Genomic DNA, 139,286 nt, shown 5'->3' with positions numbered 1-139,286 from the left:
CAGGGATTAGAAACCGGAGCCAGTGGGGCTGGTAGGCCCATTGTGTCACTTCCCTGTGGGGCCTGCCAGGCTGGCACCGAGCCCTGGAAACCCAAGGAGGGGGCCCCTCTGTGGCCCCCACGGCAGTCATTTTCCATGCCAGGCTTCCTGTGCCCTGGTGGGGATGGGGAAATCCTGGCTGGAAATAGGACACTGGCACAGCCCTTGTCCCAAGAGTAGAGGCAAGACTGAGAAAGTGGGGGGTCTTCGCTGGGGTCTCAGAAGGTCAGCCGTATGACCCTTCTGGGTGGGGAAGCGGCGGTGACCTGAGGCCCAGGGGTCTGACCCTAACACCCCTCCCAGCCCAGTCGCAAGGTCTCAGGTGGGGCCCCGGTGCACGGTGACAGCAGGCCACCGGCAGGGGGAGGGAAGGCGGGGCTGAGGGCTCTGTCAGGTCCGGGGACCGGAGCCCACCCCACTGCGCCCCAGCAGACAGTCTGGTCCTGGTTCTGGGGGTCAACTCCACCCTCAGATCCCTGGTCAGTCTCCATGGCTGCTGGGCTTTGGCCATCCAGGGTGGTTGTGGTGCTCCTTACAGGTGAGCCAGGGGACGTGGGTTGTGACATGCGGGGTAGGAGTGAAGGGAAGTGTCTGGACAGGGCGCTGGACCCGGATGCACTTACACATCTGTCACTGTTAGTACTGGGTGGCCTGCAAAGCCCCCTACAGCTGGAGCTCCTGCTGTCCCCGGCCTCACATGGGGACCCCGACCTTGACAGACAAAGTCAGTTGAGGAAACTGCCAGGTGGGGCCTCTCTCTGGACAAGGTGTGATACCCGAAGGCCCCCAGACGCCTGCCGGCCACAGCCCGGACCTGCCACCTGCCGGGGGCTGCCCAGAGCCAGCTTCGCAAGGCCCCCACGTGCACTGGCCACACCGGCCTTCCCCCGGGCCCCACACCCAGCAGTATTTGCCCTGACAAGACACTGTTCCCGAGGACTGTAGGGATTTACAGTCGTGACCACAGGGAGGAGGCCACAAAGACGTCACGAAACGCAGCTTAAAATGACTGTTCCACTGCTATGTGTCCACAAATCCTGACTCATCAGGAAGCGGGGTGTTGTGGGGGGAGCCAAGGAAGAGGGGGCGGTCAGGGAGAGGAGGGGCCTCACATCTGCCAGAGAGCCCTGGAGACGGCAGCTGCATCCCCAGACCCCCACCCTGAGTCACCGCCCGCACGGCCAGTCCACAGCACCCAGCGTTCGGTCAAACAGCAGTCTAGGTGTTGTAAGGAAGTACTTTTTAGATGTGAGTGGATCGCCCTCTGTAACGGGGCGGTGGCCTCGTCTAATCAGTGGGAGATCTTAAGACAAAAAAGACTGAGGTCCCCGTGGGAGGAAGGGATCCTACCGCCGAGGGGTCTCCCAGGAGGCCATGCACCAGCTCTTCCCCAGCTCTCCAGCCTGCAGGCCCCCTGCAGGTTTCAGACTTGCAGCCCCCACGGTCACGCGAGCCAAATCCTTCAAATCAATCCCTTTCTACACAAGACTGATCTACAGCTAGAGCTACACAGAGCACATGGGATCTGAGAATGAAGGCCGTTTCGCTTCTTCATTCTGATCTAGGAGTTTTTATTCATTTCTCTTTCTGATTGCACTGGCTGTGACTGGCAGCAAGGCGCAGATTAGAAGTGGTGACAGCACACACCCTAGGCTTGTTCCCGATTTCGGGTGAAAGCATTCATCTCTACATGTGGCTTTTCACAAATGCCCTTTCTCGGGCTACGTTCTCCTCCATTGTCAGTTTGCAGAGTGTTTCTATCAGGAGAGGGTTGACTTTTCTTTAGTTCTTTTTCTGCATCTAGTGAGATAATCGTGTGCTTTTCTTCTTTAGTCCAGTAATATTGTAAACTGCATTGGTTTTGGACAATCAACCAACCCTGCATTCCTGGAATAAACCCCGCTCCATCATGATTTTCATTTGTTGCTGGTTGCTGGATTCCCTTTGATAAAACGTTGTTGATAATTTTTGCATCTATGTTCACGAGGGACGTTAGCCTCTGGTTTTCTTTTATGGGGGGGTCATTGTGTGGTTTTGGCATCAGGTAAAACTGGCCTCAGAGAAATAGTGGAAAGATATTCCTTCTTTTTCAATTTTTCTGGGAGAGTCTTTGCAGAGTTGTGATCATTGCTTCCTTAAATGTTTGGTAGAATCCACCACTAAAGCATCTGGGACTGGAATTTTCTTTGTGGGAAGGTTTTTTTCCCCCCAATTTCTTGAATATATAGGGCTATTCAAGTTATTTCTTCTTCTTGAGTGAGCTTTGGTAAATCCCGTCCTTCAGTGAATTTGTCCACTTCAACTAGGTTGGTAAATTTATCGGCAGGAAGTTGTTCATTATATTCCCTTGTGATCTTTTCAGTATCTGTAGACTCTGCAGCGAGGTCACCTCTCTCATTCTCCGTATTGGTGATTTGTGTCACTTTTGCGGGTCAGTCTGGCTGGAGGTTTATCAATGTTATTGATCTCCTCAAAGAGCCAGCTCTTGGGTTCATTGGTTTTTCTCTGGTGCTTTGTTTTATTTTCTACTTCATCTCATCAACGATATCCCTTCTTTCTGCTTACTTGGGGTTTAATTTCTCTCTTCTTTTTCTTCTGCAATTTCTTAGGTGAAAGCTGGGGTCATTGATATGAGACCGTTCTTCCTTTCTGTTGTAGCTGTTTGGTGCTAGATGTTTCCCCCAAATACTACTTTTGCGGCACTCCAATACTGTGGACACCTCCTCCCCGAGGTTCTGTCTCTGAGGATCCTAAGGACAAGCTCGCTCCCTCACTCCTGCTCCCTCGTTTCCTTTGAGCCTTTGGCCCCTGGACCGTATTGATTACTGTCCAGTGAGAAATAGGTGTTTCAAACAGAGAAGATTCAGTTCACAGAACTGGGGGCTCAGGTGCTGGAGGCTGGAAGAGCACAGGGCTCCCTGAGGCACCTGATGTTAGGAGCAGCTCCCACTCCCACGCATGGGGCTGCCAGACGTGGGAGCAGAGACTAAGGGACTCTGAGAGGGCTTGGGAGAGCCCACAGGGGCCGCGGCTGGAGGAGGAGGCCCTCTGCGACTGCAGGGGCTCTGGAAAAAGCTGGAAAAGGAAAGGAATCCCTCTGTCCCCTTCCCATCTCCCAACAGTGCCTTCCAGGGAGCCAGCCGGCCAGGGAGCCAGCCACACGTGCAATCAGCTCTTGTTTCGTAACAAAGTACCCCAACCTGGTGGCTTAAAACAATCAGCATTTGGTAGGTGATTGATCAATAGAAATAGATGATAGATAGATATAGATGATAGATACAGAGAGACGGAGATGTGCACGCCTCAGCGCACGTACATGTGCTTTTCTAGTGCCATCCACTGAGCAGCCCAGGAGTGACGAGCTCGCCTGTGCCAGGTTTTGTTTTCTAAATCCCGTTCTCCAATAAAAGAAACCAGGGCTCATTGGAGAAGTTGCTCCTTCTGGGCACAGAATTATAGGGTAAACCTGTAGCACTTTGTGGTGATCAAATAAACCTGGAGTGTTTTGTGGTGCCGGGAGTGCTCAGAAGAATATCGAGGGCCGGCCCGGTGGCTCAGGCAGTTGGAGCTCCGTGCTCCTAACGCCAAAGGCTGCCTGTTCGATTCCCACATGGGCCAGTGGGCTCTCAACCACAAGGCTGCCGGTTCGACTCCCGCAAGGGATGGTGGGCTGCGCCCCCTGCAACGGCAACTGGACCTGGAGCTGAGCTGCGCCCTCCACAACTAAGACTGAAAGGACAACAACTTGACTTGGAAAAAAGTCCTGGAAGTACACACTGTCCCCCAATAAAGTCCTGTTCCCCTTCCCCAATAAAATCTTGGGGGGAAAAAAAGATAATGGAGGTGTGAGAGCAGGACGGGAGCTGGAGAAATTTGGGACAGCTGGGCCTCCAGGGGCTGCTCCCATAGACTGTCACCCTGCCTCACTCCATGGTGCCCTGTGGCCAGCGGTGCGGTGGGCAGAGGGCCCAGTCATGATGGCAGCTCAGCTCCCACAGCCACCTGCTGTTCCGGGCCAGGCAGCCCCCCAGGGCCCAGGAGCAGGGCAGACCTGCTTTCCAGAAGCAGAACAATGGTCCTCAGAAGGCCTGTGGCTTCCCTTCCAGTGCCCAGGGCCTGAGTTGTGACCCTCCTACGGCGTCCTGAAGAACGTCCTGACTGCCGCAGACAGTCCACCAAGTTGGAGGAAGCTCCACGGTGCCAGGTGCCTCAGGTGGAGGGGACTCAGAGTGGGGGCTGTTGTACTGGAGGCAGCAGGCACCCCAGAGGGATGGGGACTAACCCACACAGAGACTGCCGGACAGACTGGGCCCCTGGAGCAGGGACACCAGAGCGCAGGACTCAGAGGGACCCTCACCGCTGGCATTCAGACTCCGGAGGACAGCCAGTGTGGCCGGGGTGGGGCCGAGAGGGATGGGCGGCCCCTGGGCACCCCGCCAACACCTCCCAGCCCACCAGGAGGGGCCCCAGCACAGAACACAGAGGGGCGGGCTCGGGCAGACGTGGGAAGAAGGGGGTCAGCACTCAAAGCTCCCGCTGGGGACCGGGAGGGTCTCAGTGCAGGTCTGTCCAACTCCCTGTGACACGGAAGTGGGCAGGGACCCAGCGGGAGGCAGAGTGTCCGGTCCTTAGGCCAAATGTGTCCCCTCCCTAAACTCAAGAAATACAAACAGAAGATGTGAATGTGTACGGTTTCTGATCACATTTCTCTTAGAAATCGAGACGGGCAGTGGGCAGATAAGAAACCGCACAGCAAATGCCGGAGGCTGGTCCCTACTGCCACCACGATGCCACCTCAGGCTGCTGCGGAGCTTTGGGCCACCATCACTGTTGCCGTCGTGACCCAGGTGCTTGCTGCAGGGGCCCTCATGCCAGGCGGATGGAGACACAACTGTTTCTTCCATCCTCTGTGGCCTTTGAGGGTGCCACTAACATCTGGTGTCACAGCCGGCGGGCAGCACACCTTCCGACTGAGCAGGTGGGAGGCACTTTCAGGCTCTCTGCTCGTCCCTTTCCAGCTCAGCAAACCACATTGTCACCCTCTTCGTATATTTGTCCCATTAGTTACTGATGAAACTGAATCCAAAGATTTCTGGGCGCCTCTCCAGCCTGATGGAGACAGACTTTGGGGACGGCTACTGAGCCCGTGACAGAGAGGGAAGGCCAACGCCCCCGTTAGGTCCGGCTGTGGCCCCAAAGACACGTCCATCCGGAAGCGGCACATGCGACCTTAGTCGGGAAAAGGTTGTTTGTGGAGCGACTGAGTGAAGGGCCTGGACATGAGGGCTTCCTGCATCTAGGGAGGGCTAATCCATGGGCACAGAGGGAGACAAGGGGCGAGGCCACGTGGAGGGACGGACGTGATGTGGCCACCAGCCCAGGGACGCTTGGGTCCCCAGAAGCTGGGAGGCAGGAGGCTCCTCCCCCAGTACCCACACCTTGAGCTCAGAGTCCCGGCCTCCAGAACTGGAAGACAACCATTTCTATTGCTTTCAACCCCCGTGTGTGGTCCTCTGCCATGGTCCCCACGAGGCAGGAGCCCCTGTGTGTGCAGAATGTCTCTGGGGGGTGCAGGGCCATCTCAGCAGGGGCCATGGGGCCAGACGGCGCACAGGGGGGATGCTATGTGGATGCTGTGCCTTTTGTCTATTCAAAACCACATGAAATCATTTTAAATTTTAAATAATGTTTAAATAGAATCTTTGATAACCTGAGAAATGCTTAGAGGATAAAAACAAGGGAAAAAAACAGGAATGTAAAACAGTGAGAAGATGCCACAGTGAAATGTTTATCTGAATGGCTCTGTAAGCATAAAGGAAGATATCAGAATGGGGACATGTGATGACTTTGCCACCTCCTTAAAAACATGACACTTTACATGCGGGCGTGACAATGAGCCCCCCACTGGTTCCCGTCCTGCCCGGGCTCAAGTCAGACGAGGCACAAAGTGACAGGAGGAGGTGCACGGACGGCCCGCGGCATGGCGTGACTTTCCCGGCTTCCAGAGACGGGGCAGAGAGGGGGACGAGAGGAGGGAACATGACGTGGGTCGGACCCATTGACTGGCGTCCGGCAGTTTGTGGTGCCCTGGGTTGTCGGCGCTGCCCCAGCTGGCTTGGGGGGTTGGCTGGCACATGGACCCAAAGGCGGCCACACGGTATGAGGTCCACGTGCCAGAACCGCCTTGGCTTCTGTAGGAGGTCCGGAGGCTCGGGGGCGGGGGAGCCGGGTCGGTGCCAGCCCAGGGTTGTCACGTAAGACCTGCCCGCCCACCCGGCACCGTGCACCTCGACTGGGGAGGATGAGTTGTGGGGGAGCCCCGGCCCCTGGACCTCACGGTGGGGAAATAACTGGCCTGGGAGCGAGTGGCGCTGGGCGGCAGGGCTAGTGGGGCCAGCCACCGCCAAGGACAGGGTGGCATTGTCAGCAGCACAGGCAGCAGCTCCTGTGGTGTTGGCCCGTCGGTCATGGCCCTCCTAGAAGGGACGGGCGGCGGGAGCCTGTGGAATCCCACGCGGCCCGTGCGAGCAGAGAAGCTCGAGGCCCAGTGAGCGAAGGTCTGAGCTGAATCAGAACCGGGTTGCGGCTGCCAGTCACGCTCCAGCGGCAGCCAGCTCACAGACGCAGGCCCCTTGAACGAGGGAGAGGCCGCCTGGTCCCTCACGGCCCCTGGTCCACAACCGGAAACCAGTGCCGATAGTCTCTGTCCTCGCCTCCCCGGGGGACCCACGGCCCTCAGCCCCCTGCTTCACACGCTTCCCTCAGGCTTTATGCTCAGAGCCGCTCATGTTATTTAATAAAGACAGTCAGGTACCAGTTGTCCCCAAAATGTGCACCGATGGAGACACCGCCCAGAGCGGCTCAGAAGAGATGGGGAGGGGACACGGGAGGCTGAGGGGACCTGCTGCCCCGCCAGCCTCCGTGAGGATGGCCCCGGGCTGCCCGGGACAAGATTGCCCTGTTTGGCATCTGTCCAAGTTCCTGCCCATGAGCCAGCAGCTCCCTGAGCGTCATGCAGAGGCAGAGCTGATGTGGGCACCGCTGACAAGGGAAGACGGCTCAGCCCGAGGCCATAAAGTCCCATTTCCTGCTCCTCGGCTCCATGTCACTACAATTAAACAGCACAATAAACTCCAACACCATAGAGACGGCAAATGTCAGGCCAGGACCCACATCTGGTGTCCAGCCGGCTGGCGTGACACCCGGGGCCCTCAGATTCTGGCAGGACGAGGACACCTGGGCCTGCCTCCCAGCCGGGTCTCTCCACGGACACCCCGGGCGCCTTCTCTGGACAGGAGACCATGGGCCACGCCGGTCCTGGCAGGGCCCCAAGGCCAGGTGCCCTCAGCCTCCGACCAGGACCCGGGCTCCCTAGGGAACATGAAGGCAGTGCGGGGGGGGGACACAGGGACCTGCGGCTGACGGGGTGGAAGGGGCCTGGTCTGAACATCCCCTCAGGCTCTGTGGCATCCGGGACAACCGCTGCCCTCCAGGAACGACTCCAGCCAGAAGGCCAGAGCCTCACATCCCCCAGGCTGGCCGTTGGCAATGGCACGTTTGGCGGGAATGTGGCAAAAATGGAGCCCTGGGCGCTGCTCCCGGGAGCGTGACACGGTGCCGCCGCTGTGGGGACACGGGCGGTCCCTCCAGCACTTAAACAGAATCACCTGTGACCCAGCCACTCCACTTCTGGGTGTGTCCCCAAAAGCGGTGAGAGCAGGGCCTCCAAGAGCCACCTGCACCCCACGTTCACCGCAGCATTTTCAGCAGCGGACCATGGAAGCAGCCCGGTGTCCATGGACAGAGGATTCAGGAAACGTGGTCCCTCCACACACTGGAGTGTCACTCAGCTATCAAAAGGGAGGACATCCTGACACCTGCTGCAACGTGGATGGACCTGGAGGACACTGTGCTGAGTGAAACGAGCCAGACACAGAGGGACACATCCTGTGTGACCCCATCACACGAGGTCCCTAGAGGAGTCAGATTCACAGAGACAGGAAGTAGATGGTGGTGCAGGGCTGGGGGAGGGGGGGGGAGTGAGTGCTCAATGGGGACAGAGTGTCAGTTTGGGACGATGGAAAGTTCTGGAGATGGCAGTGGTGACGGTGCCACCACAGTGTGAATGTGCCTGATGCCTGAGCTGTGCGCTTAAACCTGGTTAAGGTGGCAAGTTTTATGTGCTGCGAACTTGACCACAAAAAGTAAATTTTTTTAAAGAGAGAGAGAGAAAACTTATTTTAAGTAAGGAATAAATAAAGGCAGCACAGAGCAGCCAGCCCCAGCTGTGGCTCAGTGAGGGGGGGGCGCTGCGTGGGGCCCCAACATCGGGGTCCCCCCAAGAAGGTGTTGGGGGACGCCCTTGGCAAGAGGAGCGCCCCAGCGGGACCAGGAAGAGTAAGCCTCCGTCCCCCAGTGATGGGACAGCCCTCCTGTCTCAGGACCCTGCACACGGCGACACATGTCCAGGGTCCCGGCAGCTGTGACGCACGTGGGTGATATCTATCAATATTCGCCATGTTAGCCATTAAAACTGAGAAAGTTTCCAAATGTGTGTTATTCCAGTTGACAATAACGATAAACACACCACATGCCAACCTAAATAATATTTTTACAAAAAATAACTGTATTTTCCAAACCAAACAAACTCTGTAAGCTGAGTGGCATCCCGCCGGCCCGTGACACCTCCTTGGCATCCGGTGGCCTGTCTGCGGGCGGCACCGTCTTGGTTGATGAGGACAAGCCGGCTTCACGCAGGTTCATAGCTGGAACAAGCAGGATCCTCGCCCTTTTGGGTAATTGCAGACTTTCTCCTTTGAAAGGACACCAAACCCTGACAAGTGGCAGTTCCCTGAGAGCAAGGGGCGATCTGGGAGGGGGACACACCAGTGCACTCGTCACCGTGGTCCCCTAAAGCCCCCGTCTTTCTTGCTGTGTGGATGGTCTCTGGCCCGAGGTGACTTTGAAGCAGCCTGCACTGGTCCTTCCCCGAGTCACAGACCTCCTGCGTGCAGACACATCTGTCCCCAATAAGGACGTCTCACCACAATCACTCATGTCACCGTGCACCCATCACAACCATCTGGCAGTCGGGAAGCTGTCCGCTTGGGTGGAAGTTTCCAAAATTCTAATTTCCACTCGAAAGCTCGAGTTTCCCAAGGCAACTAAGACTGACCATTGTTGTCCCTGAAGAGACAGCGTTCCCGGTCCATTGTGGAGGACCCAGGTGTGAGTGACCAGCATGTCCCACCTCGACCATCGCACCAGGGTGCCTCCTGGGGCGGCAATACCCCCTCCAGGGCCAGGACCGGATGACGGTAAGTGGGGAGTGTCGCTGATCCACCTGGACGCTCCACGGGCTCTGGGGCTTCTTCCCCCAGGGAGCCTGTGGTGGGGAGGAGGGGCCCACAGCGTCCCCCACGGGGCTCTGCACCCTCTGTGCAGGCGTGAGCCCAGTGGGAAAGGCAAGTCACTTCTTAGTCTTGTTATACAGGGGGCCCCCAAAAGGTCTCAGGGACCCCAACAGACTTGCGGACCACGCCGGGGAGTGGCTGAGATAATTCATCACCTGAGACTATTAGAGTCACCAGGTGAACACAAATGTGGGGCTGGGACTTGGCCCGGGAGCTGCCAGCTGGGAGCTGGAAGGAACACTGGAACCACCCCCACACGGTCCCTTTCAGAACTAAAATAAATGAAAATGGTCACTTCTGCTTCAGCTGACCATCCTGCTCCTCGGTCCAAGATGAGGCCACGCCATGGGAGAGGTGGGGCCCCGGGCCATGGTCCCAGCGAGTGGCCAGCTGATGGCTGAGTGGGCTTCACGTGGGCCCTGCTCTTTCTGGGACTCCATTCCCCTGACGGTCACTGGTGTCCTCTGCTGTCCTGGGCCCCACTGGTGGGCGGGGTGGGTGCTGCGCCTGCAGCCTCCCCACAGGGCCCGGCCTCCCACCTGCCCATCTCCTCGGGCCCTCAGAGGAGCCTGCCAGGGCCCGGGCGGGGGATGCCACCAGCTCCTTCAAGGAACAAACAAAGGTGCCAGTTCCTGGGAAGGGCTGACAGCTGGGGGCCAGGCTGGGAGGAAAGTCCATCAGGGAGGGTCAGCTGCCCACACTGCATCGCCTACCTCCACCCCGGTTTATGACCAGGTCCTGTTTCGGGCACAGGTCCAGTGTCACCGCCCTTCCTCCCCCGGCATCTTCCAGGAACCAGCCAGGGCTGCAGGAACCCAGGATCTGAGGCCGAGAGGTCCAGTGGGAGCAATGTTTGCTTCTCCCTCCTGGAGATGCCGGAATGGGCGGCTCTCGCCTTATCCAGCCCACAGGGCAGGGGCAGCAGGACAGGGAGTCCCAGAGGAAGGTAAAGGTCCCCCAGCTCCTCCCCCAGTGCAGCACTCCCGGGGTCCAGGCTGCCCTCTGGCCCAGGCTGGACGTGCCCAGTGGACATCCCGGATGTGGCCAGAGAGGGCTGGTGGCGGGGGGCAGGGACTTCCAGGGAGGCCCAGGAGGAAACTGGCAGCCCCAGCCCTCGAGGCAACTGGGGGGCAGGGGCACAGCCAGCTGGAGGTTTGGGGGCCTCGGGCCAAGCACCATCCCTCAGCAGTCGCAACAGCGTGCGTGTCTAATGGTCACACACTCGGCTGCAGCTTCCGTGGAGAACCACCTGCCCCCTCTGAGCTCCGTGTGTTAAACCAGCTGGGGGGAGGGGTAGATGGGCGAGGATGGGGAACTGGGCAGTGAGCCCAGACAGGGCCGGAGGCTTCAGGGGGAACTAGGGGTTAGGAGTTAGGGTTTGGGGCACAGGGCTTTGAGCAGGGCCTTGGGGTGGGGAGCTAAGGAGGGGCAGGCTGGGATGAGGGTGGGGGGTCAGGGTCAGGAGCCCCGGCCATACTCAGCAGCACGGTGTCAGCCACCAAACAGGACAGGACATGCTGCCTTGGGCCCTGGGAGGCAGCTTTTGGCAGGGCCCCCCTGTCCCTGTCCCCTTCACGAGGCGGGGAACACTGGCCCCACCCAGGTGACAATGCCCTTCAGTCAGGGCCCAGGCAGCCACCAGGGGGACCAGCTACCCTCAGGCCCAGAGCGATGGGGTGGGGGTCACCAGGCATCTCAACAGGTGGGCAGGACCTCAGTGCCCCCAGAGGGGTCTGTGACAGAGAGGCTAGGAGAGCCGCCAGCTGCCCGCCCTCTGTGGGATCCCACGTCTCCAGCCACAGGTAAGGTCACCTGGGAAGTCATTTCCTCCAGGCCCAGCTAACCTGGGGTGGGGAGGTGCAGTGCCCAGGCTCGCCCATCGCCGAGCCCTGCCGCAGGCACCCTGGGGCACCAAACAGCTGGGATAAGTGGGGGGGTAAGGGAGGAGCTCAGCCCAGGAGCCCCTGGGGCCTGGAGCCACAGGTCCTCTCTGGCCCTTCAGAGCTGGCCTACTGTGTGCTCCGGCTCCCTTCTCAGCAGGCTATGCATACAGCTGTGCTCAATGAAAGCTCCTGGCTGTTGGGGGGGGCAACTCCGCGGCTCACTCTGTGTCCCTGTGTGGGTCACCACTCCCTGCCCCACCTATGCCCTCTGGTGGCGGGGGGCAGGGACTTCCAGGGAGGCCCAGGAGGAAACTGGCAGCCCCAGCCCTCCAGGCAACTGGGAGGCAGGGGCACAGCCAGCTGGAGGTTTGGGGGCCTCGGGCCAAGCACCATCCCTCAGCAGTCCTAACAGCAGCACCAACTGCGGTGACACCGAGATGACCCTGGGCCTGCGGGCCCACATGGGCCAGGCACTCCGAGCACGTCACCTCATGTCACCCCCTCCCCTGGTGTGGCTCATCCTCACCTTCAGTGACCTGGACTGTCCAGGTGGGGAGTGTCCAGTCCAGCCCTGGCCTGAGGGGCCTTGCTGGGAGGGTCTTCTCCCTGGGGGTGGGGAGGAGGTAAAAGCAGGTGCAGAGGGTGAGGCTGGCGGGCCCCCTCCCATCTTGTCGGCTGCAGGCCCCACAGAGACCACTGACCTCGCCCTGAGCTCTGCCAGCACGGGGACTGCTCACAGGGGCACGTCTGGGGGGGGTAGCACCCCAGACTTCGAGGCTTGTGCTGAGTGACCTGGAGCCCTTTGAGAAGCCCGGAGGGCTGACGGGGCTGAGTGGGCGGGCAGGACCAGCCTCCACCCCCAAGAGCACCCGCCGCCCTGCTGTTCCTGCCCCTCAGACACCCCCAGACTTGCCAGGCGGGGGGGCCAGCAGGGCACCACAGCCCCATGCTCTCTCTCACAGGGGCACAGGACGCTTGTGTGTGTACGTGGGTCGTGATCAGGTCTGGGGATGGGGACAAGGCCCCAACAGAGCCAGGGTGCGGGCGGGGGCTTCGAGATGGAAACAGATTTGGGGTAAGGTGGTGACGGGAAGGAGTGGTGAGGGGGCGGGATCCCTCCAGACTTCCCAGACACGCTGGGGCAGCCCCCACCCCAAGTCCTTGGTTAGCGGGACCCCCAAGGAGCTGAAGGCAGGGGGCCTTCCCCCTGACTTCGGGCAGCTGCTCCAAGCCTCCTGGCCAGGCATGAGGCACAGAGGTCATGGGGGTGGGGACCTGGCCTCCTGTGTTTGGGCTCTGGGGCCACAACTGCTCCTTTGAACATTCACAGGAAAGGAGGGCTTGGTACAGCCACGGAGAACTTGGGGACCCATAGGGTCCCTCGGGTCAGGTCTGCCCCAGAGGGACCTGCCAGGCTGCCAGGTATGCAGGGACCCCAGAGCCACCTGTCCCCAGAGCCCCACACAGGCCCTGCCAGGCCCCCAGTGCCACCCTGCTGTCTGCCCACCATGGTATTTCCTCTGAGCTCTGGGGTTCCTGCCACCAGATACGCAGGGACCTCACCAACCCCCGCCTGGGTGTGTAGGGACGGTCTCTGTGTCCTGCTCCCACAGACCTGGCTTAGGCCAGACCCCAGGCCCCGCCCACATGACCAGCCCATGGAAGGTTCCAGAGGGAGTGGCAGGCAATGCTGACGCCCACCAGCAGGGGGAGCCGGGAGCCCGCGCTCAGTCCTGGGGGGTGTTGTGTGCACGGCCTGTGCCCGGCATTTGAGCCCGTGTGAGTGTGTGAGCGAGTGTGGGAGTCCAGACATGTGTTGCTGAGACTGTGTGTCCCCACGCCCACTTGGAGGCCCTCTGAAGAGGGGCCCCGCCCCTCAGGGTGGGCGTGCTGTCCCCATTTTGTGTCCACCCTCCTGCCTGGCTGCTGTGTCTGCAGGCTTGGCCTCCCAAGGCTGGATATGCAGCCTCACACCCTGGAACCGCACTGCGCTGGTCAAAGGACCCCTTGGTTACCTGACCCCTCCTTATTGTCCCACAGGGGGCCTGTGGTCAGTGCCCATCTGTGCCTACGGGCCAGCCCAGCCACCTACCAGTTCAGCAGTCCCGTGGAGCCACACACACTCACCCCGCAAGACACACAGGTCTGCATCCAGCATGTGGGGGCTCCCAATCTGGGCCCAAGAAAGCCTGATGCTCTGCTTCCTCCACGCATGGCCCTGCGTGGGTCACTTGCCTCAGTTTCCTCACCTGGGCATGTGGTCAGTACCCGTCTCGCCCTGTGGTGAACGCAGGCAGGGAAGTGTCTGGACCTTACAGTCGCATCCACCAGCTAGAGGACATGCCTCCCCCACCGACGTCCCCGTTTTCCTGCAGGAGGTGCCAGGGCCCAGAGCTGGACCTGGTGTCAGGGCTAGTGACGCAGCACGGCTGGAGCTGGGACAGGCATCTGCCTGTGGCCTCGGGGAAGCAGATGTGGCCTTTGCACCAGCAGATTACAGAGCTAGCTGAGGCAGAGAGGCAACAGAACCCTCACAGACCAGCAGGTGGGGACCGGCCCTGCCCGAAACCCAGCCCAGGGGTCAGCGGCATGGGGGCGGGCTGGGGGCTTGGCTGACTCCAGCCACAGACAAGTGAGGGGGTGGGCCGTGAGCATACACTGCCCTGTGGTCACTTCCATTTTCCTTATCGTTACCAGGGAGCCCAGCCCACCCATGTTCCACAGGCTGTGCACCCAGTGAGGCCAGGGGGCTGGAGGCCACGTCAGGCCACAAAGGGGAACCTTGTCCACCTCAGTGTCCAGACCCAGGCGGCCGGAAGAGTGGGGGAGGGGAGGCTGCTGCCCTGGGGCTGGTCCCACGGGAGGGCTGCCGATGGGCCTCTGTGTCAGGGTGCCTGAGGGACGGAGGTCTGGCTCGGAGGGTGTCCCCCAGCAACATCCCAGCAGGACCTCCTGAGACAGGCACGCCCTTCGGTGACAATGCTCCGGGGGGTCACATGATGGAGGACTCAGGCCAAAGCCTTGGATAGATCAGGCCCCGCCCACTCCCCCTAGGGATGACGAAGATGCAGGACGTAGCCCCAAAACACTGTCCCGTGAGCAGAGCTACCCCTGCACCATGGCCGTGTGTGAACACGCTGAACACCCAGTGTACGAGTGGTGTGGGACTGTGTCCCCAGTGTCCATATGCCGCCGTCCCAACTCTCGCATCTCAGTGACCTGTTTAGAAATAGGGTCCTTGCAGATGTGACAGTTGAGACGCGGTCACTAGGGCGGGCCCTGATCCATGTGACTGTGTCCTATGAGTGGGGAACTGTGGACCCGGACTCGCACGCAGGGGCACGCCTCGCGAACACAAAGGCAGAGACAGGCTGATGCGTCTGCAAGCCCAGGAGCCCCGGATCGCCGGGAACCCCCAGGAGCTGGGGACGGGCCGGGACCAGATGCCCCCTCCGGCCTCGGACGGAGCCCCGCCAGGACCGGGAGAGGATACATTCCTGTTGTTTAGTGTCCCCCGCCCCCTCTCCTGCCCAGGCGGTGGTGTTTGTTGTCACCACCCTAGAAAAGGAACACAGGTATCGTGACACCTCCCACGGAAGGCAGAGTCAGGAGACGCGCCAAAGTGCTGACGGTAATGGCCTGTGAGTTTGGGCAGGGGCTCCTGGGAGAGTGTTTATCTCCTTTTCTGCTTTTCCCCACCTTTTACTTAGTGACTATGGACCACGTTATAAATTTTTTTAAATGAAGATTCCATCTCATCGAGGATTTCCATTTCTAGCAAAGAGAATGATAGACTGATTCACCCTCCTGCCTGAAACAACTAAAAGATGGGACAAAATATGTGAAACAACCGTTGTCCAGACACTGACCTCAGGCAGTGAGGAAATGACCCAGAAGAGACGGGAACACAGGTCATAGCCTTGAGACACTCCAGGCCGAAGAGCAAGGAGGGACCAGGAGGAGCTCAGCTGAGAGCCTGGAAGACCAAGGTGGCTGGCCAGGCAGGGCTGCACGGACAGGCCCGGGAGACGGCAGGAGGCCCCTCAAGTCCCACTGGGCAGGGCACACCAGAGGGGAAGTGCCCGAGCTGCAGAGAAGCCACCCCAGAGGGAGCAGCAATGGGGCTCCCAGGAGGCGGGACAAGCACCTGTCCCCTGAACAAACAACACAGGAAACCTCACAATCAGGGTGTGGCCCCGCCCAGACCGAGCACGCCCCCAATCCCATCTAACAACTCAAGTAAGTTCCAAAAGGACCAAACTGCTCCCAAGGGCCTTAACTGTCCGAGCACAAAACTCAAGAAGATTCACAGGACAAGCATTTCCAGTTCCCCACAAGGTAAAATTCACATGTCTGGCACCCAATCAAAGAGCAGCAGGCAGGCAAAGAAAAAGGACAGTTTGTCCTCAAATCTGAAGAAAAACCAGGGCCAGCCCGGTGGCTCAGGCGGTTAGAGCTTCGTGCTCCTAACTCCGAAGGCTGCCAGTTCAATTCCCACAGGGGCCAGTGGGCTCTCAACCACAAGGTTTTCGGTTCGACTCCCGCAAGGGATGGTGGGCTTTGCCCCCTGCAACTAGCAACAGCAACTGGACCTGGAGCTGAGCTGCACCCTCCACAATTACGATTAAAGGAACAACTTGACTTGGAAAAAATCCTGGAAGTACACACTGTTCCCCAATAAAGTCCTGTTTCCCTTCCCCCATAAAATCTTAAAAAAAAAAAAAAAAGAAAAGAAAAGAAGAAGAAGAAAAACCAGTCATTCAAAAGCAGCATGAAACCGACAAAGATGTTAGAATTAGCAAACAAAGACATTAAAACAGTTATAACTGTATTCCGTGCAATGAAAGCGCAAGACTGAACACGCGAGGTAGAAACATGAAGATATGTGTGAAAGACCAACATTAAAATCCTAGGGATGAAAACGACTGTCTATGAGATGGGAAATGCACTGAAGGGGATTAACATCGGATCAGATCCTATGGAAGGAAAGCTTAGTGAATCTGAAGATACAGCAATAGAAACTACCGTGTCTCCCTGAAAATAAGACCTAATGGAAAGTAAGCCCTAGAATGATTTTTCAGGATGACATCTCCTGAACATAAGCCCTAGTGCGTCTTTTGGAGCAAAAATTAATATAAGACCCAGTCTTATTTTGGGGGAAACACGGTACCTCCAACGAAACAGAACGACAAAAGAGTCCAAAGCTAACTAGCTCACGAGTGAGGCAACCTCAGGCAGCCTAATATGTGTGTGACTGGTTCTACAAAGGAGACAGGAAACAACTTGAAGAAATAATTCATTCAAATTTAATGAAAATCAGAAGCCAACAGATGTGAGAAGCTCGAGAGCACCACGTACAAGAAACACGGAAAAAACTACACCTAGACAAATCATCAAACTGCTCAAAACCAATGACAAAAACAAACAAACAAACAAAAACTTGAAATAAGCGAGAATGGGGAATGTGTCACGTAAAGAAATCACAGGAGATGACGATAAACTTTCTTGGCCGAAACCACCTGAGTGGGAAGAAACCACAGCAGTATCTTTAAAGTAGTAAGCAAAACAATCTCCTATGTTTACCATTCCAGAAGCTTTCATTTCTGTGTGGACCCACATTACCCCTGGTGTCATGGTCCTGCTGCCCGAGGGACTATTGGGACATCTGCTACCATGTGGTCGCTGTCCTGAGGGTGGTGACAGCTTACTGGTATGTGTTTGGGTTGAAAACCAATCAAACTGAACTCTTCAATATGTGTGGTTTGTGTGTGTGTGTCAGTTACGCCCCGGTAGAGCTGTTAAAAACAAAACAAAAATAAAAATAACCAAAAGAAAAGTGCGCTTTGCCACAGGAAAGGGGGGAGAGGGAGAAGGAGCAGACAGACTCCGTCCTGGGCCTCTGGCCGCGGCTCCTGTCATTCCAGAATCGTTCCTAAACTCTGAGGATCATGAGCTCTTGGGGACCCAGCTCCCCGCCGGGAAATGACAGAGCAGCAAGGGGGGACAGAGTGCCGTGCCTCTGCCAGGGGCCGAGTGGCACACAGGCAGCGTCTCATCCTCTGGCCAGTGTCTGGCCACCACCAGCTCGGACCCTCACCCACCTCGTCTTCCATCTGAAACTGGAGCGAGGACACGAGGCCACTGCTGCATATAGCAGGTGTCAGTGCCCTGAGCCAGGTTCCGAGGTTGAGCTGGCGGCCCTGTCCTGTGTCACCTCCACTTGTACTCCAGCCGGGGGGAGGGTTAGGGTCAGAGGGGCCTCTGTGTGCCCAGGCCCATGGGGGCAGCTTCAGCCAGAGGGACGATGGGCACTGGCTGCCCCGAGGCCATCTCAGCCCCAACCTAACACTGGGCGGGCCGGGGCCTCCAGGGCTGGGCTGTGAGCAGACCGTCTGTCACCTGGGCTTCTGCGGGACTTGGTCCTCCAGTCCAGTGTGGTCTGGGGTCCCTGGCAGCTGTCTCTGTGCAGGCACACGGCAGCCACTAGCTGTCCCAGGCACTGAGGACATTGCATAGCGCTTCCCACAGGTGGCCAGCATGACACTGTGGCCGCTGGACAGCAGGTCTGGGCCCCGAGGCCCCCCTGGGCCAGCACCTGGTGTGAGTAGCCCCAGAAATCCACCTGGTCCCAGGTTTCACGTGCTGTGTTCTCATCGACCAGCCACAAACACCTGGCCACTGTGTGGGCGGCCTGGCTCCTCGAACATCTGTTGCCACATCTGGTCAGTGCCAACACCCCCTGGGACCCTTCAGACCCAGCCCTGCCCACCCTCAACTGCTGCTCTCTCTCCTTTGTACAGGACCCCTCCCCGCCCCCATTCTTGGTCCTCAGTTTACCCATTTCTAGGTCCAAGACACACTCTGGCCTCCCCACCCCCACCCCACTCTGTCCAGGGTCCCTACAGCTGTTCAGGCACTTCCATGCATGGCTGGGCCTCTCCCTACCTGGTTCCCGGCTCCTGACCCTGAGAGTCTGGCTGCTCCTCCTCTGGCCCACCTCCGCCAAGAAGCCTTCCCAGGCTGCTCAGGGCCCTCCCGACTCTGAGCTCTGTCTGCCTTCTGAGACCACTTGACTTGTGCTTCTGGGGGCTTGTCGGAATGTGGATGTCCCCACAGAGTTCCCTGCTATGCACTGCGTGTTTGTGTCCCCCCATCCACCGGGAAGCCCTTATCCCAATGTGATGGGATTAGAAAGATGAGAGAGTGAGAGTGGGGCCCCCTTGTGGGATTAGGGCCCTTAGAAGATGAGGAGACCCAAGAGCTCCCTTCCTGTCCCTCTGTCCCCATATGAAGACACAGCGACAGGCACCTTTGGCAACCAGGAAGAGGCCTCAGCAACCCGACCTGCCAGAAGCCTAATCTCACACCCCAGACTCCAGGGGAAGGGGCCCGGTGCACCCCAGCCCTACCCCGATGGCACCACCACACGGCTGCCACTTCCAGGGTCACAGATGGAGCCAGTGTCCCCCCACCTTCCCCAAAGCCCTCCTTGTGGGCCATCGACAGAGAGCAAACACTTGCTAAGCCGCCACTTATGCCGCTTGGAAGGCAAAGCAGCCCAGATAACCCACCTGGGCCTCTGACGTGCCCGTCCTGCCGCCGGCCAAAACCAACATTCCACCCGAGCAGCCTTATCTGTTTGCTTTTCATTTAACATCCGCTGGCTATTGGCATGGACCCGGCGGGGGGCCCGCGGACGGTCTGCTAGGAGCTGGGGCCACTCCTGGGGTCACGGCGGCCGCTGCCCACTAGCCCCTGGCTGTGGCCGTGGGGTGACTGGATTCAAGCCCAGAAACTGAAATGTGACACGGCTTCCCCAGGGTCCTGGACAGGGAGCCTCTGGACCCTCCACGCGGGGTTGGGGGGACAGGCTGGGCTCTGCAGTCCCACAAGACACAGGACACAGAGCCAGTGAGGATTGTGGGGCAGCCGGGGTCCCCCCAACAGGGTGGGTGGAGGAGGCAGCGTTTGGGGGTGCTGACTGGGAGGTGCCCACTCCGGCCACGGTGGGGTCAGAGGTGCCCTGATGTGGGAGTGGAATCAAGAGGTCAGGGGTGGGCGGCCCTCAGTACTGCCCGTAGCTCCCTGCCAAGCCTTCCCGCCGGAAAGTTTCTCCCCACCCCCATGGGGGGGGCAGGTTGGCCAAGACCCCTCCTGCGGGGCCTGCCTGGGCGTCCAGCCCCAGCCTGGCCCTCCCAGCTCATCCTGGCTCAGACCGCCCCCGAGACACCCACCCTGCCTGGCTGGACGGCACCAGCTCCCCTGGGGACCCAGCCCTCGCCCCTATTGGGTGTCTTCTCATCATTCCCCAGCACAGGTCCTGGCCCGGAGTCTGAGACACTGAGCATCCAACCTGTCCCTGAACAAAGCTCATCAGCCTGTGACACCCAGACACGGGGCCCGCGGCCACCAGGACCTCCTCCTACAGCAGTAGATGTGACATCCTATTGCCTGACAGCCACATAGTGGGGCTGTGGGCAGTAGTCAGAACTGGGGCTGCCCCGTGGGGGACCTGAGTCCAGAAGGAAGGACCGGGCTCCAAGGTAGGGGCAATGCCTGCCCCAAATCCAAGCCTGGGGCAGAGGTTGAAAGTATAGATGTCAGGAGTTGGGCTCTGGGGGCCGGTAGGGAGCCCCCGGAGCACAGGCCCCTGAGAAGTTGCAGTAGGGACTCTGTGAGAAGGGGGGCGTCTGCCGGGATCAGCGGCCTGCCCCAGCCCCTTGCAGCGCCCTCCCTGGGGTCCGTGTTCCCTCTTGGCCCAGGGGTACCTCGCCTTTGACACTGGTTTGCTGGCTCTGTAGGTGTCCCAAGCAGGGCCGACCCTAGCTGCTTGGGATGGGGGTCTGGAAGGGAAAACCGGTGGCACAACGGGACTTGGTTCCAGGTTGGGGGTCTCAAGGGAGAGGGGCTGCAGGTCACTGGGTGGAGGAAAGAACCTACGCAGGACGTGCTCAGGAGGCAAAACGTCCTGGTCCTCACTCTCCCCAAGCGGCTGGGCCACCTCCAGATGGTGCCTGGGGAGGGGCTGTGCAGCCTGAGGGGCCCCGGCAGTGGGCAGTGGCTGTGAGGGGCCCCAAGCTCCCCACCTGGCAAAGCATCAGCCCAGCTGACCCCTCAGTTCCACCTTCAATGCCAGAGGTCCAGGATGGTCCCAGCTTTGCACCCCAGTCAGCGGGACGTCCCTGGACACTAGGCTTGAGGCTGGGCACCGGTGCAGAGCAGGCCGGGCTAGGCCTCAGGGCCGGCTATGTGGACGGAAGGCAAGGCAGGGGTCTGAGCTGGGGCGTGAGAGTGGACAATCGCCCACTTGTCCTGTCCTCAGGCCTCGCTTTACAAGGCCGGCCAGCGGGACCCGCTCTTATCACCGAGACTGTCGGGAACAATGGTTACACACATTCCTATCTCCCCGCTGTTTGCTCGGCGGTTTGAGTGCCTAGGTCAGCCACAAAAACGCCATTCTCCGTGTTTTCCTGTGATGCCCATGCCCCCCGCCCAGCCCCGGGAGCCCCCACCCCCTGCTGGGCCCGTCCAGCAACTGTGCATGAGGCTGAACTAACCTGGCCGCAGATCCTGGAACACACAGCGCGCTTTTTCCAGGAAACTGAAACGGCGTCTCACATACACACACGGGCGTCTCGGGGACGGGCCCTGTGGGCAGCAGCCACGTTGCAGCCTGGGTGACGTCCAAATCCCTGCCAGGGTCACACTTGTGCTCCTCCAGCTGCTGAGGGTGACTCTGAGAACCCGACATAGGGCCCCCGCCTGCCACGTGCCCCAGCCCTCGCCAGGCCTGAAGGTTGGTGGCCACAGCCATCCAGTCCAGATTCGTCCTTCACTTGTCCCCTGATGTGTCCTGAGGTGTGGGCGCCCTCCAGGTGCTGGGGCCACCACAGCACCCCACGTGCAGGGCACTGAGTGAGAAGGGGACAGACGGGCGGTCTGCAGGGAGGGAGGAGCCGAGACATAGCTGGGGGCTGCGTGAGGGACCCAAGGAGGAGCCGTGCCAGGCCCTGTGGGCGGGTGCCTGCTGGGGGCAGCACGTCCCTGCGGGCAGGTAAAGCTGCTGGCCCTGCACCATGGGCTGCCAGTCAACAAGGCCCAGGGCTCAACCCCACTGCCAGCCCCAGACAGGGGCCCCCAGGGGGACGGCTCGACCGTGCACACCTTGTGGCCGCGCCAGCCCCAGGCTTCCCCCAGGCCTTAGTGGCTTTACCAGGTGGGAGACGACCCCTGATGGTCTCAGAGCGCAGGTCAGGTGCCCGGGCGCTTTCCCACCAGGGTCCTGAGGCCTGACATGTCACCTCTCCACAGCCCTATATCGGGGTTCCCTCACCCCCTGTACCTGGGCCGGACGTGGGGGACCCTGGCCTGGCCCCTGCATTTGCAGCTTCTGGAGACCCCACGGGCCTGTGGGCTATCGAAGGACAGGAGAGCCCGCAGGCTGGTTGGTAACTGAGCGCAGCCTGGACGGACGGTCAGACAAGAGGGCAGCTGTGCGCCAGGCCACGCAGGGTTCAGGGGTCTGTGACATGGGGCGCAACCCCATGTGGAGAGAAGGGGTCCAGACGCAGGTCTTCAATAGAAGGAGCCCAGGGCTCCCACACCCCAAGTCTCCATGAGGCCAGAACCACCCTTGGGAAAGGGGAAGCCCCCTGAGCCAGGCCCCTGGGCCCCCCTCTGCTCGGAGCTGGGCTTCCCTGGATTGCAGTCAGACCCACGCCTGGTCCCCAACTCTCCAGGGGTCTAAAACTCCTGACCGTGACGCTGACCCCATCCTCACCCTGCACCTTCACAGTGCTGGCATGTGCCCTGCCCACGGACAAGGGCCCCCCGGCCCTGCCACCCCTGCTCCCTGAGATGCTGCTCCAGGAGCCACGTCCTCCTGCCAGGGGTCGTGGGGGCCGCCCCTGCTCCTCTGCCTGTGGGGTCTGTACCCTGAGGCTGGCGCAGTTCCCATGGAGATGCTCCCAGATGGGCAGCCCCCCAAGGCCACCCCACCCCTGCTCCTGTGCCAAAGTTGAGCATCTTGAAGCCATTGGGGGGCCAGAAGACAGTGACTAGGGGCCCAGGGGTCGGCCACTCTACCCCTGCCCCCTGACAGACCCAACGTCCCAGGAGGCCAGCTTAGGAGGGGTCTCCAGGAACGGCCCCTGCACACCAACATTTCAGCCCAAAAGCTCCTCAGGCCTCCAGGTAGCTCTCTTCTGAGCCCCAAAGCTGTTTGCCCCTCTGTGACAGCCAGGCACCCGTAACCCCCAAAAGGGTGGTGTGGACTGTCTTTACCACTGGGGGGATCCTTCCACTAGATAGTCTTTCTTCCAGGGTGGCGGTGGGGCCCCAGTGTGCTTGTTGTGCCTTTTAGGGGCTCTGGAGTCCGGGTGAGGGTGGCCCTCACCCCAAGAGCTGTCCTGGACGTTGGGTTCCCCACAGGGGCAGAGGGGTGCCCCAGCGTCTCCCCTCATGCCTCGGACAAGCCCCTCTCAGCTCCCAGGGTGTGTCTGACTGCCAGAACTGCCCCCGGAAGCGCCCCCAGGATGGCCCCTAGCAATCTCAGCCTGCAGCAAACAGGGAGGTGTTTGAAGGACCCTGCGGGTGTGTGCCAGCCCCCCGCTCAGAGGCAAGCGATAACGGTGCCGCTGCCCGCCTAAGAATTTTCCCAGAAGTGCAAGTTCTGATAAAGCAGCGCCCGAGATCCTGTTTGGCCACCGCTGCTCCAGCTGGCTGGAGCGTGGGGTGCGGGCGGGCGTGGTGGGGGCAGGGCCCGCAGCTCCTTTAAAAGGCGTCCGGGTGGCCACCCAGGTGCACAGGTGCAGCAAGCCTGCCCGGTGTCCAGCGGTGGGAGAGCTAGGTCCTGCGGTGACCTCTTCTCTCCACGCATCATGCTGGGGCCCCTGCTGCTGCTCGTCTCCTGCGGGGGGGCCATGCTCAGCGCCACCGGTGAGTGGGTCCAGGTGCCCTCTAAGGCCCCTTTGCGTGGGTGTCCCGGGCCTTGCCTCTCCGACTCAGCTGTGGCGGATTGGCCACAGGACGGTGGTAGCTGGGAGGCGCCCCCTTGCTCTGGCTGTCCTGCACTTGCCACAGCCCGGCTGGCCCGGCCAGTGAGGGTCAGAAAGCGCAGGGGCCCTGAGCTGGCGAGGAAGGACTCGGGGCTGCAGCGGGCGAGGGTCTCACGGGGACACGCAGACACCTCCACACGGGCGGGAGCGTCAGAGCCACACTGGGCGCACAGCACTGGGGCTCAGCTCTGAGCTAGGCGCCCCCACTCTCCCACTGGATCCTGAGAGGTCCCCGGGGCCCCGAGAAGTGGCCAGAGGGTATGTAGGGCCTTGAGGGCAGTGAGGCCAGAACACTTGGAGGCAGATCGGCTCCCTGGGTCCTGGTGAGAACAATGACCACACAGTGGGCTCCAGCTTGGGCTCCTTGTCTATGAAAGTGAGGTGACGTCTTCCCCTCGTGTGGCTGCCGGGAGGATTAAAGGAGTGGGGGACCACTCCAGAGCCGACCCAGTCTCGCCCACTGGGCTCCCGGGGCAGGGTCCCCTTCCTCCCCCCCGCCCCACCCCATCCCTTCTGCCAACACCCAGCACCACCTAGCCGCAGGCTGAGGGTGGCTTTCATACCTGCCCCAACCTGGAAGGGTTGCTGAGGGGCAGGGGTCCCTCGGTGGCACAGCGGGAGCCCTTCTCACTGACTGCAGACCCCAGGCCCTGCACCTTCTCCACACGCCTGAGAGCCCAGGCTGCTGAGCCCAGAGGGATGCACCCCTCCTCTCTCCTTAGTCCTTGGCTCACTGCCCCTGCTTGGTGGCCCCGGGTCCCCACCAGCCTCACTCCCAATGGGTACCACCAGCCTCAGTGCTGCCCATTGGGACTGGCTCTGAGCACCCAGGACCCCTGCTCAGCAGAGGCCACCTCCCTGGCCCTGGGGACTCCCAGACTTGGACCCAGACCCACGGGGGAGAGTGGTGTCTGGGGGCCGGTGGTGTGAGGTGTGGCCTGCAGGCACGGCACGGGGCTGCCGTCTTGAGGGGCTGTGGGAGGCCAGGGTGACTGCCGCACAGGGTGGGGTGGGCCTGTCTCTGAGCACCAACTCTGCGCTGGCCACGCCCTCCCGGACCAGAGGCACATGGTCTGATGTGAGGTGTTGGGACTGGGAAGGAGGACCCTGAGCCGGCAGGTTGAGCCGGAAGAGGCAGGGGCCGCCAAGCGTGCAGACGGAATGGCAAGTGCTCAGGGCACCGCATGGCCGGTCCGGGGCTGAGGGGTGGCAGACCAGCCTGCCCGGCAGGCCCCGTGCCAGCCAGGGGTCAGCGCCTGTGCCGAGTGGGGGAGAAGCACAGATGGTCCCAGGGCAGTGGCAGTGGCAGCAGCCCAGCGTCCTGAGTGTCTCCAAAGGAGCCCCCTGCTGAGGGAGGTCATAGTTCAGACAGAGTCGGAGGCCACAGGTCGGCGTGGGATCGAGCAGAGTAAAGCAGACAGGACAGGGCGTGGTGAGGCTGACATCAGGTGACAAGGAGCCAGTGGAGAGACCCCTTCGAGTGGGGACTGGGGAGTGATACTCTCGGGGACAGAGGACAAGATTCGAGGCATCCTGTGGGGAGGTGTCATGAGCTCAGAGGAGGGGCTGAGGTGGGGTCCTGTGTGCTCAGGAGGGAGGATGCCCAGGGCCAAGGGTCCCTCCCCACCGGAAAGGCAGGTCCGCACGACCTGTGTGCCACCTGCCCCCGCTGGGGACCTCGCCCAGAGACACACGGCTGAGGGCGCCCAGTGCTGTGGTGGGGAGGCCAGCACCACACCTGGGAGGAGTGGTAGGCTCGGCCGCGAGCTGCATCCAGGGGATGAGCCGGCGTCCAAGGGGATGAGTCATGGCAGGACAGGGGTCCCGGGAGGGCCTGGAAGGTGGAGCCAGGGGCCGGAGAGGTCACGGCCCCGTCACCTGCCCGCCAGCACCGCGGCCTCATCCCAGAACCACAGAAGCCTCCGGAAGGACTGCAGCGGGGAACAGGGGCAGGGGAGGGCTACAGGGAGGCCATAGAAAGGAGGCAGGCCGCCAGGTGAGGTCCCCAGTCCAGCTTCCCCAAGCAGGGTCACCTGTCTGCCGAGCGTGTCCCGGAGTGGCCAGCGGGGACCAGTGCTTCCTGCCCCGTGTCACCTGTGCATTTCTCTAGCATGGTCACCACAGCCCTAGGACTGTCTGGGAGGCTGACAGGTGTGGAGGACGGAAGCAGGAAATCAGCCACTTTTAAAGCCCCTGGAAAGGGAGAAGCCCAGTGTGGGGTGTCCGCCTTCACTCCGCCTCCCTGATCACACTCCAGAGCCAGTGGATCTCAGATGGAGAGTGGGTGGGCCGACCTGGGAACACAGGAGGTGCAGCGAGACAGGAGGCTGTCACCCCACAGATGCCCCCGGCCCTGAGCCCTCCCTAACTCTCTCCTGCTTCCCACGTGCCCACAGATCCCCGAGCCCCTCTGAGCTTAGGGCTCCTCCTCCCCTGCATAACAACCACTCAATGAGGCCCAGCTGCCTGGCTGCCCCCAAACCCATGTGAGCCACCACGGAGGCAGCAGGCCCGGTGGCAGTTGCCTCTTTGTCCTGTCAAACCCCAGAGGGGCCTGGCATCTTTGGGAAGCGAGTGAGTGATGGGAGCCTGGCAGACCACCAGCAGATGTCCCCGAGCCAGAGGGCACCGGAGAGCTGGTGTCCACTGTCAGGGACCTGTCCTGCCCTGAGGCCGGCATGTGGCCATGCACACCATCCAGCACGAGCTGCCCCTAAACGCTCAGGCCCTGCTCACTGCCCGTGCGTGTGAGTGTATGTGCATGTGTACACGTGTGTGTGTGTACACGTGTGCACACATGGGTAGGTGTGTGTCTGTGTGCACCGTGCCCTCCTCGGGGGACTCGTCTCCACTGTATCTCCTGCACCCAGCAGGTGTGACAGGCACATGACAGGAGTTCCCTCTGAGCAGAAGTGCGGAACTAGTGAATGAGTGAATGAACAAATGAACAAATGAGCGAATGAACGACGAATAAGAGAAGTCAGGGTGTGGAGAGCCCGCGGGGGCTGGGCTCCGGCCGGGTGCCATGCAGTGGACCCTGCTCACGGCTAAGGGCTCCACGCCGGGGGTGGGGTGGCCATGCCCTGGACAGAAGCAGGAGGCCCCAGCACTGACCATGGCCCTGTCCACGCAGGTCTGGACGACACCTTCTTTGCACAGCCTGGCCTCCAGAGGCTAACGGACGCCCCACAGACAGGTGAGGGCCACGTGATCTGGGGTTTCCACAAAGGGCATCCAGCTACAGAGGAGCCTCAGCCAGCCACTCCCCTTGGGGGAGGGGGTGTTGTGGGGTGCGGTCTGGGCCGGCTTCGTGACCCACAGACCCCAGGGCTGACGACACCACAGACTTCACCACGGCAGCGACTCATGCTTATGTAAAGCTAGTGCAGGAGGCAGGCAGACCCCAGCTCTGGACATGGGGTGGGGCCTCCCTCACACCCACCCCAGGATGGGCTGGAACTTGTGAGGCCACTAGTTTCTGAGCATGGGATCCCGGGGTAGCCGGCTCATGGGGCCAGGCTGCTCCAGACCTGCCCCACCAGCCGGAGGGACAGAACCCTGAGACCCCTCCTGCTCTCTCCACAGCTCCAGGCAGGGGCCGGTGCTCCACATGGGGGGCCGGACACTTCTCCACCTTCGACGGCCACGTGTACAACTTTAAGGGAACTTGCAACTATGTCTTTGCGGCCATCTGCGAGGACGCCGCACCCACCTTCAGCATCCAGCTGCGGCGAGGGCCCAGCGGCAACCTCTCCCGGGTCATCGTGGAGCTGGGGGCCTCTGTGGTCACCGTGGAGAAAGGGGTCATCTCCGTCAAAGACGTGGGGTGAGCCGTGTGGCCGGGAGGACAAGGGAGTGAGCATGGGGCCAGGGGGTGGTCGCTGACCACTCTCACCCCACAGGGTGGTCAGCCTGCCCTACACCAGCAACGGGCTGCAGATCACGCCCTTTGGCCAGAGCATACGGCTGGTGGCCAAGCAGCTGGAGATGGAGCTGGTGGTCGTGTGGGGCCCGGATGCCCACCTCATGGTGAGGACGCCGGGGGAGGCGGGGGAGAGGGCAGGGGTGTGTGTGGGTGAGGCTGCACCTGCAGGCACACAGGTTGGCGGGCGGGGCTGGGGTCTGTCCTCCTGGGGGTAGGGGTCCTGAACAGCTACCCAGCTCCCACAGCTTGGTGCTGGACCCAGCCAGGAACCTGGACGGGCCTGGGCTTCCCCACTTGAAAACGAGGACAATCCAGCAAGACCAGGAGGGCCCCTGGGAGGAGTAGGGAGGGGCCCCCAGAGCAGAGGGTCTGCATCTGGGCGAGGTGCCCTGGGGCCCCACCCACACCCACGCCACGGCGGTGCCCTCCCTCAGGTCCTGGTGGAGGAGAAGCACAGGGGCAGGATGTGCGGGCTCTGCGGGAACTTCGACGGCAAGAAGACCAACGAATTTCTGAGCGAGGATGGTAGGTTGGGGTGGGGCCCAGGGCCTGGCGGCCAGCCCCGTGGTGCTGACCTTGCCCCCCCGTGCCCCCAGGCAAACTCTTGGAACCCCACAAGTACGCGGCTCTCCAGAAGTTGGATGACCCCAATGAGATCTGCGCCTACGAAGCCATCCCCAGCCCCCAGGTCCTGCAGGCAGAGCACGTACGTGAGGCGGGCGTGCCATCAGGGCCATGGGGACCCTCCCGCCATAGTGGGGTCAGCCATGGGCTCCGACAGGGTCCCCGAGGCCGACACCCCCAGCTTTCCCAGCCAAACAGCACTGGGTGTGGGACAGGGCCTTCATGCCCGTGACCCTGAGTGGCCCTCTGCCCAGGCCCAGACCTGCACCCGGCTGCTGACCCTGGTGTCCCCCAAGTGCACTGTGCCCAAGGAGCTGTTCCTGCTGAGCTGCCAGGTGGACATGGCCGCGTGTGCCCAGCCGGGCCCGAACTGCAGCTGTGCCACGCTGTCTGAGTACTCGCGCCAGTGCAGCATGGCTGGCCAGCCCGTCAGGCGCTGGCGGGGCCCCGGCCTCTGCTGTGAGTCCCGGGGAGGGCAGCAGGGAGGGCCAGGGCCCCGAATCCCGCCTCGTCCACGACAGGACAGTGAGGTGGAGGGGAGCCGGGCAGGCAGCGGGGGCCCTGTGGTGCCCCTACCCACTCACCAGGCCGCTGTGTGCCTGCAGCTCTGGGCCAGTGCCCAGCCAACCAGGTGTACCAGGAGTGCGGCGAGGCCTGTGTCAAGACCTGCTCGAACCCACAGCACAGCTGCTCCAGCTTCTGCACCTTCGGCTGCTTCTGCCCGGACGGTGAGCCAGCCGCTCCCACAGGAGCCTGCAGATGAGTCCAGACGCAGGGCATCCGCCCCCACCCCACCCAGCACATTGCCCCACCGGGCGTGTTGGGGCCAGGACCCCTTGCCGCCCCCACACTGTTCCACGGTCGTGCCTGCAAACCCACAGAGCTGTGGGGGGTCTGAGAGGCTGCTGGGGAGGGGTGGGGTTGGAGCTAGACCTGGGCCGGGCCCGCTGCTCACCAGGAACAGCCCCTGGCCTGGGCCTGGGCCCGGGCCTGGACGGGCTGTCACCAGGGGAAGGGGCACTGCAGTGCGGGTCTGGAGGGGGAGGGTCACAGCCGAAGCCTCCACTGGGACATGGCCCAGAGCCAGGCGGGAGGACCTCCTGGGGACAGGCCGAGGGGGGGCTGCCCAGCAGGAGGGTGGGAGGTCTCTCCTTGCCGCAGCCCCAGGAAGTCCCCTCCTGCAGGTACGGTTCTTGACGACATCTCCAAAAACCTCACCTGCGTGCCTGTCGCCCAGTGTCCCTGCACACTTGGCGGGGTAGCCTATGCCCCCGGGGAGGTCACAGCAGATGCCTGCCGCACCTGGTGAGTGTGGGGCAGCCTGTGAAGGCACAGACAGAATGGGGACATGAGGGAGACACGGGAACCTGGGGGCACGGCACCCTCAGTCCTGGGGGCAGCCAGCTTGCCAGCCCAGAGCAGCCTGGGGTGCCGTCTGGACGCAGCAGCCCTGCCCACCGCTCTGGCTCACCCTCCCACACACAGCCAGTGTGCCATGGGACGCTGGAAATGTGAGGAGCGTCCCTGCCCACGGCGCTGCGCCCTGGAAGGCGGCTCCTTTGTCACCACGTTCGATGCCAGGCCCTACCGCTTCCATGGCACCTGCACCTACATCCTCGTCCAGGTGGGACATGCCAACCATGGGGGCCTCCCAGGGGATTGCCAGGAGGGGTCACCATGGGGACGTCACAAGGGGTCCCGCCAGGAGGGGTCACCAGGGGGTGTCGCAAGGGATCCCGCCTGGAGGGGTCAACATAAGCACGAGTCCTCTGTACTGACCACCCCCCCTCCAGAGCCCCCAGCTCCCCGACGGGGGCTCCGTCATGGCCGTATACGACAAGTCTGGGTACTCGCACTCGGAGACCTCCCTGGTGGCTGTCATCTACATGTCCAGCCAGGTAAGGCTGCTCTGTCAGGTAAGGAGCAGACGCGTCCCCACCGCGTCCCAGTTCCTGCTGCTCCCTTCCTGGCCCGCAGGAGGGGGACGCCTCCCCCCCTTCCAGCCACCGTGACTCGGGCCCCCCTCCCTCTAGGACAAAATCGTGATTTCTCAGGACGAGGTGGTCACCAACAATGGAGACGTCAAGTGGCTGCCATACAAGACCGGTAGGTCCACTGCCCCTGCCTCGCTCCCCGGGGCCTCTGGGCCAGGTTCCCAAAGCAGGCCGCCTGCTGAGCCCGTTTCCCCCCAGGCAACATCACGGTCTTCAGACAGACATCCACCCACCTCCAGATGGCCACCAGCTTCGGACTGGAGCTCGTGATCCAGCTACAGCCCGTGTTCCAGGCGTACGTCACCGTCGGGCCCCAATTCAGAGGCCAGACCAGAGGTGAGTCCCTCCCTGCCCTCCAGGATCAGCCCGGCTGCCCTGTCCCCATCTAGCTTGGCCATGTCAGAAGTGAAGGGCCCACCACAGCCCTGCACTGGCCCAGCAGGTCCGGAGGCCATGGGCGCAGGCCAGCCTCTCCTGAAGGCCAGCCCTCCCAGGGGTGCGTGCCTCGTGCCCGTGGCACGGTGGGGGGTGCGGGGCAGGACAGGGACGCAGGCCAGCCGTGCTCATGGCCCGGTTGGCTCAGGGCTCTGCGGCAACTTCAACGGGGACACGACAGACGACTTCACAACCAGCATGGGCATGGCCGAGGGCACCGCCTCGCTCTTTGTGGACTCCTGGCGGGCAGGGAACTGCCCGGCCGCACTGGAGCGTGAGACCGACCCCTGCTCCATGAGCCAGCTCAACAGTGAGTCCTGGGCCCCGGGGGCTGTGGAGTCAGCGGGAAACCCATGCGGGCGAGTGCGAGACCCGTTGGCCTACCCCTGCAGAGGTGTGCGCGGAGACCCACTGTTCAGTGCTGGTGAAGAAGGCCACTGTGTTCGAGAAGTGCCACGCCGTGGTGAACCCCAAGCCTTTCTACAAGGTGGGCAGGGCCTGCTGGCCGGCGGCACCCGGGGAGCCTGGGCGGCGGGAGGGCAGGCACCCATGCAGCTATCTCCCTGCAGAGGTGTGTGTACCAAGCCTGCAACTACGAGGAGACCTTCCCGTATATCTGCGCTGCCCTGGGGGACTACGCCCACACGTGTGCCTCGCGGGGCGTCCTGCTCTGGGGCTGGAGAAACAGTGTGGACAACTGCAGTATGTGCCGGGGCAGGAGAGGGTCCCAGGGTCATGGGAGAGCAGGGGCCACAATGGGGCTCCAGGGCCCAGAGCCCTGGCCCTGCCCGGCCATCCCTGAGGGTCTGACTCCCGTTCCCCCGCAGCCATCCCCTGCACGGGCAACCGGACATTCAGCGACAACAGCCAGGCCTGTGACCGCACGTGCTTCTCACTGTCTGACCGCACAGCTGAGTGCCACCCCAGCGCCGTCCCTGTGGACGGCTGCAACTGCCCTGAGGGCACCTACCTGAACCACAAGACCGAGTGTGTGCGCAAGGCCCAGTGCCCCTGCCTCCTGGACAACCACAAGCTCATCCTGGCCAACCAGTCCGCCCTGGTCAATGGCGTCATCTGGTGCGTGACGGGGTCCCGGGGGGCCCCCCGCCCTGGCCTGCAGCCCCTGCCCCAGGGCCGGCCCACTTACACGGTCTCTCTTGCAGCTACTGCATCAACGGGCGGCTAAGCTGCAGGGGGCAGCCGCAGATGCTCCTGGGTACGTGATGCGGCCGAGACGGTGGGCCTGGGCGGCAGTGTGCTGCCCCCCCGCCCCCCTCACCTGCACCCCTTTCCCGCAGCAACCTGCTCAGCACCCAAGACATTCCAGCCCTGCAGCCAGTCCTCGGAGAACAAGTTTGGGGCGGCCTGTGCCCCCACGTGCCAGATGCTGGCCACCGGCACCCCCTGCGTAAGGCTGGGGCAAGTGCTCCCTAGAGGGCTTCCCCACCGGACAACTTGTGGTGGACATTCCTGTAGTGGACGCCTGGAGCCTCCCACGGGGCCGTGAGATGATGTCCACAAAGCCCCCAGGAAAGGCGGGCCAAGCTTCGTGCCTCCGGCGCTGTTCCCAGGGAGGGGTGTGGCCAGTCGGGCTGGGTGGGGCCCCTCAGCTTGGGGAGAGTGAGGGGGGACACAACAGCCCAGCAGTGACACAGAAGCCCACCTGGAACCTTCCCTAAGGGAGGGGCGGGTTTGCTAAGAGAAAGGCCCAGATGCAGGGAGGGGGTCTGGGAGGAGTGCTGGGGGCCCCTCCCAGGCACTGCTGACCCTCCCCCCTGCAGGTGCCCACCAAGTGCGAGCCAGGCTGCGTCTGTGCTGAGGGGCTCTACGAGAACGCCAGTGGGCAGTGCGTGCCCCCTGACGAGTGCCCATGCGAGTTTGCAGGGGTCTCCTACCCCCGGGGCGCCGAGCTCCACACCAACTGTCAGACCTGGTGAGCCGCAGCCCCACCCTGGAGACCCAGGTGGGGATGTCCTCAGGGTCTCTGGGGATGGCAGGGGGTCCCCCACCAACTCCACGCAGGTCAGCCTCATGCGGGGGTGCATGTGTGGCCGGGTCTCCCCGAAACCCCAGAACGGCCTGCTCCTCCCCCAGCACCTGCTCGAGGGGGAAGTGGACATGTCAGCAGAGCATCCACTGCTCGTCCACCTGCACCCTCTATGGGGAAGGACACATGGTCACCTTCGACGGGCAGCGGTTTGTGTTCGATGGCAACTGCGAATACATTCTGGTCACGGTGAGGCTTTAAGGGGACACGGTGAGGCCCTGGTGGGGACACGGTGAGGCCCTGGGGCATCCATGTCAGCACCCCCTCCCCACAGGATGGCTGCGGCGCCAATGACTCACAGCCCACCTTCAAGATCCTGACGGAGAACGTTGTGTGCGGGAAGTCGGGCGTCACCTGCTCCCGGGCCATCAGGCTCTCCCTCGGGGTGAGTGGGGCAGGCGGGTGTCCCCACACCTCAGCCACCAAGCCCAGGTCCCCGCCCCTCTGTGCCACCTGCTGCTCACTGCCCCCTGCTCTGGTCTCCCGACCCACACAACGGGCAGCAGTGTCTCGCGGAGTCGGGCAGCCCAGGGAGACGGGGTCCTTCCAGAAGCCTGACTCAGCCCTCGGTAGTGTCCATGATGTTCTAGAACATTCCGCCTATGGCAGCTCCAGAGGGCAGGCCGCCAGCAGGCACTGGCCGCACACACTCTTAAGGGACTCGGTCCACCGTGCTGGGAGACGTGGGCGGGGAGGCAGCTGGGTGCAGGCAGCTCCGTGACGGGCCTGTCCCACAGGGCCTATCAATCGTGCTGGCCGATAGGAACTACACAGTCAGCGGGGCGAACCCCCATGTGCACTTCCGGGTGAAGGCCGGCTCCTTGCACCTGGTGCTGGATGTGACCATCGGCAGCAGCTACAACCTGACCCTCGTCTGGAACAAGCACATGACCATCTTCATCAAGATGGCGCGTGCCTCCCAGGTACCGTGCCGCCCCTGCCTGGCTGCCTGGGGTGTGGGGCAGCGCTGCCCACCTGACACTGCCCCCCGCAGGATGCCCTGTGCGGCTTGTGTGGCAACTACAACGGCAACATGAAGGACGATTTTGAGACACGCAGCAAGTACGTGGCGTCCAGTGAGCTGGAGTTCGTGAACTCCTGGAAGGAAAGTCCACTGTGCGGGGATGCGGGCTTCGCACTGGACCCCTGCAGCCGCAACACCTTCCGCCGGGCCTGGGCTGAGCGCAAGTGCAGCATCATCAACAGCCAGACCTTCGCCGCCTGCCACAGCCAGGTGGGTTCCCGCAACGGCCCTGTGGGTTCCCGCCACAGGCAGGTGGGTTCCCGCCACGGCCAGGTGGGTTCCCGCCACGGCCAGGTGGGTTCCCGCCACAGGCAGGTGGGTTCCCGCCATGGCCAGTTGGGTTCCCGCCACGGCCAGGTGGGTTGCACAGCTGCGGGGCCCTGGCCTCCAGCTATGAGAACAGCCCCTGGCCCGCGGACAGCGGGCTGGGCAGGGGCACTGAAGGCCACCTCCCGCAGGTGTACCGCATGCCTTACTACGAGGCCTGTGTGCGGGACACGTGCGGGTGCGACACCGGTGGGGACTGCGAGTGCCTGTGTGACACCGTGGCCTCCTACGCCAAGGCCTGCCTGGACAAGGGCATCTGTGTGGACTGGAGGTCCCCCGACTTCTGCCGTGAGTGCCTTCCACCTACCCACCGGTGCCGAGGGGCCGCGCGGGCTGCTCTGGCTGCAGCACTCCTCCCGGGGCGGGCAGTGGGCTGTGTCCCGCAGGCAGATCCTGCAGAGGGACCGTTGCAGGCCCACCCTCAGGCTCCCTGGCACACTGCTGAGGGTCTCTGTGGCAGGCTCAGAGCCACCTGACAGGTGCCCATCCTCCCAGCCATCTACTGCGGCTTCTACAACACCCACACGCGGGCTGGTGACGGCCAGTTCCAGTACACGCAGGAGGCCAACTGCACGTGGCACTACCAGCCATGCCTCTGCCCCCAGCAGCTGCAGAGCCTCCCGGTCACCAACATCGAAGGTACAGCCGTGGAGAGGGGATGGGTCTGCCCGGGGAACTGATGGCTTCCGAGGCTGGTGGAGAGGGGCCTGAGGGCCAAGGGAGGGAAAGGTGGGAAGGTGGGGGGGTGGGGGTGTGGGGGGGTGGGGGGGTGGGGGGGTGGGGGGGCAGGGCAGCCCGGAGAGTACAGACTACAACTGGAGGGAGGGGGGAGGCAATGCAGAGAGTCTGGGTTCAGAGGAGAGGTCAGGATTGGCTGTGGACAGAGAGGGGAGGCCTCCAGCTCCAGGCACTGACGTCTGGCTGCTTTCCACATGCCCCCCGCCCCAGGCTGCTACAACTGCACCCAGGATGAGTACTTCGACCAGAACAAGGGGACATGCGTGCCATGCCGTAAGCTCAGTCCTTGGTCCCCACACCCACCCAGGTCCCACACAAACCTAGGGTCAGCTCCGCACTCCCCAGGCTGTGCCCCTGGGCTGCTGAAATGCCCCCAGTCCCCAGACAGCAGACACACAGGGAAAAGACCAGGCCTCCCCCGCCCCAGACGCTGACTCAAAAGCCCTTATCCCTGCCGGGTGTGTGGCAGCAGAGGGACCACTTGGGGATGCAGTAATGGGGGACTGGGGAGCTGCACTAAGGTGGTCAGTGTCCTGGCTGCCAGGCTACCCACACAGCTGGGAGTGCAGGGAGGGATGAGTTGGGCAGGTAGGACAGAGGAGCAGGGCCCCGCCTCCGTGATGGCTCCACCCCCTGGCCCTGTCTCAGGCAAGCACCTGACTCAGGCCCTGGGGACACACCTGAAGGCTTCAGAAGGACTGGGGGGTGGGGGGTGCGGCCCTGACCACCCCTCCTGTTGCAGGTCTGCTGCCCACACCGCCCACGCCCACCACAGGTGATTGCACGCACACTAGGTGCCAAGGTGAAGCAGCGCTCCCCCAGCCCTCCCCCGATGCCCGTCAGCCCAGCCATGTCTGTGGCAGGGGGTTGAGGCAGAGAAGGGAGGGCACCGCGGCTTCCCTGGGGCTGCCCTGCACTGTGGGGGACAGCATGTGCTGCCCAGGGAGGCACCGGGGTGCTGCGTGAAAGCTCACCTCCTGGCTGACCAACAGCTGGCCGTGTGGTGTCCCCACAGACGGCCACTGTCACAGCAGGGCTGACGGAGCTCACGTGGCCCTAGGAAGGCCACAGGCCACCCCCTGTGCCTCCCATTCAGCCCACCTGGGGTGGGGGTGCTGCATGGCTTGGGGGCCCAGCATGCAAGAGAAGGGGCTCCTCCCAAGGGTGTGCCCCACAGTAACGGCACGTCTGTCCACTCAGGCTTGCCTTCCACAGAGACCACGCCCACCACAGCTACTACCCCCAGGGCCACTGGGCTCAGCTCCACTGCACCCTCACCAGGCTCTCTGTCCACACCTGCAACCCCGACCGTGGGCTTTACACCCACGGCCACGCCCACTGCCACGGCCACGCCCACTGCCAGGGCCACGCCCACAGTCACGGCCACGCCCACTGCCAGGGCCACGGCCTCTGCACCCTCCTCCACACAGACAGGTGCCACCCAGGCAGATGTGACAGTCTCCTCAGGAGGTAAGGCCCACACTGCAGTGGCAGGCACACACACCCATGACCCCAGAGTGCCCCAAGACGTCTGGGGCGGGGGGGGGGCCTCCCTTTGCTGTGTAGATTCTGAGGCACAGAATTCCCTGTGCCAGGGACCAGAGCTAGGTGTCTCTGAAGGGTTTTTTAAAGGACCAGCTGGTCACAGGATGTGGCCCTCTTTGCTGTCCGATAGCTGCGTTACTGGACAGCGGTGTAGGACCCGCGGGTGAAGGCCCCCGGCAGCAATGCCAGCCCTCCACGCAGCCTACGCCCTCACCAGCCCACCCACCCCACCCCACACTACAGGGTACCCTCCCGGCTCCCCAGGGACCATGAGGGGATAGGACATGGGTTCTGCTACCAAGAGCAGCTGGAGGGACAGCCAGTGTCCCAATGAGGTCACTGGAAATGCCACTGAGGCTCCACCAGTCAAGGCTGGTTGACGCAGGACATGAGTGTCAGCTGGGAAAGACACACGTCCCTCTCAGAGGGTCCACTGTGCCGAGCCAGCCAGGCTCCCGGGGCAGGTGCGGGCAGGGCTGGGGACTCGAAGGGGCTCGTGGGGAGGGCAGACGGGCTGGAGGGCAAGCTCTGGGCCATTCCCTGCAGGGTCACCCAGAACCACCTCCGCCATCACCACGCGGGCCACATCGGCACCGGCCCCCACAGCCACTCCCAGGTCAACAGTCCCAGGACCCACAGTGACGCAGGCTACGACGCTGCCCACAGCACCTGCTCACGGCACAGCCACAACATCCACAGCTCGGTCGACAGCACACACCACGGCATCACGGTCACCTTCAGCAACAGCAGAAACCTCCACAGGGCCCCCCAAAAGTAAGCATGACCCACCACATGCTCCCTCAGAGGTGCCACAGCACGCGGGCACAATGCCCAGCCCAACAACCCCAATGGCAGGCAGGGACGGCTCCCCCCAAAAGGGGACAACCTGCCGCGATGGCAGCCCTGAGCCACCTTGCTAACTGCGCACCTCTCTGAACTTCGTGGCCACAGCTCCCGAGCTCCCACCTACCATAGCAGCCCCCAGCCCAGGTAGGCCCAGGCCCCAGGGAACAGCAGAAACCCCAAGGCACTTGATGCAAAGTACCATGCCCAGCTCTGCAAGCTACACCACAACATCCAAATCCCTGATGGAACCTACACCAAGGACCCAAAGGGGTGGACAGGCAGCAAACACAGCCACCCTGAGAGTACAGTGGGGCGCCACGAAGGACAGGAGGGGAGGAAACGAACCAAATCCACAGGCAGCTACACTGAGGGAGGCCAGCAACGGGAAGAAGAGAGGGCAAACGAGGAGAGTAACTGAGGCACAGGGGGACTCGTCATTAGGTGCATGTGAAGCTGGAAGCGTAAGGGACAAAAGGTCACAATGCGTGACAAGCTGCTAACCCACCAGGCAGACTGAGCAACAGAGGGTTTGACTCACCCACCAATTCCCACAGCATCGTCTACCCACTCCTGGACCCCAAGGACCCCGCTCGCACAGGGGACAACACACCTGGAAGACCAGGGGTCCCCAAGGCCCACGTCAGGCCACAGCACTCTGCTGAGCAGCCCACAGACGACTCCTGCCACCACCACGCCCGGACCCCAGACTCACTTCACCACTCACTCCATCTCCACGGCTTCTCTGTCCACCACGTCCCACACCACACGTCCGCCCACGGGAACACCCTCCCGGACCACCAACAATGCCCCAACCCCGTCACGACCCCACAGCACTCTTTCCACTCATGGTCCAACCTCTGTCACCTCCTCTGTCACTGCAACGTCCAACCATGTTGTCACCCCAACCGGTCCAGAGGCCCACACTTCCATGTCCACGGCGAGGCCAACAGGCACTCTTCCCCCATCGACACACGTCCCTGGCACAGGCACGGTGCCCTCCCCCACTTCCCCGCCGTGGACCAAGACCACTCAAGACCACGGCTCTGCCAGCACCGCCAAAACCTCCAGTTCCTTCGTGCCATCCCCGTCAGCACCAGCCCACTCGGGGACCACATGGGCTCCACGCACCACCATCTCGCCCAAGCCCACCAGTAGCGGAACTGGAACCCCCATAACACACAGCGCCACGCCCACCGCCACCCCCAGACCCCAGACTCACTTCACCACTCACTCCATCTCCACAGCTTCTCTGTCCACCACGTCCCACACCACACGTCCGCCCACGGGAACAGCCTCCCGAACCACCAACAATGCCCCAACCCCATCACGACCCCACAGCACTCTTTCCACTCATGGTCCAACCTCTGTCACCTCCTCTGTCACTCCAACGTCTCACCATGTTATCACCCCGACCGGTTCAGAGGCCCACACTCCCACGTCCACGGCGAGGCCAACAGGCACTCTTCCCCCATCGACACACGTCCCTGGCACAGGCACGGTGCCCTCCCCCACTTCCCCGCCGTGGACCAAGACCACTCAAGCCCACGGCTCTGCCAGCACCGCCAAAACCTCCAGTTCCTTCGTGCCATCCCCGTCAGCACCAGCCCACTCGGGGACCACATGGGCTCCACGCACCACCATCTCGCCCAAGCCCACCAGTAGCGGAACTGGAACCCCCATAACACACAGCGCCACGCCCACCGCCACCCCCAGACCCCAGACTCACTTCACCACTCACTCCATCTCCACGGCTTCTCTGTCCACCACGTCCCACACCACACGTCCGCCCACGGGAACAGCCTCCCGAACCACCAACAATGCCCCAACCCCATCACGACCCCACAGCACTCTTTCCACTCATGGTCCAACCTCTGTCACCTCCTCTGTCACTCCAACGTCTCACCATGTTATCACCCCGACCGGTTCAGAGGCCCACACTCCCACGTCCACGGCGAGGCCAACAGGCACTCTTCCCCCATCGACACACGTCCCTGGCACAGGCACGGTGCCCTCCCCCACTTCCCCGCCGTGGACCAAGACCACTCAAGCCCACGGCTCTGCCAGCACCGCCAAAACCTCCAGTTCCTTCGTGCCATCCCCGTCAGCACCAGCCCACTCGGGGACCACATGGGCTCCACGCACCACCATCTCGCCCAAGCCCACCAGTAGCGGAACTGGAACCCCCATAACACACAGCGCCACGCCCACCGCCACCCCCAGACCCCAGACTCACTTCACCACTCACTCCATCTCCACGGCTTCTCTGTCCACCACGTCCCACACCACACGTCCGCCCACGGGAACAGCCTCCCGAACCACCAACAATGCCCCAACCCCATCACGACCCCACAGCACTCTTTCCACTCATGGTCCAACCTCTGTCACCTCCTCTGTCACTCCAACGTCTCACCATGTTATCACCCCGACCGGTTCAGAGGCCCACACTCCCACGTCCACGGCGAGGCCAACAGGCACTCTTCCCCCATCGACACACGTCCCTGGCACAGGCACGGTCCCCTCTCCTACTTCCCCACCATGGACCAAGACCACTCAAGCCCACGGCTCTGCCAGCACCGCCAAAACCTCCAGTTCCTTCGTGCCACCCCCGTCAGCACCAGCCCACTCGGGGACCACATGGGCTCCACGCACCACCATCTCTCCCAAGCCCACCAGTAGGGGAACTGGAACCCCCGAGACACACAGCGCCACGGCCACCGCCACCCCTGTACCCCAGACTCCTGTCACCACTCACTCCGTCCCCACGGCTTCTCTTTCCACCACGTCCCACACCACACGTCCGCCCACGGGAACAACCTCCCGGACCACCAACAATGCCCCAACCCCGTCACGACCCCACAGCACTCTTTCCACTCATGGTCCAACCTCTGTCACCTCCTCTGTCACTCCAACGTCTCACCATGTTATCACCCCGACCGGTTCAGAGGCCCACACTTCCACGTCCATGGCGAGGCCAACAGGCACTCTTCCCCCATCAACACACGTCCCTGGGACAGGCACGGTGCCCTCCCCCACTTCCCCGCCGTGGACAAAGACCACTCAAGCCCACGGCTCTGCCAGCACCGCCAAAACCTCCAGTTCCTTCGTGCCATCCCCGTCAGCACCAGCCCACTCGGGGACCACATGGGCTCCACGCACCACCATCTCACTCAAGCCCACCAGTAGGGGAACTGGAACCCCCGTGACACACAGCGCCACGGCCACCGCCACCCCCGGACCCCAGACTCCCTTCACCACTCACTCCGTCTCAACGGCTTCTCTGTCCACCACGTCCCACACCACACGTCCGCCCACGGGAACACCCTCCCGGACCACCAACAATGCACCAACCCTGTCACGACCCCACAGCACTCTTTCCACTCATGGTCCAACCTCTGTCACCTCCTCTGTCACTGCAACGTCCAACCTTGTTGTCACCCCAACCGGTCCAGAGGCCCACACTTCCACGTCCACGGCGAGGCCAACAGGCACTCTTCCCCCATCGACACACGTCCCTGGCACAGGCACGGTGCCCTCCCCCACTTCCCCGCCGTGGACCAAGACCACTCAAGCCCACGGCTCTGCCAGCACTGCCAAAACCTCCAGTTCCTTCGTGCCATCCCCGTCAGCACCAGCCCACTCGGGGACCACATGGGCTCCACGCACCACCATCTCCCCCAAGCCCACCAGTAGGGGAACTGGAACCCCCGAGACACACAGCGCCACGCCCACCGCCACCCCCAGAACCCAGACTCACTTCACCACTCACTCCGTCTCCACGGCTTCTCTGTCCACCACGTCCCACACCACACGTCCGCCCACGGGAACAACCTCCCGGACCACCAACAATGCCCCAACCCCGTCACGACCCCACAGCACTCTTTCCACTCATGGTCGAACCTCTGTCACTTCCTCTGTCACTCCAACGTCTCACCATGTTATCACCCCGACCGGTTCAGAGGCCCACACTTCCACGTCCACGGCGAGGCCAACAGGCACTCTTCCCCCATTGACACACGTCCCTGGCACAGGCACGGTCCCCTCTCCTACTTCCCCACCATGGACCAAGACCACTCAAGCCCACGGCTCTGCCACCACCGCCAAAACCTCCAGTTCCTTCGTGCCATCCCCGTCAGCACCAGCCCACTCGGGGACCACATGGGCTCCACGCACCACCATCTCCCCCAAGCCCACCAGTAGCGGAACTGGAACCCCCATAACACACAGCGCCACGGCCACCGCCACCCCCAGACCCCAGACTCACTTCACCACTCACTCCATCTCCACGGCTTCTCTGTCCACCACGTCCCACACCACACGTCTGCCCACGGGAACACCCTCCCGGACCACCAACAATGCCCCAACCCCGTCACGACCCCACAGCACTCTTTCCACTCATGGTCCAACCTCTGTCACCTCCTCTGTCACTGCAACGTCTCACCATGTTATCACCCCGACCGGTTCAGAGGCCCACACTTCCACGTCCACGGCGAGGCCAACAGGCACTCTTCCCCCATCGACACACGTCCCTGGCACAGGCACGGTGCCCTCCCCCACTTCCCCGCCGTGGACCAAGACCACTCAAGCCCACGGCTCTGCCAGCACCGCCAAAACCTCCAGTTCCTTCGTGCCATCCCCGTCAGCACCAGCCCACTCGGGGACCACATGGGCTCCAGGCACCACCATCTCGCTCAAGCCCACCAGTAGGGGAACTGGAACCCCCGAGACACACAGCGCCACGCCCACCGCCACCCCCGGACCCCAGACTCCCTTCACCACTCACGCCGTCCCCACGGCTTCTCTGTCCACCACGTCCCACACCACACGTCCGCCCACGGGAACAACCTCCCGGACCACCAACAATGCCCCAACCCCGTCACGACCCCACAGCACTCTTTCCACTCATGGTCCAACCTCTGTCACCTCCTCTGTCACTCCAACGTCCAACCTTGTTGTTACCCCAACCGGTCCAGAGGCCGACACTTCCATGTCCACGGCGAGGCCAACAGGCACTCTTCCCCCATCGACACACGTCCCTGGCACAGGCACGGTGCCCTCCCCCACTTCCCCGCCGTGGACCAAGACCACTCAAGCCCACGGCTCTGCCAGCACCGCCAAAACCTCCAGTTCCTTCGTGCCACCCCCGTCAGCACCAGCCCACTCGGGGACCACATGGGCTCCACGCACCACCATCTCCCCCAAGCCCACCAGTAGGGGAACTGGAACCCCCGAGACACACAGCGCCACGGCCACCGCCACCCCCGTACCCCAGACTCCTGTCACCACTCACTCCGTCCCCACGGCTTCTCTTTCCACCACGTCCCACACCACACGTCCGCCCACGGGAACACCCTCCCGGACCACCAACAATGCCCCAACCCCGTCACGACCCCACAGCACTCTTTCCACTCATGGTCCAACCTCTGTCACCTCCTCTGTCACTCCAACGTCTCACCATGTTATCACCCCCACCGGTTCAGAGGCCCACACTTTCACGTCCACGGCGAGGCCAACAGGCACTCTTCCCTCGTCGACACAAGTCCCTGGCACAGGCACGGTGCCCTCCCCCACTTCCCCGCCGTGGACCAAGACCACTCAAGCCCACGGCTCTGCCAGCACCGCCAAAACCTCCAGTTCCTTCGTGCCATCCCCGTCAGCACCAGCCCACTCGGGGACCACATGGGCTCCACGCACCACCAACTCCCCCAAGCCCACCAGTAGGGGAACTGGAACCCCCGAGACACACAGCGCCACGCCCACCGCCACCCCCAGACCCCAGACTCACTTCACCACTCACTCCGTCTCCACGGGTTCTCTGTCCACCACGTCCCACACCGCACGTCCGCCCACGGGAACAACCTCCCGGACCACCAACAATGCCCCAACCCCGTCACGACCCCACAGCACTCTTTCCACTCATGGTCCAACCTCTGTCACCTCCTCTGTCACTGCAACGTCTCACCATGTTATCACCCCGACCGGTCCAGAGGCCCACACTTCCACGTCCACGGCGAGGCCAACAGGCACTCTTCCCCCATCGACACACGTCCCTGGCACAGGCACGGTGCCCTCCCCCACTTCCCCGCCGTGGACCAAGACCACTCAAGCCCACGGCTCTGCCAGCACCGCCAAAACCTCCAGTTCCTTCGTGCCATCCCCGTCAGCACCAGCCCACTCGGGGACTACATGGGCTCCACGCACCACCATCTCCCCCAAGCCCACCAGTAGCGGAACTGGAACCCCCATAACACACAGCGCCACGGCCACCGCCACCCCCGGACCCCAGACTCACTTCACCACTCACTCCGTCTCCACGGCTTCTCTGTCCACCACGTCCCACACCACACGTCCGCCCACGGGAACAACCTCCCGGACCACCAACAATGCCCCAACCCCGTCACGACCCCACAGCACTCTTTCCACTCATGGTCCAACCTCTGTCACCTCCTCTGTCACTCCAACGTCTCACCATGTTATCACCCCCACCGGTTCAGAGGCCCACACTTCCACGTCCACGGCGAGGCCAACAGGCACTCTTCCCCCATCGACACACGTCCCTGGCACAGGCACAGTGCCCTCCCCCACTTCCCCGCCGTGGACCAAGACCACTCAAGCCCACGGCTCTGCCAGCACCGCCAAAACCTCCAGTTCCTTCGTGCCACCCCCGTCAGCACCAGCCCACTCGGGGACCACATGGGCTCCACGCACCACCATCTCTTCCAAGCCCACCAGTAGGGGAACTGGAACCCCCGAGACACACAGCGCCACGGCCACCGCCACCCCCGTACCCCAGACTCCTGTCACCACTCACTCCGTCCCCACGGCTTCTCTTTCCACCACGTCCCACACCACACGTCCGCCCACGGGAACACCCTCCCGGACCACCAACAATGCCCCAACCCCGTCACGACCCCACAGCACTCTTTCCACTCATGGTCCAACCTCTGTCACCTCCTCTGTCACTGCAACGTCAAACCTTGTTGTCACCCCAACCGGTCCAGAGGCCCACACTTCCATGTCCACGGCGAGGCCAACAGGCACTCTTCCCCCATCGACACACGTCCCTGGCACAGGCACGGTGCCCTCCCCCACTTCCCCGCCGTGGACCAAGACCACTCAAGCCCACGGCTCTGCCAGCACCGCCAAAACCTCCAGTTCCTTCGTGCCATCCCCGTCAGCACCAGCCCACTCGGGGACCACATGGGCTCCACGCACCACCATCTCCCTCAAGCCCACCAGTAGCGGAACTGGAAACCCCGTGACACACAGCGCCACGCCCACCGCCACCCCCAGACCCCAGACTCACTTCACCACTCACTCCATCTCCACGGCTTCTCTGTCCACCACGTCCCACACCACACGTCCGCCCACGGGAACAACCTCCCGGACCACCAACAATGCCCCAACCCCGTCACGACCCCACAGCACTCTTTCCACTCATGGTCCAACCTCTGTCACCTCCTCTGTCACTGCAACGTCTCACCATGTTATCACCCCGACCGGTCCAGAGGCCCACACTTCCACGTCCACGGCGAGGCCAACAGGCACTCTTCCCCCATCGACACACGTCCCTGGCACAGGCACGGTGCCCTCCCCCACTTCCCCGCCGTGGACCAAGACCACTCAAGCCCACGGCTCTGCCAGCACTGCCAAAACCTCCAGTTCCTTCGTGCCATCCCCGTCAGCACCAGCCCACTCGGGGACTACATGGGCTCCACGCACCACCATCTCCCTCAAGCCCACCAGTAGCGGAACTGGAACCCCCGTGACACACAGCGCCATGCCCACCGCCACCCCCAGACCCCAGACTCACTTCACCACTCACTCCATCTCCACGGCTTCTCTGTCCACCACGTCCCACACCACACGTCCGCCCACGGGAACACCCTCCCGGACCACCAACAATGCCCCAACCCCGTCACGACCCCACAGCACTCTTTCCACTCATGGTCCAACCTCTGTCACCTCCTCTGTCACTCCAACGTCTCACCATGTTATCACCCCGACCGGTTCAGAGGCCCACACTTCCACGTCCACGGCGAGGCCAACAGGCACTCTTCCCAAATCGACACACGTCCCTGGCACAGGCACGGTGCCCTCCCCCACTTCCCCGCCGTGGACCAAGACCACTCAAGCCCACGGCTCTGCCAGCACCGCCAAAACCTCCAGTTCCTTCGTGCCATCCCCGTCAGCACCAGCCCACTCGGGGACCACATGGGCTCCACGCACCACCATCTCCCCCAAGCCCACCAGTAGGGGAACTGGAACCCCCGAGACACACAGCGCCACGGCCACCGCCACCCCCGGACCCCAGACTCACTTCACCACTCACTCCATCTCAACGGCTTCTCTGTCCACCACGTCCCACACCACACGTCCGCCCACGGGAACACCCTCCCGGACCACCAACAATGCCCCAACCCCGTCACGACCCCACAGCACTCTTTCCACTCATGGTCCAACCTCTGTCACCTCCTCTGTCACTGCAACGTCTCACCATGTTATCACCCCCACCGGTTCAGAGGCCCACACTTCCACGTCCACGGCGAGGCCAACAGGCACTCTTCCCCCATCGACACACGTCCCTGGCACAGGCACGGTGCCCTCCCCCACTTCCCCGCCGTGGACCAAGACCACCCACGCCCACAGCTCTGTGTGGCCCTCCCTGTCGCCCTCATTCTCCCCTACTGTCCCCCCTTCTGCTCTGCCCACCACCTCCCCTATCCTTGTGTCTCCCCTTCCCTCTCTGGGCCCCACCCCGAGTCCTACCGACTTCCTGTCCACGCCCAGGACCTCCGCCAGCACACCTCCGCCCTCCACGCTGGTTTCTCAGGCCTCCACCATGCAGGTCACCCCTCTCACCACTGGAGCTCCTGGGCCGAGCCTCCCGTCATCCACGCTGGGTGTGACCACTGTTCCGAGTTCTCCAGCCACCAACCTGACCACGAGGCAGCCTAGCACCGTCTTTCTGACCAGCTCCATCACAGCGCAGGGGAGCTCCGCATCCCCCACTGGGGGCACCGCTGCTGTCATCACATCTGTGCCCAGCCCCCCAGGTAAGTGACATCTCTATAGGCCACCCTCATGACCCTCAGCGCACAGGCTCCTCCCGGCCCTGTCTCTCCACTACAGGGTGCACTCTGGGTCACAGCACGGAGTCCCTGCCTTTTGTTGCCCTCTTGTACTGGCTGGTGACATCGGGGCTCTGCCCTTGCTTCCTGCCGATCCCCACTCTGCTTGCTCCCTTCACGCAGTCCCCAAAAGCCTTCAGGTCCCCTGCAGACCGCTGGGCAGTTGTGCACAGACTTCGGGTGACACATGCCCTGGTCGGAGTCCCCATTTTGCCTTGACCAGTCGCATGCTTAGGGCGTGTGTGTAGGTCTCAGCTCCGTGTCCCCAGCTGTGCCCTGGGGGTGTCTGAGTCACAGCTCCCCCACCACACCTCCCCACACCTCTGCTCTCTCCAGCCTGTTCTCTGCCACAAACTCCTCCATGTCCTGGGGAGCTTTCTCAGCTTCCGTGAGGGGGTCCAGCTCCTCCCTGCCTTCCTCCCCAGGCACCTCTGCAGTGGTGTGGAAATGGGTGCCTGGCCTCCCGCACGTGGCCCCCTTTCCCACCTCTGGTCCTGTACCTGGCTCGCTGGTACCCCACTCCTCTCCCCCATTCCCTGTTCCAGTCCTGAGGGACCGCTCACCTCATCACCCTTCCACACTGGCCCCTCTGGAGTTCAGAGGTTAGGGCTGGTGTGGACACGGGGTTCAACTATTCTCCCCTCCTTCAGGATGCAGAAAGGGAACAAAGGCTGACAGGCCATGCCTCAGCCCAGGTGACAGCTGGGGGCCGAGCTGGGCCGAGTGGCAGGGCTCCCGCCTCCCACTGTCAGTGCGGCCCAGGCCTCAGCCCTGCAGCCCCTCCGGGCCGGTCCTGTGCCCTCCTATGCCCCGGCCTGCCTGAGCCCAGCACTGTCCGTCAGGGATGCCCCTCCCCTCCCTCCAGGATGTTCCCTCCATGGCATGTGTCCCCTGCACCAGGCTCCCCTCACATGGGCCCTGGCCTCCCCCAGACGGGACTGTCTGCAATAATCCATTTTCTCCTATGGGACAAGGGCTGAGTACAGACTGTCCACGGGGAGGGTGCCAGGAAGCAGGGTGAGGGAACCAGAGGGGTAGATCTGGCCGGGACAGCTGGGGGCAATGGGAACCGAGGGACACACCCAGAGCCCCGTCCCCAGCAGGCCTCTCATCTCCACCTCTGGTGAAGCAGGGCAGGTGGAGACTTGAGGGCCCAGGAAGGTCTTGGACGTGGGCAGGGCGGGAAACACGGCAGACTGTCCAGTTTTGGCTCAGGAACCCCCTTTCACTTTTTAACAACTTCCACACTGGCAGGTCCTAATGGTAACGCTGCTCTGCCAGCTGCCAGGGGGCCCTGGGGGGATCGCCAACATGTCTGTCCACAGGGACGCACGCAGGCTTCGGCACACGGCCAGGTCCATATGGGGAGCACAGACCCCTGCGGCGGGATCCCCTGTGGCGACACGGACATCCTGCCCTCCCCCCTCCCGTGACCACAGATTGGTGTTGGCTGGGAGGGGAGGTGGCTGGGGAGGCTGCGGACCGACGGGGGATACGCCTCATGCTCTGAGAAAGCCCCTGCCCTGGGGATGCGCGGAGGGAACAGCGGCTTTGTTCTGGCAAAGCTGTGAGGTCTGAGATCAGTGGGGCTTGAACAAGGGGAGCCGGCCTGGCGCGGGGCCCAGGGAAAGTGCCAGTGGGGAACCCCCACGGGATCCAGTCCCACCCAAGCCATCATGTGCGGCTAGCTCACGGGGCCGCCGTTGCCCCCACCTTGCACAAAGGGCTGTCAGAGCCAGGTGTACCCATCCCGCCCTCTCGAGGGTCAGGCAGCCGCAGAGCCTGCAGGTCACAGAGCCTGCAGCCGCCCTCTCGACATGCCCTGGGGCTGGCGTCCGACCACCTGCCTCTCACCCCCAGAAGCCTGCGGCCTGAGGGAGCTAGAGGAGGAGGTGACGTACCAGGGGTGCACGGCCAACGTGACAGTGACCCGCTGCGAGGGCATCTGTACCTCCTCGGTCAGGTGAGCTGTGCGGTCTGGCGGGTGGCCTCCGTCCAGGGCCGGGCCCCGAGCTTGGAACCGGCCTCGTCCAACCAGCAGGGCCACCCATGAGCTCCCGTCCTGCTGCCTCGGGCCCACAGCTGACCATCTGAGGGCCGGGAAGTCGGCAAGAGGCAGCCACGGCCTGAGGGCCCTGCCTGGAAACGGGCCTGGGCCCTGGCGGCGGCGGCCGGGAGGGGTGTGCACCGAGGCTGTGGCCCTGACCGCACACCGGCCCTGACCTGGGCTCTTCACAGCTTCAACACGGACACCCACCAAGTGGACGCCCAGTGCAGCTGCTGCCACCCCATCGGCTCCTATGAGAAGCAGCTGGAGCTGCCCTGCCCAGACCCGGCGGCGCAGGGCGGCTGGCTGGTATTCACACTGCGCGTGTTCACTGGCTGTGCCTGCAGCCCCCGGCGCTGTGGGGATTAGGAGGCAGCCCCTGAGAGGACGAGGTGGTGCCCGGCCCCCAGCAGCCCCTCTGGCATGGCCCCAGGCAGCTCCCCCAGGCACGGGCGGGGTGACCCTGACCCAGCCCGACAGGCTGCCATGAACTGCTGGCCTCCTGGTCTTCGAGGGCAACTGCCCAGCCCCACCAGAATGGGACCCTGGGGATGGCCTAAGAAGTGGACACCGGGGCGGGAAGGCCTGGGGAGAGGGGCCCCCAAGCAAGGACGGGCAGGGGCCGTGCAGTCTGGGGCCGGGGCAGCGGGAGGGTGGACGCAGGCACTGTCCAGCACCGACACCGGTCCCCGGCAGAGCTCACCCTGGGGGGGTGGGGGGGCATCCCAGCTGCCCTGCATGATGAGCCACCTGCAAGCAGATGAGAAATAAACAGGCACTGTCAAGGCAAGAGGCTGTGAGCTCTGCTGCTGCTGTCTCCCGCGTCCCCTGGGCATTCGTGAGCTTCGACCCACGCCTGACCACAGGGCTGGGCTGGACATCAGCCTGGGCAGGAAGGGATGGCGCCACAGGCCATGGCCACCCCCAGAGGGTCCTCTCGCCCTCTCCGGCCACCTCCAGGATCCCTGCCTCACTGGGGACTCTCCTGAGAAGCCCTCCGCCCTGGAGCCCCGTGTGTGGTTGGGGTCACCCCCTTGTGAGCTATGTGGCTTGTTCCCCAGGAAGGAATCCCTGGTCACACTTGTCCCTTAGACCCGAGGCCTCCAGAAGGCAGGACAGGCCAACACGACTGGACTGGGGAGGGCTGAGCCGGGTGCAAAGGCCAGATGACCCCACAGGCTCGACTGCACACCCTGAGCCCCCACAGAGCACAAAAGGCATGTCACCTCCCACACACCTAGCTTTCTGCCTGTCACCTAGGCAACCACACCCTGGAGGACGGCCCCATCCAGGACAGGCACTGGGCTGGGTCACTGGGGCAATAGCCAGCGTGGCCCAAGGATGGGCCTCAAACTGCCTGCAGAGTCCTTTCCCCCCAAGCTCCCTGCACGTCCCCGTCACTGTTCTTTCTCCCCAAACCTCCCACATGCCCTGTCACTGTCCTAGCTTCCCCCTCTGGAAGGAACAGGCTGCACGATGGTCTGCCCCCAGCACGGTGCTGGCACAAAGCCCCAGCGGGTCTCCTTGCCCATGCCCCAGGGAGGTGCTCGCAGGAGAGCACCGCAAAGCAAGCGGCCCACAGGGCAGGGCCGGAGCCCCGTGCACTGTCCAGCAGCTACAATGAAAGCCCAGCAGCGTCACTTTGATGGCTCGGCCACGCCAGCACGTGCACTGTAGGCCAGGTGCTGCCAACTGTTTGTGTCCAGCTAAGGACGCTGCTGACACAGACGGCACATGGAGGCGTAGGTCACCCAGGACAACACGGACCGCGGGCCACACACTGAGGGAGGTGTCTGCAGGCCGTGCTCCTCTGCAGTGGCTGCAGCATGGGCCCCACAGGTCCGTGGCCTCTCTCCGAGGAGCTGTGGAAGCAAGCGGCCTTGAGGGCCAACAACAGACACAGCTGCCAGCCTGCATCTGCAGCCCTCCCAGTGACGGCCCACTTGCAGGACGTGGGCCCTGCTCGCTCCTAAGTTGGCACCTAGGGCTGTAGGTGTGCGGAGTGACAGCCCTGAGAGCCTGGTGACGGGGGCGGCGTGCAGAGGGCAAGCTGCAGCCTGCTGACCACACACAGGCCGAGGTCTGCAACACTGGCTGCCATCGGGAGCCCGTGAAAAGTGCGGCAGACAGCATACGGCCACTGAGAGGGAAGAGCAGCCCGCCTTCCACTCCTGAGGGTCACGTTTACCCTCCCAGCACAAACGGGAACCAGTCCTCTGGCACTATGGTGACCGTGTGCTTATCTGAAACCCAAGATGAGTGACGTCAGCTGCACACCCTCTAGAGCCACCAGGAACCGTCCCTGCGCCGCGGGCAGTCTGACGGAGTTACAAACACCCTTAAGAACACGGGGCAGGGAAGGGGAACAGTGAAATCTAGCCAGGATACATGGTTCTACGGATAGGCGTGACATCATGACAACAGTGTTTCTAACTCCTGGACTGAGAACCCCGCCCCGGAGCAGCCGCGGTCAGTCCTGCAGCCCACGTACGCTGAGCTCACGCACCAGGGCCCTGGCCAGAGCACTAGGCCCCACGAGGACCTGGTCACGCGGCTCCTGAGCCTGGCGTCACTCGCTGAAATAGCCACGTGGCCCAGTGAAGAGCCCGCTCACTGCAGACCGTGCTGCTCCTCCCCCAGGGTCAGGAGATGAACCAGCAGCAACAGGGCAGTGGCATTTCAGTAACACTGCCAAAACATGTCCATTTACGTTCAACTTCTAATTTCCCTTTAATTTGTAGACTTAACCACAGAGCTGTCTTGATTTCTATAAAAACTGATCCGAGGAGACACGCGTCCTCCCGCCTTGGCAGAAGGCTGCCGTCCGGGCTTAGCCTTTTCTTCGTAACTGCTCACTTGTACCCCATCCACGCCCAGAAGGGGCCGCCGGCACTGCGACCGAGGACGACGGGGGATTCACGTGCAGCACGGCTGTGAGGACAGGTGACGAGGGAGGCAGGCACATGGGCCTGGGCCTCCGCCCGCGTCAGTTAGAACTGATCCGACAGCAATTCACACAGTCTCTGGGAGACGGTCTCCTTGCTCGTCCGCAGTGTGAGCCGGTACATCTGAAACAGAGCACAGTGGGTCAGTGGCCGCGCCGGGGCCGGACCGGGCGGCCCTCAGCACAGCCCTGGGGGCAGCAGACAGCCTCGTGGCCAGGACCCACCCGGGGCCACTTGCGCTCCGCCTGCTTGGCCCTTCTCTGCAGGCCCCACCGTTTTATAAAGAGTCGAGCACGCAACCCGCGTCCAGCAGCTAAAATAAGGCCCAACAGTGGCGAGTTCCACTGGCAGAGGAGCCGCTGGGGGTGGTTAATTCCAGCCACTCTGGAAAGCAGTCTGGCAGCTTCCTGCAAAGCTAATCGTGCATGTGCCTGTAAGCCAGCATTTCCAGGTTGGTGTCCCCCCACATGGTGTCTGTTTTCAGAAATGAAAACACGTGTCCGCACAAATGCCATGCAGCCTACTCAGCATGGCCCAGACTGAACGGCCCGCAGGTCCGTCCACAGCGGGCAGGGGGTTGCCCCACGACCACTAGCCACACTAGGACTGACCGTGGAACACACAGCAGCACGTGGCGGGCCCCAGGGCAGCTGCCTTCCGGGGCGGCCGGAGCTGATGGAAAGGAGCTTCTGAGGCAATGCAAGTGTCACGTGTGTCACGGGCGCACACGTCTGTCGACTCATCAAACTACCAGAGTTAGGACCTATGCATCTCACTGTGTATAAATTGTGCCACAGTAAACACAACGGAAGTGTATTGAGCAGTTTCCTCAAGAGGCCTGACCTGGGCTTGCAGGTTGGGCTCCAGACGCAGTAAGCACCCGATCTGGGTGCTTTTGGTGTGGATGATACCGGCGCCCACAAAATTCGCAGGATTAGGATCGACTTCCTCAAGGAGCGCAGAACCAAATCCAATGATCTGTGCGAAAGGAACAGGGCAGTTGGGACAGTGGTGGCGGCTGAGGGTGAGAACGCAGTCGGCTCCCTCAAGAGCACAGGAGCGTCCCAACCTGGGGACGCCGGGGGCAGGGCGGTCACCTTGGCTTTCGTGATTTCTGTGTCCATTGGATGCTTTGCCTTGAAAATGTTCTGGACTTCTTGTTGGGGACTGCGGGGAACAAAGACAAGTGTCCCCACAGTGGAGTCACAGACAAAAGGCCCCCCTGCACCCCCACAGGCTGGTGAGCTTACTTGCTCAGCTGCTTCCAACGCTGAAAGAAATCCTGAGAAGCCATCTCGGTGGGCTGGAAAAACTTGTTGAGTGTGATGGGCAGCTTGACAGACACGTTCTGAAAGGTGCCCCCATACCTGCGATCAACAGAGACGTGCTGAGAAGACACACAGATAGCAGAGGACCTGGAACCTAGCAGCCAAGCCAGCCCCCACGCCGTGCAAACCTCCAGGGCACGGTGAGGGCCCAGGTAAAAGAGGCGGGGCTCTAGCCCCCTGCCAGAAGGGGCTGTCCTGTCAACAGGGCGGGCAGGCTGTCCCAGAGGTGGCACTGAGCCACCGAGAGGCTCGCTCCGTCTGTCTCAATGTGCAACATCACTTACAGACAAGGACAGATGCCAGGCCTGGGACTGCTCCTGTGCGTCGGGGGACATGCCTCCCACCAAGCGCTGCGGGGCTGCTCAAACCCCAGGCGGGCCCCGGGCAGGATGCCCGACTCAGGACTTCCTCCACCACCTCACTTCTCCCCTCAGTCCATTGCCTACAACTCCAAGTTAGTTTAAATTGTGTCGGGTTTCTACCTTTTTCCACGGAAAGACTAACGAAAAAAGTCTGTCTACAAAATGCAACAAAAATGTTTAAGGTTTGAAAACGTGCTTTGCAAACACCCCACAGGGACTGGCCGACTAGGTGGACTCCTGTAGCCACTGCAAGTAACGGGAATGAGCCGCGGCAACACAAAACGTCATCATCCTCAGAGCCATAAGCACAGTGCTATGTATGCTCAGAGTACAACTGTGCAAAAATACACACATGCAGATGAGAACGTGTGGGGGCCCCTCCCCTGCAGCTGCCTTCCAGAACAGCAGGCCAGGCAGCAGCCCCCCGCCCACGTGGCAGGCCCCCTGTGTGTCAACTCAAAAGCACCGGGCCTTGGGAAGACGATACGGCTGCCGGAAGTGCGGTGCTGGCCTGTCCCCGTCACCTGCACACTCTCTGTAGCCGGTGCTGTCACGCACATGGCAGTGCTGGCACCTACCTGGGCCCCCGCGGCCCTCGGCACAGACACCGAGGCTCAGCAAGGACACAGCGCCCGGGGACCACCCACCTGAACTGGATATTGAGGACGGGTGCCTCCGTGAAGTCCGACACGCACTCTATGTTCACCGCCTGCCGCACCTGGGCGCCCCCGTCCACCGTCGGGTCCACGGGCTTGGTCTGCAGGCTCAGAGGTGTCCAAGTCAAGGCCATCGCAACGTGGGAAGTGGGCCCGAGGTGAGAAAGCGCTGCGGCGCCCAGGCCCAGAGCTTTCCAGAAGGGGGCCGGGTAAGAGCAGAGCTCACGCGCCTCGCCTTGGACAGAACCTTCAATACGGCTCGTCCTACATACATTCTTCTTAACTCTATTTAGAAACACTTAGCTTTCAAAGACTTCGCTTAAAACATGCTTTTCTCGGGATAAACACCGTTTGGCCTGAGCACAGTGAGGTTTCTCAGGGAAGCAGCGCCCTCCTCTGGTGGAGCGGGAGCCCCACTCACCACTTCATTGGTCCACCCAGCCTGGGAGGAAGAGACATTTGGACGCCAAAGCTCACATTAGATAGCAAAGAGTTCTAATCCCATTGCTGACATTTACTGGGGACAAGTCTCCAGTCTGTCCCCAGTGTGTGGCGTGTGGTCCCAATACTCCCCACCTGCCACCCCGTGCACTCCAGCTGCCTCTCGTCTGGGAGACCCCAGAGAAGGAAGCCAGAGCTAGAGGGGCGTAAGGGAAAGAGAGTGACTGACAAACCAGGAGCAGATGGCGGCACATTATTTCTATTTCTATCAATCAACCACTCTCTGAGGTGAGGTCCCCTGAGGTCCCTGCAGCACCTGGAAATGTGTCCCTATTCTGATTTTAAAAAGAAAACCTTCCTCAGCGCCCTCCTCTAAATCCCAGACGGCTGCCTGTCAGGGGCGTGGGGGAAACGGGACCAAGGATATTAGCCTGAAGGTCGTCTGAACAGATTAGTGTTGGAGTGAAATTTAAGAACTGTGTGGAGGTCTTATTACCGTAAAATATAAACATCCGACCTAGAAGGAAACAAAAAGCGTTTGTTTGACACATGGTCTCACATATTGACAGGAAAAACAGAGCAGACACGTGTACACACACTCCGTTGAATCTGACCGAGTGCTGTGCCCGCCACCACAGTGGGACCCGACCCCACCCCCACCCAGGTGGCTCCCGCCCTCCAGCACCCTGGGTGCGTGGCTGCCCGTTGCACAGCCCTTTGGGAACAAGAAGCACACAGGAGCCCCTGTGCCTTCTCCAGGACACCAGAGCCCAGGCTGGCCCTATCCTGCACGGACACGGGGTACTGGCCCCGACGTGGTGCCCAGGGACTCCGTATGAGCAGATATTTAGGACGTGGCACCATCTCCTGTTATTAGGTAGGTGCAAAAGTAATTGTGGTTTTTGCAATTACTTTTAATCTTTTAAACTGCAATTACTTTTGCACCAACCTAATACTTGGCTCACAGTAGGGATCTTTAAACAAATGTCTGTGACCATTCTTATACCGTTTGAACTCAGAATGGAAAATGACCTTCAGGTATCCTGAAGGGACAGCAGTTCAGTGTCACATCCCCCTATTTAAATCACCACCACCAAACTTGAGTAGACCCCCCCATGGCCCAGAGTTTCACACCTTAATCAAAGCAGGAAGAAAATGTCAGATCCATTTTCAAAGCAGGATTTTCCACGTGAGGGACCCCCCCTGTGAATCCTCACAACACCCCTAAAAGATCCCCGGAAGGCAGATGTACAGTTTTTCTCCTTTTTTTTCACACTTTCACTTATTCTTACTGCCGAGAAAGCACTGAGTCCTCACAAGACTCAGCCATGGCGCCCAGGAGGGAGGTGGGGCCGCTGTCGGGCAGGGGGGCCCCTTGGCGGCAGCCCCGCGGCCCAGTGGGCACAGCCCTGAACTGCGGGACTCCAAAGCTGCTTTTTTTAAATTGTGGTCAAGTTCGCAGCACATAAAACTTGCCACCTTAACCAGGTTTAAGCGCACAGCTCAGGCATCAGGCACATTCACACTGTGGTGGCACCGTCACCACTGCCATCTCCAGAACTTTCCATCGTCCCAAACTGACACTCTGTCCCCATTGAGCACTCACTCCCCTCCCCCTCCCCCAGCCCTGCACCACCATCTACTTCCTGTCTCTGTGAATCTGACCCCTCCAGGGACCTCGTGTGATGGGGTCACGCAGGATGTGTCCCTCTGTGTCTGGCTCGTTTCACTCAGCACAGTGTCCTCCAGGTCCATCCACGTTGCAGCAGGTGTCAGGATGTCCTCCCTTTTGATAGCTGAGTGACACTCCAGTATGTGGAGGGACCACGTTTCCTGAATCCTCTGTCCATGGACACCGGGCTGCTTCCATGGTTCGCTGCTGAAAATGCTGCAGTGAACGTGGGGTGCAGGTGGCTCTTGGAGGCCCTGCTCTCACCGCTTTTGGGGACACACCCAGAAGTGGGGTGGCTGGGTCACAGGTGATTCTGTTTAAGTGCTGGAGGGACCGCCCGTGTCCCCACAGCGGCGGCACCGTGTCACGCTCCCGGCAGCAGCGCCTCATCTCCGCCAACACCTGTTACTTTGCTCTTCAGACAGCAGCCGTTCTGACAGGCGTGAGGTGGCCTCACTGTGGTTTCAGCTGCAGTTCCCTGATGGCCGGTGGTGCCGGTCATCCTTTTCGTGTGTTTCTGGCCATCTGCACGTCTTCCTTAGACAAGGGTCAGTTCACATCCTTGGCCCATGTTCTAACCAGGCTGCTTGTTTTTCTGTTGTTGCCTTGGAGTACTCTATGTATTTTGGAAACTAAACCCTCCTCAGATATGTGATTTGCAAATATTTTCTCCCCATAATTTCTAAGAGAAATTTCCATTAAGTAATTAAAACACATACCTAAATTCTGCCGAAATTCAGACTTAAGTCCAATCTGAAGCAACTGGTTTTCAAATAACACACCGTTATTTTTACAGACAAACCTAGGAGAAAAGGGACAGTATGTGAGTCACTCAGAGCCACCCACTGAAAATACAAAGATTTGCTCTGAAAAAGGGTTTAGCGAACACGAAGGCCAAAACAACCTCTCAGGGACACGAGGCAAGGGAAAAGTAGAGAAATGGCCCAGATACCACTAAGAGTGGCCACGAGATGGGACGTGAGCAGAGAGCAGCGACCAAGCAGCCTGAGAGTGAGCGTGCGACAGGTCAGGCCTCTGCTGTTCAGGGAAGCGCCAGGCAGCAGCTGGCGGCTGGACCAGGCACAGCACACCACCTTCAGGTGGGACCAGGGCTCTCCCATCTGACACCCAGCACTGAGCTCAATCCTGGGGACAGCCGCCAGCATCCTACCCGGGCTATCCAGACACTCAGGCCACCCCACTCGGCAGGAAGGCCTGCCCCTGCCCCCCAATGCAGGGCGACTTTGTACTGCACAGGAAGTCCAGGCCTTTGCCACTACATGGTATCTACACCACACAGAATTGGGGGAAATAAAGTAACGCGTGTGTTAGTTTTTACTTGTTTTAGGAGTTTGCAGCGTTCTGGTCTCCCCCAACACAAATCACAACTCTACAGGGAACTGGAACAAAAGAAAGGGACACAGGGGAGATACGGGTCCCGCAGCAGGAGCCTGCCATGCCCTACTCCTCAGTGGGCAGGGGAAGGGGAAAGCAGTTCAGACGGGTGGCCACTGTCCATACAGGGCCTTCCACGGCACCCAGGATCCTCCTGAGACCGACGGTCTGTGGCAGCAGCCCCTACACCACCATCCCCAAACGCGTGCTGTGGGAGCGTGAAGCCAGTGACGCCTGCATGTGTCCTGTTGGGTATGAGCTTTACCGTGGCACCCACCCTCGAGGGCGAGGCTCACTCATCAGTATCGTGCCGTATCCACTGGGCCACCAGTGGAAGCCGGGCCAGCGTCAGACAGCAGGCAGAGACGGCGAGACAGGCTCCACCCTCTGTGTCCACTCACCGCGACACCAAGGACCACAGCTGCCCCCACCTGCTCCAGTCCTCCAGATGACATGACGGGCTCTCTACCCAGCTTGAGATATGTACAAAGCCCCTCAGGTAAAACACATCCATTTGGTGCACACAACCTTCAAAACACATCTGAGAACGTGCGACTGAGGCCCAGGAATCAACCACAGGGACCCAGATGCTCCTGGACTCCCACATACCGAGAAACCACTGAGGCTGTGGAGCCCCTGGACACACAGCCCAGCTCGAACCAGATCCACCTACGAAGGGCCGGCCCGCCACACCCGTCCAGAGACAGGGCCGTGTGCACAGAGCACAGTGGAAACTGACATCTGTCGTGGAAATGGAAGGGCATCCACTGAGTGACTGACAGCAGCCACCTAACAGTCAACGTCTGGTTGCTTGGTTGGCTTTTTTAAAGGGTCATCACAAACAAAAAGTGACCCTGTGGAATTCTGGGTTAATGAGGCCACTCTGGAAATGCTGTGGGCGGAGAGAGGAGTGCGTGCCCGAAGCCCTCAGCACCCCCCAAATCCACACCAGACCCCAATCAGCCTCTGCTGCAGCCACATCAAGGCCCCGATCGCCCAACTCCTGCGCACCCACTGGAGCGCCTGGGCCGGCCTGCAACACAGCACGAGGCTGCAGGCTACAACAGGATGCGCCCACTGGCACCTTCCACCATCTGACAGGACCCCCGTGGGTCGCCTGAGGCACTTCGGCCACAGCCCCGCTGAGCCAGCAAGCGCAAGCTCCTGGGAGCCTGCAGTCACACCCCCAGACTGGGATGGCCAGCGGGGAGTCAGCACTCTCCCTACACACACGCTGCTCCAGCACAGAAGGGCCTGGCGCCCTGGGGTCTGCAGTGCTTTTCAGTCTAAACTCAGCTGCTCTGAAAGCAGGAAAGGGCCTGTTCCGGCCGACACAGGCACCCTGCACCACCGCAAACCTGCACTTGTCAGTCACCTCTCACAAGCAACCGCAAGTATAACTGCATGTGGGGGGCATGAGGACACTGGACAGACTGCAAGCCAAGGAATGCCGCTATCGTCACAGCCACCGAGGACAAGGGGCCGCTGCCGGGAGACTCTCACTTTCATAGGGGACAGAACTCGCACCTGCTCTCCAAGGAGGGAAAGTGTACAAAATCCACACAACAACAACAAAATCAGAAAGAACGTGCTGGGAAGGGCTGGCAGAGGGACAGGCAAAGACTTAGGGGAAGCCGGGATCGGCTCAGTTCGGCACGCAGACGCCTCCGGGAAGGTGAAAAAGCTCTGAGGGAGGAGCTGGTCCCAGGAGGAAGCAGCCTCAGACACAGGCTGTGGGATAAAGCAGCTCTCGTGCAACTGAAGGCTGTTTCTGAAGAAAAGAGAAAGCTGGGCACCCGGAAGGTGGACAGAGGGGACCAACACAGAGTAGAAAGCAGTCTGAGGAGAGGACGGGGTGCAGAGGAAAGAGCACGCAGCTACAGAGGGCAGTGGGCATTCTAGCAAGAACAGAGCTGGAACACGGTTAAATGTCGGCTCACAAATGAACACAACTGCCACCCAGCCCGTGGGGCTTCTCGACCTGATTTCCCTCTGTTCGCGAACATTAGCTATCTTTAGTGGAAACGGCAGTCCGTGAAGGATGGGGTTCAGGGGTGGTCACAGAGCAAACCCGCCCGAGCACGGTAGATCCCTCACCTCTGCCAGTGAGAGACCCGGGAAGTACGGACAGCTGACCGGGACAGCGTGGAGGGGGTCAGGGACGGCAGGGTCGCCGTCTTCAGGAAACGGGAGATCTACTACCTGGCAAAGTTGTCCTCAGAGCCGGGAGCGAGAGGTGCGACTGCAGAGGGTGAGTCTGAGAACACGTCCACAAGCAGCCCGCCGGAGGAGGCTGGGGGGCCCACGGGAGCTGGTGGCGCAGCGCCCAGACCCAGGAGGTCTGCCGACGGAGAAGGAGTGGACTGGAAAACAGGGAAGGAGAGTCAATGAGGAAGCTTCTGGGCACAGGCCGGCCAAGGGCAAGAGCCCACGCCCCTCCCACCGCCGGGGTGCCCGCTGGGTGGGGCTGTGTGAGGTCCAGGAAGAGAGAGCGGCGGCACCCAGAGTCAAGCCTGATGGTCATCACACTGGGAAGGTTAGTCACAATCTCACATGGCTGGAAAAATGACCCACATTTTTTCACAAATGTTATTTGAATTAAAAAACAAAATCTGAAAAAATGTTGCTACTAGAAAGATCAAAAAGAATGTCTGCTTTAAGCAATAAGCCCATGCACGACACCGTCAACCGGAGAGCTGAAAAAGCTAGCCGTCATTCCACGGGTTACGGTGCACTGTCTTACAGGGGAAACGGAGACCGAGGGCCTACAGAACAGACTTCCTACAAACATAATTGCTCCTGGAACCTTGGCAAAGACAAGCAAGCCACTCGGAGACCACCGTCACACTGACCTCGGGGCTCAGATGGCAGGCGCGTCCCCGTGGGAGCCTGGACCCCAGGCGGATGCTCAGCCTGGGCCCTGGGCCTCGGCTGTCCCCCGCCAGGTGAATGTGTGCGGTTCTAAGGGTCACCAGAACGGTGTCATAGGCGACAACCAGGGGTGTGAGCCATTCTGCCCTGAGTCCCACTGGGCACTCGGAGGTGCAATCAGCTGACACCGACCTGAGACTACCTGCTGCTGCCACTTCCCTGCACTACTGTTAATGTCCCACTCGGTTTTCGTAGACGCTCATCCTTCCAGGAAGGTGACAAAGCACGTTCCTCCTGCAGCCCGTGGACGCCACCCACCGCCCAACGCAACCACACTGGGAGATCGACATCAGCAGGGATAATGCTGGTTCCTTTTCGTCAGTAACAGCTTGACGCTGAATTTCCCAAGGGAGGCCCTGTGTGGGCAGGAGGTACCACGTACGAGTTCGATTTCGAGATGAAGAAAGTATCAGAGTACATGCTCTGCAGGGGTGGGGCAGAGCGGGCTGAGCGCCCTGCCAGGGGGCAGCCCCGCTCCCTCCTGGCCAAGTGGACACACAGGACTCCTCGGTACGCGGGAGGCCCCAAGGAGCCGTCGAGAGAAGGATCACCAGCAATGTGTGCACTACAGGAGTGTCTAGAAGAGACCATCTGACGCCTCTCAACCCCTTCTGTGCCTCTGACAGCCCCTGCGGCTGTCACACAGCGGCTCCCGACATCTCTGTGCTAACACTGCTACGGGCAGCATGTGACCCGAGGAGGGGGAGCTGACCTCAGGGGCCTCCAGCCTGAACAGGGGTCATCCCTGCTTTGCAGCTGCTGCTGCGAGGTTTGGTCACGTTCCTCAGTCACAGTTCAAATGCTTTTTCAAGTAGGAAAACCCTATGTCCAATGAAATCTAACATCCACCCCAAAAGTCACTGCGGACAGAAGGAAGGCTGTTCTGTTGGAGGGCCCACCAGAGGCCCAGCGGCCTTTCACCGGGGCCTCCTCTCAGACGAGGGGCCCCGGCCCCAGGGCGCCGTCTGCACAAGTCAGCCCTCCTCATGAGGGCAGAGACAGCAATTAGGACAGCAAGACAATCCCAGGCCCCTCCCAGGCCCCTCCGCGCCCCAGGGGCCCTGCGCCACCAGATGCTCAGACACACAGCCACAAACACAGGCGGGGCCAAGTGTGGGGAGGGCCTAGCAGGGGCAGATTGCCCAGCACGAACCTCAGTGAGACCCTGCTGGTGCCCACATGAAACCCACACAGCTGTGTGCCATTCTGAGGCAGGGCCTCCCCTCGTGAGGGTTCCAGCTGGCAGGGACCCTCCTGCTGTCCTGCTTCTCCTGCCCCGACTCCCCCTCAGCCCTGTCAGGTCTCCCCCTTCAAATGGGGTCTCTGAGCATGGGGACAAGTTAGGAGTCACATCAGCACACGGCTGCCCACAGCACTGCAGGTTCTCAGCTCAGAAGGGCAGCCGTCCGGTCCCAACCACCAACACTCCCCTACTAAGCACACACCTGCCAGGCACCACATAAAGCCAAGAAGCGAGCTCATGCCCCGGGAAGAAGGCCTTTCTCCCCACACCCCACCCCCAGGGCGCCCACGGGGATGTCAAACCTCGCTGAGGTTTGTTTTCCAAAGTGGAGCTCACCGCTCACACCAGGGTTCAAGGGTTCCACCGTATTTCCACTGAGCTGCTCGGCCAAGCACCAGAGCCTGGATCCCAGGACCTGCTACAGCCCGAGGAGGGAACTGGGTGCAGTGTAGCCTACAGGCCGGGTGCACGCACGTGCGTGTCTCAAGAGAAACAAGACCCATGACAGCTGTCAGAGTAGACGCTAAAGCCCTTTTCCTGCACTGGCAACCATGTGCTCTGCTCACAGTCAGAGCTGCTGGACAGAAGAAGCATCTGCCCTGCCCCTGGTGTAAACCGGCCATCGGTTCTCCTGGAAGGCAGCCATGGGGAAGCCCCGCAGCCCCGCCCCAGGCCCCGCCCCCCCAGGCCCCGCCCCAGGCCCCGCCCCAGCCCCGCCCCCAGGGTGCGTCGTCCCTCCCAGCCCACTGCCTCTGCAGGGCAGAGCGGCTGCTGTCTGTCCCTGGAATGGGAAGGCCCCACACCTGGTGTAACACAGACACCAGCTCACAAACAAACCTGCACTATATCCAGAAAGCACGTCACCGCACTAATCCAGCCTATAACCATCTCTGGCACTAGGATGACCCTCATGACCTCTGACAAGCAATGTGAGCACGGGAGTGGGGCAGTCGCTGCCTTCAGGCTCAGGTCCACTCTGTGCCCGTGGGACAAGTTCAAAGGAACCCCATTAAGTCACTCAGGCACAAGGGGATGATGGCCGCTGGGAGAGAAAGCATGCATTTACCAGTCAGTCCAAACTCAGCTCATCACGCAACTGAAACTGCCCAAAGCCGCAGCGCAGGCCTCGGGAGGAGACACGCTGGAGGGCCGGCCTCTGGAGACAAGGCGTCAGGCCCTGGTGAGGGCGCCTGACAGCCAGGGGACCCCAAGGCAGGCGCCAGATGAGGTCTGAACAGAGGGCTTAGGCCATCATCGGCCTCAGGGAGGGGCATACGAGCCAGGCGGGGAGAGGCCGGGGGCCGAGCCAAGGAGCCGCAGGAGCACACTGGCACCGGCAAACCACACGTCACCTCTGAAGCTGATGTCCGTAAGTGGCATTCTTCACGTCCCTGCACCAGCTCTCCGGGCTTCCTTTCCTAGGGGCCGGGACAGGGCTGGGGTGCCTGCTCTCCCAGAGCTCCCAGGACCCCTGGGAGAGGAAGGGCAGACAGCTCTCTGGGTACCCCTGGGCCCGACAAGCACCCAGAGAGCACACTGTCTCTCTCACGTCACTAATCCATAAAGGGAGATGTGCTCTGGTCCACATTTTCTAACATGGAAGTCAAGATGGGGAGGGGCGAAGAGCTAAACGGGGACCCCAGACAACAGGGTGAAAGAGCCTAGACAACAGAACACGGTGTGTCTGGATGAGAACAGTTTCTGGGGTTCCAGGGAGGCACAGGTGAAGGCCTCAGGCTTGATGCCACTGCCAGGCTCATGGCACACACTTTCGTGTTCCACAAACACTCTCCCCAGTGGGCAAATGCTCTGCTGGTCCTGATTTGTGAGGACGGGGCACCCCGGGAGCTCGTGCGGGGCCCTGGCGTCAGGGAAGGACCCACCGCGGCACTGGCTGGTGTGGGCTCGGGGCCCCCATTGATGTCGGCACCCCGCTCCCGCTTGCTGTCCTCCAGGCCTGTCACCGTGCTCGGGCCCTTCTTCTTCTTGAGCTTGGCCAGGATGGACGACTCGCGTTCGGGGAACGGGGGCATCTCCTCCAGGACAGTGGCCTGGAAGGGAAGAAGCCTGGTCAGCGTGGCCGACAGCAGCGCCCGCGGGGCAGGGGCGGGGCAGGGTAGGCCGGCTGCGGGCCTACCAGGATGTCGGTGCTGGCGACCGTGCTGAGCCGCAGGTACTCCACGGCCCGCTGCTGCAGCTCCACGTCTGCGTTCCTCAGCTGGCTGTCGCTGCGCAGCACGTCCTGGATGGTGGCCTTCACCTCCGGAAACAGGTTCACGAACTTGATGTAGGTGGACAGGAGCAGCGCCCTGGTGGGCACGCTGCACAGGTGGAACTTGGAGTGCAGCAGGCTGAACTGGATCAGGGGGCTGCGGTGGGCACGGGGGCAGACGGGGGACCGACGTCACCTCCTCGCCCCTTACCAGACACCACGTCTGAGTCTGAGACCCCGAGGGTTGCACGGGGAAGGTGAGCAAAGAGGCACCCAGGGAACCCCACCCGACCAGGCCGCTCCTGTCCAGTGAGAGCATACATCTCCTCTGGAACGACATTCCCACACAGCGGCCAGCCCTTTATTTCGACTAGCACCCCAGCTTCTGTGCAGCTTGAAAGGACACAGCCGTCAGGCCAGCGGAAGGGGTCTTGCTCTGGGCTGCCCCGGCGAGCGCGCCAGACCGTCCACGTGAGAACCGCAAGGCGCAGCCCAGCATCAGAACACAAGGCTCACGTCACTCCCAAAGAGCATCTTACCTGGATCTTGGGTCCCCAGCTATCAGGTTCCCGAACTCCCCCAGGATGTAGCCGCCCACTTTGACCAGGTTCTCATGGCACGCAGGGGCCTGCAGCGCCTGTGGGACAGCGAGGAGCGTGAGCCCAGCGCCTGCTCCTGGGGGGTCTTCCCTGGAGGCCCTCCTGTCAGCCCCGCCCCCTCTTAGCCGCCCCCAACCCTGCAGCAGCACAGGAGACCAGATGTGGGCCCCAAAAGCTGCCATTCAGGCCCCGGGGTGGGGTGGGTGCCCTTCAGCACCCTTAGGGCTCCGCGCACAGGCAGAGCTGCCGGCCGTGGACGCTGTGCTCACGTGACGTCTCAGAGCTAAGAGTGTGTCACCCGTGTCAGTGACAGGCGCTCAGCCAGGCAGAGGTGGCAGCAGAACTAGAGCTGGACCCTCCAGGCACAGTGCCAGGAGGAAGCAGGGAGGTCAGCCACGCCCCAGGGCCACACCTGAGCCAGGGGCGAGGGGGCTGTACCTCGAACACCGTCTTGGCAGCGTAGCCCTGCACGTCGTCCCGGTTGATGACTATCTGAATGACACGGTACCACACCTCTTCGCTCACGTAGTCGCCGGCAATGCGGATCAGGTTTAGGATGGTGTCCACGTACCATGTGTAGTCCACGGCGTACTTCTCCGCCAAGATGGCCACCTTCAGCACCTGCAGAGGACAGCCACTCAGGAAGGTGCCGCTGCCCGCAGGCCCCGCCACAGCTTCCGACTGAACCCCTGCGCCCAAGCCGGTAGTGGGACACTCCCTCCAGGTTCTCAAAAGAGCCCGGAAAGTTTAAGATTTGTCAATGTAACTGAGGAAAGCCAAACCGCCCTCCAAGAATGGACAGGAAAGGCCACGACCAGACACACACAGGAGAGACGGGACACAGCTGCAGGAGGGCACGAGGCTGCCCTGACCACAGCCGTACCCGCCCTGGTCCTCCCCTCTCCTGGCCACACTGTCTGGTGTCCTCCTGCCCTGGCCGCCTGTCTCCCCTCTACTCTCCACAGAAGACCCCACCAGCTCATTTATCCCCACGCACCCCGCAGGCTCTGTGAGCCACATCCACTGCCCCAGGGGCTTCTGCCCGGACAGTTCAGAACCACAGCCCTCGCCTCCCAGCTCACCCTCTTCTTGTAGGGAGCCCGCCCTGAGCAGCATCAGCTGCCCAGACCAGACCATTTCCCTGGTGAGCCTCCCGCCCTCACGTGGGCACACCCACCCCCACTCCCCACCTAGCCCTCCTTCACCCTCCCACTGTGCCCGACCCTGCTGCAGCCCCGACCACGCCCCTCTGCTCTACCCCCAGCCGGCCTGCACACCGACTCTCCATACGACCCCAGACCACCATTCCAGAACACGCCTCCACCGCCCTCAGCTCAAAACACTTCCAGCCCAGAGCACACCCTGCAGCCGGGCACTCGGGGCCTCACAGAGGCTGGCCAGCACCCGCTGCTCCGCCCGCCGTGCTGAGGCCACTCCTGCCCCAGTGGCCTCTGTGCCTGCACTGTCGCCTGCCAAGCCCCCCAGCTCCCCTTGGTGAGAGGCCCGCAGGCCCTGAGCCGGCCTCCAGCCAGCCTCACCCACAGCACAGCAGGTCTGCGTCCGGCCCACCACGTGCCCCACCCCCCGCACCGTGGTCAGAAAGGCGCCCCGTGGGCAGGGCGTGCATGCGTGTGTCCAGCAGTTGGCACAACCACTGACACGCCCAGCCAGGTGGATGGACAGGGCACGTAGTGGGCACTTAGTGTCTGCGTCACTCCATGATTAGGGCTGAGGGCGGCCGCTCCTCTCCAAGGGAGCAGGAGCCAACGTGGAGCTGCCTGCCTCGCCGCCTTGAGAACCTCCGCATCACCCGCAGAACACGCCCGCCTCTGCCCACAACCCCTGGACGACGATGAGGAAGGACAAACGCCCCAGCAACGGCAGTCCTGAGCCCGCCCACCCAGACCCCCACTGAACACCCTCTCCCCACGTGCCCTCTCTCGGGGCTTCCTGCTTGGAGCCAGCTGGCCCGGCCCTGCCCCCCACTCCTCCCGTCTCCCCCACATGCCTCACCCTTTGTGCCTCCCCAGCCCTTTCCCAGCTGCTCGCTCCTTCCGAGAAGCCCACCAGGCTGGCTGCAGGGCAGCCCGAGCCCCTCCTCGTGAAGCCTGGGCACAGGGGAATTAGGCACAGGCCGCACAGCACTGAAGGGCCAGCACCTGGTTCTCAGCCCGGCCATGGCGATCGCCCTGAGAGTCTGACCTTACACAGCCACCCTCGGGAGCTCCTGGCCTTTCGTTCTCAAACCAGACACCGGCCCAGGAGCAACCCAGGCTCACAGCTGCCTCTGACACAGGCACTCACTCCACAGAGCCCCCATGGAGGCCTCTGCGGCACTCTGCTCCCCAGAAAGACAAAGAAACACTTTTCATAGGATGGAGAGGCTATGGGCGGCTGGCCTTGGCGGCTCCTCCCACACACGTCCACTCACACTGAGCCTGAGGCCCTGGGGAGAGCAGCCCGGCCTGGTGGACTCATGACCACAGCCCCTCTGCCGGCCATGGGACCCCAGGGCCCTCGTGCCACAGCTGCTCTCTGACCACCAGTCCTCACACAGCAGGTGTTTGCTGAGCTAGGACAGTTTGGTGGGTGTGTGCACCCTCTTTGCAGGCGATGAAATAACACTGGAAACTCCGAGTGCCATGGGGTAAACAGGGCCGAGTCTTTTCTTCTTCGATACACCCAAGACATAGGGCAGATGTGCCAACAGAGATGTACCATCAAAGGTCACACCACAGGCTGTGCCCACAGGAATTGGGGTTCGGGCTGACCTCAGCTGCAGACCCCTGAAACCTCCTTTGGACCCTGACCTGTAAACCCATTTCACTGAGACAGTGAGTGGATGGTGCCAGAAGAGCTTTCCAGCAGCGGACTATTTAAAGAGATGTTGACAGACGAAGAGGCTCTCCCGAAAGTGTTGCGTACAAAGCTGAAGCCCAGGGCTTTTTCAACCCGAATCTAGTAGACCATCAGTGAAGTCCGCAGGCAGAATCAGAAACCGCTAAGCAGACACAACACGTCAGAACTCACAATCTCTTCTCGGATGGAGTAGTCTGCTGTCTCCAAGTAGCTGAGCATCTCGGCCACGATCTGCTGGGCGTTGCTGCGGTCACACATGGCGTATAGGAGGTCCACGGCCCGCTGACGCACACTCACGTCCCTCTCCGTCTGGGGACGAGGCACAGAGTAAAGAGGTGCCCAAGCAAACCGGGCTGGGGACACACGGGCCATGCGCTGCGGTACGCTCTCCCTCGCCCCACTACTCTGAGCTCTCTGCACTCACCATCCGAATCCAGGGACCCCAGAGACTCTGGCGAGGCAGAGCCCCTCACATGCCAACTCACTGCCCCCCTCGGCCCTGCACTGCCCGGAATCCAGCTGTGTGCCCTAGAGGGCGAGTTCCAGGCCTCTCTGCTGTGTGGTCACAGAGCAGCCCTTCCGTGTCGCCTAGGAGCTTGCTACCCACAGTGCTGGCTCTCGGGCCCCACCACACTGTGCATCCGGGGCGGCTCGGCACAGGCTGGCCAGAGAGGCACTGCTGAGGGTTGAGCAACCCGCAAAAGCTAGGGCACGTCCCAGTCCACCTGACCAGCGTGGCTGTGAGCGGGCCTGAGGGACCCAGGGCAACTCACGGCTGACTCCTAAGCCCGCAGGCCTCCCACTGAAAACACACACCAAACACATGTTCAGTTCATGCAGACACAAAGGGACAGTGTGGGACCTTGTCTCACTCTGAGCCCGGCACACAGCGCTCTAACACTGGGAACACGGGGGGTGGGGGGAGGGGCACCGCTGTGCCCCCAACGGGACAGACAGCTTCATTTGGCTCTTCCAAATCTGGAGTTTCAACTCCTTGAAAAACTGAATTTTCTTTTGCAAAAGGTGAGTTTTCTTGGAGACGAGGAGCATATATTTTGTTTCTATCAAAAAAAATTGTTTCTATTGATTTAAATATTTATTGCGACTCTGGTCTGTGCAAGAACGTGTTAGATGTGACACGTTGCAACGGCCACCTCGCAGGCAGGGAACATAGCACACAGCTGGAGCCGCACCTGCAGCCGTGTCCCGCTGCTGCGCCCCCAGGAGTGACAGGTGCCCGCGCCCACACCCGTGGCCCCACGCAGACTCGCCTTCAGAGCGTTGATGACCGTCTCGATGTGCGTCTTCACGGCCTCGTGGGAGAACTCGGAGCTCGCCAGTGTGCACATGCTCTCCAGGGCCAGGTAGCGCAGGTTGGTCTCCCGGTGCTGCAGGAACTGGCCCAGCTGGTTACAGGCGCGGACAAGCAGGTTTGGCTCACTGCAGGGACGGGAAGGGTGGGCTGGGTGGGGACACGGCGACCACAGGCTGAAGCAAAGACTTCAGGGTCTCCAAGAGCCGTAGCCCTGAGGTCAGTGACTGCAGTGAACCCATGGAGCTGCCGGGGCTTTTCCGACATGTCTGGAGGTGCCACCAACTCCAAAGAGCTGCCGATGCCAGAGGTGCCTTTCTCTGGCCAGAGCTCACGCTGTAAGGCTCAGGCCCCCATCAGGTGGTGGCCAGGAATGTGGGCTCAGCCAGAGGCCACCAGCCCGAGAAACAGCTGAAGCAGAGCCCCGGCCATGAGGACTCAGCGGGAAGATGGGTGAAGACACAGGTGTAAAAGAGATGAGTGAACAGCTAAGTACCAATTACCAAGAAATCTCTTTAATCTCTACTCGCTGATTACTCCGTCCTCGTGACTGCGCTGCTCTTTAAATACATTTAATAAAGACACAAAGGTGGCCTCTCATACCGAAAATTCTGTTTGAAGTCTTCCTCAGACTGAGTTTTGTCACAGGAAAGCACATCTGTGACAGCTGAGGGGACGCCTGGCTGAGCGCGTCTGCCGCAGCCCACGCTCCCTCGGGCTGCCCCGCACGGCCCTTGGTGAGGCCCCAGGCAGGCTGCACAGATGGCAGGAAAGCAGACTGTCCTGCCATCCAGGGGCCTGTTGGTCTCTGCTGTACTGACACACACGGCCGTCTCCACCGCCTCCGGAACGACCTGGGGCAGACCTGGAGGCCGCTTGGTGCCACGGGAAAGCTAATGGAGACACATGCGCAGACAGGCGCACAGCCGTCCTTCCTGTACGGTCAGCAGGGGGCTGCTCAGGAGAACAGGAGAGGCCCCCTGGGGGAGGTGACACCGCACACGGCAAAGGAAACACTGGTGGTTCTCAGGCCAGACCACCAGCGTGCAGTGTCAGAGGAGGGCCAAGAAAAAGGGCCAGGCAGGGGGCACAGGCCGCGCGGTGGGGCCTGCAGGTGGGGGGACACCAGCTCAGCGCCAGGCCAGTGCCAGCGAGGAAGCACGCGGGCCTATGTTCTGAGGATCCCGTGTTCAGATGAGCTTTGGGGAAGAACGGTCAGTGGGGGTGCCGCCTGCCTCGCCGCTCACCTGTCGTGGTGAATGATGAGGCTGATTGCCTCAAAGAGCACGGCGTTCTTGGCGTTGGAATGCTGCACCTTCTTGGACTTCGGCGGCTCCTGGGCCTTGTTCAGAATCGTCTCCAGGCACTCGGTCAGGCGGCCTCGCACGGCAGGGTCTTCTGGGCAGGACAGAAAGCCATCGGGCCGGCTCCCAGCCCACCTTGCCCTCCCAGCTGCACGCCTGGGGCCTGAGCATCAAGTCACGTCACACTGGGAGAAGGCGGTGGCTACGTACCGCCGTTCAAATCGTCCAGCCATTTAAAACAAGAGGATATAACAGCCAGAATAACTACACACACATTTTAAGGAAATAGCACACACAATACTTTACTGAGATAGAGATTATGAATACAAAGGCTCAGACACGCGGACAAAACATAAGATATAATAAAAGTCAGAGGAAAAAGGGGCAAAACATTTTTCTCCCCTGCTATTACCAGCAGAAGTAAAGAAAATGTTATAAGAAGCAATAAAAAGAGAAGAAAATTTTTAAGTTCTACTCAAACCAGAAGAAACAATGGACAAAAAAGAGTAAGAAAAACACCAGAACGTCAGAAACAACTCGTACAACGCATCTACCAAAAACACCACCACACGCAGGGCTCTGTAAAACCAGCAGTGCCAGAGAGATGGCGTCCCTCGAGCCACGAGCAGGGACAGAGAGCAGAGCCCCCGAGAAGCCCCGAGAGACCTGAGCCCAGAGGCATGAGGGTGAGAGGGGTGCAGGTGCTCAAACTCCACCACATCAGAAACAGCCGAGAACGTTCACAGCAAACGGGGGTCAAGGACGATGAAATTCACACCATGGGCAAGTGGGGAGGGTCTGAGTCCAAGCCCGTCCCCGGATCGCTGAAGGAAAGTGACGGCAGCAGCCAGTGCCACGGGAAGAACTACCGCCAGGGAGTGGGCCAGGTGCCCTCACCTCCCCAGAGGGTGTGTCATTCATACTTTAACATAAAAGTTACTTAGTATGGAGTTACTTGAAATTAATAAAGAAGTACCCTGTACCAAAACAAGTTAGATTTAAATGTAAAGGTTACAACAACAAAGCAATCTTTGTAGAAGGCACTGCAAAGTATCTAACGATTTTCCTGTACAATCTTCAACCAAGAAATTCTATTTCCAGATATCTACGGTACTAATCAAATCAATGACGTTTAGACGAAAGGTGAACACAATAACACCCTTGATGGCACATGAAGATTTCCCGGGTTAACACTTAGGATACACAATTTCTAATAGTTTCAAGTTTTACTTCAGAAGACTGTTTCAAAAACCTCACAGATCTGATACTATGTAAAAGCAGAGGGAATCCTAAATCGTAACAAAATTGTGAGTTCTCCACTAGCTGCTCTGGGAAAGCCGAAATACCTGGCAGCGTCCCAGAAGGATCCACAGAACAAGAACAAGCGCTAGTGAGGACTCTGAATGGTAACAAACGAAAGACGGAACCGGCCCCACGAGGCGGAGAATAGCCCCCTCCCAGGGGTCCGTGCTGCGTGGCTGTTACCTGGGGGTGGGTAGCACTGTAGCAACCGCAGAAGTTTGACTGACAGCCAGGGAGCCGGAACAAAATAGTAAGTGTAATCCTGCAGGTCTGTGGACGCAGACGTCACAATCTGGAAAACAACACAGGTGATGAGACGCTGCAAGCAGGCGTCCCCAAGAGAGGCCCCACACTGGCTCTGGTCCCGCAGGTCACGGACTAACTGGAAACCTGGTTTCGCTCAATGTCCTAAGAGTACTGACTCCGTTTGCCCGTACATCAGCGGTGAAAGGGCACAGCTGCGCCAGCCTCACACTCAGCATAGCCCACCAGCCGGCGTGCGATGCCAATCCTGCTCTGCAGGACACACCTGCCGACACCACCGACTCTCGGTCCAGAACCCTACGGCACCTACGGAACGCAGTCTTTCCTGTGTGGATCGGACAGCAAGTGCAACACAAAAGGGAGACGTCTGGACCCTTGGAAGGGAGAAGCTAGAGTTCTGACCCCAGCCCCGCACCCCCAAGGCCCCGGAGCACAGACCCTGCCATGAGCTCCCCAAGGCCAGAGGACACGCTTCCTTCACTCACGGTTCCAAAGAGGCGCCTGGCAGAGCAGACGCTCCACCAACCTTCTGAACACAGGACAGTCCCCAAGACATGACATTCCCACTAACACACAGCCCCGGTGCCTTCCTCCATCGACTGTGTCAGGGAATCAAAGTAGCTTCTACCTACGAAGCTCCCAGGTGACACTTTAAGTCATAAGTGAGTGCATTCAGAAAGGTGACTAGTATATTCATACAAATTCTACACAGCCTCAAAAAGGAATGAAAAGAAACGAAACACATATGATCACTGCACAATGTGAAGCAAACCACGTCAAACAAAAGAATATATGCTGTTTGATCCATTTACAGAAAATTCAAACCACACTCAAAGCTGAAGGACGGTTCAGGATGCATGCTCGGCAGTGACAGGAAGGACAATGAGGAGCGATGTCACAACAGTGAGGACGAGGGCTCCCTGCTGTGGGGAGGGTCCCCGGCTGCCCCACAGGCACTGTGCGCCCCTCTGGGTACCTATGCATCCCGTGGGGCACCGCACACCCCACCCTGCCAGGTGGGTAAGAGCCGAGGCTCTGCACCTTCCCACACTAACGGGACACATCTCTACTGACGAGGTTGAAAACAAAGGCCAAATGGTTATTAACCAAGTTTTCACTCTAGAATTTACAAACTGGGCCAAATATCTTGCATTCCAAAACATAAACTAACACGTTAATTACATAAAATAACTAAGACCAAAACCCACCCTGAGTCCCATTCCCACCAACAGACTTACTCTGCTTAATCTGGAGACGGCCAGAGAGACGGAGGTTTTAAACTCTTCTGGGTTCTTCTGTGCCAAGGTGGTGATGAGACTGGTGGCAGCAGTCACCACACCCTGGAAGAAAGATGCCACACCTGTCCATTGCAGCCAGAATACCTGAAGCTGACCTCTCATTTTAAACCCATCTTCCAAACAACTTTAAACTGAGAGGAACAAACGGGCAGCCCACAGGCTACCTCAGGTCCACTGCGCTGGGCCCATGACGCTTTTGGAGGTCTGACCTCATCTGAGCGCCGCTGTGCTGGTCCCTCAGCTTCCTAGTGGAGTGTGAAAGCCGTACGCAAGGCCGGCTCTAACTGCCTTACTATCAGTGCCAACAGATTACCCACGCCAAACAGAGGGCTTTAACACACTCAGTCCATGTAATACACGGACCCTGCCAGGGTTCTAGTGTGTGGGGCCGGCCGGGTTCGCCAATAAGGCTCCATGGGATTGCACGAGCACTCTGTCGAAACCAGTTAGTTGGGCTCATCAGCTACGAAGCGCAGTTTCTCCCTGTCCCTGTGGCCCTGCAGGAGCCTCCAGGAAGGGCAGTGTAAGGAGAAGGCTGGGGCCACCACACGCTCACTCCGTCCTAGCCCACACCGGCCCACCGGCTGCATTGCAGCGACCTGCTCTGACTGACGCAGGACTCGGACGGTGCCAGCCTGCCTGCAGGCCCCCAGGGTCCTCCAGCGCTGGGCAAGGGTGTGCACGGCCGAAGGCCTAGGCATCTGTCAGCTGTGGGGCTGTAGGAGCTTCCTCACAGGCAGCAGTGATGACAGCATGGGCCAGAAATCCCCAAACTTGCACAAACGGTGTCCGGAGACAGCACTGTGTACAGAGGAAGCCAGATGCCGCCCTCCCCAGGCCCCGCCGCCCCTCTGCCTTGTTCATGCAGCTGGTCAACTCCTGGTTCAAGCCTGGATCTCTGTGAAGCTATTTAATCTCTCTGAGCCTCAGTTTCCTCATTTGCAAAACTGGGCAAAGCCCCACTGCTCATGGGGTGCACTCAATGGGCAGTTTGTGACCTGAAGCCACCCGGCCTCCAGCACCGCTTCCCAGCTCCACGGGGGAGTCTGATCCTGAACAGATGGACTGTGACCCAGCGTGACCCGGCGTGCGTGACCGGCATGTGGCAGCAGCATTCCCCACCCTCCAGCCTACAACGCGGCCTGCGGACGCTCAGCTCCACTCTGAGGAAGGACTGCCCTGTGCGGACAAAGCCTTCCCAGTAAGCATGGGGACTGAGGGGGGATAGCCCACGGGGCTGTGACGCCGCGGCCAGCACGCCAACACAAGCTCTCACCTGTGAATTTCTACGTGACCATCATTTATTTTTAACACAGTTTTTAAGGTAATTTCTCTTCTGGGAAAAATGTATTATAGTAAGCAGCTAACACACTCACACCTCTACCCAGCAGGAAAATTTATTTGTGTTGAAGTCTGATTCTCTCATTTAAACAACAGAATTCAGGCTGGACAAGGCCTCTGTCCAGCCCCTGCTCCGACGCGACCCCACTTCCCAGTGTCACGACCCGTGTGCCCCCCTCCCGTGTGGACACTCTACACCTGTCTTCGTCCACAACACGGCAAGGACAGTCGGGCCTGGCTCACGAATGGCTGTGCAGACCAGAGCGCAGGTGGGACCACAGGACGCCCCCATCGCAGCCCTGTACGAGGCACAGACAGGCCCACCACGTGGGGGGCCCTCCCTGGACAAGACCTCGGTCTCCTTGGTCTGTATGGCTGGTCTGCAGGAGGCCCGCCAACACGGACGCCTCCCTGGCTGCAGGGGGAGCCAGAGACCGCGTCTGACTCCTCCCCCCAGGAAGGGTGCACAGGCTCCAAGGACACAAGAAACCACACTGAGCGGCTGTCCCAGGGGCTGTTCCTACAGAGGCTACTCGGTGGGCAAGGGTGGACTCTCGTCCAGAGGCATTTACCAAGTGCTGGTCATTGAGGAGGTGCACCACACGGGACGTCCAGTCACCCATGGGGACGAGATCAGGAGACGTCCGGTACAGACGCAGCAGACACAGGGCGGCGCTCTGCTTCACACTGTCCATGGTGTCGCTGAAAAACAGACGCCAGCGGTCACTCAATGGCACGGCCAGCACCCCTCAGGGCCCAACAAGCCCAGCACGGCCTAGAGCCACCCCAGAGAAACTGGGAGACCAGAATAACACGCAGAGTAAGAGGCTCTGACAGCTCGGCGTGACCAAGCGCACACTGCCACCTCCTGCGAGGGGTCTCCATGTGGACTGCGTCCCACAGTGACTGACGACGTCTGCTCTAAAGAGCTACCTCAGGGACTTCACATCAAACACAACCACAGGAAAGGGTCCCACGGCAAAAGCCTCTCACCGCTCACCTCCGCGTCTCCAAAAGCGCCAGATCTCCCTGACTGCTGGATACGACCTGGGCTGTGCGGGTATAATCACCTAGCGTTCTTCCTTCATTGTTTGAATTACAGTCTTTTCTGTTTGCTCCTTAACCTGGAGACTTCCTCCCCGCCTCCAAAACCATCAGGCGCCCGCCCCGCGTGCCCCCAGCACGGAGAAGCAGGGCCGGGGTTCCCTTGGCGTCACCTCTCCGAGGGACTGGCTGTGACAAGCCACGCTTCTGGGCTGGGGAGCCCGGGGGGCTTTCTGTTGTGGAGGTCGTGTCGGCTGAGGGCAGTGTGTTCCCATAGCTGTGTACCCCCTCCTCCCACAACACAGGACACTCCAGTGCAGGCTGTCAGAACACGTCTGAAAAAGGACTCGTTGGCGACTGCAAACCAATGGGGGCTCTGCTTCCTTCTGGAGGCAAGACAAGGGTTTTACCTCCCCTTGGGCTTTTTTAATTCCAAATGAGTCTAAGCCAACACAAGGAACCGCCACACCACCCCCTATTCTAACCCAAAGGAAAATTACTTCAGTGAAAGCTCTCTGCTGGACACCAACTCCTGGGGACAGGAGTGGACCCTGGCCCCTCTCTCTGACCCGTGCCATCCTCACCAGGGACGGCGGGGCAGCCACATCCTGCAGGCCTTATGGCAGAACTAGCGCCCTCTTGACCGAGCTTCCTTCTGTGGGGGTGGGCTGACGAGGCCACCATGCATGCCTACCGGCTGTGCCACCCACTGGACTCGTGACACATGGCTCTGGCCTGAAGTAGCCAGCGTTTGCAATGACAAGGCCTGACTGACACAGCAGGGCCATCCACCCAGCATTCCCACAGCACTCTGGCGCCAGCAGTGGACAGCCACTTTCGGTAAGAACATTCGAGGAAGAGGGAAATGCAGTGTACGACACCAGTGGGGATGGAGGGAAACGGCTGCCGACTTGGTTTCAGTCCTGTCGGAGCTGAGGGCCCAGGAACTCAGCTCCAATGATGCCCCTCTGTGCCCGCCATCCCTCCCGCCTCGGGCACCTCCCCCCTTGGCACTGAGTCATCTGTCGGCTGGTGAAGGTCCCCGGAAGGCTGGGGGGGGGGGGCGGTGGGCAGTAGGAGCCTCCCCGGGTGGGCGGGCAGGCGGCTCAGCAGGCCCCTCACGGGAGACACCGCTGGGCTTCCCGCTTGTCCTTCCACATCCACACTCGTCCAGGCTGCGTGTCAAGTGCACCCTTTTGCACATGCAGCTCCACCCTTACTTCAGGGAACGTTCCTGAATTGTCCTCTGAATACTTTTCAGAGATTACCTCTGTCTGTGCTACATCTCATTCATCCAACAGGTATTAGTCACCTACTATTCCAGGCCTTGCTCAAGATGCCGGGAACGAAGCCACAGCCACAGCGAAGACCTCAGAGCCCAGGGCATGTGCCTTCCGAGGGCGGGGCCAGGACGGGAGGAGGAGGATGGGGGCCTGGTTAGGCCTGGGCAGCTGGCGGGCGAGGAGGGCCTGCATCCCCCGCACTTGTCTGCTCTCCAGCCCTCCCCCCAGTGCACTCAGGGCATCTCAGTCCTCCTTCCATCTCGGCTCCTTATTCTCAGGGCACCCACTGTGCCCTCTGCCATGTCTAAGTGACCCGTGGGTGTGACAGGGTTGTCCCAGCTCCCCACTCGCTCCCCCAGCAATGCGGCCCTCCCCCCGCCAGAGCTGCCGCCGTCCGCCATGTCTGAGCTGCGCGTCCCAGCCTCTGGTACCCAGCAGGGTGCTCTGCGGTCTCCCCCAGCCAGGCCCGTCGGCCTCTGGTGTAAGGCTCCTGTGACACTCCTCTAGGGCCTGCACACATGCTCAGTGCAGCCCAGGGCTCCTCCCCACAGCACACAGATACACGAGGCCAGGTCCTCAGTCGTGCAGCCGGTCAGGTGTGCTGCAGGACGTGTAACAGCGTCCCTGGTCTCCACCCACGAGATGCCGGCAGAACACCCTCCGTGGTGACAACCTAACGTGCTGAGACTTTCCCAAGGTCCTTTGGGGCAACACCCCCCTTTGAGAAACGCGGGTCAGGCCCGGCCTGCTCTGATGCGGTGTAGGCGTTTTCTGACACCCTCAGCCCTCTGCACTGCTGTGCGAGGGTCGTTCTACCTTCCCATGACTGGAGGAGCTGGGAGCTGCTGCGTCCGCTCCTTGCCAGTCGTCCTGGAGGACGTGGTCCCCAGCGTGCTGATGAAACGCCCTGGGCTGGGCTCTGTCAGCCAGGAGCGTCGCCTGGGCCTGGCCTCTGGGTTGGCATCTCAGCTCAGCGGAGTATTCTGGAACACGAGGGCCCAGGACGGCCCTGTCCGCTCTCAGCACTCCCACAGCCCCTGCTGGGCCTCACACGTGGCTCTCCACATTCAAGGGGGCGGCAGCGGAGTACTTAGAATTCTCAAAATCGGGCACGTGACCTTTTCCTCAGTAATGCTTAGGGAAAGGGCAAGGAGGGTGCTGGGCCACATCCAGGAAGACTGTGTCCTTCTCCCGCGACCTGTGTGAGGCTGAAGCCCCGGCTTGGATTAGTTGGGGTCAGCAGGGTTCAGCTTCTTCTTTAATCTACTTTGAAATCTCAGGCACGAGGGGAGGGAAGGCCTGCCTGGACTTTACCTGACAGCGGACCATAGCGTGTCCCCAACACGTAACACGTCTGACACCTGTCAGCGAATCCCGGGACACATACCCAGCTACCAGGACTTTGGGGATCTCCCCAGCGAAGGCCTCGGCCATCTCCCGACTGCCCACGTTGGCGATGCAGTGCAGGGCCAGGCCCATGAAGGTGGGGTTGCGGCTGGCCAGGTCGTTCTTGATGGCGTTGTTGATGAGCCGGATCAGCTCACTGTTGGAGTTCACCAGCACGGAGATGAACAGGTACCCCTGGTCCGGAAAGACAAGACAGAAAGGTCCTGAGCACCCCAGCCCTCATGGGCCCGGCGGACACCCACGCAGACACGCCAGCCTCCAGCGAGCCTGGAGCAGCTGCCCAACCCACTCACGGGGTGGCCCTAAGACTCGTGCCACAGCGGGCTCGTCTGCATTGTGGCGAAAGCGCCCATTCCGATACAGAAACAGAGCCTCTGCTTCCAACTCTGCCGTGGGAACGTCCTGTGGGAGGGACCCAAAGGCACTTAAGCAGATGTCCCCACAGGAATCGGACACCTCGGTCCTCTCCCCAGGCCCATTCGTCTATAGGCTGTGACATGTCAGAGTAACCTCAATGTGCCTGTCTGGACAGAGGGGAAGGGGCCTGCCTTGCCTGCTAACAGAAACTGGTGGTTTCCAGAATCCCAGCTCTTGAATGACTCTGTCTCTATGCCCCCAGCTTCCCCTCGGCACCCAGGCCAAAGTCCAGCCTGTGTCACCCGCTCACCAGGCAGGGGGCAGTGATTTCTCAACACTCATCTGACCACTGACCACGCTGATGATCCTGCTGCCCAGCTTCCCGTCGGTCTCAGGAGAAAGGCCACCATGAGCCGCCGTGGCCCCTCCAGTTGGCCCCCCTCGCCCCCGTGTGCGCCATGGCTGGGTGCCACCTGCTCTGTCCACTCTCAGCCCATTAACTCATCCTTCAGCCTCAGCAGGACACCCTCCCTAAGGAACCCTCCGCACTAGCCACCCCCTTTCTCAGGGTCCCAGAGGGCTCTGCACGCCTCCTTCCCTGGGCACTGGCCACAGCTGTCAGATGCAACCTCCCACTGAAAAAGAGCAGAGCCCACAGCTGCTTTTGGTCACTGTGTCCCCAGGGTCCCCCCAGCACACTGCTTGGACCATGGCAAACACTCAACAAATTGCGGCTGCGTAAATACCAATACTTAACAAAATTCCTGGGCATCTAGGATAACATTTTACCTTCTATAAGTTACATTTTTGGACAAATAGAGAAAAATGTTATTGTGTAACACTGGAGAAAACATACAGAAACAATGTTACACCCAGAAGACGGCAGGGCTAAAACCACAAAGCCTGAGATGAGAGGGCTTCAGGGCCGTGCCAGTGCCCTCTAGGAAGGTATGGGGGGGGGAGTGGGGGGGGGCAGTGCGAGGCCCCCCACCTGCAGCTTCAGCTCCGAAACCATGTGGGTTGGGGCCCATTTCAGAAACAAAGTTGTACAAGGGGCACTGGTAAACTGATTCGTGAAGAGTGCTGGCAAGGTGCTGAGGGGAAGACGCCGCCCTTCCCATCCCTGAGGCAGACCTCATGGGGCCCGTCACATGGGAGCTGCGCATGTACAGCTCCCGTCGAAAACCACAGACCCTTCTCAGAAGGTAGAAGTTGTAAAGAAATGAGCGGCCGATCAGAAGACCCTCCCCGGGAAGAGAGCCCCTTCCACAGCATTGCTGCTGCTTGGAGAGCCCCTCTTGGACCCACGCAGCCCCCGCCGCAGCCCCCCAGACCCCGCCACAGCCCCAGCCCCCCCAGCCCCCGCCGCAGCCGCAGCCCCCCCCCGCCGCAGCCCCAGCCCCCCCAGCCGCAGCCGCAGCCCCCCCAGCCGCAGCCCCAGCCCCCCCAGCCGCAGCCGCAGCCCCCCCAGCCGCAGCCCCAGCCCCCCCAGCCGCAGCCGCAGCCCCCCCAGCCACAGCCGCAGCCCCACTCACAATCTGCTTCTCCGTGTATCTGTTGGAGCTCAGCAGGTTCACCGCCTCCATGTGCCCAAAGTCAATGTCGTGGCCCAGGAGAAAGATGAAGAGCAACTTGCAGACATATTTCTTTTTACTGTAGCCGTCAAGAGCCTTGTCACCTAGGAGAAGGCAAAGCCAGAGCTCAATCAGCAGGAGCAAGACGCGGGAGCCGGCCTCTGGCAGAGGGGCGGTGGGCCGGCCAGACGCACAGCAGACACTGCGAGCACAAGCAGCCTCTCAAGACAGGGTGGGGAGCAGCAGAGCCCAGGTGTCCGGCCTCCCTAAAAAGTCAAAGCAGAGGCCTGGCAGCAGGGTCGGTGCCACCCAGCACAGCCCTGGGCAGGCGCCGTCGGGCAGGGGCTCAGGTCACACGGCCACCTGCCTCAATCCCCCCAGCGCTTCTGGAGCCAGCCCTGCCTCAGGCCAGCACGGCGATGTCCTAAATAGGCTGCTTAATTTCGGCAGATAAACGTACTCTACACAATGTCCTGTTTGTATACAAACACCAGAGTTAGGACAAATCAATCACCCCCCCACAACTACACACAGAACCAGAAGCGCTCCATCTCTCCACCGTGCTCACACTTCACTGGAGGTCACAGCACATCCTCAACGTGTCGCAGGCAGAATACAAAGAGCCATTTTAAAAGGACCACCATTCTAAACACTGGAAGTTCTGTGTCTTCTGAGAAGTGCGAAATATTCCACAGAGTCAACCACTGGCAGGCTGGCAGACTGGAGACGTGACACACAGAAACAGCGGTGGCCTTACGGTGACACTGCTGCCACAGTAGAAAGACTTTCCTGGCCATCCAGCGCACCCAAACGCAGCTCCGGCCCCAGTGCTGCTTCTGGTCAGTCAGGAAGGGGCGGAGCCTGATTGGAGCGGGGCGCGGCACTGCCCCAGATGTGCGCGGGTCAGGCTGGGGGCCGCGGGGCTGAGAGGCTCCGGCTTGGTCTGGGAGCGCTGGCTGCCGGCTGCCAGACCTGGCCTCTCTGCAGCGGCCGCCCCAGGGCTGCAGACCAAGGGGCAGGGGCACCTCTGAGCTGGGGAGCGACATCTAAGGCATCCTGCCTCAGGCACCCCCATATGCTCTGAGGGCCCCTTCATCAGGGGCAAGGAGGGAGAGGCCAGGGGCTGTGTATCGCCCAGGGCGAGGCCGTGGGAACAAAGGCCTGCTCACCCCACAAGGCCCAGACGCTCACTGCTCGTCTCCAACCAGAACGTGTGCCCGCCGGCTCCACCTGCATCCACTCCACACTCCCAGCACCTAGGCCGGGCTGTGTACCGGGAGCCCAGCCTCCTGCCGACCTCCACAGGTGGGCACTGCTGCGCCTGTCTCTTCATTCTGCAGGAGCCCAAGCTGGCTCCCAACTGCAAACCTCTCTGCCAGGACACAGAGGGTCCTAGGGCCACTGGTCAGCTCCAAAGGTGCCCTCCACACCTCTGCTCCAGTCTCGGTAGAGGGCGCTGGAGAGACACGGCTGCAGGAAGGAGCCATCCTGCCAAGAGGTGAGCACAGGAGCTGTGTGTCCCAGGGACCCCTCGACCACCCTGGTCATAACCTTCCCACAGCCCTGTCCACATGACCCGAGCACAGACGAGCTCCTGCCCACGCCAGCAGCTGGACTGCCCACAGGAAGGTCCCGCCCTGTGCCCAGCAATGCTGGCCAAACCAGCCACCTGCTCTGCTCTCTGCTGGGCTGAGCTACCCTGTTGCTCCCAGGGGGGCCTCCCAATCGTGCTGGGCGGGGAGGGGTTCTCCATCAGCCTGGAGGCCACACTATCTCCCTAGGTCACCCTATCAGAGCTCAGTGCTCTTTACAGCAAACATCCCTTTACCCACTGTGTGCTGTCTCAGTCCTGACCGGATCAGACACAGTTCTCAAAACGTTCCTTTCAGTACTGGGCTAGACTTGTTTTTTAACTGCAGTCATTTCAGTGTGTGAAATCGAGGCTTTTCTGAGCTGTAAATGGGCAGCCATGTCCCTGGCTTGCCATGAAGATCAAAGGAGAAGACAGGAGGAAAAGCTGGCCACAAACCACAAAGGCGCCCTGTGTGTGCCCCGGGGCCCCTGCACTTCTTGAAGGCCCGTGCCTCGGGGCTGTTCCAGGGAAGCAGGACGCCACCAGGCTGAGCAGTGCCAGGGACACGTGAGACCACAGCACAGGCTGACAAGGACATAAAAGGAAACCAGGAGGGCTGGTCCGGATGGGTTTCTCTCACACGTCTTTCAGAACACTAATTCTCTCTTCAACTATGTCTGTCGTCAACCCATCCACTGAGCTCTGCTTGGAGATTCGTGCATGTCTCAGTTCTAGAATTTCCATTTGGTCTTATTTCAAAATCTGCTATGTCACTTTCCACACTTTCCAAGTTTGCTGCTGAAATGTTCAGGTCTGTCTATTACTTCTTTAAGAACAGAGACCTTGCTGTTTACTGTAACCTGAAGCTGGCCCCGGGGGTTTGTGATCCTGTGTCTGCTGGTTCCCGGTCACGACGTCCTGATTCTGTGCGTGCTGGACATCATGTCTGGGCGGCTCACTGGAGGGACCGCCTGCAGCCCCCACATTCCTCCCTCCAGAGACGACTGTTTTCCTTCCTTCATCCAAGTTTAAGGCTGGAGGTTCTGTGGAGCGTGCAGGTGTTCGAAGGCCGGTTGACAGTGTGACAGGACTGGTTCACCTCCAGGTCACTCCTACCCTGAGGGCACTGCCTCTGGGGTCTCAGTTCAAAGCGGAAGGTGTCTCCGCTCTGGGTGGGCTCTGGCCTTCAACTGTCCTCTCTCAGCGTCACCACTGACGCCTTGGCCGGTAATTGTCAGCTGGGGACCAGCCTGCAGTCAGGTGTTCAGCCGCCTTGCTGGCCTCCCCCACTAGATGGCAGTAGCTCCCGGTGTGACAACCAAAAAGGTCTCCAGATCCTGCCAAATGCCCCTGGAGGGCATAATCACCTGATGGAGCCTACCCCCAGACTCTCAAGGTCAGCTGTTTCTCTGCCATCAGCAAGCAGCCGAGGCCGCACTCGCTCACCTGGTGCCAACCCTCTCGACAAGGCCTAGTAATCGTCTCCTTGTTACTTGACCACACAGTCGAAATTTCTCTTACTCCTGTGTTTCTAAGTTGTCTTCAGTTACAGGGTTGGTCTAAATCTGCACAGTAGCCACAGGCGCTTCTGAGCCCTGGGAATGTGGCTGGTGCAGAGTGCGGGTGTGTGCCAAATGCAGAACACACTCCAAAGAGTGGGTGTGGAAAATGTCAAACTATGTTTTTTCTGTTTCTACTGATTACATGTTGTGATGCTATTTTAGGTATACCGGGGTAAATAAAATATACTAAAATTCACTTCATTTGCCTCATTTTACTTTTTTTTAAATGTGATCACTAGAAAACTTAGAATTACATGTGTCTGCATTTGTGCCTTGCCCTGTATTTCACTGGACAGCACGGATCTAAACGATCTCATCTGCCAGAAGTAGAGCCGGAAGGCCCCAGAGCACACTTTTCTGCACCCAACCAGCAGGTTTCCTCTTATCTGCTGCTATTCAGGTCATACTGTGCTCAGCAACGCCAACTGGTTGACAGAGAAGCGGGACCATCCTTCCCTGCTACGACAGCCCACCTCAGACAGGCGTGTAGGAGGAGGGAGCACACGTCTCGCTTGTCCCCAAACACTTACCCAGACGGCTGCAGACCTACCAATGGAGGGCCAGGAACTTTCTGTAACAGCAACGGGATTCACACTGATGTGATACTCACTGCCTGTGCAGGAATTTATACATATTTCCACATGTGGGCACAACTAGTGCCCAGACACACCCCTGCCCTTCAGTAAAGGCCCACAGCTGCCAAGAGTGAGGCAGGCTGACAAGGTTCGCTGTCATGCGCTGCCTTCCTGCTTTCCAGCCACGGCTAAATGAGGGCATGGCACAAGGGCCCAGCCGTCCCCACCCAAATGGCGACCTCCGCTCCACAGCACCCTGTGGGCTAGTGACGACGGGCAGACCCACAGCTCCCTGCGACGCCACCCTGCCCCATCTCCCCGTGCCTGCTCCCTGGACTTTTCACTGGTGTTACTCTCTACTGATCGTTGTCCTCCGATCCCATCTCAGGGTCTGCTTCACGGACAACCCCCCCGAGATCACCAGTGTCCCACTTTACAGCTCAGAAGAGAGACACAGAAACAAGGTGACGCAGCTAAGAAGCGCCAATGCAGGCTACAATCTGGGGGTCGTCAGGGAACCTCACTCCTCACCACCCACCACCTGATACTCCCTCCCTTTGAGAAGCAGTGGAGGTTACGGACTCCTCACCAGTGAAGACGCACAGACGGCCGGTGAGCACGCAACAGATGCTGCACAGCGCGTGTCATCAGGGAGATGCAATTAAAACATCAGCGAGGGAGCGGCGCACACCTACTGCAACGGCCACCACCTGGAGCCCCGGTGACACCGACGGCCAGGAGGACGTGGGCCGTGGCAACTCCCCCCACGACTGGGGGGGAGGGGTGCAGGCGGTGCAGCCACTTTGGAGGCCAGGGTGGAGACTTCTTACAAAACCAAACACACTCTCACCGTGCGGCCCAGCAATCGGGCTCCTTGGTATTTACCCAAAGGAGCTGAAAACGTATGCCCACACACAAAGCTGCACACGGGTGTTTACAGCAGCTTTGTTCATAACTGCCTAAACTCGGAAGTCACCAAGATGTCCTTCAGTAGGTGATGGATAAACTATGGGACGTCCAGACAGTGGAATCGTATTCAGACCTCAAGAGAAATGAGCTCTGGAGCCATGAATATCCATGGAGAAACCTACCATACTTATTGCTAAGTGAAAGCTGCCCATCTGAACAGACGGCATGCAGCATGGCACCTACTCTATGACGTTCTGGAAAAGACACGACGACGTGGAGACAGTAGAGAGCAGTGGTTGTCGACACGGTAATGGCAAATACATGTCACTATATGTTTGTCAAAACCCATAGAAGGTACAACGCCCAGATGAACCCTGATGTAAACTACAGACTCTGGGTGACAATGACGTGTCAGTGCCAGAGCCTGACTGTAACAGGTGGTTACATCAGTAACGGGGAGGCGGTGCTGTGTGGGGGCAGGGTGCATACGGGAAATTTCTGTATCCGCCCCTCAATTTTGCTGTGAACGTAAACTGCTCTGAAAAAACAAAGTGTTAATAAAAAAATATAAATAAAAAATTTTAAAGCAATGAAAGTTATAGACATCCCCCCAAAATATATATATGTATATATGTATGTATGTATGTATGTATGTATGTATGCATACATGCGTATAAGCAAAGCATTTCTCATACAGCTCCGGGAGTGTACGGGCCTGGCTGAAAGTACTAACTACAGCACAGCACGTCCCCTGGGGTCAGCAGAGCACACCCATCTAGCTTCTGCATCACCTGGTAACAGGGAAGTCACTGCCAAGTGACCCTATCTTCCTGTCCCCACGGTCCCTCAGAGGCCAGTCCCAGCCCTCTCCTCTACTCCCTGTTCCTGGGCAATTTCAGCCACTCACTAAAGTCTGCTCAAGCTTCAAACCTGTGAAAACGAACTGAAAAGCTCAGGCCTACAGAATGAGCCGGCCTTTCACAAGCATGTCCTAGACTGGAACTCTGCTGTCACGGTTCTTCAGAATGAGGGTGCTCGTGAAGGTGTGCGCCACCCACGCCGGCTCCCGCGTGGATTCACATGGCAGAAGACGGTTCACCATGGGGGCCCACGGTGCCCCGTAAGACTGCAGACACACATCGGGCGGCCTCAGGTAGGGCTCCCTTTACGTGAGGTCCCTACTTGGAGCCTTCGTGCGTGGGGTCTAGTGCGCACACCACTCCTGGGGGCTGCGCCCACAAATGGAGTCACTGCTCTCAGTCAGGTCCCCCCAGTCCCTGGCACAGACCAGGTCCAAGGGGCCACGCCATCGGATCAGTTCTACACAAACCATCCAACAGCTCGAGAATAACCAACGGCTGACTTGAAACACTGAAATTCTAACACAGCCATGACAGTGACTGCACTAAGAACTTTGAAGTGAAAAAAAAGAGGATACTAAAAGATTAAGCCCCTATTACACAAATGTCACAACAGAACATTCCGTGAAAGGGCTACACACACTCACCTTTAAATTTTGATCTGATGTTTGCCAGCTCCTTGTTTATTCTCTTTATTTCTGCTTCTTTACTTTTGCCTAAAAAAGAGCACAAATAGGTTACTTTAACGGATTTCTACACACACGCTGCCCACTCCCTGGCGAGACCGACCCAGGAGGTTGAGGCAGGAACGAAGCCACCTGCCTCAGACCAGAGCCCTGAGGGCGGGCGGGCAGGTGGCAGTGGCAACAGCCAGGCCCCCAGTCAGCGGGCAAGTCCCCAAATGCCACACTGCAGGGATGGAGGGGCTACAGAGACCTTTTCATTCACCTTTTGCCCCAGTTCTGGAACGAGAAGCACTCAAACACCTGTTGAATGTTTTCCACAGTAAATCATTACCGGCTAACAGTTTACTTCTAAAGTTGACTTTTACTGCCAGATAGTTTTTTCACGTATTAACTTTTACCTATTCTAGGCTTCCAATTTTCTTCCCTTATGTAATTTACCAACCTACAAAACCTGGTCAGTCTGCTTTCATAATATTCAATAAGATTTGGGAATTCTGCATGACATGAGAAAGGGACAGAGGGTATAGGACGTATGTGACAGTCAAGCTCTCGCTCCATCCTAGATCTACTGCAAAGCTGGCCTTAATTCGACAGACATTTGCGTGTGTGGGAAGTGTCAGGCGTGGGATGGAGATCAGACCAGGTTCAGTTCCACTCCACCTTGAAAGGTGTGGAAACTGAGGCCTAGCGAGCACAGGTGACTTTTCAAGGGCTGCGCATCTTAACGAGCACTGGGAAATTGAAGAAGTTGTCCGTCACACAGGATACAGTGAGTCGTCTGTGAATTTGCATCACTTCTGAAGGCAGGAACCCAGTTTACTGTTAAAGACGCTGTCCGGCAAGTCCTTAGTCCAGCAGAAGAGGCGTCCGCAGCAGCGGCCCCCCGGACCCCCATCCCCCGATGCTGGGCCACCCGTGCGCCCTCCTCCAGACAGGCCAACAGCCCGCTTGGCCTCATCACCGCCCCTCTGGGACCCATCGCACCCCCAGCAAGGCAGCCTCCCCCTCCAGGGCACTCCCAGGACAGCCTGAGCTTTTCCCACTAAATCACTAACAAATGAGGCTTAAAATCTGAATGAAAGGAACAGTCCTGCCCTAGGAATCCCCGGGAGCACCGGCAGGCTCCCTCGGCAGCCAGTATTTGAGGTGCAGGGACCTAGGTTCAAACACCTTCCTGGCCTGGGGGAGCTGCTGACCCAGCTGGGGGTGAGGGTGGGAGCTGCAGTGCTGCCACCAAACAAGCACACAATCAGCTCTGGGGAAGGAGGGGTGCAGGGGACAGGGACGGGGAGCCCAAACCTCCCTCCTGCCCTGCCCTCCTGCTGGCAGACAGCAGTCCGGCAGGCGGGAACCCTTCAGGTTCCTCGGAGGAAGCATGGGGCGCCCTGTATAGCAGTGAGCCTGATGCGGGGGGGAGGGCAGATCAAAGGCAAACTTTTCTTAAATTTTCTTAAAAATTAGTCTCTTTGCTGAAATAGGCTTTCTGGACCTGACTGAAAGGCCCCTGAAAGACGACGTCTTGGGATTCTTCAGTCGCTCGCTCACACACAGGCTGTAGGCAGCTTCCCACAGCCTGGACGAGCGTAGAGGAAGCCCTATGCACAGGAGGGCACGCATGTGTGTGCATGTATGTGTGTGCATGTACGTGTGCCTGTTAGTGTGTATACGCATGTGTGTGTGTGCCGTGTGCCTGTGTGCACCTGTGTGTGTGCCTGTGTGTGCGCCTGTGTGAGCATGTATGCCTGCCTGTGTGTGCATGCATGCGTACGTGTGTCTGTGTGTGCGTATGAATATGTGTGCGTGGCCATGTGCCTGCCTGTGTTTGTGTGTGCATGCGTGCCTGTGTGTGCACCTGTGTGTGTGCCTGTGTGCTTCTCACAGGTGTACAGGAGTCTGGGTCTGCTTCTCTTTCTGGCATATCCACTCCACTCTACCTACCCAAACCCTAGGGAAAAAGAGACCCCCAAGCAGCAGGAACGTATGCTGTACAGAGTCAAAGGGGTCAGAAATAATAAAAAGACTGAGAGGCCACGGAAAGAGGAAACAATGTGAAATAAGCTAAGTTAGCTTTTATAAGGCACTCTATAGCTATTACCCAAGACGGAAAATCATAAAATAAAACTCGAAACACCTAACAGAGTTATGGGGCAACCACCAGGAGAGATGGAATAAACGGGTACAGCACCCCTCTGTGGAACAAGACCAGGGCAGGGCAGGAAGCTAGGGCTTCTCTCCCAAAGCTTCTCTTAAATCAGGGCAGGTCAGGGTTCTCCAGGAAGGAAGGCACAGGTGCACGATGACAAGAGCGGGCTCTGGAGCCGGTCGTGTGACGCTGGAATCCAAGGGCAGCCACGGGTTCGCTGTGCAACCAAGGGGAGTCACTTGACATCTCTGAGCACAGTTCCCCCAAAAGGAAAACCTCCAAAAGCATATACACCCTCAGGGCAACATGTCTGTGCGAGAGAAGGGAGAGAGAATGGCGTATGGGCCAGACCTGGGGGCAGGAGAGCCCAAGCAGACCCAGGTGATGTCAGAGGGCTGCCATCCAGCAAACTGTGCACCTGGCCCCCACACTGCACAGGAGACGAGCACAGTGACGAGGGACACGGAGCGTCCACAGCAGCAGGCGGGCAGAGCCAGCGACCCTCCAGGAGCGGCAGGGGTGGGGGCCACCACGCGGCAATAAGCCGCCCTGGACCGTGCCTCCTCTGACAGTGCAGAGACTGGCACACAACAAGCAGCAGGGAAGCACTGAGGTCGGAGTGCGCACACACGCTGTGAGCAAGAAGGGAGACGGGCAGGGCGACATCCCCACAAACAGTGACAGCTCCTCGGAAAGACATCCCCACAGGGCAAACCAGGGCCGAAAAGACATTAAGAAGAAGATAGAAGACATTTAAAAATCCATTAGAAACTCAGACATTAGTAAAAGAACTCAGATAAACTAGAAATAAAAACATTTCAGAAATAAAGAATAAACTAAAAGGAACATAAGAATAAATAAACACAACAGAGGCCTGGAGAGAAATCAAAGATAAAAAAATTATTTAAATCAAAAAGACATGAAGAAAAAAGATAAAGAATTCAAGGGAAAGTAGAAAATATTAAAAATGAACAAAGATGCATCCTATGGTTAGTAGGACGGCCCACTGAGCAGGGGGACGGACGAAACGTGGCTTTTGAAAAAGCTTTCCCGAAATTAAACAAAGAAAAAAATTTAAACTACATAAAAAAAGCACTCAACATAACTGGGAATATCAACCCGGAAAACACACACCATCACGTATTCTAATTAAGTGATCGGACTTTAAAGTAAAAGAAATCCTTTGACCATCCAGGAAAAAGAGCAAGCTGCTTGTAAGAGAAACCCTCAGATTCTGGCACTGCTTTTCACCGGAAGGGAAGGGGACACATGCTTAAGGAAAAGCAGTGTGAGACAGGATATGGGGCCCAGCAGGACGGCCTCCGTGTGTCGGGTACACACCTCATCCAGGTGGGAGAGTTCAGAGAGCAACAGACATGCCCAGGTACTTCCTGGCGCTCCAGAGAATGAGCCGGCGCGCACAGACGCCGCGGAGAGCACCGGCGGGCGTGCACAGGTGTCACGGAGAATGCCGCAGAGAGCACCGGCAGGCGTGCACAGGCGCTGGGTGAGCACGGGTTGGGAGTGAGGGAAGGGAAAGTGGGGTAACGCACACACTCAGGTCACCATAGACCAAGCACAGCTGCAGGACGGCAGGAGGGGAGACTGCGCCAGCTGCCCTCATTCACCAATGGATGGTGCCGGATCGTAGCCTACTGCGGATGTAACACAGGGTCAAGTTCACGTGTGATTAGGCGACAGTCTCAGGACCGTCCCCAGCGTCCTGGAGGAAACCGGCGGTCCTGAACTGTCCAGGCGGCATGGTGGCACCATGAGGACAAGCACGAGCACGGCCTCTGAGGAGCCTCACGGGAACCGGAGCATAGGTCATAGGTCTCAGGTTCCACGACAAGAAACCAGGCTTCCTGGAGAAGCCGCTGGCTGCAGGACCGGGGCCAGGTGCCCCTGCGCCCGGGTTTCCTGCCTGCCAGAACTGTCAACCACCACAGACCTGCAGGGCCACAGCAAACATGCAGCACCAGATGAAGGCCCTCTGTTAGCCAGACGGAGGACAGCCGGAGCTGCCACGAGGATAAAAAGGGCAATGGTCACATTCACAAAAACGTTTCAACTCATGGGTTCAAACTCACATTTAAAAAAAAAAACACCTCATGTCACCTTCAGAGGACATTAAGGAACAAGTTACCTTGGAAACTGGCAAATAAAGGGGAAGAACCAACCGGCTGCCCTTCCTCTCCCACACGCACACCACCACCTCGCCCCCCTGCCCCCCCCCCAGCAATCAGGCAGCACATGAAGGGAGGTCCCCTTACAAAAGCATTCCCACAGACGGATGGAAAAGAAATTACGGATGAGAACAGCACCATTTTGCAGCCCCCAAAGGGACGCATGGAACCAGGCAGGGGAGAGGCCTCACAAGAACGGAGTCGGCCAGACAGCACAAGCCCCATGTGAAGAGCAGGACATCACCCTGAGCCTGGCCACAGAGTCACCTGCCTGTGACCTGGCCTCTGGACCCCGCTGCAGACAGCGAAGAGCACAGTGAAACACACCGTGACCTCTACAACTTCATGTCCCTGAAATGTCTTGCGTCTTCAACAGACTGTCCTAAGGAAAAGAAAGGGGGACAGACTAACAGAGTAAAGAACACAAATGTCTACCGCGGTGCTCAGGACGCAGCCTTGGGTGAGAAACCTGTCAGGGACACAGGAACCCAGTGACGGTGGCAGGTCTGGGGGAGGTGGACAGTGCAGCAGGTGGAAAGGCTTCCAGGGTGGGCACGGGGGCGGAAGTCACAGGATGTCTGCCTGGTAAGAACTCACTGATCTCCGCAGGTGGGCTTTGTGTGATCTTCTGTATCTGTGCTTTGTTTTGCACACAAAGGAGAAAAGAAGAGTGGACAGCCTTGTGAGACAGGGGACCCCCCCACACCAAGTTCAGAAGCACTCAGTGAGGCTGGGTGTCCCCTGGCCTCGGCGGCTCCTTGGGTCCATCCCACATAAAGCGCACGTCTCCTCCCAGGGCAGGGTGCCGTCCTCGCCACCCCTCCCTTGCGGGAGCCAGCCCAGCCCTCAGCCATGCTGCGGCAGCCTGCCCTCCACCCCTCCAGTCGGCTGCCAGGCTGTCCCCATCTGGGGAAACCCTCTTAGCTTCCCACAATGTTAGGTGCCCCTCATGTCTGCTGCCACAGTGAATGAACCGTAGGTTCTGCTGTCCCTGTCCCCAACTTCTCCCACTTAAACAGCCTTGCACAGGCGTGGCCCCCACAGGGCTGGCTGTCTACCAACACAGATGGAGGAGGCTAGTGGGGTGACCAGGGAGGGTGTCCCCTCGAGGAGGGGACTCAGGACACAAGGGGCTGGGGCTCAGGGCTGGGCTGGGTGGCCGGCTTCACTGCCTGCCCTCTTCAAGGGGTGCAGACACAGGCCCACAGTCACAGCCCGGAACTGGACGCTGGGCGTGACTTTCAGTCGGCGTAGCGGGGCCTTCCCTAAGCATTAGAGCCTGGAAAGGCCACAGGGGACGCCGCCAGGGCAAAGTGAGCACAGGGCGACGCACGCCTGTCCCAGAGGAGGTCTTCAAGGAAGTCCAGTAGGACCGCAGGCAGCTGGTCGCCCACACACAGTTAACACGTGTGCATCGCGGTGTCACGGGGCCCCCACTGCGCACCAAGCCATCACCATCCACATGGTGGGGACAACCTGTGCCCTGGGCCAGGGGGGCTTTCCAGGGGATGCGAGTCCACGCCCACTCAGGCTGCACCTCTCCCCAGACACGGCCTCATCCACAACCCCAGCCACCCCACAGTGCTGGGAGCACAGCTAGCAAAAAGCCTTACTTATCTTTCTAGATAAAGAATTCGCTTTGGGGGAGGGACAGGGTTTACTGCCCTGACTTCAGAAACCAATCTTAAACAGGTCAGGCGCCACAGGAGCTGCCGGAATCAGCAACACGCCTCCCGACGCCTGCAGCCTGACCTCTGACCCGCCCTGCGCAGTCTTTACCGTGAATGTGGCAGGTGTGTTGGCCACTGAAGATGTGGAGCTTGTACCAGGCGTCCTCACAGCGGACTTAGGAGCGTGCTGGCTAATGAGTAACCTGGACTAGCTGCGAGCTCTTCCTCAAAACCAGCTGCAATGTGCGCCCAGTGAGCAGCAAAGGATAGGCTCTGGGCCTGGCTCTGGGGCACGGGCTTGGGGGCACGGGCTTGGGGGCACGGGCTTGGGGGCACGGGCTCGGAGGCACGGGACGTGGGCACGGGACCTGGGGCACGGGCTTGGGGGCACGGGCTCGGGGGCAGAGGTCCTGGAGTTTCAGAATCACTGCCCCGGTCATGCTTCCCCAGTAACATGCTGGTCAATGATTTCCTCTTGTTGGCGGCTGAACTCATCAGCCGACAGTATTAGTATGTGGAAGAGTCCGAGTTTGGAAACAGTGCAGGAGCTCCTCAACTTACTATGAAACATCAAACCACCATGATTTTAAGGTACGAAGTCTGAAATTTACAACATAATCTGGTCTAAAGAATTTTAGTCTGTGTATAAAATGATTTCACTAAGTAAGCCAAAAGCCCAAAACTGACCCAAAAGCCTATTTTTGAAGGAAGGTCTCATTCCTAAAATCATACTGAATGTGGTCAGCATGGCGGTCAACACAGCAAGGTCTGACACAGCAAATCAAGCCAGGACACGACTCCTCTCCACATCGTACGAGCTCCTGACCCTGGGCCATGAGCTTCCTCTCGGAGCCTTGGTTTCTCCGTGAAAGGGCTGCGACAAGGACCACACCAGAAAGCCACTGACATGGGGCACACACGAAGCAGTGTGGCCCCCGGAGGCGGCCGTGAGCACCGCCAGGGTCATCCTCAGCGTCCCTTCACTGCTGCCCAGGAGGGACGAGCCTCAGAACGCAGCTCCCAAGGACTGGAGTAACACAGCTCAAAGACGCGCAGCTGTTATTCCACGGGAGATAAAGCCTGGTGTGGCGGCGACACAGGTTCACACTTCACTGAGACAGAATTCACACATCACACAACTCACTCACTTAAAGCATGTGATTCAATGGCTTTGGTATGTTCACAGACTTGTGCATCCATCACCACAACCTAACTTTAGGAAATTTTCATCTCCCCAAAAAGAAGCCCCGTCCCCACCAGCAGTCGACTGCTCAGCAAGCCGTCCACTATCTCATAGAGGCACCTCTTCCAACATCTCCTCGCAGCAGAATCTCTGCATGGTCTTGGTCTTTTCGGATTGGCTTCTCTCTTCGTCCATCGCGATGCAGCATGAATCAGTCCTGTGTTGTCTTCACTGCTGAAGAACACTATTGCATCATGGCTATGTCACGTTCTGTCACCTCGGCATCACGTGACAGATTTGGGCGTTGTCTCCATGTTGGGCTACGATGACTGCTGTTGCTGTGAACATCCATGGACCTATTTTGTGCGCACATGTTTTCACTTCTCCTGGATGGACACCTAGGAGCAGGACTGCTGGTCACATGGGGGCCGTTTGACGTTTTGAGGAGTGACAAGGTGTGCTCCCAAAAGGCAGCACCGTTTACACCAGAACTAGAAAAGCACGCGGTTCCGATTTCTCCACAGCCCTGCCGACGCCTGTCGCCGCCCCTCACGTCCATCACAGCCGCCCTGGTGTGTGTGAGGTGCTGTCTCCCCGTGGTTTGGTTTGCATTTGCCTGATGGCTTTTGATGTGCTCAATGGACATTTGTACATCTACTTTCGAGAAACATATATTCAAATACTCTGTCCACTTTTAATTTAATGTTCTGGATGCCAGCTGTTTCTCAGACACATGATTTTCAAATATTTTGTCTCATTCTTGTGTTGTCTTTTCACTTTCTTGGTAGCATTTTGCAGCACAAATGTTTTTCATTTTGATGAAGTCTAATGTATCTCTGTTGTATCACTTGTATTTTGTCACATCTAAGACACCATTTCCCCAGGTCACTAAGATTCACTTCCATGTTGTCTTGTTTTATAGTTTCAGCTTTTGCACTGAGGTCTGCGACCATTTTGAGGTGACTTGTGTGTGTGGTGTGTGGCAGGGTCCAATTTTGTCCTTCTGTGTGTGGATTATGCAGTTACCCCAGCAACACTGGGTGAAAACACTATTCCTTCCCACTGATGGAAAACGGAAAGGTCTGCTCCTGGGGCCCCGCTTTACCCCACTGACCGGTATGTCTGTCCGTACACCAGAACCACAGTCGTCATCAGGTCACTAAGACTGAGAACCTCAGTTTCCATACTCACAGTGGCCTGTCGTCTTTTTCCCCCCTTTCTTCCGCCTCTTGGCCGCACTCCTGTTCAAGCCGTTGTTTCTCAGTCCAGCTGTGTAGGACACAGCTCCCTGGCCCATGCTGGTGCTATGAGCCTTGTGCTACCCCCGGCTGGGGCAGTCGGTTGCCAGTTGTTGGTCGGCCACTCACAACAGCTCACGGCAGCTCTCACACGCAGCAGCCCAAGGGGGCCCAAGGCAGCCCACGGCAGCCCAGCTCCAGGGAGAGCTGTTGTTCATAATTTTAGCTGTAGAGGGCGCAGCGCACTGGTCCGTGTGGGAATTGAACTGGCGACCGTGGTGTTAGGAGCTGGGTGCTCCAACCTGAGCCATGGGGCCCGCCCCACCCAGCCTGTCGTCTTCTTTCTTTGATGTCTGCTTTTGTTCGCAGGTTAATACTGGCCTCACAGAATGAGTTGGGAAGTGCTCCCTCCTCTTGTATTTTTTCAGAATTTGTAAAGGATTCGCATGAATTATTTAAGTGTCTGGGCCAGGGTTTGTTCTGATGGAAAATTTTTTAATTACTAATTCAAGCTCTTTACTTCTGTGAGTCTATTCAGATTTTTTTACTTCTTCTTGAGTCAGTTTCAGTTATTTGTGTCTTTCTAGGAATTTCTCCATCTTATCTAAGTCAGCTAATTTCTGGCATACAATGAATTATTCATGGTACTCCATTATAATCCTTTTTATTTCTGCAAATTCAGTAGTAATGTCCCTTCTTTCATTCCTGATTTTAGTAACTTGAGTCTTCTCTCTTTTTTCTTGGTCAGTCTAGCTAAAGGTTTGCCAGTTGTGTTCATCTTTGCAAAGAACCAGTCTTTGGTCTAATCTGTTATTTCCTTCTGCGGCTTTGCGTTTCACGCGCTCTCCTTTCTCTGGCTTTCGAAGGTGGACATTAGGTTAGTGAGCTGAGATCTGCTTTTTTAATGTAGGCGTCTACAGCTGTAAACTTCCCCCAGCACTGCTTTCACTGCATCTCCTAAGTTCTGGCACACGTTGGAGTTTTATATTCACTTCTCTGAAAATGTTTTCTAATCTCCCCTGTTTTATTCTTTGACCCATTGGTTATAGAGGGGCGTGTTTAATCTCCACATATTTGTGAATTTCCTAATTTCATTCCATTGTGGTTGGAGAATATACTTTGTGTGCTTTCTTTCCATCCTTTTAAATTCAGCGAGGCTCTTTTTATGGCCTAATGGATTGTCTATTCTGAAGAATGTCCCCCGTGCACCTGAGGAGTATGTAAGTGTGCTCTGTCCTCGTGGGTGGAACAGTGTCCGTTAGTCTGGCTGGTTTACAGTGCTGTCTGAGTCTCCCAGGCATTGCTGATCTTCTGTCTAGTTGTATTTATTTCTGAAAATAGGGTACTGAAGTTTCCCACTATTACTGCTGAATTGTCTATTTCTTCCTCTTCATGTACTTGGGGGCCCAGTTATTAGGAGTACATATGTTTATAATTGATACATCTCCTTCAGGGATTCACCCTTTATCATTATAAAATGCTCTATGTCCCTAAAAACAATTTTTGTCTTGAGGTCCATTTTATCTGATATATTAATAGGGCCACTCCAGTTCTCTTCTGGTTGCTATTTGCAAGGTATATCATTTTCTTCCTTTCACTTGTGTCTTTTTTTTTTTAATCTTTTAATCTGTAGTGTCTCTTGAAGACAATATATAGTTGGATCATGTTTTTTTAATCCTTCCTGCCAATTCCTGCCTTTTAATTCAAGTGTTTAATCCATTTACATTTAAGATAATTACTGATAAGGCAGGACAGACATCTGCCATTTTGCTATATTTTCTATGCGTCTTGTGTCTTTATTCCTGTATTCTTCCATCACTGCCTTCTTTTTTGTTAGATATTTTTCATACCCCAATTAATTCCCTTGTTTCTTTTACTATACTTTTTAGTTACTTTCTTAGTAGTTACCTGGGATTATAATTCACACGTTAACTTAAATCAATCTAGTTTGGGTTAACAGAAACTTAATTTTAATATAAATTTTGCTCCAACATAGCTCTGTTCCCTCCCCTCTCCTCTGTACTATTACTGGCACACAAATCACATCTTCACATGTTATAAGCCCATTAGTGCAGTTTTCTTTAATCTATACTAAAATTAATTAAAATTACTGTATTATGCAGTTGTCTTTCCAATCAGATAGGACACAAAAAGTTACAAAAACACTTACACTCCTTTATATTTACCTACAGGTGTCTTTCCCATTGTTCTTTATTTCTTTGTGCATTTCTGCCATCTCCTGTCCTTTCATTTTAGTCTGAAGCGCTCCCTTTAACATGTATTGTAGGGCAGGGCTGCTAGCAACAAAGTCCCTCATTCTTGTTTATTTAGCAATATCATGATTTCTCCATTTTTGAAGGGTGGTTTTGCTGGATACAGAATTCTTTTTTTTCCCTTCACTATTTCAACATTTTTATTCTAATAAGTTTTTGCAATTCTTAAGCTTATAGAGTATAAGCAATTTTGAATCCTTTTAAATTTAATGTTATATCATAGGCATTCCCCACATCACTATAAATCCTCTAAAAATATGTTTTTAATGATGATGCAATACTCAACCAGTGTTAATATTCTAAAATTGACTTACTGTTTCTATGTTATTGATCATTGAGCTGTTTGAGGTTTCCAGTACAATGAATAACAGTGTAGTTGGATACAGAATTCTTGATTGACAGTCTTTTCTTTTCTTTTTAGCATTTTTGTGTGTGTCAGCCCACTGGTCTCCGTGGTTTTGAACAAGAAGTCAGCTGCTAATCTTAAGGCTGTCTGGAAGACATGAGTTGTTTTCCTCTTGCTGCTTTCAAGGTAACTGTCTTCACCTTTTGACAATTGGACTATGATGTATCTAGGTACCAATCTCCTTGAGTTTATCCAATTTGGAGGTCATCCTGGATGTGTAAATTAATGTTTGTCGTCAAATTTGGGGCATTTATTCTTCAAATATTCCTTCCACATCTTTCTCCTAGTCTCTTTGTAGGGCTCAAATATGGATGGACACACCAGTATGCTTGCTGGTGTCCCACAGGTCTCGGAGGCTCTGTTCATTTTTCTTCATTCTTTTTATTTTCTGTTCCTCGGGCTGGATCTATACACACCTTCATATTGATCTTAATTTAATTACCTTAACAAACTTACTGCCAAATTCACTGATTCTTTCTTCTGACAGCTCAAATGTGCTACTGAGTCCCTCCGGTGAATTTTTCATTTTAATTACTGTGTTTTCAACCCCAGAATTTCTTTTTTCTTTTTTTAACAACTCCTGATTCAATTATTGATACTCTATTTGGTGAGACATCATTCTCATATTTTCTTTTAATTCTTTAGACATGGTTTTAGTTCTTGGAACATATTTATAACAACTGATTCCTTGTCCAGTGAATTCAACATCTGGACCCTTTCAAAGACACTTTCTATTGACTACTTTTTTTTCCCTCCACATAGACCATATTTTCCTGTTTCTTTGTATATCTCACAATTTCTTATGGGAAACTCGGTGTTTTAGACAGCATTATGTGGCCACTCAGGGAATCAGAATGCGCCCCTCCCAGGAACTGCTATTGCTGCTGCGGCTGTTTGCTCAGTGACTTTCCTGAACGAGTTCTGTAAAGTCTGGAACTGCCTGCAGTTTACAGCTCCTGAGGCCTCTGCTCAGTCAGCGACGCTCACGTAGGGGGCAGTCAGTGACGTTGCCGAGACACGCCCTCGTCAGTGCGCCCACCGCGGCGCCACGTCTGCCCTCACTTCCTGCACGTGCACAGTGCCGCGAGGGCAGCCGTCTAGGCCCACAGGCACCCACCAGAGCTCTTCAACGCCCCGGATGGCATGTCACTCTTCACATCTGCCTGTTCAGCTTGTGGCCACACTTGTAGCTCCCAGCTGTGACATTAAACAATCGCCACTAGCTGTTTCCCACAAACACACTACAGACAGGACTCTCCACACTGAGTGAGGTCAAGGGATGCAAAGCTCTGCTGAGGGGCTTCTGCAGCGAGCTGCAAGCCCACCCACACAGTGACGGCGCTCTGAGAAAGAAGGGCTGGAGGGGCCACTCCCACCCGCCCCTCCAGTGGCTGCAAGGCTGCTGGTTTTCACAGCTACACACACCCCAGAAAAGGGAGTGAGCCTAGGTCAAGTGAGAGGTTCAGCAGCTGTTCTTGAGTAAACCCACCCAAGATGGTTTCAATCTTTGGTTAGTTTCCAGGGTTCTGACAAAATTGATTTTGACCGTTTATACCAGTGTTTTCATTGCTTTGATGGAGGAATGAAGTCACGAAGGTCCTCTGCCACCAGCCTGCCTAAATGGCATTTCTGCCATCGACAAAGCCACTATGAGGAGAGTACCTGGCCACTCACGCCTCCTGCCAATCCTGATTTCTAGCCCACTCCGCTGCCCTGATTCAGACCCTCCCATTGTCCGCTAGACCAGGGCAATCAACCTTCCCCTAACTGGCTCTCCTGCCTCAGGGCCTAGTCTAAAATCCATCCTCTGCATCAAAATGACTATTCCACTAATAAAAAACAAATGGCCTGTGTCACTGTCCTGCTTAGAACACGTTGGTGGTCCACGTCCTTCCTCCAGAGCAGGTCCCCATGACCTGGCTTTGGCTTGCCGTCTCCTCCTGCCACCTCCCCACCGGCCACTCGGCGGTACTCCCGTACCTAGGAATCCACCACCACCCCTGGAGGGTGTCCCGCTGACACGCATGCCTGTGCGGTGTGCTGCATGGTGCTCCCCCTTTCCTGGATCAGGCCCCTGAGCACCAGCCCTGCACTGCCATGCCTGAGCACCCCTCGCCTCCTAGGCGGACTGTCACTCATTTGCACTGTCCCTCTCACCCGCTGACCACTCTGCATTAAGAGGGTTGAGCTGCTCTGAGGACAGGGCCACGTCTCAGGACCCTCAGTGTTCAGTGTGCGAGAACAAAACACTGGTCTGTAATGCTCCACAGGCCCACACCATTCTCCCCCCGCCATCCACCCTGTGACCCAACCTCCCGCCCGTCTCTTGGCTGGTTCCACGGCACCACGTGGGCCTCTGCGGTCTCCTCCACGCTGTGGGCATCTTCCCCCGCGAAGGCCTTGGCACTGGCTGCTCCCTCTGTCCAGACTGTCCTTCCTCCCCACTCCTGTGTGTCTCAGTGCCTTCCAGTCTTTGCTCAGCGGCTACCTGCATAGCAAGCCCCTCCTGGTACCACAGTTGAAGGTGAGAAGCCACAGCCCCACGCTCCCCATCACCTCCTCTCCTTAGTTTTTCTCGACTGCACTCGTTGTCTTCTACCATAGACAAAAGCTTCTTTTTTCCTTCTGCCTCCACCCAGCAGAACGTGAGCTCCGCATGGGCGAGCTTAGTCACTGCTAAGCCTCAGCACCCAGGACAGCGCTGGTGAGCCGCTCCTCGCTCCTCGGTAAGAGCAGCACACAGCTGAGCGCTCCCCACGTCCCCAGATGCCCCCAAAGCTTTGCAGCAAGTGAGCCAGGCGACGACCGACATCACTGAACCTGCAGTCACCACTGACGCAGCACACGGCTTCCCTGAGGTCCTCCCTCTCCCTCACACCCGCCCTATCAGACAGTCTTGTCCCTTTTCCCTCCGAATGAATGCTCTACTCCCACCACCTCCACTGCCACCAACATCTCCTTTCTAGAACATGGTGACGCTTCACCTTCCACCCCTGGTCTCCTCCAAACAGTGCCCACCCAGAAGCCAGGGTAATCGTTCAGGTATCATCAGACCTGTCAGTCACCTGGTTTTCTTCAGCAGCCTCCGACCTGACACCTCAGAGAAGCTCAGCTCAGCTGCCCTGGTCGGCCCGGCCTGAGCTCCTGACCACGCCGAGTCTTCCCCCGTCAGGAGGCTGGGCCAGCTTCAGGACCCAGCTCACGTGGCCCTTCTGCAGAGAGGCCCTCTGTGATCAGCCCCTACGGTAGTCGCCCTTCACCCCACCATGATGAAGTACCTCCAGAAAAATGCTTCTGTTTTTACAAGCTGGAGTTCAGGGCTTCAAGGAACTCTTTGGACATTTAGGGATCTAAAGTCCTCCGGACTCATTACCAAAAACAGAATCTCCTGGGAACCATGAGAGAAATTTCTGTTTACTATAGTACGTTATCGACAAGAAACTGCGCATCACACAGACCACGCCTCGGAAACAAATCAGATGCTTCTCTCTCTTGCTTTGATTACTGGGGTTCAGAGCACTGCACACGCAGCCAGTCAGACAGAGGCATTCAAAAACACCCCTCTGCCAGTGGAGAACAAGGGCCCCTGCGTGCTGGCTTCTGGCGAGAACCAGAATATATGCCACAGAATCACATGTTCTCTTTAAAATTCCACTTCGAAACACATGAAAAACTAGCTTTACGGCAAGAACCACCCACCCAAATGCGATTTAACAGTAAAAGGTACGATTACTTCATTTAAGAGTTAAAAACTGAAAGTACTATAAGTTAAATTAGTCTTCCCAAGGCCTCCTCTCGAGCAGTGATTACTCCCAAGTGTGAAAGATGGCCATTGGGGCGGCCGGTTAGCTCAGCTGGTTAGAGCGCAGTGCTCTTAACAACAAGGTTACCGGTTCGATCCCCACATGGGCCACTGTGAGCTGCACCCTCCACAACTAGACTGAAACAACTAGTTGACTTGGAGCTGATGGGTCCTGGAAAAACACACTTAAAATAAATTTTTTTAAAGGTTAAAAAAAAAAAGATGGCCATAACATGACATAACATCCGTGTGTGTGTGTGTGTGTGTGTGTGACATAAAATGTGTCAAAAACTTATTTCAAAGCAGAAGGCTGTATGAAGAGAGGGGTCATCAGCATTCGGACACGGACTGCCCAGCAGAGCGAGCTGGGACCCGGCTAGCTGCAGGAGGGAGGGAGGGCCGGTAAAAAGCAGCCCTGCTTAGACAGAGAACCTGAAAAGGCGCAGGCCCTGACAGCGCCAGGTGCCGCGGGAAGCGGCCAGGAGGACGGGCCGAGAGTCTGCACCAGGCGCAGCAGATCCCCCTCCACCAGACCCTGCAGCAGGGCACCCACCCGCCCCCGAGTCCCAGCAGAGACAAGAGGTTCTCCCTCTGGAGAAGCTGGGACATGGAAGCGCCAGGCCTGGGGACACGACTGAGTGCTGGGGTGAGGCTCCACGCAAAGAAAAGCACGCCTGAGTGACAGACTCACTGAGGGGTGAGGCCCCGCCCCCACTCCCAGGATAGCAGCAGCCAGGCTTCCAATACCCAGCAAACTACACCCCAATCCAGAGAGAGACTGAAGAGTTATTCTGAGGAAGACTGAAAAGATGGCTGACACGTCAGGCGCCCCCAGAAACAGAGCCGTCATCCATCACCGTGCCTCCGGCCAAAGCCAAGCCCACAGTGGGTGGCCTACGCTGACACACGTGAATGACCGATACCGACCACCAGGCATCTGGAAAGGTCTCATGGCATGAGCCAGACACGGAAACAAACCTACAGAAAAGGAATTCAGAGCAAAGAGGTCATGCAGAGAAGGAAGCCCCAAAATAATGAACACTCTTCCACACGTAAGAGAAAACACAGCTTTCAGAACCAGACGCCGCCCAAAGAAGGAGCGCTCGGACAGTGAGAAAGCCCTCAACTTATAAAAGCAAGAGCAGAAATTCAAAGTTCCAGAGAAAGCTAGAGGACCAAGCCGCGTCTCAAACAACAGACAGCACAGGACAAAGAAATGAAAAATGAGATAAAGGGAGAAAATGTGAGGCAAGAGGTCCGCACTCCGCTGTACTGGAGGGAGACTGAGAAAGAGAAGGGCAGAGGGAATTACAGAGAACAAGACAAGAACACCCCAAACCAAGCACAAGGCCACTGATGTGGGGCAGCATCTTACAGCGTCACATCACTGGACACTCACAGGACAGCCACGCCTTCAAAACGGAAGAAAAATCATTTCCAGCCTCGAATTCTACTCCAGCCAAATCCTCAAGCATGAAGGTAAAAGACACTTTTTTTTTTTTAAACGCAAAATCCCAGGACAATTTTTCCTCCCATGCACTTTCCCAGGTGCACGGAAGACGTGCTCCACCAAACCGCATGCAGACGGGCACAGGCCGAGAACAGACTGACAGGAAAACACCTATAAATGATACGCACATGCAATTTAGAATTGGCAAGTCATCACATTTTTAAAGTAAATATGAGAAGAAATGGCTATAAAATGAAAACAATTGACTCTGAGATTCAGGAATGGGGGTGAGGAAGCGGTCGTGTGTGTTATTGTTAACTTCTTAGACTATGTTCTTGCCTTTATGTTTCTAAATGTTTTTAAACATTTTATCGAGGGCAAGCCTAGAAGACGAAGATAAAAACGACTGCAGCTGGGAAGACCTGCCCAATTACTCAGTAGCCCCACTCCCTCCCCGAGAGCTAACTTTCTCCCGTGCAGAAACCACCCACCCACTGCCCTGACCTTGCTCCTCCCACAATCTGGTGCACGTATCCCTCCAGCCCCAACCTTCAGCTCTCTCCACCAGGAAAGCAAACCCACGGCGCCCGCCAGGACCTGCGACAATGCCTGATGGCAGACACACTCTCTGTGCCCTCCCTGTCCTCACCCCTCCTGAGCCAACTTCAATCCCATCACAGAAACCACACCCTGACCCAACTCCTCCCTGCTGAACCCAAATCCTGACCACCTGGTGCCTGAGCCTGGTGAATCCACACACCCAGTCACCCAGGCGCTCGGCTGGCTCACTCCCGAAGCCCCGACGCTTCCCTGCACCTCCTCCCTCCCCACTGGCAGCTGGTGAGCCTACCCCACCTGCAAGACAGCGGCTGAACCTCTGCTTCTCTCCACCCTCCACTTCCCCCGGGCCCTTCTCTGCTCAGCCTGCAAACAGGCTCTAGTCCCCCAGCTCCAGGGGGTCTTCCTGTCTCCCCTGGTTCAGAGCCTCCCAACAGGACTGCCCCCTTCCTCTGCCCTCCCCTCCTCCACACAGCATTCAGTCGGTCGGAGGAACCCTTCCCAAAGGTGAGTCCCCTCTCTGCTCACCATCCACTGGCTCCACATGTGACGCAGAGGAAGCCAGTGTTGTTGTAATGGCCCATCCACCTGCCCGCTCACCCAGCACTCACGTCCCAGGCCCTCTCCCCAACTCCTACTCCAGCCACACTGGCCCCCCTGCCCGTCCGCCAGCACCCCAGGGCACGCTGGACCCCCAGCAACACCGTCTAAACTGCAACCCCCTTTCCTGCTTTACTTCCCCTTAATATAGTTTGTAAAGTTCTTTTCATTACACCTATTTAGTTTACGTCCACATCTCTAGAATGTACAACACGTGAGGGGTTCTTCACTGTTTTGCTCTGTGAAAAACCAGCACTCAGGAAATTTGTTGAACAGATGAAATGACCTTAAAAACACCTTCCTGACCCCACGGTGATAGGCAGAGTTCCCCCCAAAGACGTCCACGCCCTAACACTAGGATCCTGTGAGTTTTCTTCCACGGCCAAAGGAACACTGCCGGGGTCACTCAGGCAGGGGTTATCCAGCGTCATGCAGGTGGCCCATCTAGTCCCGGAGCCCTCAGCCGCATGCACAGAACTCTGCATGGAGGAGAAGACGGGCTAGGGAGGGAGAGAGAGAGCCCCATCTTGAAAGGGAATCCCCAGAGGGGCCCTAGGACCTGAGACTGGACGGTTACAGTTGGGTTCAGTCGCTAGGACAGTAGACCTCAGACCCACGCTGCAGGACTGAGCGGAAGCAGCTCTGGGGACACCTCGATCTGGGCCTGAGAGACTCTAGGCAGGGCCCCCACCACAGACAGGCTGTGCGGCTTCTGGCGGACAGGACACGAGCCAACACGGAATGCTGGTTTATTTGTTACGGCGGCAACAGAAAGCCACACGGCCTCGGCCCTCGGCAGTCACCACCTGGCTGCTTTCCTCTTTACAACAAAATCCCTAGGAACTCACTTTACCAACTATTCTCCCTTAGGCCTCCCCATCAGGTGGACCCCCACTCGACCGGCTGCCCGGACCCACCTGGCTGGCTCCGCCCCCTGGGGGGGCCTCGGCCTGGAGCTTGGGCACAGCACTGTGGTCCAGAGAGGAGACTGCAGCCCAGCAGCCCAGCAGCCCAGCCCGGGACTCACCCGCACCCGCTCTGTCACCTCCCAGCTGCCATGCGGTTGGGCCGCGACCCTGAGCCCCTCACCTGTGAGAGGGAGAATCACAGTAGTACTGCCAAGTACTGCCACGCAGTCCACGAGGGTGCGTGTTTGGAAGCATGCCCGCACACGGGGACGCATGAGGGAGCGAGAGCCACGTTTTGGTGGCTGCCATTCCCTCCCTTAGTGAGCTCCCCAGTGTCATCCTGGCTTTAAATGCCATCTCTCAGCGAAGCCCCACACTTTTACCTCCAGCCCAGCCCTCTTCTCGGAACTCCTGGATACCTAAGTGCAGGACGAGCCTCTCTCCCCAAAACCCACTGCCATGAGCAGGGACAGGACTTCTCCTCCCACCTTAGCAATTAAAAGCTGGACGAGATGAAACAGCAGTTTTCAGACACTGGACAGCAGCCGATGGAAGACAGTGCTCTCTGAGGGACAGAGAACAAGATGAGCCTTGCAACTGCCCCAGCTTACTGCCGGAAGAGGAGGGGCGGGGGGCCAACAGCCCGAGGGTCTCCCTGAAGCGAGCGACAATGGACCAGGCGTGGGGCCTGCTGCCAGGAGGGCAGAGCGCAGAAAGCCCGGCCTGTCTGCTCACTGACTGCCCCTGCTCCTGCTCACACCATAGGAAAGGCCCTGCAAGAAGGGGGCCAGCAAGCCTGACGGGAAAACTCGAAACCCAGGGCACCCAGAGTTCTGAGAAGGGATGCTAGCCCTCAGGAGTGGGGTGAGAGGGCCCCAGGCTAAAAGCTGCTTGGTCCCTCCTTACAAGGACCAAACTGCTCCCAAATAGCTTCGTCCCAGAACAAAGCTCAAGAATAAAGACACACAAACATATTCAGGATGACAAGGTGAAATTCACAATGCCTGGCATCCAATAAAACATTACTAAGCATGTAAAGAAACAGGAAAATACGACCCGTAATGAGTACGGGGAAAAACAACAGAAATGGACCCAGAAATGACACAAGTGACAGACTCAGGAGGTAAGGACGGTAAAACAGGACTATATTCCACAGACTCACGAAGGTGGGAGACATGGAAGTATGTTAAGAGGTACAGACAACATAAGAAGCACGAGGAGTGAGAGATGCAAGGTCTGAGGTGAAACCCACACAGCCCAGGTTACACACACAGCAGGTATCACACACAGCAGAGAAGGTCCCAAAGGAAACACAGAGCAAACCGGACTGAACAAGGAGCAGAGGGCAGGGAGCTGTGGGGTGGGGCCCCTTCAGGCAGCCTAACAGGCACGGCACTGGGACCCCAAAGGCGGGAAGGGACAGAAGACGGGCTGAAGAAATAACAGCCAAATTTGAAAAATTTGACGAAAACTATTAACCCACTGATCTCAGCAGCTCAAGCCCCAAGCACAAGGAACATGCAGAAAGTTACAAGGCTTGTCATAAACTGACACCAATGTTTGGAAAGCCGGTAGGTAATAGCAGCTGGAGCCAAGAGCCACCTCACATGCAGACACTGCTGAGCACGCGGCCATGCAGATCTAGTGGGTGTGCACACATGCATGCATGTGCACACAGGCACGCACACACATACACACATGCGCACATATGCACACATGCGCATGCACACAGGCATGTACACACATACACACGTGTGCACATATACACATGCACATGTGCACAGGCACACACGTGCACATATACACACATGCACGGGCACACACGTGTGCACATATACGCGGGCACACATACACACGTGCACATATACACACATGCACAGGCACGCACACACACACGTGTGCACATATACTCACACGCACATGCGTGCACACATGAGCCAACACAGGAAGGCTGGTTTAGTTGTTACAGCAGCGACAGAAAGCCGCACGGCTCCCTCTGGAAGCAATGCACCTAAGACCCAGGGCAGCCCCTTTAGTGTCCTGGAACAAAGCACAGGGACAAGGTGCCCTCCTGCCTCCTGCCGCCCCATGTGTCCCCATGCCATCCGAGAAGATCACTCCCATGGTTAACACAATAACCACCCACTGCCTCCCGACTTCAACCCTGCCCTACTGTCCTTTATCAGTGCAGAAGCTTATTTATACGTAATAAGCCAAATTACTTACAAAAAGCAGAAATAATTTGGGTCAGATCACTCCTGCAAACACCTCCAAGGAAGCCTGGCAAGGCCTGAGGCGACCTGCCCTCCATTCCTGCGGCCTCCGCTCCCTCTGACCCAGCCCGCACCATCTGCACTCACCCGAGAGCCTCCACACTGCTACCTGCAGCACTGTCTCCTGATGCCCCCGTGGCTCGCTGCCCTGTCCCCTACAAGCTTCCTTAAATTGACCTAACCTGACCCTTCTGAGAAGCTGGACCCTGCCGTACCTCTCATCCCCTTCCCTACTTCATTTCCTCCACCACAGATGGACAGATGGAGGGAGAGGTAGACATACGTAGGTTGTTCTCAGTTGTTCCATCTATTCTCACAAGAGCTAAGTTCTGGAAGGGCATGGACCTTGTCCACTTGGCTAACCACTGACTCCCCAGTGCCTAGAATAATGCCTGGCACACAGCAGGCACCCCACAGATTTTTCAGATGAATTGTACAATTATGTCAGAAAATGCCTGACGTAACTGAACAAGAATGTCGGAAAAATAAAGAAATTTTGAAACACACACCTTCAAAACGCCCTTCCCTCTTAGGGCTGTATCGGAATTACAGAAAACATTAAGAACGCGGTATTTACCACGGTGTTTTCCTGACTACTTTGTACGAAGACAGATTGAAGCTCGCGCTACAGCACTGCTGCATCGGAGAACACACACCAGACACACAGCGCCCAGCACAGAGCAGCTCCTGCCCCTCGGGCACCAGCTCCGTGCAAGGCGCCCACACCCCGGGCCCAGGACAGCAGTCTCAGAAATGCCAGTCCCCAGGGACGGCACAACTGGGCACCAGAGGGCCCTCACCCAGCCCCGTCCCACCTGCCTCTTCTCCACACTCTCTGCGCTCCACGTAATGACACCGCAAGTGGCGGGTAAGTACATGGCACCTGGGACCGAATGGAAGGGCGGCCGCATGCTGGGGCTGCGGGGCTGTGGGGCGGACGGCTCTGGACGCCCCGTACAACTCCGCCTGACTCAGCCCCAGGAGACACCTGTGGGCACGACGAGTGCAGTCAGGTTCTGAGCCAGCTGTACTGCACGTGACACAAACAGCTCCACAAGGTATGTTTCAATAGTAAAAAACACTCCCAAAAGTGTCCCATACTCATTTCCTTGCTGGTTTTTCTAATGACTGTTTCGAAAGGCCATTTGACATCAGTTTAGTGGCCTTTCTACTGCTTCCTAAGCTGCAACAGAAACACATAACTGCTCTCTGAACCACATCACAAGAAGGAAAGCTGGTCACAGAAAACGCAAAACATAAACCCCAACACAGCACACCCCCTAAGGAGGCAAAATGCTTCAGGCACACGAGTCCCTAATCCTCGTCACCACCAGAAGAGCTTTTAAAGGTAAGAAAGACACAGAAAACCCAGGCCAGCCAACGTGGAAGCGGCCTCCACACGGTGAAGCAATCCGGGGACAAACACCAACGCCGGGGTAGGCGGGAAGGAACGAAGGACTGCAGGAGGGTGGGCGCCATGCAAGCACAGCCCAGGGCTCCCCGGTTAAACTGCGGGCTCTTGCAGGGCCCAGCGCGCAAAGGCGACAGCACGGGAACCAAGCCAGGATCTGACCCGAACCACTGGCCGCAAGTTCTGTCAGCCACTCCACTGCCGCTCCGAGGCTGCTGAGGCCCGAGAGGGAAGGAGCCCAAGGGGCAGAGCCCAGCCAGGGGGAGGGTGTCGGCCTCGTTGCTACAGGGCACAGGGCAGATGTGGGTGCATCACCGCCCTCCTCTAAGCCACAGCACCCCCACAGCCCCAGAAGGCAAAGTGCAAGCGCCAGCCCACTGGACTCAGCCCTACACGCTGCAGCTCCCCCAGAAGCCTCTATGACCCCACTTCCCACTCTCATTACTGAGCAACTGTGGCCCCCGCCTCACTCTGCTCTGCCAACAGTACTGAAGGAAAACACAGGAAGAGCTGGCAGGAAGTGGCGTGTGAAGGCAGGCAGGGACCAGAGTGTCTCCAAGTTCAAACTGTGCTGAGGGCGAGGGCAGCAGTCTGCGCGCCTCTGCCCGGGTGGCCCGTGCCTGGGGCCGCCCCACTCTTGTTGGTCTTCTTCCCACCGGAGTCTCCAGGGCACTCCCTGAACACAGGCCACTTCCTCCTGGCATGCCGGCCACCCCTGCGCCCCAGCCACCCCTGCACCGCAGACACCCCTGCACCCCGGCCACCCCTGCACCCCGGCCACCCCTGCACCGCAGACACCCCTGCGCCCCAGCCACCCCCTGTGCCCCGGCCGAGCCCTTGCAGCCCTCGCCACCAGAGCACAGACCCAGTCTCATATCAGCCTCCCTGCCCACCACTAAGGGGACGCCAATTCAAACCTCTCCACCCGAGAATTCTTCCCAGGACAACGACACATTTCAACGATGTCAGCTTTCACACCAGAGCCAGGAAGACCCTGAAGAAGGCAGATGCCAGGATCGGAAAACACAGTCCCGTCGTCTGTCTCACACATCCCGTGACCTGTTTTCGTGTGAGTGCACACTCAATTTGCTTTGTTAAGCGGAGGAGTTATTCCACTTACTTCGTACTGCACCGTAAGCCGATGAAGCCATCAACTTTCGACTGCCACACCAGTGGTTGCGATGCCAAACCGTGGGGGGGGGACTGTGCTGACCCAGGGGAGGGGGCAGGAGTCGGGGTACCATTCCTACGTCCCTGCGTCATTTCATCTCACTGGATGGAGCGGGGATGACCAGACGCCCTTTCACAGAAGGAGAATGCTCGCCAAGGCCACAGGCAGCCAGGAAACGCCCAGAATCTGGCGCGGACGATCTTCCCCAGACGCACCTGTGCCTCTGGTGTCCCCTCTGCCCTCCTGCAAGGACCTACCACCTCCAAATCAGAGACCCCTTCAGGGTGAGGGCCCCTGTCCCCACGCCCTCTTCTCCCCCATTGTGTACTCAGGAGTCCTGAAAACAGAGGTGCTCAGTCGGTGCTGCACTGGCAGGAACTCCTCTCCCCATTTGTCCGCAAGCTCCCTAGGGGGCCATTTCCCTGAAGCCCACCCAGCACGTCACCGTAACAGGCCCAGACGCCATCCTGTGTCCAAAACCTGAGGCCCAACGGGTCCTAGAATTCAGAATTGCTCAAACTGTAGGAAGAAGCACGTGCATGGCCACCATCGTCCATTGGCCCCACCCCCACGTCCTGCGAACCCACCCTCGTGGATTCCTCCCAGGCAGGGAGGCCACACAGAGCTTCAGGGCAGTGCAGGGCCAGCGTTTCTGCCATACAGGTTGACCACACACTTACAAAAAGACTTTTAGTTTTGGGAGCCTCATACGTTCGGAAATTTAATCAAAGGGAGGATGGCCTCATGCCCAAGAAACCGCAAAATGATCAGGTGAAATTCCGTGGACCTCAGAGCCCATCCCACTCAGCTCACACCAGAGTCACACTCTGTTCACATTAGTGCAAAGTACCGCTTCCTTAATCTAAATCACACTCAGTCTTCCCCTCTGGTCTGACTCGATTTGCTATTTTAAAAGCCAAGTAAACGCCATTTAATCCCACAAAGACAGCCTTTCCAATAACTGTGCAACTAAAAAATCCTGACATAGACTGTTGCCAAAAAACAGAGTGAAAATCATTTTAAGAGGAAAGAAAAGCAATGCTAGGTATCCGGCATGAGAATACACTTGTGACCTGGACATGTCAACTTGTCATAAGTGAGTGACCCCCACTTCGGAGGAGCCAGAAGGAACACACGGATATTCCTAGAAGCAGCAAAAGCCACCTCTGGCAGGAAAAATCCAACCTGGACCAAGAGCCTGCGTCTTCCTGCGCCTGACGGCTCCTCCTTCCCTTACCCTCCGTCACAAACTTCCTTAATCAGTTTCTAGGAATACAAATTGTGCAGAAGAGTGCAAAAGAAAATGTGCAAGAAGAGCACTCTTTTTTCAAAAAGTCAGCATTTTTTAAAAGTACAGTCAAGACTAAAATGAACCTGACTTTTTTTTTTAAACTTTAGAAGTAAAAAAGCAGACTGACAATCTCTGATTCTCATCTCTACGTATTACTATCCAGGAAAATCAAACACCAACTTTATGTTTAATTTTTACACTGAAGTTTCAGCTGAATTTAAATTTTTATGCTCAGTTTCTCCGTGTCCAATGTATGACTCATAAGAAATGGATTTGATGAACAAATAATTTTTTTTTAACTTTCGTCAGGCTAAAATATAATGCAGAGGGGTGCCAAATTCCAACAAAGTGAACAAACTGGGAGGGACCAGGTTTGGTGAGGACCACAAGGAGCAGAGCACTGATAATTACTCTACTAATTTATCAGTGCGCCCGCAGCAAAATTGCGGGCTTTCTCCAAGCACGTGGGAAATTGGGTTTTTTGCCAAATGGCTAATTGCACCTCCCCACTTGTTTCCCTTCATTTGAGTGAGTGCCTGGAGGACTGAAATAAAATGCCTGCAAGCATCTGTGCTGCCCAGCACCCCCCACCCCGCATAGAGGAATAAATGGCAATTTCCTGCCTGCTGGCAACGTGACTGGTCTCACAAGAATAAAGACCTATCGGGCCGGCCCGGTGGCTCAGGCGGTTAGAGCTCCGTGCTCCTAACTCCGAAGGCTGCCGGTTCGATTCCCACATGGGCCAGTGGGCTCTCAACCACAAGGTTGCCAGTTCAACTCCTGCAAGGGATGGTGGGCAGCGCCCCCTGCAACTAAAATTGAACATGACACCTTGAGCTGAGCTGCCTCCCGGATGGCTCAGTTGGTTGGAGCTTGGAGCACGTCCTCTCAACCACAAGGTTGCCAGTTCGACCCCTCAAGGGATGGTGGGCTGCTCCCCCTGCAACTAGAAAACGGCAACTGGACCTGGAGCTGAGCTGCACCCTCCACAACTAAGACTGAAAGGACAACAACTTGACTTGGAAAAAAGGCCTGGAAGTGCACACTGTTCCCCAATAAAGTCCTGTTCTCTTTCCCCCAATTAAAAAAAAAAAGTTATACCAGGATCATCGATCATCAACTGTGTGGGAGTTGGCACCCCTAACCTCCGCGTTGCTCAAAGGTCAACTGTATATGACTGTCCTTCACTGACATATCACACATATAAAAGCAAACAAAAGTTCCAAAATAAGTGAACAGCAAATAACGCTTATTTTTCCCCATTTCAGCAGTTGTTTTGTTTTCTTTGAGACTGCCTGAATATAGTAATGTCAATCAACACAACAGTCTAGAGGGGACGGTGCTGAGTGAGAAAAGCCATGCCAACAGGACATACCACACAGCACCCCTGAGATGTGACGCAGCATGGAGAACACATCAGTGGGTGGGGGCGGGGACGGGGTAGCACCCCGGGGAGGGGCAGCTCTGCTTGATGGAGGTGGGGATACACAAAGTACATGATTCAAGTCCACGGACCTACACACTCGTCAGTGCTGAGACCCCGGTGAAATGTGACTACGCCTGGTACACTGAACCAACCGTCAGCTTCCTGGTGGTGACACTGTCTTTTACGTGAGACGGCCACCTTAGAAGAGGCCGGGTGAAGCGTGCTGGGACCTCCCTGTCCATTTCTTTGTAACTTCCCATCAATCTATATTTGTTTCAAAATAAAGAATTATTAAAAACTGGGCCTAATAAAAGGATTAGAATTCTGTAATGCCAATTCAAAAGAGAGAAACAGTTCATGAACTCACACACACTAGACGCACATTGGCCAGATGCAGTGGCCCCTGGGCTGAGGTAGGTCAGAAAGGGTCAAGTTAATTTTATGAAGCACTGAATCAGTTTGCTCCCTGTGCCACACAAGCTGAGACAGGGCCCCTCTCCACACGCTGCAGCACGCTCACTGCTGCCCACGCTGAGGTCTGAGTCCCCAGCCGTCGGCTGGGAGCGGACCACCAAGGTGATGCCAGCGGATGCAGGGCACACTCATAAAGGTCTGCAAGGGCAAAACTTAAACCAGTTCAGAACAGTAGGAGGGAGCTGCACTTTCAGAACTGACACAGACGTCAGTGCGACTTCCGCTCAAAATCCATCCCTCTGTCAGTTGAGGAAATTGTGGCTCAGTGGCCGGTGGCTTCGGGTTGTGGAGCTGGTCAGAGGTGATCAGAGTCCAGCCCTGTGTTGCCAGCTTGGTGCCCTCTCCAGAGTCTGCCTGCATCAATCACCCTCACAAGAAAATAGTAAGACACAAAACCAAAGGCGGGCAGACAAAAAGGGCAGCAGGGACCCTTCTCCCTGCTCCAGGGGTCAGGCTCAGGCCAGCTCCAGCCGGGTTCGTTCCCCAATGCTATGTCCACGACCAGCCCACGTTTGCTGACACGCTCGTCCCCTGTGCTCCCAGGCACACCTCGGCCCTCGGCCTGCCCTGAGGACACAATCCCGACAATCACCTCCTGCGTGAGATTTCTGGCTCACTTGTCTCCTGGGCACAGGTCCCGTGCTGGGCGCTGTGAGAGACAGCATGGCCCCCACCCAGGGGGAGCTCAGTGGAGGGGAGCATGGCACACAAGCTGAACGACACTGCTCTGAAGGGGAAGCTGTGGCTGGCGAGACGGTGACCGCGCAGTGAGGTCAGGAAGGTGTTTCTGAGGAAGAAGCCACATTGAACAGACCTGGGCTCGGACCCCCAAGAGGGATTAGGACCCCCTTTCTTACATAATCTCCTTCAGGGCAGAGACTGTCTTATCCACTGGACTACAGCAGTGGCTCTCAACCAGGGACAACTGTGCCCCCAGGGCAACGTCTGGAAACATTTCGGTTGTCACAACTAAGGCATCTAGTAAGTAGGGACCAGGGATACTGCTCCCCAGAGGACAGCCCCTCACAACAAACAACGGGGGGCCCAAACATCAGTGGGGGGTGGACAGTCTGGTCCCCAGTCAACAAGTATCTGCCGAGTCCTCACTACGTGCAGGCGCCTTCCAGTCAAACGCAGACTCGCACAGAGCACGTGTGTGGGTGATTAGCTGCCGGAGAGAATGGGTTCCATCTCAGCTGCCGGCTGCCCAGTGCAGTTTTCTTCCAAAATGGAAGGACAGACGTCACAGCTAATTTAAGGCTGCTAAGCCTTTGCTCAAGGGGTCCCCTGAAACAGTGACACACTCAGCTGCACAAGGTGCATCAGGGTGACTATACCATAAAGGAAGAGAAAGAAGAGAATCCTGCCCGACCTGCAAAAGCACTGAGGGTGTGTTTCCACACTGATTTCTCACAGGGTAAGGGAGGGGACAGACCTTCCACTGTCTGCGTCCTCCACGCCCCCTAAGAAGGTGAGGTTACAGACATTCTTCAAAATCGACATTAAACCTCAGGCGACAAAAAGTCACAGTCAACAATTTGGTGGATGACAAGGAATAACCAAAACACAGGAAACTGGCTTTGTGTTTATTTTTCAAGTAAATAAAAGGGACATTCTCTGAAAACCAGCAGGAGTTTCTACACACCAAAGCCAAACTTACCGGTGACCCACGGGCAGGCCTCCGGGCCACTTCCACCTTTGGGTGTGGATTTTTCCACTCTGAGGGGACACACGTGTCCCTGATGGGAGGCAGCAGGCAGAGCAGTTTCCCCACAGCCATCCCACCCGCCACCGCCGGATTCCCTGCGGAGTTAGGAGTCGTTTTAACCAGGGCCGGGGTCACAGAGCTGCTTCCCCAGCAAGACACGGATTTCGCTATTCCCACTCCCAAAGGGAAAACCCACACTATTTTGGAAAATGCTGGGTTAAATGCTCCGTTACTAGAAAGAGGGAGAGTGCTCGAGATGACATCATGCTGGGGAGGGGCGCCTGTGCCGGAACCCCCTCGGCGGTGCCACAGTTCCCTCCTCCCGCACCCCTGCCCCCCTGCCAGGTCCTCGTCTCGCTCCCCGACCTGCACACACACACCCCTGTCCGAGCCCCCAATCCTGCATCCCCGAACCCTCCTCCCACACCCCGGCCTGAGACCCCGGACCCCCGCCCGGCAGGTCCGCACCCCCGACCCCACCCCGCGCCCCGGACCCCCGCCCGGCAGGTCCGCAGCCCCTGACCCCACCCCGCGCCCGGGACCCCCTGCCTCCAGGTCCGCACCCCCTGACATCACCCCGCGCCCGGGACCCCCGCCCGGCAGGTCCTCACCCCCGACCCCACCCCGCGCCCGGGACCCCCGCCCTCCAGGTCCGCACCCCCGACCCCACCCCGCGCCCGGGACCCCCGCCCGGCAGGTCCGCACCCCCGACCCCACCCCGCGCCCCGGACCCCCGCCCGGCAGGTCCGCACCCCCGACCCCACCCCGCGCCCGGGACCCCCGCCCGGCAGGTCCGCACCCCCGACCCCACCCCGCGCCCCGGACCCCCGCCCGGCAGGTCCGCACCCCCGACCCCACCCCGCGCCCCGGACCCCACCCCGCGCCCCGGACCCCCGCCCGGCAGGTCCGCACCCCCGACCCCACCCCGCGCCCCCGACCCCACCCCGCGCCCCGGACCCCCGCCCGGCAGGTCCGCACCCCCGACCCCACCCCGCGCCCGGGACCCCCGCCCGGCAGGTCCGCACCCCCGACCCCATCCCGCGCCCCGGACCCCCGCCCTCCAGGTCGGCAACCCCTGACCCCGCGAGACCCCCACCCTCCGCAGGCCGGGTCCGCCGCCGCGGCCACTCACAGTTGCGGATGTCGGAGATGAAGACGGCCAGGCCCCGCATCCCGTCCCCCTTGGACACGGCCGGCATCTTCGGTTCCCGGGGAGCGGCCTGCGCCGGCGGACCGGGAGGAGAGGCGGGCAGCGGGGACTCGGGGGCGGGGAGCGCCGCCGCCGGAGGAGCCGCCTCAGCCGGAGCCGCCTCAGGCTCCCAGCGCCGCTTTCAGGGCCGCCGCGCGCACGTACGCACGCACGCTCGCTTGCATTCGCACGCACGCGCACGCTCGCGTGGCCGCGGCGCGGGGGCGAGCACGTCGAGGGCGGCCAAGTAATGGTAGGCCCTGGGGCGCCCCCTACAGGCTGACGCCGCGGGCGGGTCTGCGCTGGGAGCGACAGTTCTCGCGTTCCCGGGCTCCTCACAGCGCTGCCCCAGGCAAGCCCCACACCGCCCTGCCCAGCCCGGGCTCTGGGCCAGCTTGCTGCCCGCCTTAGGGGGCCGGTCTGCGGGCAGAGCTCTGATATCCTGCTGTCCATCACCCCGGCCTTCCAGAGCCAGCCCCACCTAAAGAGGACTGCTCACCCCATGAGAGCACCAGCTGACCACAGGGCCCAGTCTACAGTCCAATCCGATCCCTCAGTGCCCTTTGTCACTGTTGCCGCCACCGCCTCTGCACCCCTGGGGGATGGAGGCAGGAACCGCCTGTGGGCTCACCCCACAGCCGGGCCGTGGTGGGCAGGAGACCCGAGGAGTCTGTTTGGAGAGCAAGTGGCCCTGCCGAGCTCTCCTTTGTGAAGCTGGATGACTTTCAAAAGGAAGCCCCTTCTTCAGGGGGTTATCCGGGCTCTGTACCTGGAAGTGACCCAAACCCATCAGTGAGACCTCTGTCCCACCCTGGCTCACTTCCTCAGTTCCCAGTGAGAGGTCAGGCCTGGGTGGGAGAAAGGGGCAGGCCCCTCCCACAGACTGGGCACCCTACCCCTGCTCTGGCCTCCAGGACCCCTGGGGGAAAACCGAACCCTGTGGAGACCCAAATCCTTGTAAGGCAGCAATTTCGCCACCAGGCAAGACCTCCCAAAGAGCTGGGCCAGTGGAGGGCTTCCTAGAGGCGGGGAGACCCCCCCAGAGCCTGCATCCCCACAGCAGGGGATAACACTACCATGCCCAGGTGAGGGGACTCAACAAGCAAACCCCGACCCACTCCCAGCAGCCAGGGGCCCTCAAGGAGCGTGGACAGAGTGCCAGCTCCACGAGGCGGACGGCTTCTTGGAGGAGGGCTGGGGGATGGCCAAGCATGCACCTCCTCTCAGTGACGACCCTGGGTTTCCACGCCTCCTGGGAAGTGTGTGTGTGTGTCAGGGGGGTGGGGGAGGGGGTCCCAGGGCCTGAGGAGACACACAGGTGGCCATGAGGAAGGCCCCACACTTCACATTGGTGCCTTCATCTTCCCAGGCAAACACTTCCGATCACTCATTACCATCCAGCTTCTGGCCTGAGTCCACACGGCCCTCCGGACCAGTCACCGCTCAGTGAGGGACAGGCCGCTTTGGGACTGTGCGGTGCGTGGAAACAGTTTCATTTCTTAAATTGTGTGAACTGGACATCTGTCACATTTTAGCCACTTGTAGTCACATCACGGTTCCCCAGAGCGGGGGTGGAGCCAAAACCTCTTTCCTCCATCTGTGGCCACTGGGACATGGGGGCTCCACAGACAGAAGCCCAACACTTGCATAGAGAAGGAGGAAAGAAGAGCCTGCAGCATGTGTGACCAAGGTGTCGGGGGCGTCCTGCACGTCAGCTGGCCACGTCTCGGCTCCCACCCAGACCGGGGCCTGCTCAAGCTGCCTGGGGGTTTTATGAGTGACCCAGTTTCCTTCCCATAATCTCTAGAATGGGTTTCAGACAATGACCCAGAAAATTAAGATTGGTGGCCTGGTCCGGGCATGGCTAGAGGCCCTGAGCACTGTGCCTGTTCAGGAATAGGGACGTGGCAGTCCCTGGCACCCGGTGGCTACCTGTGGTCACCAGGAATGACATGCTTGGGAAGGCCAGGCTCTGGGGACTGAGCACATGCCCAGCCATCGACAGCATGCAGAGCAGGAGGAATTCAAACTTCTGTGATGGGTGGGGGCTTCCAACAGAGCCGAGCCACCTGAAGAAGGAGAGTGAGGAGCTCAGGTCCCTAACTGCCCAACCGACGGTGGCAGGAGCTGCCTTGACTCAGAGCTCAGTGCACAGCCACACAGCAGCCCAAAGCCACACACCGCTGGAACCAGATTGTTGCAAAATTAGCCACAGAAGTTCATTCTGCGTCCTCCCGGTGTCCTATGGGAAAGCTGGAGTGCTGGCAGGGCCCAGGGAACAGCACGTGGAAGATGGGGTAACCTGGGGTTCCCCGGGGGGAAGACCCAACCCCTACTTCCCTAGTCCCCCGCCAGCCTCCCCTCCTTGCATGAAGTTGTCCTGAAGACTCTGTATGACATCTGCTGAAGGAGTTACTCTGTAAGAGACAAGTCATGTGCCCTCAGAGCCCCCTGGCTGGCCCCATCCTTTGAGACCTGGCAGTCAGATCCCAACACAAAATCGCACCCAGACGGGGAAGGCTGAGCCACCATGAGAACGGCAGGAAGGTGATTCTGCAGACTCTGCAGGATGAATGACCGGGGTGCAGGCTGGGAGCAGCCGGTGCCCTGGGTCAGCCGAGCGGGCCTGGGCAGCGACTGCCTGGAGGCTGGAGTCAGGGTGGCCCACGTTAAAACAGGATTCAGTGCCAGAAATTCCAGGATGAAATGCAGAGAAAGGAACTCATTTCTTCTCCCCCAGTTCTGCAGACCGGAAGTCTGTGATCAGGATGTCAGCAGGGCTGGCTCCTCGGCGCTGTGGCTGAGGGTCTGGCCTAGCCTCTCCTCGGCTCGTAGACGGCCGTCATCCCTCTGGGTTCATCTCTCTGTGTCTCAAGTTGCCCTTTTCCTAAGGACACCAGTCACATTAGGTTAGAGGCCCACCCTACTCCAGTATGAACTCATCTTAATTCATTACATCTGCAAAGACCCAGGTCAGCTCCCATTCTGAGGTGCTGGGGGTAAGGACTACACGTCACCTTTTAGGGGACACAATTCAGCTCCTGACAGACGGTGACGTGAGCACACTGGGGACATGAGTTTGAGAGCCTGCCCCCTTTCCATCCTACACACTGGGACAGGGCTCCCGTAGCTGGAGCTCCATTTCTGCCCGTAATGGTGAGTGCCATGCATTCTACCCACCAGCCCTCAAGTCGCCAGTGTATACGCCACAGTGGTTGGGGGCTCCGTGACATCCTGCCAGCCTAGGTCCTAATTAGTACCTGTCCCTGTGCCCGGGAGTGCTGTGTCATCAAAGTTTCTGGGGCCCTAGGGGTCTGAGGCATGTCAGGATGACATGTCCTGTGGCTTGTCATCAAGACCACTTCATAGCCACTGTCCCCAGGGTTGAAAAGGCTAGCAAGTACTGTCAATCATCAGTAAACGGCCACAGGAGCAGCACACCTAGTGCCGCCAACCAGGTGAGGGGTGCAGGATGTGGTTTGAAAGTCCTATCGTCCCCCAGGAGGTCCTGTTCACCCCCAAATCAAATGCTTGTTCACCCTCAGAGCAGGGACCCAGGACCTCCAGTCTCCCTAAATTACCTGTGGAAAATACACCCCTTGACTTTAAAGGCCAGACCAGCCACGTCAGCAGCCTGCCAGCTGCCCATCATGGAATGGGCCTCCTGGTTTTGGGTGTCTTGTGGGAAGGGCTTCCGTCGCAGACTGACATCCACACTCTACAGGCTCAGCCAGGGTGAGCTGAGGGGTATACGCCATTCTAAGATGAGCCTGAGAGAAAGAGCTTTAGGAAAACCCATACCTAAAAATACCTGCACAGGGCTCCCAGCACCTCTCGTAGTGTCCTGGGCTGCCACAACAAATCACCACAAACTACTGGCCTAAAACAACAGAAATTGGTTCTCTCCCAGTCTGAAAGCCAGAAGTCCCAGATCAAGGTGTCGGCAGGACTGGTCCCCCCAGAGGCCCTGCGAGTCTCTTCCTCGTCTCCCTTCTCCAGCTTCTGGTGGCGGCTGGCGCCTTGGCTTGGGGTTCAGTGACTCCATTCTGCCTCTGTCATCTCGTGGGTCTGTGTGTAGCAACTGCCCCTCTTTTCTCCTATAAGAGAACCCCAGTCATTGGATTCAGAGCCCATCCTAAATGCGAGATGATCTCACCCCAGGACCCCTAGTCACATTGGCAGGGACTATTTCCAAATAAAGTCACCTTCATAGGTGCCGGGGCTTGGGACGGGGACCTTTTGGGGTCCCCTCTTCGCCCCACTACAGCCACCACGAAATGCTGCCCCTTTGACCTCACTGACACACACCCACCCCTCCTCTTTGGTACAGGGTCCCTTAAGGTCAGCTGTGGAGTGATGAGAAGCATAAAACACCTCACTGATGCCACAAAGCACACAGCCTGTGCAGGGCCACCCGCCATCACAGACGCCCACCTGGGGCCCAGCGCCTGTCCACCGCTCACCAGACACCTACACACAACACAACGCCCGCGTCGCAGCCTTCCCCGGTCAAGGCCACATGGGCTGGTGGGGGCCTGCACATGGGACACAGAAAGACAATCTGCTGTGCTGGCTCTGGAGCTCCATCCAGAAGCTTCCGCTGCCTGTGAAGTGCCCCGCTCCCTCGGCCTTCTTGCTTAGGACTTTGCTTATCCCAGCGCCCAAGGAGGATGTCTCCATCCACGGGCACGGGGAGGGCTGAGCAGCAGGAAATCCTGACGTTCATTTCTCTTCCTGGGTTTCCGGCCTTTAAACTGGAATGTTTTGGGGCTCAGGAGGAATAGGACATGGTCAGTGATAGTGGCCTGCGCCCTGCCCTTGCACTGACCCCAGCCAAGGCCACCCTGTTAAAACAGGAGGAGTCATGAGTTGTCCCTGACAGGAAGGACCTTGCCTTCTGCTAACTCGGCAAACGAGGAGAGGCCCAGGGCCGTGTGCGAGTCAGGGACCCACCCTCGCCCCACACCAGGAGCACTGGCCAGCCCCTAGCAGCCTCACAGCCACAAGGTGTACAGTTCTAACGGTGTCAGCTATGTAATGGGCTCCCCATAGGAACTCTGGGACGTCATAGAGGCCGTTCTGGAGAGGCAACATCACGCTGGGGACCCTCGGCTGGCCAGGTGCACCCAGGGTAGGGCAGGTGTCCCCAGACCCCAGTGGGGGGCAGAGGGTTCAGTTGGCATCAGGAAGCTCCTCTCTGCAGGCCCCCTGGCTCCATGGGGCCTATCCCTGCCCTTGTCTGCCCTCTAGTGCCCACTGCAGACAGGTGGGGTAAGGGGGAGGGGGTGCAAGGAGAAAGGACAGTGCTGGGGTAAGACCTGACACCTGGGTTCACAGCACAGAGCCTGGCCCTCTCTGCAGAGGGGCCTGGGGTGGGCTCCCTGCCCCTCCTTCTCATCTGCTCTTGGGGGTCTGCAGAGCTGGCCCTGAGCGGATTTTGCAATTCTTTAGCTCCAAAGACCACTGAACTGAACGGTCTCTAAGGTGACTAAGTGCCTTTCTCACTGGGAGAGCTGTGATCTTGCAGGGTTCTCCTTAGCATTCCTAGGACTGCACAACTGGCAGCGCCTCCAGCATCACTTACTGGGGCCTTCTCCAGAGCTCTGCTGACTTAGGGTCACTTCCCCAAAGGTCAGGCCTCAGGGCTGAGCTGGGTGCCAGGAACTCGGAGCTGTCCAGTGACACTTGACAGTTGGTACATGATATGCGTCAGCACACACACCAACCCAACCCTACTCTGCGATGACTGGGGACAGCTGGCAGGAAATACCGGGAAGAGAAAGAAGAAAACATGAGTTGGAAGAAAGAGAACAAAGTTCAGCTCAGGGAGAAGCCTCTCAAGCCTCAAAAACGGGAACCAGCCAAGCAGTGCGTCCTGGGACTGGCAGGACAGGGCAGGGTGGGGACCAGCTGCGCGGTTTTCTGCAGGAAACTGCTGGGAACCGCTAGGGATGGGTGGGGGGACCGGTCCACTGCTCTATGCCTTGTGATCAACACTGCAGGCCATGTGTGCATTCAGTCCATCCCAGAGGCCCCCACACACACTCGTCTTGCTGGGGGTTCAGATGGAGGGGTTCTGTTTGCCCCTGGGGGTGCCAGATTGTGAGATGTGCAAGATGGCGCCACCGTTCCTGGAGGCGAGGACAGAGGCAGCACTGGGTCTTGGGTTATGTGGGGCTTTCGTGTCCCTGTTCCAGACAGCGTGTGGACACCACTGGCCAATGGATGATGATCAAAGCTGACAGCTGAGGCGCTCTCACCCAGAGAGATACGGCTATGGTCGAGGAGGGCTATTCTGGGGGGCGGACAGCAGAGGGGTAGGAGGAAAGCCTGGAGAGGCGATTCCCACGTCCACGAGAGAAGGACTTGGAGGCGGGTGAGGTCAGTCCTGGGCTGTACCCTCGGCCACCCGCCCACGCCAGGCACCCTCTGCTGACCACCACGTGGCTGCAGCACAGACGTCACACGGGGCGCTTCGCTTCCAAGCAGGGCAAGCTCTGGCGAGAGGAGGGGAGCGCCTGCCGGACACAACGCGATGCCCAAGAGGGAACCGCGCAGCAGCAAAGGCGTCCGGTTCCCCGGAGAGCCTGGGGCTCACGGAGCGCCCGACGCCGGGGAGCACGCCACCCCGCGGAGGGTGCGGGGTCCTCACGCCCCCGGGTCCTGGCTGCATCGAGACCCAGCTTCGACGGGCCCCGGGCTCCTCCCCGGGCCCGCCCCCGGACCCGCCTCCAGGCCCCGCCCCCCACCAGGCTCCTCCCCTCGCCCCCGCCCCGCCCCAGCGTGCCGTGCGTGGCGGCGGCGGAGCGGAGGCTGGAGTGGCGCTGCGACTGCGTGCGCGGGCGCCCCGGGGCGGGGTTCCGGCGGCGCGAGCGAACGTCTTCCGGCTGTGCGCGGGGTTTGTCCGGCCGGCCTCCGGGACATGAAGGTGAGCCCCGCGGCGGCCGGCCGGGGAGGTGCCCGCGTGCCGCGTCCCGGCTCCTGCTCCTGCTCCTCGCACGGCCTCAGTTCCCCTCCGTGAAGTGGGCGGCAGAGGGCGCGTGTGAGAGCAGGAGGCGCGGCGCCAGGGAGAGCGGGTGTGGAAGAGGGGGTGTGAGTGCGAGAGGATGTGGGTGCCCGCAGCGCGTGGCTGAGGACTGGGGGGGGGCCCAGTGCGTGCACCAGTGTGGACGAGCGTGTGGGGACACGAACCTCAGTGGAAGCAACACGCTTTAGTGCGACATGGTGAGGCGGGGAGAGAGGTGGCCGTCCTGCCCCCGGGGCCGAGAGGCCAGGCCTGAGTGGGGCAAGTGACCGCACGCTTTGCTGGGGTGCGCTAGGCTGGACGCCCCTCGCTCAGCCCCCAGCCTTCAAAGTGTAGGCTTCCCACGCGGGAGGGTGACTCGCCGGTCCCTCGCTTCCCAGGTCACTAGAGCTGAGCACAGAGAGGTCAGGGGACAGGGGTTGGTGGCAGGCTCGCCTCCATCGCCCTGTCCCCTTAGCAGTGTCCACACGCCCCTCTGCCCCGCTTCCCTCTGTGACGGGGGAGGACGGCAGGGCCCAGGCCGGGGTTGTGGAGAACTCGTGGTGAGCTCACGGCCTGCCGCAGCCTGTGGGCAGTGCCTGTCCTGCCTGCCCGCCACCTTCCCTGCCAAGGCCCTGCTCCCCACTCCCCGCAGGAACTGAGCTGCCTCCAGGATTTGTGCTCAAAAGTGAGAACTCTGATGCGTGACCGTTACCCTTGCCATTCAGTTAACGACAAATTCTGCTCAAGGGCCAGCCCCGTGTTGGTGACAGACACTCAGGGCACATCGGTCAGCGTTTCTCAGTGAATAGCGAGACCAAACTGACGGGTACAAGCCACTCACTGTCTTGTAAATGAAACAGGAGAAATTGCAGTGCGTCACAGCAGGGGAGCTGCCATCGGCCCCTGTCACTGAGCACACGTGCAACACACGTACACACAGGAAGTGCACGCATGTACTGGGCTACGGAAAACTTTCTTACTGTGTCTTCATGAAAACACCCGAAAGTCACCGCTGTGACTCACTGCCCTTGGGTCACACTGCTGAAACAGTCCTTCCAGGAGCCTAGAGCCTTGAGTGGTGGGCCCTTGGCCGTAGCCGTCACGCAGCTTCCCAGGGCCCACAGGGTGACACATCACACTCCCTCTGCGGGGAACCCTTCCACCCAAAGGAGGTCATTGGTGTGTGGGGACGAAACACATTTTGACACAGGAACAGGGTGTGTGAGCCCAGCAGTTGACTCTGCTAAGAGCGTGATGCCTCGGGAAGAGTGGCCCACAGTGCACAGCGGGGAGCCAGGGGGGTGTCCAGAGAAGGGCCTCACCACAGCACGAGCTCCTCACACGTCACGCAGCCCACATGTAGGGCCCCCACCACCAGGTTGTAGGCAGGCAGTCTGGAAAGTTCCACGGCCGGTCTGGGAGCAGCCAGCACTTTAGGTGCTTTTGATGCCACTGCTCCTACCGTGTTGCCCCAAAAATAAGACTGAGTCTTATATTAAGGTTTGCTCCAAAGACGCATTAGGACTTATGTTCAGGGGACCTCCTCCTGAAAAGTCATGCTGGGGCTTCTTTTCTGGTTAGGTCTTATTTTCGGGGAATCGCAGCAATCCCAGGGTGGGCCGCCCGGGCACAGGCCTCACTCATTCTGCTCCTCCTTCCGTTGGACACAGAAGCCGGCAGGGTCTGTCTTCCTCCAGATTGGCCCATGTCCACCCTGCCCTCTTCCTTCCCTGTGGTCAAGGATGAGGCACAGGGGTCTGTCCACCCGTGTGCAGGTGGGGTGGCAGGCAGTGGCCAGAGGGTGGGACGGGTGTCCCCGAAACCCCCGTCACTGCTGGGGCAGCACCCTCCTGCTTCATCTCATTCCTGTCCATGCTCAGTGACTCAGACCTCCACCCCAGAGCCGAGGAGAAGCCTGGGTCATGGAGGCGACTTGGGGGGCTGGCCAAAGATAGGGTACCTGTAGCATGCCCCTGCACCGTGTGGCTCCTGCCCTCATCTCAGCTCTGCAGCACGTGGAAACACATTTGTTCAGGTGTTTTTCTAGCCTCTTGATGGCTGGGCTGCCCGGAGCCGGCCCCCCACAGCTGCAGGCTCAGTGTGTCCAGAGGAGCCGCCTGCCACTGCCATGGCTGGAGTCCCCCCTCCCCCAGGGCCCTTCCTTCCCAGCCCTGAGGCTGTGCCCCAGGAGCCCAAGTCTCCACTAGGCTGGGCTGGGCTAGGGTGTCAGAGGCTGCTGTCCTTGGCTCTGGTACTGGAAAGTGTCACCAAAGGGGCAGGGGGGAGGGGGCAAAGGCTGGTGGCCTGGGCATGGGTCTTTCTGCTCTTCGTCCGCACTTCTCGGAGTTGCCATGGCTGCTGAGTGAGTGCTGCCCTTCCCAGCAGCTTTGTGTCCCTTCTGTCTCAGAAGCCCTTGGGCCAGGCCATCTGTGCCTCCCAGGGAGGGGGCTTCTGGGCCGCTTGCTCTGGGGCTGTGTCTGCAGCCCCCTCCAGGCACCCTATGGGTGTCCCAGCGTGGAAGCTCATTGCCCAGGGCACCCACTCACCTAGGCAAGTGGCAGCCCAGCACAGGTCCGCCTGTGCCACTCTTCACAGGGAAGCAGGTCGAGAGGAGGGGATGGAGGGCCTGGCCCTGCCTGGTCAGGGCATGCATGCTCACCCCTCAGCTGATCTGGAGGGAGCGTGCCAGGGCCACAACACTTGGCTGATGTGCTCTTCACACCACACGTTTTAAAAGTCACATCAAGGGTGACAGCCACGCTGGGCCTGCTTGTTACTCAGGTGCCCTGAGTGAAAGACATGGAATTGCGGGTGGGGGGACCTAACGAGCTGCACCCCTCGTAAGCGTCCAGGGCAGCAGAGCAGAAAGTGCACGTGGAGCCAGAAGAGGACGTGGCTGGAGCTGCAGGTCTGACAGCGCTCGTTGCTCTCGAGCGCCCCCTTTTGTACCGTCGGCTCCGTGCCGGTTCGCGTTCCCCTGCAGGTGGTCCTCTGTGCAGATTCCTCGCGGGTGCCGAAGTCCCCCCTGCCCCCCCCCCAGCGGAGTTTGTGACAGAAAAGAAACGTGTGGGAAAGTATAGTATTGATGGCAGGTTGTCATCCAAAAGTTTCCCCGACTTGCCATCCCAGAAACAAATGGGGGAGCTGCTGCCGGGACCGAGGCGGCACGCTTTCTCCAGTCCTTGCAAATGCCGGGAAGCACCCTCTTACTTCACCCCATTGCTCAGACTTCTGGGGCTCGGGCGTTCCCTGTCTTACTCCTTTTCACGTCCCTTGTTTGTAGTGGGACTTTTTTATTGGAATGTCTTTTATTCTTGATTTGTGAGAGTTCTTGGCATGTCATGGCTGAGTAATGGATAGAAACTCACTGCCCAGTGTGTTCTCACCATTTTTTTTCTGGTTTATTATTTTTTCCTACTTGCTTCTTTGTTTCCCAACTGAAAGTTTCGTGTTCTTACGTAGTGAACTCCGTCAGCGTTTTCCTCCATGATCTCGACCAGCTGACGTAGGAGTTGGGGAAGCCTCCTCCCTGACTTGACGTGAGCAAGCACCCACGTTTTCTTCCAGTCCTTTTCAGGTTCTGTCATTTGCAGTAAAGCCCCCGTGGCCGTGACTTCTGTAGGTTCGATGGGGGAGGGGCAAGCCAACGTTTTCTTAGATGGCCCTGAGGCAGGAAGCCCCTTTCTGGCTGGCTGTGAGAGGAATCAAGGGCCCAGCGGTGCTGGAAACTGGACCCGGCCATCAGAGCTGGTGCAGGGCAGGCCTGAGTCCCGGGCCAGTGCCCAGCCCAACAGGCCCTATTGTGCAGTGGGCAGAGGCCGCCTCACGCAGCCGGTGGTCTCCATGTTCTCTGCTCTGCTTACAGCCCCCCGGACCCTGAGGTTGGACCCCTCTGTGACATGCCTGCCATGAAGGCGCTCCTTAGCACACTCTGGCTCGCTCTGGCCTGTGGCTCTGTCCACACCACCCTGTCAAAGTCAGATGCCAAAAAGGCCACCTCGAAGACCCTGTTGGAGAAGGTAAGCGTGGTCTGGGGACCCATTGCTCCTCCTTCCTGCTTGCTGGGGCCATGTGCCCACGCAGCTTGTGAGCCGAGAGGCTGGGGCGCTTGGCTTCCTCCTGTGGCCGGCTGGGCACTGCCCCGGCACTCTGGCTGGACGGTGTCAGAGGGAGCAGCTTCCGGGGCTGGGCTGCAGGTGTGCCTGGCTGCACCGGGCCGTCTTCTGTGATGACATCCAGAGGTCGGTCCTCATGCACCTTCTGCTTCTTTCGACACCGGCACTTGTCTTACCTCGTCGAGTTCTGGACTAGCCGCGGCAATGCGATGTCAGCAGGTTGACCGATGCCCACGGAGGTAGAGCACATCTTCAGGGAGAGTCCACGCCTCGGGGGCGGCCTTTCCCTGTGCTGTCCTGGTCAGCGGCACCGTGTTGGTCCAGCACCTGGCTGGATGGAGGGCTCTGCCTGTCACCTGAGCACGGTGGCACTGATGGCTTTTTCCCTGTGCCTTCATTTCAGACTCAGCTTGCAGATAAGCCTGTCCAAGATCGGGGTCTGGTGGTGACAAACCCCAGAGCCGAGGATGTGGTCCTCGAGCATCGCAGCTACTGTGCAACAAAGGCCCGGGAGCGGCACATTGCTGGGGACGTCCTGGGCTACGTCACTCCAGTAAGCTGGGTGCACAGGGTGGCCCCAGGGCAAGGCAGCAGCTGGGGTCTGCGTTCTCACAGAGGGGGGCAGCAGGACAGGCACCTGCTGGGGCAGCAGTGGGAGCAGCCACAGGTCCTCTGGGGGCTCGTCTGCGCGGTGCACATGGGCCTGCGGCGCCGTGTCCAGAGGCGGCTCTCGGGCCCTGTGCAGCCGCAGGTGGGCTCAGCCGTCCTCCGTCTGTCACCAGTGGAACAGCCATGGCTACGACATTGCCAAGGTCTTCGGGGGCAAGTTCACACACATCTCGCCCGTGTGGCTACAGATAAAGAGGCGTGGCCGTGAGCTGTTTGAGGTCACGGGCCTTCACGACGTGGACCAAGGTCTCTCCTTGCTGCTCATCCCAGGGCCCAGAGGGTGTGTGTGTCAGTGAGTGTGTGTGTCTGTATCTGAGTTTGTCTGTGTGAGTGTGGTCGCGGGACCATTGACCTGCACCCCTACCTCCTGTGGTTGGCACATACTGTCTGGGCTGAGCGAGGGCCTAGCTGTCCCATCAGCCGTTTTGTGGGCTTACACCCAAGTTTACACAGCCGTCCCCCTCTTGGGTTCATAAAGGACACAGCTGTCAACCAGTTGCGGGATTTTAAGACCCAGAGGCTCCCTGATGCCACAAGGGCAGCCTCGGAGCTTGGCCCTCCAGACACCCCGCAGCTCTAAGAAACAGTTGCAGGCTCCTTGGGGTGTGGCCCCTGGGCAGCCACTTGTCCTCTTCCAGCTACTGGTCTGAGTTGCCCTGGCCCAGGGCTGCTGTGCAGGGGGAAGAGGGGCTCCTGGCTCGTGGGTTCTGTCTGCTCTCCCGGCATGTAGCCTCAGGGTGGGCGTGGGCCTGTGTCCCTCACTGACCACCCTCCGCATGTCCCCCAGGGTGGATGCGGACGGTCCGGAAGCAGGCCAAGGGCCTACGCATAGGTGAGTCCTTGCGTCTGGCAGGCAGGCGCCCACCTGAGGTCACCGCCGAGCCCGGGCTGGTTGGGCCCCGTGAGTGGATGCGTGGCCTCTGGGTCTTCGCCTGTGCTGTCCAGTGCATCGGTCACCTCCCAACTGCTCAGAAACAAGGCCAGCCCCCAGCCTGGCACTGACAGCCCTCGGTCCAGCTGGGTCCTATGCCCTCGCGCCCACTCAGCTCAGCCCCTCAAGGCCAGTGCCTCCTTTGCTGTGCACTCGTCCCCCCAGTTTTTCTCCATTCATCCATGAGCATGTATCGAGGGCCTTGGGCCAAGCCCGTGTGTTCTGGAGCTCACAGCTGGCGAGGGAGGGATACTGTCCCAGAGTCCTAAAGTGCAGCAGGATCAGCGGGGTCTGGGGAGTGGGGGAGGCAGGCTGGGAGCAGGAGGAGCCGTGGGGGTGGGGCCGGGAGGGGGCCTGCACGTGGTGTTGACGGGAGGAGGATGGTCCAGCGGGGGCAGAGAGCTGGGACGAGTGGGGTCTGGGCCGTCGGGAAGCAGCGTGAGGGCACAAAGGGGTCCCCGACCCCAGAGCCCCTCCTCGCCAGGCCATGTGTTGCTGGGATGACCACACTGCGTGCCCGGCTGTGTGGTCATTTAGCTCTAGAAGCCATGGGCACCGTGATGTGGGCGGAGGACAGGAGGGTCACAGTGCCTCATGGGTCTGTCCCCAGTGCCTCGACTCCTGTTTGAGGGCTGGTCTCACGAGGACTTCCGCAGCGTCTGGGACAGCGAGGACGAGATAGAAGAGCTCAGCAAGACCATGGTCCAGGTCGCCAAGGTGAGGCCTGGTGCTCCGCACGGCTGGCACGGGCTGCCTGGGAGGGGACCCAGCCCAGCTGTCCAGTGCTGGCCACAGGAACCAGGGTGTGGGGAGGCGCACACGAGCCCCTGGCCTCTGTGCTGTTTCTGTGGGGACACCGTGCTGCTCCCTTCAGAGAGGGGCTCCATGTCGGCCTGCCGTCATCGCACCTGGCTCACTGGAGCCCCTCACTGTCCTGGTCCTTTCAGAGCCAGCATTTTGACGGCTTCGTGGTGGAGGTCTGGGGCCAGCTGCCCGGCCAGGAGCATATGTGAGTGAGTGGTCCCCATGTCTGCACACAGTGACACGCGTGGCCCCAGGACCCTGTGCTAGCAGACACTTCACTGGGCGGGGGCTCCTCAGGGCACACGACCGCTGCCCCCTTCTCACAGCCAGTCCTCAGGCAGTCCCAAAGTCCAGAAGTGTGACAGGGACCGGTGCTGAGGGCAGCGGAGCCTGACAGCTCTGGCAGAGTCGGTGCTGGCCTAGGGTGGGCGCTCTCCTGGGCGTGCGCGGACGGCCCCAGCCAGAACCGCCGCCTCGTGTGGGGGGCACCCGCTGAGCTTGGGCCCAGTGGGGACCCTAAGAAGCCACCGTGGTCCAACATCTGCACACGCCAGGCCCCACCTCGGCCTCATGGAGAGAGCCCAGCCACGGGAGCAGGCAGCGGCCCCCGCCCTCACCCTGGAGCCGCGTGGGGCCTGGGCCTGGCATTTGGCCTGGTCACCCTGCCACTGGAGTCCAGTCCGGTGCCTCCGCCCCCCGATGCACTGCGGGGGAGTTGGGCTCAGCACCCACTCCAGATGGGCGGCTCATGAGAGACTACAAGGGGCACTGGGCTCGGCGCCCCACGCACAGTGACAGTGGGGCCAGGCCAGAGTGGGTGCGCAGGTGCGCTGTCCAGAAACCTGCCATCAGCAGGGCCGAGGCTCCTGGAACCAGCACACTGCCAGTGGGGCTGGGGACATCCTGACAGGTGTTCCCTGGCCATGCCAGGAGCCAAGCTGGCTTCCTGCTGGGCACGCTGCCAGCTGTCTCACACACTGCCACCTCCCATACTTCAGGGGCCAGAGGAGCCCGTGACACCACCTCCTCAGTCCCCCCACCTGTTAGCCCACTGAGACTCCCCCCCCATGTCCAGACTCAAGTGGAGGGACATGCCCAGTGCCCACCCCCAGGTGCCCCATCTGTGGGTCCCAGCACAGGCTGCCCCATCTCTGTGCCCCTGCCGGGGCTGTTCCGGGTGGCTGCCAGGCCAGGGGGTTGCTGCACGAGGGTGCTGGGCAGTTGGGTCTGGCTCCTTGGGGCACAAGTCCCAGGCCTGGGGCATGTCCGGGTGCAGCACGGACCCCGGGCCACCAGCTGCCCCAGTGCTCCCGTGTGTGCTGTTGGGGTGCAGCCGCCGTGCCTCCGGGCAGGAAGTGCCCGCTGGTGGCCTGCTGACCTCTGCACCTTTGCCTCCAGCGGTCTCATCCACATGCTCACCCACATGGCCGAGGCCCTGCACCAGGCCCGGCTCCTGGCCATACTGGTCATCCCACCGGCCGTCATTCCCGGGTAAGTGCACCCTCGCTTGGGGCGGGGGGGCCCTGCCTGGTTGGCACCCAGCCCCTCCGGGCAGAGGCTGTGGCCACTGCACGCGCAGGCGTGAACACCAGGCTGTGACCCTGCGCCTTCACGTGGGAAGACAGGAAAGTCTCTTAGGTTGAGAACTGGAGTCCTTCAGACTCACTTCCACTCGCTCAGGCGAGGCCTGGAGCTCCACGGCCAAACTACACCTGCTGGGTCCTCAGAAGGTCAGGGCCGGCTGTGTGGTCACTGCTCCCGTCCCCCCAGGCCCTTTGAGCCTCTTCCAGAACCCGCGAGACAGAGTGGGGGGATTCCCAGGCGGTCTGACTCCCATGTCCACCCTGCCCGGGGCATCCGCCCTGTACTGAGCACCCAAGAGGCTGTGCGTCACGCTGTGAGGGCCAAGGCCAGACCCAGGGTGGAGTGGCAGTGCAGTGGTGGCGAGGGGGCCACAGAGGCCCCGGACAGGACTGCTGGGAGCTCTGCCCGGCCTCCACCAGCTCCCAGGGGGACCAGGTTAGACACACCTCGGGCCAGCGATGTCCCAGTCCCAGGCTGACAGACCGACACCAAAGGGGCAGTTGACAGACACCCATAAAGCAGGTGCCGTTCCCTGGGGACTGTGCGTGGCCAGCTGCCCCCCTTTGCTCGGCTCCTATGCCCCACGGGGCCCCCCACACATCACCAGAGGCCTCGGACCCTTAGCACAACCTGGGCAGAAGACTCGCCCGAGTGGCCTGCCCACACGTCCTCAGCTCAGTGGTGGGCTGCAGGCGGGCTTCACACCTGTGTCCACAGCCAGCACCCACCCTGCAGCTGAGCTTGCAGGGAGCCCAGCGGAGTCCTGTCTGTGTGCACTTCCTCCCACACACATCCATGCATGTTTGTGTGTGCCATGCACATGTCTGGTGGGATCCTGTGGCTTCCAGGGTCAGAGCCAGGCCTGGGAGGGGAAGAGGAGCCAGTGCTCTGGGAAGGCCAGGTGACAGGCGCTCCTGGAGTGGCACCCAGTCCTGGGTCTGCTGGTCCCTCTGGGTGGTTCGGTGGGCGGGGAGCTGCCCAGTGCTGCCTCTGGGTGCGGCCGTCCACTCGGCCTCGCAGCTGCTGGAGGGTAGGGGGAGTGAGTGGGCGATGCCCCTGGAGGGGCCGACCTCTGCCCGGGAACCTTCACCCCAGCTCCCGGCACCTTGGCAGGAAGTGGACCTGTGAGCTGAGGCTGGCTGCTCCCCCTGCAGCCACCAAGGCAGGACGCTCCCTCTGCATGCAATCGCGGGGATGCCCAGAGGGAGGGGACCTTTGCCAGGAGTGGCCCATGTGCCTTTGGGGGCAGGGCCTCGCTGGCGGTGCCCCAGGGGTTTGTCTGTGGTTGGTGCTTATCCTCATCCTTGTCCCCACACTTGGTGGCAGCACTTATCCTCATCCCCGTCCCCACACTTGGTGGCAGCACTTATCCTCATCCCCGTCCCCACACTTGGTGGCAGCACTTATCCTCATCCCCGTCCCCACACTTGGTGGCAGCACTTATCCTCATCCCCGTCCCCACACTTGGTGGCAGCACTTATCCTCATCCCCGTCCCCACACTTGGTGGCAGCACTTATCCTCATCCCCGTCCCCACACTTGGTGGCAGCACTTATCCTCATCCCCGTCCCCACACTTGGTGGCAGCACTTATCCTCATCCCCGTCCCCACACTTGGTGGCAGCACTTATCCTCATCCCTGTCCCCACACTTGGTGGCAGCACTTATCCTCATCCCCGTCCCCACACTTGGTGGCAGCACTTATCCTCATCCCCGTCCCCACACTTGGTGGCAGCACTTATCCTCATCCCTGTCCCCACACTTGGTGGCAGCACTTATCCTCATCCCTGTCCCCACACTTGGTGGCAGCACTTATCCTCATCCCTGTCCCCACACTTGGTGGCAGCACTTATCCTCATCCTCATCCCCATGCTTGGTGGCCACGCTTATCCTCATCCCTGTCCCCACACTTGGTGGCCGCGCTTATCCTCATCCTCATCCCCACGCTTGGTGGCAGTGCCTCCCTGTGTTTTCTGCAGCAAGAGTCACCCCACTGCCTGCGCTGGAACCACATGGAACAGCCTGTGGGAGGGCGCCTGTGTCTGCTGTGCACCTATCTGGGCCCACCGCCTACCCCGTGCTGACCTTGAGCGCTGCTCCGAAGGTCACGGCCTGCCCCAGAGAGCTGCCGCTGTCCCCAGTACTGAGCTTTTGCTCAGCTTCGTGCACGGCTGGAGATGCCCGCACGATGAGTGGTTTAGAGTGCATGTCTCCCAGCGTCCGCAGCTCCTGGGCAGGCGCCCTTTGCTCAACCACAGGGAGCTGACCTCCATGCAGGAAGGCAGTTTCCTTCCCGGACCTGCTCAGCCCAGCCCTGCTCACTGTCCCTGCTGCCGGTGCCATCCGGGTGTCCTCACAGGCACATGGCCACCCTAATGTGGGCTGCCCCATTTCCTCCAGCTGCCCCTGGGGTTCCTTGGTCAGGAAGGTGATGAGTGGAGTTGGGGTCCCCCTGGGGGCAGTGGCACAGGCCACCTGTGGATGTGGGGCAGGATGGAGGGTGGCAGTGCTTGTGGACAGGTGACGTCCAAGTTGGAGGGCTGAGGGGTGCTGCTGGCCTGCGGGGTGCGGGCGTGGGCCTGCAGGCCCATGGGTTCACTCTGAGCCCTGTGGAGCAGGTAGAGCAGGAGCCACAGGGCTGAGCAGGTGACAGCGGGCTGGGGGCCTGGGTGATGGGGCTTGTGGGGAGCATATGTGGGCGCCCCGATAATGGGCAGGCCTCCTGTCTGCCACCTCTTAGGCCCCGACCAGGGCTGCTGGGGGGCAGGCAGGTTCGTGGTGTCTGGGGGGAGAGGGAAGTGGAAGGTGAGGCCATGTGGAGGGACCGGGCCGAAGGGGTTAGGATTAAGGAGGCGGTAGGGGATTCTCGGGGGGTGGGCACTCGGCACCTTGCAAGGTGGACCCCAGGAGGGGGCCTCCCCACAGTGGGGCCCAGGGACAGCAGCTAGTTGGGGTGATGGAAGAAGGAAGTGTCCACCAGGTGGGGCAAAGCAGGAGGGGCAGAGAGCTGGGGGTCTGGGCAGGGACGGGCCCTAGAAGCCACCCAGTGGGTCTCGCAGCCCCACCCCTGCTCCTGGCGTGGCCCTGACCAAGTGCAGGCCGTTCCCTGTAACCGAGTGCTGAGTAACTTCTAGGGAAAGTGACCTGAGGTCCTGGAGGGGGAGTAAGGAAGGGGTGTGGGCGTGGGTCCCCCACAGCCAGTTGCTGTCCTCGTGGGCCAGGTGTCAGCTGGGGCGGGGCAGGCTAAAGGCCACAGTGGCTGCTTGTCCCGTGCAGGACGGACCAGCTGGGCACTTTCACGGTCAAGCAGTGGGAGCAGCTGGCGCCCGTGCTGGACGGCTTCAGCCTCATGACCTACGACTACCCCACCGCGCAGCAGTGAGTAAGCCCGGGCCCTGGGTGCCGCAGCTCCGCCAGACGCGCCTGCCCGCCCGCCTGCTCAGGGCAGGGACGTGGAGGGCCTGGTCCCTTATTTCCTGAGGCCCACGGTTGGCCCTGCACTGGGTAGCCTTTTCATTTTGGGGCGTGTGACAAACAGTAGCGGGCAGCCCCTATGGTAATGCCAGCCCGTGTCTAGCCACCCCTACAGGGCCTAGACACTGAGGGGTGGCCACTGGCACCAGGCCTGCCACGCTGCCGAGGAGATGGTGCTCCTGTGGGCGGGGTCACTGCCCCGGGGAGCCTTGGTGTGGCCGTGCCCCGCGGCAGCCCGCAGCCCGCACCCCGACCTGAGCCCCTGCTCCCCGAGGAGGCCTGGGTCAAGCAGACATGCATCCCCAGGAGAGCTCCCTCCCCACGACTCAGCCCTACCCCAGTGTGGGCACCTCTGCCGGCCGCTGACGCCCACGCTCCCTCGCCCTGCAGGCCTGGCCCCAATGCACCGCTGTCCTGGGTGAGAGCCTGTGTGCAGGTGCTGGACCCCAAAGCCCAGTGGCGAAGCAAGATCCTCCTGGGGCTCAACTTCTACGGCTCCGACTACTCGGCCTCCAAGGGCGGCCGCGAGCCCGTCGTTGGGGCCAGGTGAGCCGGCACCCCCCACAGGCGGCCTCACCTCTGTGCCGCCCTGGCCCCCCTGAGGCCTTTTCCAGTGTGTCTGCGAGTCTCCCGGAGGTGATGGGTGGGGCAGGGACAAGGCCTGGCGTCGTCTGGCACGTGCTGGGCGCTGGGGGCAGAGCCTCTTGGGATGGGGCCATGGAGCTGTGACACCCCTAGTGCTTCCCTGTCGGCGGGTGGGTGAACCACCTTCGCCATGCCAGTGGCATGTGGGCCTGCCTGGAGGCGGGACCACCCCAGAGCGGCCGTCTGGGGCTTGGGTCCTTGTGTGGGTCCAGGCCTCTGCCTCCGCCTGCGCCCTGGGCTCTGCTGCTGCAGGGCTCTAGCTTTATTGCGCTGCTGTTTTCAGGGATCTTTGGTTGGGTGGTCAGATTTCTTCCCAGCACTTTGAGAGGTCGCTTTGCTGTCCAGCTGCACGCTCTGCCCACGCGGGTGACCCCAGCGCCCGCCTCAGTTGGTGATGAGGGGCCCGCCTGTGCTTCGGGGGGTGCACCTGGTTTCCCTGACCTTTTTGGGTCTGGGGGTTCACACTTCAGGTTCTGTTCCTGCCCCTCGCCCTCCCCTCCTCTCCAGGCCCTCGGGAGCGTCTGGGTTGGGGCATTTGTCCGCGGTTCACAGGCGCGTCTGCTGTTTCCTTCGACTCTCTCGCTTTCTTTTCGAGTTTTGTTGCCGTTTTCCTGCTCATTGGCCGTTCCCCGCTGTGTCCCGCCTGCTGTCAACCCACGGGGGCCTTTTCCCTCACATGGGGGCCCGTGGCTTGTTTTAGGTCTCCTCTCACCTTTGTGTCGCTTGTAAACTCTGCACGTGTGCTCAGCTGGAGTAGCTGCTCCACGTCCTGCCGGGGCTCCCACACCGGTCCCTGCTGGGTCCCGTGAGCTGGTGGCTCCTTCCTGAGGTCCTGTCCGGGCCGTGGGGCCTGTGCCCTGCTCAGGTGCTGGGTGCGCCTTCTGCCTGGCTGGGCGCTGGGCGGCCCAGTCTCCCCGACCTCGGAAGCCATGTGAAGCCTCGGAAGCTTCTCTCGAGAGCTGTCCTGTCAGTGAGCGTGTCCAGAAACTGCAGTTCCCAGGGAGTCTGTGGGTCACCCACAGGCAGCCCTGCTCACCGCCAGGGACACGGCATGCCAGCCGGGTAGGGGCTGGGCAGGTGCCCGGTGCTCACTGGCGCGTCATCCCCTTCACTGACAGGGAGGGGGAGCGGGTGGCAGGGGGTGGGGCGGGGCCTGGGGTGTGGCCAGGCTGCCTGTCGCAGGGCTGACACGTGGGGTCGTGCGTTTGTCCTGCATTGATGCTGAGGACAGGCCTGTGACAGGCACACAGGGTCAGCCCGGGGCTTTCGGAGCCAGTGGGGTCACATCTTGCCTCTGGGGAGTGTCGTGGTGTGGGGTTGGCCCAGGGTCCCCTTGTCCCACCACCAGGGGCCACTGATCACCAGAGCTGGAGAGCCAGCCGGCCCCTGCAGTCCTCAGCCACCCCCAGGCACTGTGGCATCTCCTCGTCCCCAGCTTCCCCAGGTCATTTCGGGGTGCTGGACCACGAGGTCCCAGACGGCATAGGCTGCCCCCATGTGCTTGTGCCCCGGCGGGATCAGGGTGGATAAGGGTGGCTGATGGCGCCCCAAAGGGCTTACCACCTGCCTGGCTTTAGTCCCCCAGGAGCTCCGCTCCTCTCCATCCCCCTATCGCCTGGAGGTGGCACCCCTCCACATTGGGGGAGGCAATCCTCCACCTTCACTGGGTCTGGGTGCCCACCGTGGGGGCCCCAGGGAGGGGGCTGGGCTCCTGTCTGCCTCTGCATGAGGGGTCCTTGAGCCTGGGGCTCCAGATGAGGTGTGGGGGGCAGACAGGCTCCACGTGGCCCGATTCCTGGTGATGGCGTCTTCCTGCTGTGTGGCAGTGAGACACACCGCAGCGTCTTCCCTGGGGTCTGCGATTGGGCAGACAAGGGGGCCCCGGAGGGGGGTGCACAGCTGGGGGGTCAGGAGGAATGTCTCTTCCCTCCATGAGTGGGGAGACGCACTGAGGAAGGGGCGCGGCCCCCATAGGACCGTGGGGGCGAGGGCTGCGTGGTCACAGATGGCATCGGCTGACAGTGACTCCCTGTGTAGATGAAGGGAGCACAGAGTGGGCTGACGGGCGCACCAGTGAGCCCCACCACATGGCGTGAGCCCCACCACATGGCGTGAGCCCCATGTGAGCCTGGGGATGGCAGACGTTGCAGGGAATTTAGGGGAGGGCACAGCCCTTGTTCCTACAGTACCCCAAAGCTGCTCCCGTCCCCTGGCCCGCGCCTGTCAGCGCTTCCTCCCCTGGCCTTCCGCTTCACCCCTTCCGGCTGTGCCCACCCTGTCCCTCAGCCCTGCTGTTCCCCCCAGAGCCGCCTGGCAGGGCCAGGTGTCTGCACAGTTGTCACCCTCACGGTGGGACCCCCTGCGCCAGCCTGGGCTCACACCCACTCTCACTTCTGTGTCCCCAGGGCTGTGCTCAGCCAAGTGTGGAGTTGTGTGTGTCCCCACGAGGTGCTGCCGGCCGGGCCAGGGCCTCCCACATGGAGGGACCCGGTGCTCTTGGGTTGTGGCTCAGCCCCAACAGGGACCCCATTCTTGGCTGACCCCCACCCTGCAGCCACTCCAGCAGGCAGCAGATTTTGAGGGGTGACCACAGAGGTCCCCCTAGGAGGAGTGTGGCCAGAGCTCCCCGAGGGCGCAGGGCCACCCCCGCCTGGACACCTGCCACCATCCGGAATGGGACCAGGGGCTCGGGGGCAGTCTGGGTCGGAGTGCCGCCCCCACAACCCAGACTTCTCAGAGCCGCTTAGCAGGCACTGGACGGCACAAGTGGCGCTTCAGTCCAGGGCCGGGTATAGTTCTGGCCCAGGCCCCTGGGGAGCAGACCCAGTGGGCCCCTGGATGTTTCCTGTGCCTGTGGAGTGGCTGACCACAGCCACTTCAGACCCCCGGGTGCTGTGAGGCCCCGCCCCCCGGGTCCCGCACATGTCCCTGCAGCAGCCCAGAGCAGCAAGGCCCCTGCGGCCACTGCCTCCCCCCTCCTCAGCCCGGGCAGCCTCTGGCCAGGAAGGGTGGCAGAGACCCAGGACATTGTGCCTTAGGAGGCTGGGTGCGCCTGAACCCCCGTCTTCCTGGCCCCGCACACCTCGGGGACCCACCTGTCCTCTGTGTGAGCTGGTCTCAAACCATTGGCTCTGGCAGTCAGGAAGGGCCTGCTACAGGCCTTGACAGCCACGTCCACGGTGAGCAGGGCAGGCAGGTGAGGGCCGCCGGCCTGCTGTCCCGAGAGCCGGGCGGGGGGCCTGCGCTTGCCCCTGCCCCTCCCACAGTCGCACCACTTGGCTTTGTCACCCTGCACGCCAAGTCCCCAGCGGGTCCCTCCCGCCCATCTAGCAGGGGCTTTCACTCACCTGCCTGGACACCGGGCTCAGGGTGTCACAGCAGGAGGTTCACTCCGGATGCCCAGTGCCGGCGGTGCCAACCCAGAGTCACGAACTGGGACACGTTGCTGGTGTCTGCTCCGATCTCAGGAGCCTATGGGTGTCTGTCCCCCACCCGGGCTGTGAGGTACCCAGTGTCCCAGGCCCTGCCCCACGGTCCTGCTTTCTGGCACTTCCTCGAGTCCAGGGTGCATGCGTGGCCCTCCCACACAGCCAGGCGAATTGCTGGCGCTCCCTGGACATTGTGGGCCGATGGTCCCGAGTCCTACTGCTGCCGGTGGCCTCACTCCCTCCAGGTGTTGGGGCTGCGGGCCAGGCCTCGGGGGCTCCCCACTCACAGCCCACCTCCCCAGGTACATCCAGACGCTGAAGGAGCACCGGCCACAGATGGTGTGGGACAGCCAGGCCGCGGAACACTATTTCGAGTACAAGAAGTGAGTGTCCAGGACAAGGCCCTGGGGCGAGAGTAGGGGCACGAAGTGGGAATGCGGGGGGGGGGCAGTGAGCAGGAGTGAGGGCACAGTGAGCGTGAGTGGGGGCTGGCCAGGGCTCCCCGGCCACTAGCTCGACCTCTGTCGAGGGCCGGCCTGGCTTTTGTGAGCAGACCTGAGACCTGGGCCGGGGTGTGGGGGACAAGGGGGCCCGGGGTGGAGGCAGACGGTGGCCCTGTCTTACAGAAGCCGTGGTGGGAGGCACATCATGTTCTACCCGACTCTGAAGGTACGTGTGGGCCCAGCCTGGTCTGGGGCGGGAGCAGGCACCCCCCCCACAATGACCTGTGCCCTCAGTGGGGCCCAGGTGGGCAGAGGGGGTCAGCAACCCCAGGGACCCCCGGGGACAAGGGGCTCAGACCTGGGCACGTTCTGGGTGGCAGGCAGGCCACCAGGGGCTGCCGTGGGGACAACAGAGACCAAGGTCCCCTCCATCTGCAGTCCCTGCAGGTGCGGCTGGAGCTGGCCAGGGAGCTGGGCGTCGGGCTGTCCATCTGGGAGCTGGGCCAGGGCCTCGATTACTTCTATGACCTGCTGTAGGCCCACCCCGGAGCAGACGTGCGAAATACAGACGCTTCTCTCCTCCTGGCCGTGTCTGCTGCGGTCTTCGGGAGGGGCAGAGGCGTCCTGGGACCCCCAGCTCAGCAGTGACCAGTGCTGTGGGGAGACAGCCCTGGCCCAGGGCACCCCTACAACACAGGCTGCTTCCACCAGCCTCACTGCCTGCTGTCGCTCAAGTGGGGGCAGAACCCACGGCCCTGCCCCACAGGGTGGCCGGGCGTCCACCACTCCACACGGCCTGTGGTTTTCTGTGCGTTTGGGAGCTCTGGGACAGCACAGGCTCCCACACTGGACCCTGGCAGAGGCGGCTCTGCACCCCAGGGCCACTCAAAGGGGCCCGGCCTCCCACTGCCCACACTGGCTCGCCTGCCCATACAAGCTGCAAACTAGCCTGCCAAGTGCCCCAAGGCACGGGCGTGGGGCCCATGCAGAAACCAGGCTGAGAGGCCAGCTCTGGGCCCTGGACCCCCGGGAGCCTGTTGGTGCCGTGGATGTGGCCACCATGAAATGACAGCAAGCTGGCTCGTTCCACCACCCATGGGCACAGCCACACTCCTGGATGAAACCCTGGGAAACACTCGGATTGCACGCAGCCCAAGGACAGCCGGCCCCCGGCCCCCTGCCCACCCAGCAGTTCTCGGTGCCCGGCTGTCAGCAGGGCCTGGCACTGTCCATGAGCACTTTGGGTCCTGAACTGGGAGTCCCGGGGCAGGGGCCACGTTTCCCTTCTACTGTGGGACATGAAGGGGGACTGCTGTCTGTCCTTGGTTGGCCTGTCTGGGCCCCCAGCCCCTCAAGGAGCCACCCTGCCCTGAGGAAGTACCGCTTGGGGCAGTAGGTCAGCCTCGGGGCCCACGGCAGAAACCAGCCCAGCTGGGAAGGCAGCTTGGGCACCCCACTCCTGCC

The 139,286-nt window shown here is 59.7% G+C and overlaps 3 protein-coding genes across 4 annotated transcripts; 2 read left to right on the top strand and 1 right to left on the bottom strand.

Moving 5' to 3' along the window:
* Nucleotides 1-11,772: 11,772 nt before the first annotated feature.
* MUC6 (mucin 6, oligomeric mucus/gel-forming) lies at nucleotides 11,773-48,511 on the top strand. The gene is made up of 45 exons (XM_033120643.1): nucleotides 11,773-11,884; nucleotides 12,017-12,122; nucleotides 13,376-13,561; nucleotides 13,711-13,854; nucleotides 14,390-14,549; nucleotides 21,390-21,491; nucleotides 21,647-21,783; nucleotides 22,075-22,256; nucleotides 22,437-22,528; nucleotides 22,698-22,713; nucleotides 23,135-23,272; nucleotides 26,525-26,587; nucleotides 26,977-27,217; nucleotides 27,294-27,420; nucleotides 27,751-27,841; nucleotides 27,913-28,022; nucleotides 28,195-28,399; nucleotides 28,546-28,668; nucleotides 29,125-29,245; nucleotides 29,426-29,564; nucleotides 29,734-29,838; nucleotides 29,974-30,046; nucleotides 30,133-30,270; nucleotides 30,518-30,679; nucleotides 30,762-30,856; nucleotides 30,939-31,071; nucleotides 31,197-31,446; nucleotides 31,533-31,585; nucleotides 31,668-31,777; nucleotides 32,151-32,302; nucleotides 32,464-32,605; nucleotides 32,691-32,801; nucleotides 33,154-33,339; nucleotides 33,411-33,650; nucleotides 33,899-34,055; nucleotides 34,263-34,406; nucleotides 34,716-34,853; nucleotides 35,248-35,280; nucleotides 35,706-35,975; nucleotides 36,181-36,294; nucleotides 36,515-36,824; nucleotides 37,479-45,949; nucleotides 46,570-46,626; nucleotides 47,885-47,987; nucleotides 48,263-48,511. The coding sequence occupies exons 1-45, from the start codon at nucleotides 11,773-11,775 to the stop codon at nucleotides 48,438-48,440; spliced, it is 14,520 nt and encodes a 4,839-aa protein (XP_032976534.1). The 3' UTR covers nucleotides 48,441-48,511.
* Nucleotides 48,512-50,782: 2,271 nt separating this feature from the next.
* Nucleotides 50,783-114,906, bottom strand: AP2A2 (adaptor related protein complex 2 subunit alpha 2). 2 transcript variants are annotated; one of them, XM_033120416.1, is made up of 22 exons: nucleotides 114,669-114,906; nucleotides 85,327-85,395; nucleotides 79,162-79,304; nucleotides 77,250-77,443; nucleotides 74,108-74,237; nucleotides 72,135-72,236; nucleotides 70,816-70,924; nucleotides 69,274-69,424; nucleotides 67,986-68,154; nucleotides 66,886-67,023; nucleotides 64,294-64,476; nucleotides 63,796-63,893; nucleotides 63,182-63,413; nucleotides 62,928-63,095; nucleotides 59,073-59,233; nucleotides 56,195-56,277; nucleotides 54,231-54,320; nucleotides 53,354-53,477; nucleotides 52,267-52,383; nucleotides 52,114-52,183; nucleotides 51,860-51,994; nucleotides 50,783-51,139 (listed from the first exon to the last, which is right to left on the bottom strand). In XM_033120416.1, the coding sequence occupies exons 1-22, from the start codon at nucleotides 114,733-114,735 to the stop codon at nucleotides 51,062-51,064; spliced, it is 2,811 nt and encodes a 936-aa protein (XP_032976307.1). In that variant the 5' UTR covers nucleotides 114,736-114,906; the 3' UTR covers nucleotides 50,783-51,061. The 2 variants fall into 2 exon arrangements, with proteins under 2 accessions (XP_032976307.1, XP_032976308.1); XM_033120417.1 differs by having other exon boundaries at nucleotides 69,274-69,421.
* A 6,603-nt stretch (nucleotides 114,907-121,509) lies between these two features.
* On the top strand, nucleotides 121,510-139,014 carry CHID1 (chitinase domain containing 1). The gene is made up of 13 exons (XM_033120300.1): nucleotides 121,510-121,653; nucleotides 125,597-125,750; nucleotides 126,250-126,399; nucleotides 126,629-126,761; nucleotides 127,303-127,347; nucleotides 128,057-128,163; nucleotides 128,394-128,455; nucleotides 129,649-129,741; nucleotides 133,109-133,210; nucleotides 133,697-133,852; nucleotides 137,682-137,762; nucleotides 138,006-138,048; nucleotides 138,261-139,014. The coding sequence occupies exons 2-13, from the start codon at nucleotides 125,631-125,633 to the stop codon at nucleotides 138,357-138,359; spliced, it is 1,191 nt and encodes a 396-aa protein (XP_032976191.1). The 5' UTR covers nucleotides 121,510-121,653; nucleotides 125,597-125,630; the 3' UTR covers nucleotides 138,360-139,014.
* Nucleotides 139,015-139,286: the final 272 nt, after the last annotated feature.

The sequence above is a fragment of the Rhinolophus ferrumequinum genome, chromosome 11 (genome assembly GCF_004115265.2).
Source record: "Rhinolophus ferrumequinum isolate MPI-CBG mRhiFer1 chromosome 11, mRhiFer1_v1.p, whole genome shotgun sequence".
Lineage (NCBI taxonomy): Eukaryota > Metazoa > Chordata > Mammalia > Chiroptera > Rhinolophidae > Rhinolophus > Rhinolophus ferrumequinum.
Note: the sequence above shows the minus strand (reverse complement) of the source record. Positions and strands in the feature narration are given on the sequence as shown.

Coding starts and splice junctions, on each gene's coding strand:
- MUC6 (XM_033120643.1), top strand. CDS start 11,773: ATGACCCTGGGCCTGCGGGCCCACATGGGCCAGGCACTCCGAGCACGT. Junction 30,271..30,517: donor ATTCAGAGGCCAGACCAGAG/GTGAGTCCCTCC, acceptor CGGTTGGCTCAG/GGCTCTGCGGCAACTTCAAC. Junction 46,627..47,884: donor GGCCCCTCTGGAGTTCAGAG/GTTAGGGCTGGT, acceptor TCTCACCCCCAG/AAGCCTGCGGCCTGAGGGAG.
- AP2A2 (XM_033120416.1), bottom strand. CDS start 114,735: ATGCCGGCCGTGTCCAAGGGGGACGGGATGCGGGGCCTGGCCGTCTTC. Junction 67,024..67,985: donor CGGTCATCAACGCTCTGAAG/GCGAGTCTGCGT, acceptor CCTCGTCCCCAG/ACGGAGAGGGACGTGAGTGT. Junction 52,384..53,353: donor GTCCTCAATATCCAGTTCAG/GTGGGTGGTCCC, acceptor TGTTGATCGCAG/GTATGGGGGCACCTTTCAGA.
- CHID1 (XM_033120300.1), top strand. CDS start 125,631: ATGCCTGCCATGAAGGCGCTCCTTAGCACACTCTGGCTCGCTCTGGCC. Junction 127,348..128,056: donor GGCCAAGGGCCTACGCATAG/GTGAGTCCTTGC, acceptor GTCTGTCCCCAG/TGCCTCGACTCCTGTTTGAG. Junction 128,164..128,393: donor CCATGGTCCAGGTCGCCAAG/GTGAGGCCTGGT, acceptor TGGTCCTTTCAG/AGCCAGCATTTTGACGGCTT.